This window comes from Vombatus ursinus, unplaced genomic scaffold (genome assembly GCF_900497805.2).
Source record: "Vombatus ursinus unplaced genomic scaffold, bare-nosed wombat genome assembly UNPS02014799.1, whole genome shotgun sequence".
NCBI lineage: Eukaryota > Metazoa > Chordata > Mammalia > Diprotodontia > Vombatidae > Vombatus > Vombatus ursinus.
This window is the reverse complement of record NW_020954577.1, coordinates 45,540,734-45,684,912: the sequence shown is the minus strand read 5'-3', so window position 1 is coordinate 45,684,912 and position 144,179 is coordinate 45,540,734.

Sequence of the window (144,179 nt, the reverse complement as noted above, 5' to 3'; positions counted from 1 at the left end):
TCACAAGGAACTGAGCTCAAGATGATCTGGGTCACTGCTCACCAAAGCCCGCTAGTCCTTTGATAGCTTTTTTTTTTTACCCGGGAGAAGCTTTGTAAAAAATGCTGTCGTCTCAGCTCAGCTCTCTGCCTCCTTCCCGGAGTCTGCCACCACGAGGGTTTCTAACAAACAAGGGATGCTGAGCCCTGCATTGCTGTCCGAATACACTTGCCTTTCCCTCCTCGTGTGGGCGAGCTGGGGTGGGCGCGCGTGCGTGTGTGCGTGTGTGTGTGTGCGTGTGTGTATGTGTGTGTGCGTGTGTGTGTGTGTGTGTATGCGCTGCTTTGAAGTCTATCCTTCCACACTCGGCACCTGGATTACAGTTGAGGATTTGACTTTTACGGCTTGGTCAGTCGGTCCGCCCACCTCGCAACAAGTGCAGAAAACTGTAAATCCTTCTCTAGCCATTGCGAACAGCAGCCGCACGTCTTCGGGACCGCTTGCAGGCAGGGTCCAGAAACTCGAACGTGATAAATGACTTTTTTTTTTTTTAATGTTGAAGATCATGCTTCTCGTTCTGCTTTATAACCTTAACTCCAATTACTAACGCTAGTTCCACTCTGGTGTGATCGACATTGACTACTAGACCCACTCATTAAAAAGAAAATTCCAACATGTCTTCAACATACTTTTTTTTTTTTTCAAATCCATGGCATCCCCATAGGCTTTTGGCCCTATATCGCCAGCGCCTGTCGAAGAGCTTGGCACATAGTAGGCCCTTAATATATGCTTATTGATTGAGTTCAATACATGCCCCAGGCAGGGCTGCTCGGGATCTGGAGGAGGAAAGGGGAAGCTGTGTGTACCCTGGAATGTGTAAATGGCATTCCAGAACCCCAACCCAGCTCGATCCCCTCTACCCAGCTCGGGGTATTCAGTGGGGGTAGATAAACACTGAATCTAAGGTGCCGAGAGGAAAGTGGGGCTTGTCTGCATTTTTGAAGTCACCTTCTATTCTTTGAGTACAAGTCCCTTAAGAATTCCTTTGACAGATTATTTTTGAAAACTGGGGGTAAAGGTTAGGATCTTTTTAGCGTTTGTTTTAAATAAGTTTTTTAAATCTCTCAAGCAGGGGTCTTTTGGGAAAGGTGGAAGGTTCCCCCCCCCTTTCCTGTCCCACAGTTATTTTGAGTCGGTATTCGGGTTTGGAAAAATCCCGATAGTGGAAGTGAGGGGCATCTTACTGCGTTTGGCCCGAGTGGAGACGAGCCGAAGGCAGGAAGCTTTCATAGTCCACCCGGGCAGCTACAAGACTGGACCAAGCAGCGTCCAGAAGTCTTACCTCGAGGGTGGGTGGGGGTAGAGGGAGCGGAGGGGGCAGTTTGGACATCTCTAAAATTCTCTGGTTCGAAATCCTCTAGAAGAGTTCCAGGGCCCTAGCGTAGTCTATGATCCCTTTAATCCAAGTTTGAAAGAAGCCAGTGAATAGACTTCCTTTCCAGATCCAGACTTCACACACACACTCACACACACACACTCACACACTCACACTCACACACACACACGAACCTGGGGCACACACAGCTATTGATTCCCACACACACACGTTTACTTGATGATGGTGGTGACTTTACTTAGGGATGCCTACAGAGCTGAGATGGCTGCACTTTTTACCAACCTTCTCGCCTCGGCTCTCTAATGCCCAGAGCAGGAGGAAGGAGGGGGACCCGGGGACCGCCTGCCTCCTCCAGGCATGTCTCTCTGCCATTCGAATTCAGGTTCAGAACGTCGAACTCCCAGCGGCGCTTGTCACAGCTATATTTCCTTCTGCTAGGCAAAGCAATTATCTTTATGGATGATTAACAGCTCAGTCCTACTCAACCTTTCAGCGCGTCCCTTCTCGCCCCACTAGCTTTAATTGTTTTAATTTGACCTTTATGACTGTTTGCCCTCACAAAGGATCCGGACCGAATCCGCCCTACAGAGAACACCCGCCCCCCCCATCCCCGCCCCCATCCCCGCCCGGGCTTTCCGGAGGAGGGGGTAGGGCGGGGGCGGGGAGAAGGAGCAGGCTGTGGCCTCCTCCCCCGCTGTCCGGGCCTGGGGAGATGGGGAGTACAGCCAGCCCTGAGTTGGGGGTGGGGAGCCCTCGCCCTCGCCCTTCCCCCTGCGCGATGCCGGGCTGAGTGCCTGCATTACCGTCGCGTGTATTCGGGAAAAGAAATGGGACCGATATTCATCAAAATGAAACGAGCGTGCCTGTCCCCGCAGAGGGGCGGGCGGGCTGGGGCGGCGGGGGGCAGCGCACGTCCCCGCCGGCGCTGCGGCCCCGAGCCCCTTGCAACAGATGCACGGCGCGGCGCGCTGCAGCCCCGCACCCCCAGACCGCGCCACCGCGCCTCCGCCCCTCCGACGTGCGCGCGAGTTCCCCTAGCGCGCGCCGCAGGATAATGCCCTTCCTGCTTTCCAAGAAGGTGGGGAGCCGGGCGGGGGGGGGGTACCGGGGGGGGGGGGGGGGGCGGGGCGGGCTGGGAATCCGCGAGCCGGAATCCACCCGGGGCTGGGGGAGCCCGCGCGTCACGTGCCCGGGCCCCGGCTCGGGTTCTCGCATGTTAATGATGCGGGAGTTCCAATCAGAACACGCCGGGGGGGTGGGCTGGGGGAGGCTCCTCTCGGGCAGGAACCACCCTCCTCCGCAGCGGAGGGTGGTCCGCTGTCACCTGACCGCCAGCCGCGCGCCGGCCTCCCGGCCCCCCCCCCCCCGGCCCCCCCCCCCCCCCGCGAGTCCGGGGGGCGATGGTACTGCCTGCTCGGTTACAAAGTCCCCCGCCCGCGAGGGGCCGGCTCTGTGCTGCTCGCGCCCTGGCCGCGGCCGGGCTGCAGCTGGGGATGCTGCTGCGGGGATGGAGGCTGAGGATGCTGAGGATGCTGAGGACGCTCCCGCCTCCCTGCCGCCCCCTCCCCTCCTCTCCTCTCCCCTCCTCCCGGGCCAGCCTCTCCATTCTGCTGGTGCCTCCTGCGCGCGCGCCAGCCAGCCAGCCGGGGAGAGGGGTGCTCCGCTGCTGCCCGGCTGCCCCACGCAGCCCCGCGCTGCCCCACGCTGCCCGGCGCCTCCGGGAGGCTCTGCCCGCGAGCCTCGCGTCGCCTCGCCTCGCCTCGCCTCCCCTCGCCGCGCCGCCCGTGCTCCAGGTGAGTGAGTCCGGGGCAGCAGAGGGGCTGGCGGGGGGCTGCCGCCCGCGTGGGGGTGGGTGGGGGTGGGTGGGGCGCGGGTGCATCCCACCCCGCCCACGGCTCTCCCTCCGTGGTTTGGGGCGAACGCAGACCGCGCCGCAGTGCTAAGTTTGGGGAGAGAGAGCGTGAGAGTCCGGCTGGCTGTTGCTCCCCAGTTCCCACGCCCTCCTGTCTGGGGGTCACCAGGATGCTACTAAGTAGCGACCGAGACTGGGGAGGAAGGATCAGCTGAAAATGCCCTAGGTAGGGTCCTTGACACCATTTCTTAAGATGAGCGCTTTGGGCGTATACCTCGACTGCGTGGAATTGAAGTTCCTCCACGGGAAAAGGGGGGGGGGGTCTTGATGATCTCTATGCATCTTCCAGAGCTCGCTAGGTCTTAAAAGCCTTGGAATCTATTTTGCTTCTTTGATACTGTGTGTGTGCCAGGAAATGGGGGTAGGGGTGGAGGTACCCACCCCCCATCTCTTACAAGCCATCCTCTTCAGTGTTGGGGGGAGAGACTGCCCCTTCCCCCCCCCCCGACAGCAACAGCCTCGGATGCCAGTAGGTTCCTTCATAGCAGCAGGAATGCAGATAGCTCAGTTAAAAGTATGCAGTTAAACACACACCCCACCCACACACCCATACACCCCGAAAGAAGCCACAGAAAATGTCTCCCTCCCCTTGAACTCCTGCTGGACTCATTATGGGAAAGTGCTGAATCATAAACACCCAGCAGGATAATTTTGCTTGTTTATTTGTAAAGTTTGACATAGTAGAAAATACCCATTATTTTGGCGTGATGCTCTGAAAAGTAAAATTTAGGCTCAGGTTCTGGAACATTAACTGTCTCCAGATTGTGCTCTTGATTTTGTATGGAATGGATCTGCTTTCCTACTTTTTTTTTTTTTGCATGTTATTAAGTTGTTTTTGTTTATTTTGTCCCACTACCCTCCCCCATCCTGCCCCCCCAAACTCACAAGACATCTTTTCATAAGGGAGTGTGTGTGTGTGTATGTGTATGTATGTTTATGTATGTGTATACAGCTGTGTAAGCTAAATGGAGAAAGGAGTCCTAAAAAATAGAGAATATTTTCCTTGAATGAGTCTAAGGAAGGCCAATTTGATTTGTCATATTCCACAGAAGGCAATGGGAAGCTGATAAAATGCAGACTGAGGAGAAAAAGAAACAGGAGTTGTCAATGGAGGAAGAAATGAGAGCTAATGTGATTGCACTCTGGGTGAAAGAAGGGCATGCTTAGTAATTCCCCAGTTATGCTTGAGTCCTCTCTGGTCAGGGGGATTTTTGATTTTTGGCTATTTCTGATCAGCTATTCTTGTAGCCTTTTCAACTCACAACCTTGCAGTTGACTGATAAAATGGGAAAGATGATTAAAAAAATTATTCAAGAACCAGGATTAGCAAAAAAAATGGGTGTGACAGAAGCAGGCTTCTCGTCCTGGTCTGCTCTGGGCTGGGTTGTCCTGGCTGGACTGATATGCAGTCTTTTTGACCTAACCTAAGACAAGCATGGCTTGGGTGGTGGACCTTATCTACAGGTTCAGAGAGGACTGGATGTCTGTAGAAAGCTAGACTTATTCTTTTCCAAGGACGCTGTCTTTTCTTCCTCCCCACCCCCAATGGTTTCCACCAAACATGTGAACATGTCACCTTCAGCTAGTACCTGCTCATCATACATGCACGCTAACAGGATTTAGCTCCCCACAAAGATTTTAATTTATCTCCTAAAATTAGAAGGAGTGCCTCTGGAACAGCAGGATGATTTCAAAGATACTTAGAAGGGGAAATGGAAGAAAGAAATAGGGGCTGCTAATTGAGTTTTGCTGGTTGCGGCTGAAGTTCAGATGGCCCCACCCTGTTGCCTCACATCTGCATGGAAGACGGAAGGCAAAGGAGAGGAATTAGATAAATGCAGTGGTGCAGTGGGAGGTTTAGGTAGCATGTTTATTTAAATAATGACTAACACTTTTGAGAATGTCATGCCAAGCAGTAAGGGTTCTCAATCTGCTGGTAGCCCTTTAGAGGTTCAGCATAGTATAGCTTGACCAGTCACCACAATAAAGTGGCCATTTCACTTTCCGGGATTCATTTGGATAGGGAAAAATCACACGGAGTCTCTTTCTTCCAAGTTTAGATGTTGTTGTTGTAAGATTTAAGGAACAAATAGTGAAAGGAAACTCCTTGTGGTAGAGATCCACAGTTTAAATTTAAAAAAAAATCTTCCTTGTTCTAGGGCTGACTTTCAGAAGGGAAATATGAACATGGCTGGCATCTTGTCAGCGTTAAAAGAAATTTGCAATAGCTCACCGGTAGAATGATGTGCTTTTTCTCCATCTTTTCCTCTTGGAGCCATATCACAGAGCTACCAGATAAATCCATAGAGTTGTGAATGCCTGCAGGACCACCGTAATAGGGACGTACGTGTGGGAATGAAACCTTACTTAAGGGGGAAAGGGGATTTTTTCCCCAGCTGTCCTAAAGAAAGGGGCAATAGACATCAGTCAAGATATTCTGCTTATTACCAGTCTATTTTGGCTGGAGACAACACCATCAGTCTTTGTGATCAAATATTCTAGGATGCCTTTTATTAAATCAAAAAACCAACTTGCTTGATTTTTACCATTCCTTTTTTTTTAAAGGTTTTTTTTTAAGGAAAAAATTTCGCTCCTTTCTCATCATCACTTATATCAATTAATAAATCCATTTGAATTACTCAAATGTGAGGATGATGATCGTTTTACAATGCCTCGAGGAGTTAAGCCACACCTGGACTGTGGAATTTCTCTTGACAATTGCTCAGATCGTCCCTTGGTCAAAATGGCAAGCCCTGGCTGCCTTCCCCTTGTTACCCTACCCTATTTTCCCCTTCCCTTTAAAGTATAAAAAAAAAAAAAAGCCTCCCTCGCCTGTCCCACGACCCTCTACTCTGAAAAGGTTTTGAAATTCTCTAAGCAGTGAGCAATGAAAAGCAAAGCCCTAGCAAGTCGATATTCTGCGAAGTACATCCTATCTCAGTGTGGATGGCCGTGGTCCGTGGTGGTGAGGAGTTCCGTGCCATCCACACTCAGTCGGCTGCCATTGGGAGGCTCATTTCTGAGGCTTCCACCCACCCCCTTTTGTGGGCATGATTTTTGTGTCTAACCAGCCTTGTCTGCTTGCCCAGCAATGGCTGAGAAGGAAAGTTCCAGAGCTGATGCAGCCCCTGAGTCCTGGGGTGAATAGGCATGCAGTCCTGCATGCTGGGACATTCCAGAACACCCACCTCTAGGGAAAGGAGTGAATGGTCAGGATGAATAAACAATCAGGCTGCTTTTAGCCAACATCGGCAGAGCTCGAAACATTTTCTTTTCTTTTAATTAAAATTATTGAAGATGATGTGAACTCATAGACCTTAGTTGGAGCCTTTTTTTTTTTTCTTTTTTAATGCAGAAGGAGCTGGACAGAATGGGCGGAGGCCGCCTTGTTCTCCTTAGGTCAGTCTCCAAGGACACACCTTTTGCACACATACAGGCAGGTCAGGTTTTATGTGTTTTGCAAGAAAACTTTGCTCAGCAGCTCATAAGGGGCTAGGGCAATAGAGTTAGGTTTCAGTATCCTGGAAGACACAGAATTTCAGTTATTTTTTTTTCTTGCTGCTTTTTCCCCCCAATTAAATGGGGTGAAGTATTTATCTCAAATATAACCCACATTGGCAAATACCTCTTACTGCGCACACATGTATATGCATATATTTACATCTATACTTATATAGCAATAGAATTTTTAATTAAGAAATTGTAAAGTATCATTTGAGGAAAGGCTTAAGGAAGATTTTTTTTTAAATGAAATTTCTTCCACTCTCCCCACCCCACCCCCACCATCATGAAAAATTTGGACTCTTGGCTCTTCAGAGGAGGTAGACGCAAAACCTATCAGGAATAGAGAGGGCAGAGAGAAAACATATCCCCCATATCTCCCATTGAAAAGGTTTCCTGCTCACCTTACTACAATGACCCTACGGGTTAGAAAGAAAAGCAAAGAGACATTGTACTTCAATGATTCATTTAATATCACCTTTTTCAGAATTATTTTAAGTCATCGACCCCATCAGGAGAAACAGCATCCCCTACCAATTACATTGTGTGTTGATCACAGTGGACTGTTGGCCAAATGATGGGTGGTCATACTTGGTGCTTTTGGGGACTTAAAAATGAAAATAGCCGAGCTGCTAATGCTGTCAAACCTTTGGTTCTTACAGGTGTGGCCCTCGGTGTGGTGATGGTAGCAGTGGATTGTCCCCAAACTCAGTGCAATCAGTAAGTACCATCGTGGCTAAACACGACTTGACTCCCCGTCAGTGCTGGCCTTCCTGCCATGTTCCTTGTGTCTCCACGGCTCTCACGAAGTGGGGGGAGGTTAGTAATGAAGAATGGGCACTCTTGGGACATGGCATCCCAGACAGACAAACAAAACAGGACCCAGTTATGTTGGGATGTTATGAATCACACACACACATACACAAAAGTCTTTAGTCAGGCTCGCCATTTTGTTTTAAAGGGTGGTAGCAGCTGACCAGTAGAATGGTTAGGGAGATGGTGGAGGGAATGGGCTGATGCTGAATTGACATGCATCTTCAGATACCAGGTAGCCTTTCCTCTTCTCACTTCCACATTTCACAGGGAATATTGATTATCTCCAAGATGGGAGAAGTAGCATATTGCCGAGGTCTTCCTCTCTGTGATAATGCACCATGAGATGCTAATACTTGTATCTCCATCCCATCAAAAGCTTGTAGAACTGAATTCTGAGTTCACCCAGCGCAAAAGCTTCTCTGTTAGCCCTGGAACCTACATCTTGACACCATCTTGCCCTGGTGGATTTCAGATATAGGAAAAGAGGCCATTGTTGGCACATTACCAGAACATGTCCTGGGACTGAATTTTAGGGGTTTCCCAGTCCCTGCGGCCGGCATCTTTTTATAGCCTAAATGCTTCCTTCTCTACTGCCCTTTTAGCAAAGAACAGTCCATTCTCTAAGAAAGAGCCTCCGTGCATTTTTAGAACCTCTCCCTGCTGCTCAGGGATTTCAACCTGTAATTTATAAGAATTTTCCACAATTCTCAGGCATTCAAGAAGTGGTCAGGTCCTAGGAAATTAATCTCAGCTAGGAGAAATTTCCTTTCGCTCTCCCCCCATCATCCTGTCCTTCTGGTTCCTTGGCACCTGCGTTCTCTTCCCTGCCCCAAACACCACCTTCCACATGGTCCTGTCTCTGTTCCTGCTCCCCCCTTCACTGCTGGAACTGCTCATAATCTTTCAACGTACATAGTATATTGATCCCTCAGATTCTTGTTTTTAACTTGGCTGGATGTGCATGATGGGATGTCATTGGCGGGGGGGGGAACCTACCTCGTTTATAATAAATGTTAGGCTTCCCATATTCATGAGGGCAGCGCACAAAGTAGCGTGTTTACCATAGCGTGACCAAGTAAGCGTGCGCCCCGTATTCTCCAACACATTCATTTGCTTGGCTGTTTAATATCAAAGGTCAGGTTTATAATCTCCAGACGTTGGTGTCTTTTCTCCTGTGTGGGGATTTATGCATACAGCATAATGTATATAAAAATCATTCCAGCCCCAGCTAGCCAGGAAACCTTTTCTACCTGAGGAATGCAGAAAAGGCAAACAGATCTGCCCAAGATGGTGAACGTTTAAAATCCGCCACTGATTTATGCAATCCATATTTTTTAAAGTTTTTACCATGTGTGTATGTATCAAGGCATACACTCTGTGTATGCAAATACCGTTTTTAATGTGTGTACAGTATAACGGAGTGTATATTTGGAGAAAAGCCTGTTTTACATATTTTTAAAAAGCATTTGATCCAGCCACACATGATAGAGAAATGAAACCATTTAAGAAAGAGGTTTTTTTTCCTTTAAATGAAACTTGTTTTTAAGTTTTCATCTGTAATTCTCTAAAGTAGATTTTCCTATAAGAACTAGGTTTTTGGTGAGAGGTGTTCCCGTGAAATAATGCTTCTTATAAACATCTAGCTTTAAGTAGTTGTTCTAACTGTTATTATGTGCCACACACATTACAGATATGGAGCCAGGGGGAGGTTATCTGGTCCCAACATTCAGGTTGGAATGCTGGAGATTTTAGGAACTATGGTTTTGCATTGCTAAGTAATGTCATAAGGAACAGTACAGTCAGAGGTGGCTGGGTGGGGCACCATGCAGCATTCATCTGTAAGCCTTTTGTCTCATAAAAGTGAATGAACCGGAGGAAGGCCTCTTTCCCAATCAGCATTCCCCTTACCTTCTTAATGCTACAAAATCCAGCCTGGAGAAATGCCTCTGCTAGTTTCCGTATATCATGCATGGTTAGGTTTTTTTTTTCCCTTTTCCTTTTTCCCTTTTTTTTTTTTTTTTTTTTTTTTGGTGCATGACTATGAAGGCTTTACTCCATCTGTCTTCCTTAGTTCATAGCCAGTAACCTGCCTGCTCTGAAGATTGCTATTCATCAGTGAGACGGTACAAGTGATATTACTCAGACTTGAGAGAAGTAAATTCAGGAGTTGCGGCAAAGTCGGCTCATTTTTTTTTTTTTGTCTTCCCAAATGGCCTTGAAGAATTTTGCTGCTTTCTTTTTTAATCTTCCAGAATAGAGAGCTCTAGTTTCTCCAGGTATCCAGATGCCTAGAGAGGGAGAAGTAAAGGGGCGGGGATTGCCAATGAAATACATTTGTGGAAAGTGGGTGATGGTTGAAGGGAAGGTGGAGAATTTGGTCTCTTCGAAGGTCTCCAAAGGTCTCTTCCTCTGTAACTTTCTATTTTCTTCTATTACTCCGTTAAGCTTTTGATGTTCTAAATAAAGGCCCTTCCACACATTCCCTGCTAAAATTCCAGATTCTGGGTTTTCACGCAGCAAAGGAAACTGGTGGATCTGTTTCTGTGCGCCGAAAGAAGCAGGGAGATTAGAGACAAGAGGCACCTTAAAATATTGGAGCGTGATGTGTGTGCACACGTCTGTGCAAGAGAAGGGGCAAAGGTCAGCTTTGGTGTGGAGGGCACACGGCGAAATCACAGTTGCCACTGACGTACCACAGCGAGCTAGCTAGCAGGGCATTGGGGTGATAGCTGTATTGTTGGCGAAGGTTGAGAATGAAGGAAAAATAAGGAAAAGAGTGTCTTTTCAACTTAGTCCTTCTCCTGGGTTCTCTTCACAAGGGTGGGATAAATGGAGAAGATAGGAAATGGGCAAAGGAAACCAGAATGCTTGGAGTGGTCAGTGGACAGGAAGGGGGAGACCTTCCCACAGGAGGCCGTAGTCTGCAAACAGTGGGGCCAGCTCAAACCCTCAATAGCTTAAAGCATCGAGGGACTGAAGGGTAAAAAATACTAACGTAAGTTGGGGGACCGAAACAGCTTCCCGCAGTAGAAATGGGTGGGAATGATCGAATGAGGTGGCAGTGGAATGTTCTCATGTTGCAGAGAAATGGGCGGTGGCTTAGGGCAGAGGAAGAATTCAGGAGAAAGCTTTCCAGTCAGAACTAGAACGATTCGTGTTGGTGCAGGGGCCGTGGAACAGCGTGCTCAGACGCCTCTTTCCAGGTAGAAATCAAAACCAGATCGGCGTATTGAATCAGATATCTTTGTATGGATGTATAACTTTAAAAAAAAATTACTCAGCACGCACTGTGAGAAGGCATTGACTTTGCAGCTGTTTCACTCAGTGCCTGCACTTTGGTTTTGTACACACTAAAAGATAGACGAGGAAATGAATGAAAAGCCCGGTTCTTGTTCTTTATTTGCTCTTGTTGCATGGTCAGAAATCGGATTGCCGTGGGTTTGCCATCCTATTTCAGGGTGTGCCTGCACAGTGAGATAATTCGGGGGGCCACCTTCTTCAGCCTGTCATTCCTCCAATGCCGAGGCACACCGAGTAGATCAGAAAGGGGACAGGTCTAAATTGAAAGGAAACAACAGCTAAATGATCTATATTTTGTTTTTGTCTTCTTTTACTTGGCCATAAGCACACGCGTCCTAGAGAAGGAAAAACATCATGGATGCTTTAAGCAGGCAGGAAAACTGGACTTTGGTGCCTGTGTTTGAATAAAACTGGCATTCAGTTCTCCAAAGAAATGGAAAGCTTTGTTTCCAGATGTAAAAGAAATCCATCAGACCTGCTTGTTCAACACCCCCTCTTTTTTCTAGGGCTTCCATTTTTTTTTCTAGATTTTACCCTCTTATCTAATATAACAAAAGCTGTAACATTAGAGCTGTATCATGGCTACCCTACTATATAAAGTGTTACTTTCTTGGACAACATAAGAGCATTCATCTTCTGGGCCCCCTAAATAGAGGGGCCTAGCAGGCCTCACCCCACCCATTTTCCTTGGTGTGTTGAGACTGTGCCCAGAGTCAGGGTGGGAGAGGAAGATGGATTTTGCTTTTGGAGCGGGTCAGGAAAGGGATTGGTATTATTGATGCTAAGAGCTGACAGTGTTTGTCTTATCAAGCCCCTTTATCATACATTTCCTCATTTGAATCTCATGCCAACTTTGAGAGGTGGGTGGGTTAAGTATTGATTAATATCTAAAATCAGTCCCTCCCAGCTCTAAATCTGTAAACCCCATTTCACAGATGAGGAATCTTACCAAAGTGAAGAGAGTAGCTTGTCATAGTAACTATCAGAGACCCCAGACTCTCCAGGGAGGATGAGGCCTACCAAGAAAAAAATCATGGGTCCTGAAAAAGTGGGCATGCCCACTGTGATTATTTGGGAACTTGATTTGGGATGTTTTAGGGGCTAAAAACATGTTTTTAAAAATAAAATAAGACATTAGAATAAATAGGATTATTAGGATTAATGGAATTAGAATAAAATGAAACATTAGAATGAAACATTTTAAATAAATATTTATTTTAAATAACATTTTATTTTTCTATAATTACGTGTTAAAACAAATTTTAATGTATTTTTTTTAATGTTTTGAGTTCCAAATTCTATCCTTCCCTCCATGAGATGGTAAGCATAGGTTATACAAAAATATTACTTTATTAATGATGAAATCAAGTGACGCATTGGAAAACCTCGCTGAGCAATTAAAAACGATAGCGGACGTTTATATAGAGCACTTCAAAATTTTCAAAGCACTTTGCAAATATTACCTCACTTGAGCCTTCATAGCAACCCTGTGAGATAAGTGGTATCATTATCCCCCCTTTTGCCACATAATTTGACCAGTGTCTCACACTAAGTGACTGAGGCAGGATTTTGACTCAGCTCTTTCTGACCCCAGGCCCAGAGCGCCATTCACTGGGTCACCTCTCTGCCCCATTATAGAGAAGGCATTTTCAAATAAATATATGTCCCATTTGCTATTCATCAGTCCCAGATTTTGTACCCATTCACAGATGAGGAAACTGAGACTCAGGTGCCCCAGATCTCACAGCTCATAAGTGGCGGGGCCAGGCCTTGACCATGAGACCTGAGTCCTGGGCTAGTGCTGTCCCCACAGTCCCACATGGTGCAGCCACATTTTGACCCAGTTGGGTGGAATAATTAGTTACTGTGTAGAATTCTCAGAATTTCAGACCTGGAAGAACCTCAAGGGTATCTAGTTTAGCCTCTGCCTGAGGAGAATTCCTTCTATAGCATTCAAGGTTCGGGGCTAATCAGTCCCTGCTTTCAAACCAACAAGGCAGTTATTTGTACGAAGTTTTTTCTCATGGTCTTCTCTGTTGGACTGTGAGCCCCTTGAGGGCAAGGACTGGTCTTGGCTTTTTTTTGTATCTTAGCACAGTGCCGGGCATACAGCAGGTGCTTCATAAATGCTCATTCCCTTTCTACTTCCTTACGTAATGAATGCTGTATTTGGAATCAGACAGAAGGAGGACCTGAATTCAAATGTCACCACCACCCTTATTATTCTCATGCGTGTCACTCTGACACTCTGGGCCTCAGTTTCCAAAATCGCCTGTAAAACGAGGGTGTTGGACTGGGTGAGTGCAGAGGGCCCCGGAGCCCTCAGTTTGTGGTGCTGGGATCTAATTGCTGGGACGCTGGGCCTCCATCTGCCTTCTCTCAGACACCGTGCTCACGGTGCTGGGGCTGACTGCTCCTCAGCAGTGGGGGAATGTTCAGAATTGCCTGTTACAGGGATTGCATTTTTTACGCTGCCTGTACATTTTTCACACCAGGAAAATATGCTTTTCATGTGTCCTTTTGGGGCCATTTCATGTTTTTATTTCCTTCTAACATTTAATCCTGTGGTTTGGTATTTGGGGGAAACTGGGGGGGAAAACTTCACTCACCCGATAGAGTGTTTCATAGAGTTTTTCCACAATCTAAACACACCAGGAATCTTTCATGTGGTGCAATAAAAGGAGAGCTAGATTTGAAGTCAGGGCCTGGGTTCAAATCTTGACCCATGTGTCTTTGAGCAGGTCAGTTAATGTCTCCAGTAAAATGAGGGGGCTGGGTTGACGATTTTTGTGTAAAAGCCGGTTAGCATTGCCCTACAGGTAGACCTGGCCCTGGCACTAGTTCATCAGATTTAGAACTGGAAGCCCCTTTTAGTGATCTCCTGTTTTAGCCCTCTCTTTTTCCAGATGGGGAAACCGAGGCCCAGAGAGGAAAAGGGATTTGCCAAAGCTCACAAATCTGATGAGCAGCAAAGCCAGGCTTGTCTGGGGCGCTTCAATCCAAGGCTCTTCCCATCTCACTTCATCAATTAAAAGCTAAACAGTGTGACCCGCCCGTCTCTAGTGATGGAGAACGGGTGATTTCATAGGTACAAGGATACTTCCCGATGAGGAGAATCCCTCTATTAACACTCATGGCCTTTGCCTGGCAACTCAGACGATTCCCTGAGAAATTAAGTGACTCAGCCAAGGTCACTCGGACCATAGGTGTTAGGAGATGAAGCCAGGTTTTCCTGATCCAACTAAACCACACTGTGTCTCCAGAATAATCACGGACATTTGTTGAGTGCCTTTGCATGGGCCAAGGGCTTTGCACCCCGATCCTCTCTGGAGTCTTAGGACAACCTTGAACGTCTCCAGGCCTTGTTCATTTAAAGCCTGGCAGCGATGCCAGGAGTGTCTCCAACTGCCCACTTGGTGAGCCTCAGGAAAGCATCCGCTTTTTGTGAGGGGCAATGCTGGCCGGTGGGAGGGTGCCAAGAACAATGAGGGCCCTGTCCTGGGGAAACCCCCGTGTAGTCGGGGATAGGAAATGATTGGGCCGGTAAAAGAGCATCGGTGCAAAGGGACTGTTAAGCCAAAAGCTGTGGGATGGATTGTAAAGGTTGCTGATAGCCGTCCTTACTTCTGTCCTCGCTTCTGCTGGTAAGCAAGGAAATGTCTGCCCGAGCCCCACCTCCCACTGTTCCTCATTAGCAGCTTTGACCACAGCTGAATAGCCTTGAGATTCTGCAGTCTCCCCACTTCTAGCAAACTTGCCAGTTCACAAAGATGTTCTTTATGACGTCTCATAGGTTAGAGGTGGTGCCCTTCCATTTTGCAGATGAGAAAATTGAGACTTGGGGATGAAGTAATTTGCCAGAGCTCAGGCAGCCAGCACATAACCGAGAGGGGACTTGAGCCCTAGTTTTCTGATTTTGGGTGCAATGTCCTTCGCGATAGCCACGATGCCTCCAGAGCTCAGAGAAGCCTGATGGGGGCGCTGCAAAGCCCACCCCTTGGAAACTCTAACCAGGACAAATACTTGTCCGGTCTATAACCCCCTCTAACCCTGGGGGTTATAATAAGCAGAGAGTATAAAAATGAAGACTTCAATGAGCAAAGAATCAGGTTTCCTTTTCAGCAGAAGCTGGGGTAGAGTTACTGTTGACCACAGTGGGCCCACCGCTGCCCCCAGTCAAGGCTTCTGGCTGGTCCAGCCTGGAAGGCAGCCCCAAGGCCTCTGGTCTGACCGCTCCTTTCCCAGAGGAGAACAGGGTCCTAAGTCCAAGGTCACAGAGGGAAAAAGCAGAAGGGCTGGAGGCTCTCGTGGGCACTTGGTTTCTGTCTGTCTGTGGAGTCTAATGAGCTCAAGCAAGCCCTTCAGAGGCAGGCCAGGCAAGCCGGCTGGCCGCCATTTCTGTTCTCGTCCTTTGGCCCAATGGAGGGTTCTGGAGACAGCTGGAGGGACCCTCCCCAGCCTGGACCCTGCTCATCTAAGACAGCCTGGGGCGCCCTAGAGTTCCTTCACGATCTAGGGGGTTGGCCTTGGGTGTGGTGCCAAAGCAGAATAGAGATGCAAAATGTTGTTATTAATTATTTATGGCATGACTAAGCAGCGATGTGCTGCTGTGCCGAACGGGAATCAGGAGAGAAGGGGGCTTGCGTTTGTGTGAGCCAGCCTTGGTGAGCCTCGGTTTCCTCATCTGTGAAATGGGGATAGTAACGCTTGAAAGCTTACGTATTTTTGTTATTGTTATTGTGGCATGAGACGGTACCTTAGATGCAGCCGGTGACCTTCCCCGAAGAGGGAGGCTTCGAACAGCACGTTCTCTCTTTGGGTGGGGGCAAGATAGAGGAGTGAGGAAAGTAATAGATTAGGAGTCAGGAAGTAGAGGAAATAAGCATTTATGTAAGGCCTGCTGTGTGCTTCCTTCCACAAGGATGACAACAGCCATCTCTCAGGTTTGGTCAGATTAAACCCATGGCGCCTTCCATTCATGCGTCTTCATGGTTGCCTTTTTGTCCTTATTCATTCCTCTCAGTTTTGCCACCCACCCAGGCAGCCAGGGGGTGCAGTGGGTAGAGCTGGTAAGACCTGAATTCAGATCCAGCCCCAGATGCATACTGGCTGTGTGACCCTGGGTAAGTTACTTGGCCTCTGTCTGCCTCAGTTCCCTCATCTGTAAAATGGGGACAATAATAGCACCTACTTCCCAGCAATGTTGTGAGGGTCAAATGAGATAATATTTGTAAAGCGCTTAGCACAGTACTTGGCGTATACTAAGTGCTATACAAATGTTAACTATTATTATTATTAAACAAGATATTTGTGAAGTGCTTAGCATCTGGCATGTAGTAAGTGCTACATACATGTTAGCTATCGTCATTGTTATTAAATATATTTGTAAAGCACTTAGAGTGCCTGGCACATAGCAAATGATATAAATATTAGCTATTATTATTATTGTCGTTGTTATTATTGAGGGAGATAATATTTGTGAAGCACTCAACACAGTGCCTGGCATGTAGTAGGTGCTGTATAAATATTATCGATGATGATGATTAAATTATTAAAAATTAAATATTGGTAGAGCACTTGGCACATAGCAAATGCTATATAAATATTAGCTATCATCATCATTATTATTGTTGAATGAGATAATATTTGTAAAGCGCTTGGCACATAGTAGGCGCTATGCAAATATTACCGATGATGATGATGATTAAATTATTAAAAATTAAGTATTGGTAAAGCACTTAGCCAAGTGCCTCACACATAGTAGGTGCTTCATAAATGCTTGCTCCCTTCCCTCCCCCGCTCTGAGTGCGTGTCATGGTCCGGGTGTTGCAGCTCAGAGGGACCTCAGAGACACCTGTGTTTTATGGATGAGAATGTGACGAATTCAGATGTCATTGCTTTGCTGTGCCATCCTGTACTGGAGACCTGCCATTTTTTCCTGAATCCCGACGGTCCTTCCCGCTTCTGTCTCCATCTAGGCGTGCCTCTCGGCACTCCTCGTTCCCACTTGGGGAGGAGAAACGTTCTCCGGCTTTCTCCTCGATCTCTGGACGTCCACTGGCTTTCTTTTGATGGTAGTTGATTATGGCGTGAAGGATGTTGCCGAACTACCGTTTTTTTCCGGGGCTCAGGAAGCGACCTCGTCAGCTTCTATGTGTTCACGGTCATCCTGGCTCTCAACCTCCAGGTCACCCTTGACTGTCCTTCTGGACCCTCTCCCTGTCCATCAGTCAGTTTTGTTGATTCCAGCTCCATAACCATAAACTCTCCGGCCTGGCCGGCGTCGGAGGCTCCCCATTCTCTCGTATTCCTTCCATTCCATTCAGACTGGCCTGCTGGGTGTTCCCTATGCACATGTCATCTCCAGCTTCTAGGCCTTTGCCCAGGTGGTACCCCCTTTCTGGAGTGTGCTGCCTCCTACTTGAGGCCTTCCTGACTCACTCACCTGTTAGCATTTTCTCCCTCTTGAAATTAAATTTCCTTAATTGTGTCCATGTTGTGTCCACTTACATAAAAGCTCCTTGAGGGCAGGGATTGTCTAGGTTCAGTTTGTCCTCCCCCCCCCCCCCCCCCCCCCCCCGTGCCTGGCCTATAAGAGAAACTTAATCAGTGCTAAGTTGAAAGAGTGCTGAGCATGAGATTGCAAAATCTGGGTTGAAGTCCTACCTCGAGCAGATCATTTAAGCCTCTCTCAGTAGACTTCTCTCTATTTTTTATCAGTAAGGAAACTAAAATTTGCACTCTGCTTTTCAGGATTCATGAGGATCAAATAAGAAAGCGCTAGTCAGAGAAACTGGTGCTATTGGGAGTGATTCTTTGGTCGTCTGATGGCCGCCATGGTGTGCAGGAGGAGCTAGGTTCTGGGTAGAACATAAACGGGTCAGTCCCGCCAGGCTGGAAAGATGCCGGGGACGAGCCCAGTGGCGGACCGGACTGGGTGTGTTTGGTCTTGAGGACCGGCCTGCCTCCGGTGAGGAAGGCTCCTCAGCAAGTAGGCCGTCCTGGCGGTGTTGGAATGTTGGGCTTGAGCCGCTCTGGGAGACCGTTTTTGGAAGCCATAGGGACAGGGAAGACCAGCAGAGGCCACAGCTGGAAGCCATAAATGAGAAACACTTTTTGTGTCTTCGTTTGTTACCTTATCTACTATTCTGGACAACAGTGGCACTCGTTTCTTTTAAGACTGCTGTCTAATTTAGGTTTAAATCAGGTAGCCCGCCCCCTCCCCACATGTATTACTCTGAATTCGTGAGTTTTTATTATTTATTTCACATCCATGAAGCGTTTCTCTCTCGGTCCCCAGATTTGCTTGTATTTACAAGCTGCGTAAGGGTAGGACTGGAAAAAAAGGGGAGGGGTAGAGACTGACGTTTTTCATTGTTGTGGTAGAAGGAAACTGGCTTTGGAATCAGAGGGCCTGGGTTCAAATCCTGCCCCTCTAATGTTTGCTGCCTGTATGGCCTTAGTTGCTTTATTTTCCTGGGCCTTATTTTCCTTACCTGTAAAATGAGGGGCTTGTACTAGTTGACCCCTGAGGTCCCTTCCAGCTCTAAATCAAGGATCCAGGGGCAGCTGGGTGGCTCAGTGGATAGAGCACCGGCCCTGGAGTCAGGAGGACCTGAGTTCAAATCCAACCTCAGACACTTGACACTTAGTAACTGTGTGACTCTGGGCAAGTCATTTAACCCGGATTGCCTCACCAAAAAAAAAAAAATCAAGGATCCAGTGAACCTACCTTGTATGTAGTAGGCACCCAATGCTTATTGATTGGGTTTTATTAAATAACTTTGTGAGATGAGGGAGTATTATTCCCATTTTATAGGTGAGGAGACTGAGACTCAGGACCTGCCTTGCCCGCGGATGCACAGGTGGTGAATTATCAGTGCTGGGGGTCAGACTGGGCTTGGGTCCTGACTCTTCACTTGGGGTTGGTGGACTTTTTCTTTTCTTTTAATCAATACTTTGATAGATGAATTTCAGCTTGATTGGTGTCTCCTGCAGCCGTGTGTGTCTTATTCTGAGAAGGGGTCTGTGGGCTTCTCCCGGCCGGTCCTAGCTGCCGGTTGAGTGGAGGTGCTGGGCCGGGTGGGGGCGGGGAGGGAAGGAAGGAAGTTAACGAGCATAGCCCTACGGTGGTGGCCATCTCCACAGAGGACACAGTCACCTTAGTCAGTCAGAAGCAATCCTGCACCTTTTCAGGAGCAAACTGTTGGAAGTCCAGGAGGAAGCTCAGGGTCATCAATTATCTCAGGTTACAATCTCAAGGACTAGAAACCCTCATTCAGGAAGGACTGAAGCCATTCATTCATCCAGTGTTTGGCTTATTCATGCCGTCGGCTGAAATTTCAGTTGTCTCCCCGAAGATCTGTGGCCTTCTGTCATTCTGCCAGACCCTACATGTGTATGCAGCGCGCACACACACACACACACATATATATACATACATACACATACACACACACACACACACGCACACACACGGCAACCCCTGAGGTTTCGTAGCATCCCGCACATAGAGTTGGCCTAAGGAATCTGAGAGGCCATCTCATTCAGTGTTCCGTTCTTAACTCGGACACTTTAACCTTGGTTTGTTTTTTAACCATTTTGACAATTTTTCTCGATATAATTAGTTTCCTTTGTAATCCTGTGTATTTTGTGGAGTACATCTAAAAACATCATTCTGAGAAGGCATCCGTAGCCGTCACTGGACTGGTGGAAGGATCCACGACGCACAGAGATTAAGAATTCCTGGTTGATTTCAGAATCACTCATTCCTGCTAAGAAGGCTGGTGCCCAGACAGGTGCATTGACTAGTCATAGAGGGAGATCTGAACCCAGCTCCTCTGACTCCCAGTGTGGCAGACTTCTGCTATTGGGGTGGGGGGGGGATGAGACCAAAAACCCTCTCTTGCCCAATGCTCCAGCCCAGACCTTGTTTCAGGGGTGTCTGCAGACCCAGCTGTGGGAGGGCAAGCAGGTGTAGCAGTACTATTTATAGCCTTCTTTCTACCTTCCCTCCACCCTCCAAGCCAGGGTATGGGTCTGGGGAATCTGGGTTAGAATTCACAGGACTATCTGAGTTCAACCTGTGTCTGAATTAGGCTCCCAGATTAACTAGAAATGGGATTCGTCATTCACAGTGGTGCTCTCCAAAGCGGGGGGCCTATATCTCCAGTGGCCTTGGTGTGACCCCAAGGAGAAGTCAGGGTTGTTACAGGGTGAGGCGGTGGATTGCACCCAACTCCGGCCCAGCCAATCCGTTCATTATTGCCCAGAGTCTATCCCACTCCATACCCCTCCTGCCCCTGGCCTGGCCATGGCTATGCAGACTCCCACCCTCTCCCCTTGTGTTTCCACAGAGGCCCCCCCAAGGTCCAGCTGGGATCCCAGCCTCCACACCGGCAGTTGTACCCCCACATCCTGCCCTCCGCATTATCTGTGTCCATGACAGGCCCTCATCCAGCTTCTCTGTATTCGTGGGCAGTGACTGCTGCGTGAGCGCCCCACTGTCCTCCTTTTTGTTCGTGGCGGGTTCACGTGAGTCACCCCGTGTGAGCAGCCATAGATGGTCAGGGTTTGGTTTCCCCCATACCCACTTTTCTTCAGAAGTCCGTGCCCCATCCTTCCCACGTCCCAGTCATGCCATCAGCATCGTTCTCAGCTCCTCTCCCTCCCTCCACTCTTACATCCAGACAGAGGCCAAAGCTTTGCCTTCTGTGGCTCCGTCCATAACGACTCTGCATCACACATCCAGTACCCCTTGTCTAGACCCTCGTCCCCTCCAGCCTTCACCATTGCGTCCTCCTTTCCTCTCCAGTCCGCCCTCCTCAGTGCTATAAAAGTGATTTTCCTGGAGCTCAGATAGGAGATGTGAAGTTCAGTGCCTCACTCTTACCTTTGGGGTCAAAACTACTTCATCTTTAACCCATTCCTTTTCATTTTCATCTTTATGTTTTATCGTATACACAGTGGTGTACACATTGGTAAACGTCCTGATGTATACACGTACTTGTCACTTTTTAATAAATAAGTGTACAGATATTGGAGTAGCACTCAAAAAATGTGTTGTTGGTGGGGCGATGATTGACAGAGGTTTGGAGACCACTGGCCTAGAAAGTCGTTTGAACTGAGGGTAGACTCCTGTGGTTCTCAGGCCCTTTGGGCAAGGCCAGAGGCAGATCAGATTGAGGGAAGGGCCGCTTTCTCTGCCTGACTTCTGCTTCGCATTTGCCACAAGTCTTCAGTGCCTTCCCAGCAAAACCGTTTTCCTAATAGGGTAAAGGAATAGTCCTCTGATTTCTTGAAGCCCTGGGCAGTCGTAGAGGAAGAAAAGAAAGGGGAGGTTGTTTTTATTTAGTTTTTACTTTTTTAAAGCTCGCCCAGTTTGTGTGTCTCTGTACTATGGGTATTATAGATGTCTTTGTGGGTGGCCCGCCCTTCTGACAGGCCATGAGGGAAGGAAGCGGGTCATCTTAGGGCAGTGTTGTCTCTGTCCTCGGCCCAGGGGGCAGCAGATACCGTAGGCGGTCATTAATAGACGCTCATGGTATTGAATGACACCCCCCTGCGTTTCTCCCCCGAGCCCGCCCTCCCTCTCTCCCTCCTTACCACCATGTGTGGTGTCCTCCTAACGTGTCTGTCTGCTGGGCCAAAGACCCTCTTCTGAGGCCGTGTCTGTTACCTCTGTGACTGGCCACCTCTTTGAGCATCCGTCTCCGGTGCTCTCTGTGCCCCTTGTTGGGTGTCAGGCAGTGTTAGCAGTAGCCCCCCCCACGTCCCTCTATTGCCCTTTGGTTCAGTAGAGGGGGAGGGCTTGCTGGTTCTCCTGCAGACAGCCACAATCCCAGACTTTCAGAGTGCAGTGCGAGACCACCTAGACACCACCGGCCATCTGATCCAATCCCCTCCTTTTACAGATGAAGAAACTGAGGCTCAGAGCAATTCAGTGACTTTCCAGGTCACACAGGACATCCTGCATACCTTCTTCCACCACACGCTGCCTCGGTTCCTCCGCAAAACCCCTGACAAATAGTCAGCATCTGCCGGAAGACCTTGACACCCCGAGGCATCCTGTCCTGCTTTGGGGGCAGCTCTGACTGGCACAAGGCTGTCCTTGACATCCCACCTCGAGCTCCCTCTCGGGAGCTCCTACCCATTGCTCCTGGCTCTGCTCACTGGGCCCAAGGAGAATGAGTCTGATTCCTCAGGAAGTGATGGAAGGCAGCTATCACGTGCCTCCGAGTCCTCGGGTTTTTTCCTGTTAATTCTGCCTTCGGGGCAGAGACAGTCACTCGGGACTGGACCCGTCCGGAGGGACACCCGTGTACTTTTGTCACGTGTGTGCATTTCCTGTCACTTTTACCTCCATTAAGGTCGTCCTTGTGATGGGAGGTGACCCAGGCTTTTGGGAAGCCACGCAGAGGGGCAGGAAGGCAGGCACCAACGATGAATCTGGCATCCCAGCACCAGCCTGGCTCGGCGTGGAGGGACATGCTTGTCACCAGGGAGCCCAGGGGCCAGGCTGCCTACTGAGTGAGAGAGGTGGGGAGTACCCACCCTCCCGGATCAGAAATCCTGCAAGTGCCAGAGTGCTTCTACATTCTTAGCTAGAGAGCTGAGGGGTTTTCAAGGTCATCTCATCCAGATTCTCTGTTTCACAGATGAGGAAACTGAGACCCATAGAAGTGACTTTCCAAGGTCCCACAGAGGTAATACACAGCCAATCAGGATTTGAACCCGGGTCCTCTGACTTCAGATCTAGAACCCTTTGTTGGATTTGTACTGTGAGCCTGGCAGGGCGTGGCCCCACAGGTTAAGCCTGTCCTCCAGGGCATGTTTGGGGTAGAATTGGTTTTCTGAACTCATCTTCACCTGCTAAAATATAAATCCATAAGAAACAGGCGGGCGTGGGGGCTGTAAGCCGTGTTGGCCTGGCAACGTGTCCCACCCTCCCCATCCTTTTGGAGAGGTGATGGGCATTATTCAGGGTTCTTTCCCTAACTCACCTAGGACCCTCTCTCATCCCCAGGGACCTGGACCTCAGCCTGTTTGTGTTCAGGTAGGAGCCTCTCACCTGCAGGGGGCCAGCTTGGTGTTAGAGCTGGCACCAAGTGTGAATCTGGTGTCCCAGCATCAGCCTGGCTCGGGTAGAACCTGCAGGGCATCGAGGAGCCCTTTTTTAGGGACCTCTGATGATAAGTGGGAGAGACTGGACTGAGCAGAAGCCCCCATGGACCCCCATGGCTGAGAGATCAGGGGTGATTGGAGGAGAAAACGCCTCGTATCCTGCCTTCTTTGTGTCTGCCTCAGATGGGGGGTCCTGGCCCGCCTGACCCTGCCACGTTTGGCTTTTGAGGCAGTCTCATTTCGACCTGGCAGGAGACGAGCAGGGCTTTTGATACAAAGGGGGAGGGGAGCGAGGCATTGGGATGAGCATGACCTCGCCTGCGGTAATCCCCTCCAGCAGGGCCCGGGTTGGGATTGAGAGGGGCCACATGGGGGGCAGGGGATACAAGCCTAGGTGTGGGGCCGCGAGGGACGCTGGGGCCGCTCTTGGTCCCTGTTTCCCCTGGCTGTCAGCAGCCCTTTCCATGCCTGCTGCTCAGCATAAAAGGAAGTCAGATCTAGAGTTGACTATAAACGTAGGAAATCAAATTAACTAGAACACGAGGATCTGACCAAGAGTGGACTCCCTCGGCAGGCTCTCGCCTTATCGGAGCCTGCGTGCCGCAGGTTGAGACGCCCCGATCTAGCCCAGCGCCCCTCGTTGCTAGAGGCAGAGGAATAAACCAAGGCCAGGTCAGCCCTGAATCTCAGGCCCTGAATTAGATGGATTTGAACCCACGTTCTACTCTGCCTCTCGAGAAAAGCAATTAAGAGTCATGTTCTGAGGAAATGCGGGACAGAGAGTCCAGACTGAAGATCCCCGAATACAGTCTGGAATCCGTGTGAACGCCTGGTAAGCTGGACTGCGGACTGTTCACAACCGTTATTCCCAGGTTTTCCTGTAGATCTGGCACTCTCAGCTTTCAGAGTGAAGGGGGCAGGGGTCCTGGAAGGCAGGGACCAGGCGGTCTCGCTGTGTGATTCCAGGGCGCACTTTACAAAAGCTCTTAGGAAACTGGATCACCGGCCCTTCCTCCTTGGAGTAGCGGCTGCTGCGGACGAATGAGACAGAGGCCAATCTGGCGGTCAGGACCCCTGACGACAACAACGAGCAGAGTTGTTCTCAGTAATGGGGGCCGGGGACGATGCCCAGTAGCTCAGTCTCATCCCTTTTTTTTTTTTTTTTTTTTAACTTCTTCTTTTTAGGCAATTGGGGTTGAGTGACTTGCCCCGGCTCACACAGCTGGTGTCAGGTGTTTGGTCTGAGGCCGGATTTGAACTCGGGTCCTCCTGACTTGAGGGCTGGTGCTTTATCCACTGCGCCACCTAGCTGCCCCAGCTCAGTCTCATCCTAAACAGAGTCAGAGACCACCAGACTGAGCCAGGCTCCGCTCCGACGAAAGGGGGCACTCAGTGCAAACCCTGATCGCGAGCCACGTCCTATTTTAAGGGCCTGTCTGCATAATATTGTTATCTCTTAGGGTCTTCTCAGAGTGAGCTAAGTGAAGGCCACCTAAGCAGACATGAGATATCAGGGATCCCGGACGTACAGCTGGACAGGACTGTCCTAGCCCCTCATTTTAGGAAGCCCAGGCTGATGGTGACTTATCCGCAGCCGTAAGTGAAACGTTAATGCAAAGGTGCTGTGTGTTTATCCTAATGTAAACATTTCTTTACTTGTCATCTGAGTATAAGCAAAGATAGCGGTATATTTTAGGCTGTTAGGTGGTGCCCTAGTGCGTAGAGCACTGAACCCAGAGTCAGGAGGACCTGAGTTCAAATCTAGCCTCAGACACTTACTAGCTATGTGACCCTGGTCAAGTCATTTAACCTTTGTGTGCCTCAGTTTCTTCATCTAGGGATGGTAGTAATAGCACCTACCTCCCAGGCTTGTTGTAAGGATTAAATGAGGTAATATTTGTGAAGTGTTTTCCAAACCTTAATGTACTGTATAAATGCTCGTTATTATTATAATTATTAATGGGCAGTTGCATGTCACAGCTGGGTTCCCTCAGATATACAACTTCTGCGACCCCACTAGAATGGCCAATCAGAGGGAATTACCACCACATTTCCAGTGGGTCAGGGAAGACTTTCTGGAGAAGATGGTCTTTCTAGAATATCTGGCCCAGAAAACTGATTTCAGAAACAGTTTGGAGACTAGAATGAGATCTGCAGAATTCCTCAGGGAGTGGCGGAGGGCTGGAGAAAGGCAGAGATGAGAAAGGATAGTGAGTTGGTTGCCACTTGGGGAGGGTGGAGGATCGTGGCCAGAGAGAGGTCTCTGCCTCACATCTCGTGATTCCAGTGGTTTGTCAAGGAGCTCGGGAAATTTGACCAACTATGGCTATGAGAAATGGGGGAGGGGGTGATGTGTCCCTGCATTGGGACAGAATCTGGGTGACCTGTCAGGGACATCAAACAAGGGAAATAGAGCAGTACTGGGAGCTGCTGCCCAAGACGTCCTCGCACATGAGGGAGGAAAAGCAGGAACCTGGAAGACTTCTCTAGTTGTGTCTGGTTCTCTGTGTTCTCCCCAACAGGACTGCGAGTCCTTTGAAAGCAAGAGCTGTATCCTTTTAAACGTCCTCTACGGTGCTGGTTCAGAAGCCTCTGAAATGGAATTGACCCTCCATAGTAATCATACGGCACCATAAACGAGATATCTGTAAAGTGCTTGGTACATAGTAGGTGCTTAATTAATGCTTTATCCCTCCCTTCCCCCAACCCTTTCCTGCCAGACTCTGGATTCCAGTTTCAGCATGGGTTGGGATGGAAGGAGTAATTAAGGTGATTTAAATGTGACTGGAGTCCTCCTCCAGTACTTTTCCTACTAACAGACCAGATAGGAATCACAACTTGATAACAAAGCATTTAATTAGAACAGAATGACAAACTAGATATGAAGGAGACTCAAGAAGTAGGATCGTGCTAGCCTGGTGGGAGAAGGAAGGCCCCATACACAACTCATGCTCGTGGGGTGATGCTGGGACCCCCACAGCTTTGTCCCCCAGCAATGGACAGTGTCTTTCCGCTCTGCCCTCTGCTCCGGCTTCTTTATTTATGACCCGTTTCAAAGGAGAGTTTCTTAGCTGGTTTGGAAGTGAGTTAATTGTCTTCCTGTCCCTTATAGCTAAGTCCTCGGCCGTGCAAATCACTTTGAAGCTTGGGTCAGCTTTCCTGAGGCTTGGCAACTCTGGAGGAGGACAGACAGGGCTGAACGTCTTTGCCCTGCATCACTGCCATTCCCACTAAAGTCTCTATCCTTTTTACACAAGAGGCTGAAATAAAAGCCAACATTGTCTAGTCTGTGATCCTGACCTGTTCAGTCTCTGGGGTGATCTCTTGTCAAAGGACGGAGCTAAATTAACCAGGAGCACCAGAGTTGAGTCTGGAGAACCTGTCTCTGCCACTTACTAGCTCTGTGTGACTGGGGTCAGGACAAATGTAGGGGCAGAGTTGCCTCTCTGTGCCTCAGTTGCCTTATCTGTAAACTGAGCCTGCTGTTACTAGCATAATGAGTCTCACAAGGTCGTTGCGAGGTGAGTGCCAGTAATATCGTATCTTCAGTGCTCCCTCTATTAACCCTCCATGCTCTCCTGCAGACAGTGTGTGCTCGCTCAAGGCTTGTTCCCCTTTACCGTAGCTGGAGATAGACAGCAGAGAGGCTTGCCAGCGGTTCAACTCTGGGGAAGCTAGGCAGGAGGAGGGAGAGGCAGAAGGAGCCCACTGATTACAAAGAAAGCTCATCGTCCATCCAAGGCAGTCATCTCCCAGAAGCCCCTCACGTTTCACCCAAATAATAGCTTTCTAGGCCTGCCCCACATTCCTCGCAGACCACAGAGGGTCACGTTCCCAGAGATTTCACATTGAGGTTTGTCGGAAGTCTGCACTCCGGGCTTTGGCAGCCTCTCCTCACCCTCCGCTCGCCGCCAGCACCCCCCAGACCTTGGATGGACGTGTTTATTTTGGAGAGACAGAGGGCTTTCTCTTCTAAGGAAATTGAACTCCAAGAAGGAGGAAATAAAATAATTCTGGGAAAATCACAGCTGAGAACGAAGTTGGTCATCTGGGGGAAGGTGTGGTGGGAGTTACAGATGAGTCACAACAACTGTGGGTCAGCAGGGCCTGGGTGATCTGGCAGAATCATAGAATCATACACTTGCAGGCCTGGTCCTAGCCCGTCTTTACAGATGAGGAAACTGAGGCTCAGCAAGGTCAAGGGATTTGTCCAGGAGCACACAGCTAGTTAGTGACCACTGAGACGAGAATCACGGTCTCCCGGTGACCAGTTTGGCATTATTCCTGCTGCCGTGCACAGGTGGAATTGAATCAGACAGTCGGCAGGGCTCTGTTAAGCATCTGCTGTGTGACCGAGTCTGTTTCCTCATCTGTAAGGGCAGCTAGGTGGCACCACGGTGCATCGAGCACTGGGCCCAGAGTCATGAAGACTCCTCTTCCCAAGTTCAAATCCAGCCTTAGACATTTACTGTCTGTGTGACCCTAGGTAAGTCACTTCACCTTGTTTGCCTCGATTTCCCCATCTGTAAAATGAGCTAGAGAAGGAAATGGCAAACCACTCTAGTATTTCTGCCAGGAAAACCCCAAAGGGGGTCACAGAGAGTCAAACGTGACTGAAATGACTCAACAGAAATGAAGCAGTTGGACTCAGTAACATCTAAAGCTCCTTCCACTTCTAAATTTGTGATTCCGTGATCAGTGGTTGATTTATAGGATAATGGATAAAGAGCATCGATTAGAGCAGGCAGAGTCTTCCGTAATACCTAGTTCAACCTCTACAGTGAGAGGCACTCTGAGCCCACGAGGTCACAGAGATCAAGAGAAGGGGTGAGTTCTGACGGTAGCGCTTAGAGTAAGGGTAAAGAGGAACCACGGGATTGTCCTTCCTCCGTGCCAGCCTGCACTTACCGAGCACCACCTCCGTGCCAGGCCCTCGGGGCACAAAAAGGACAGAGCCTCTTGCTGTCAGTCAGAGAAGAGAATAGGCAGGGCATTTCTATGCATTGAGTACAGCTTGGTGACGGTGAGAAAGGCGCTGAGGAGATAGATGACTCCTTGGCTGAACCTTGAGGGAAGCCAGGGATTAAAAGAGAGGGAGGACGCCCCTTCTCTACTCCCTGACCTGCCCCCCGCCCCGACCTTCACCTCCAGGAATCAGCCCTTGCCTTCCCTCATGGCCATGCTCAGGTGCTGGGAAACTTTCCTCATTCTCCTGGTTGTCCTGATTGTCACCTTGCTTAAATTATATTACATTTATTTATGTATTTAAAGGTTGCAACCATCCTGTAGCATATAAGAACCTGAAAGGTGGGGGCTGCTCCCGCATTGTGCCTCACACGCAGTAAGCAGCTAGCTTACTAAATGAATGAAAGGAAGGCCCCCGAGAAATTCCTCAAGGTAGTATGTGATGGGCGGAGCCTGGCTTCCCAGACCGGAAAGCCGGCCTTCTCTCCACACCTCGTGCCAGGCTCGTCAGATCCGATGAAAAGGCGTGCAGGGGTCCTGAGCTACAGCAGGACAGGGTGGGGAGGCGGTGCCAGTACCCTGCTTGGCAAGACCCCAGAACCATGGGGCTCTCTCTGTGTGACTGTGCAGTGAGAGAACAGCGTGGCTGGTGCTTGAAGGAAAGGAAGCGTCCTGATAAACGGGAGCAGGGCTGTGTGACTCTGATGTGTGCTTCCCAGGCCAACTCCGTCGTGCCCGATGTGCTCGAACCTTGGCACCAGGGCCAGGTAAAGCCCTGAAAATACACAAGGAATGATGAACACAGGGGCCGAAGGAAACAACATCATTTAACACAGTTATAAATGGGGGAAAATACAGGGCCCCACCATGCCAGCCAAAGCCTGTCACCTCTGTGGGCCGGGGGGGAGCCCTCAGAAAGCACACAGCATCCTGTTGCAGAGAGGACGAGGCATCGGCTTACCTGGGGCGTGGCCTCCAGGGGCAGAAGGCACGTTGGCACACGCTGAATTCTCCACCTTGGTGCACAGCCCCGGCCAACCCATCCTAGTTATGTCTCTGGCACTTAGAATGTCACATTGTACGTTTGTTATCTACCTTGTGTGTGTTTCATCTTAGCCCTACACTAACACTTTAGTGTTTGTGCTTTACAAATATTCTCTCCTTTCATCCTCCCAACAACCCTAGGAGGTAGGGCCTATTGTTATCTCCATCTTACAGATGAGGAAACTGAGGCAGGTAGAGGTGAAGTGACATGTCTGGGGCCACCCAGCTACTAAGTATCTGAGGCAGGGTTAAAATTCAAGTCTTTCCAATTCTCAGCCCCACACCCCCTATTCACTATGCCACTTTGATTAGGATTGTATCTCAGGTAACTTTTGTCTCTGCCCCAGAAGGTAGCAAGTGCTTTGTATGCGGTAGGTGCATTATAATTTTATATTAATTTATATACAATTATTTAATTATGTATAAATATTTTATATAACATTAATTTATATATCATTTTGTATTGATTTTATATTGGTTCTTCCAACAGTTCCTTTTGTTAGGTTTCCCAAATGAGGCTGTTCTCACAGCCAATGCAGATCACCACACCCAGCTGATCATGTCGTGATATGCCCCATGATCTTTTTAGCACAGAAATTCTAAAAACCATTTGGTTCCTCTTAGATTTTTAAAAAAAAAAATTATTAAGGTAACGTCCATTTGATCTAATTCAAAAGGCATTTATTTATTTGTTCAACCCACAAGCATTTATTAAGCCCCTACGATATGCCAGGCATTGTCAAATCAGTTAAGCATTTATTAAGTTCCTACTACATGCTGAGCATTGTGCTAGGCACTGGGGATACAAAGGCAGAACTGAGACAGTCCCTGCCCTCAAGGGGTTTATGTTCTACCATCAAAGTGGACAGAATGAAGACGACACCCAGTACAAGTTGTTTTTTAAAGGGAGGGGGATCAGTTAGTTTGGCTTTATTACCTCGAGCATCTTTGGGTTCCATGGGATGCAGTGTGGGTGGGAGAAGGTGCTTTGGTCAGGACAGTGTGGTCCAAGGCTCATCTGGTCCCCCTAAGAGACACTCCTTGTTTCACAGTCAGGGTGATAGAGGTGACTTAAGCTGGGCCCACACTCCATCATCCCTCCCCTCAGACAGAACCAGATGTAATGAAACAAAAATATCCAATGTTTAGACAGCTGTGAGCCCTGCAAGGTATCCCCAACATTCTAAAGAGTGGTTTCTGAAATCCTCACCACTCCAATGCACATAGCTCTAGTTTAAAAAAAAATTGCAAGTGACATCACTGGTACTGGTGTGTCTGTAATGAGTGGTGAGTCCCTCCCTCGTACCCCTTTTAAGTGAAGGGATGCATAATTTTCTGCATATTTACTTATTCAAAAATTCTTTAATGCTGAAGAGAGGCTTGTTTTTTTAAAAATGAAATTTATAATGAATGGTATCAAATAATACTATATTTGCTACCTTTTTAAAAAGAAAAAAATTTAAATGCAACAAGAAACTCATTTAATGTTGTCCATCTTGACTTTCTCACTTATGCTTAGCTTTTCTCTGTTTAGAGGCGCACAAGTTCACATAGATGGTATTATTTGTGGGAACTTATTTTTTAAGTAAATTAGTATATGTTAAAATCATTCCCTTGGCCTCGCTGCCTCTTCCCCCTAGTTTGTATGTCTTTCCAAACAGTGAATCTGGCTTCAATTAATGATACTTTGTTCTGTTGCATGACACAATTTAGAAGATTTTTGTCTAGGGGTCCCCCCCCAGTTCCATTCTAAATAACAAACTCATTAGGCACCTTACTTTGTTTTACTTTGACTATGCCATCTGTGAGGTGGATTTCAGCATTTCATGATGAAGTTGAATGGCAAGAGCATTTCCCTGGACGTACCGCAGCTGAATTTCTTCTAGGAAGTTGAGCAAGGCCATTATACTAGATGCTTCATGTTTCTAAGTTAAGAAGGGTAGGAGTCGGTCTCCCCTCTGTCTTTATTTTGGAAAAGATTCTCGATCCTTCCCAAACTATCTATCACCCAGAGATAGGCAGATTCTATGTATGGATTTTCCACCATGTTTCCACCAGCAGTTTCAGGACTGACTGTCTCTGCCAGCTGATTAGGAGATGTCTGTTTGTAGGATGTAAACTGCTTTTAATTTTAGCCTAAACTAAATATAATTAGAGATTTACATCTGCCACCTCCGCCTGACATCATGCCCCCCAAAGCCGTTTTTTTTCATTACCTGTGCGACTGATTCTCCTTCATTAGTGTGGGTAAGTGAGAGATGTTGATATACACTTAATATGCACGTACATAACAAACATTCATATTGGCAGCCATATTTATTGCCAAGAAATAAAGAAAATTGAAATGAGGACTTTTGCTGTGATTCTAATCCGTTTAAATTCTGCATGTAAGGGATAATAGTTTTTCAGTCCTAGGAACACATAAGGGAAAGTAATTTCAAAAATAAGTGTCTCTTCTTACAAAGGTGAGGAACAGACAAATAAAAATGATATTGATTGATTGAAATTGATTTTTTTTTGTTCTTTTGTTACCTGCTATTGCCTAGAGTCAGAGAGCCGGTGTGGAGGCACCCCTAGAGCTTTCAGCCGACCTGCTAAAATGTTGGGGTCAATTTCTGTTTAGTAAGAAGTATCAAAGAAGCATTTCAGGGTGGGTGCTTGCTGCGTGTTTTCTGTTTTCAGAAGTGCCTGAGAAAATAAGACCCATAAGTAGGAACAATGAAACAGCCTGCTTTGTCTGCGCACAGGGACTTCGAACAGATGCATAAGTGATTAAATAAGGAGAAAATCGGAGCATCCTTCCTTTCCCCACTTAACCAAATTAATTTTAAGAACAGTGTCGAGGCTTTGGGGGAATTGGGGTGGGGGGAACCAGCAGCGGGGGGGGGGGCTCTTTCTTTGCGTAGCCATCAAACTGCAGATCACCTTTCTTTACCTAATTTCCTTAGCCTGACAGTTACTTTGCGGGGAATGAATCAGGGAAATGTTGTTGTGTACTGTAAATTCATCTCCTGACATTGCCCACGATGGCCCGCTGGCCGACGCACTCGCTAGTCATCAGCCCATCATTTCTCGGTGAAAAGAACCTTTCAGCTCAGTGACCTCCTGTAGAGAGCTAATTTTCCAGCAGTCAGGCTCGATCTGGATAAATAATTAGAGAGCGGGAGAGACATGAGGGCGATCACACCAGCTCTGCCTGGAATTCAGTTAATGTAGCCAGACCCTGTGATTTTGTTTCAGCGATGGCAGCAGCAGCGGGCGAGCCTGCGGAGGCCACAAAACCAATCGGTCACGTTTGTCTTGGAAGGATTAATGACACTTTTTATTCATTTGATGGGGCTTGGACAAAAGCTGCAATGTGCGTCTGTCCATAGAAAGATGAAGCCTGACATAACCTTTCCCTTCCTTTCCCTTTCTTATTCCTAACCGTGCCAGCCAGTATCTATCCAGATTCCATCATGATCGTATGCTGGGTTTTGTTTTTTCAATCTTCCACAATCACTGAACAGTCTTGGGTTTGTTTGTTTTTTTAATTTGCAGCATTCTTGTTTATAGAAACAACCCCGTGCCTTATAAAGCAGACATTGCCATGGTTAATAGCTTGCTGAAGAACTTTTTGTAACTGTTCATTAAAAGTCAGTTAAAAAAAAAAAAGCAATATTGGGCTGTGGTGACGCATGATACTCCTCTTTGCACACATCCTTAGTTACAGATCTTCATTTCCTTTTCTCTGGACCTTCTGTGCTATCCACTCCCAAAAGAGAAAGATGAAGGTGCTACGTACAGAGTTAGACAGGGAGATGCCAAGGTCCAGTCTCCCTCTTTCCTGTTTTCACCAGTAAATAGTTTTTATTGTTGCTCAGCACAGAAATCTCACCATTTCAGAATAACGGGAAAGGGACCGGCTAAATCTACATTGTCAACATGCACTCCTCCCTTTTGGGAACAGCAGCAAGTGTTTGTTGAATTGAATAAATGTTATAAGCTAAGATAGGAGTAGTTGTTAATATGTATAAGGAGTCATGCTAATGAAGGGAATGATAGCTCCCAGCAAACTTCTGCCATACAATTCCAATTGTATAATTGCCCTTTCTCTGAGACTACCCCCAGTTGATCCTGTGTGTATCCTGTTTTCTGTGTTCACATGTTGTCTGTCCCCTTAGAAGGGAAGCCCCTGGAATGTAGGGACCGGGTTTTTCCTTTCTGTGTACCCCCAGTGCGTAGCATAGTGCCTAGCACATAGTAGGTGTTGACTCAACAGATATCAAATGCTAATGTCCTCGAACGTTAGTTAATCGTCTGAATTGGAAGGACCATGTGGATTTCCAAAGCCTGCTGCCTTCAGTTGGTTTCCCACCCACTCCCTCTGTGTGAGATGCTGAATGCTCACAATGACAGCTATCCTTTCTAACTTAACGCTCACTCAGGATCACATCTACCAAGGCTGTTCTCCCACTTTCCCAGCGAGGCAGGTCTCGGCTCACATAGTCTATTCTGGCTTCTCTTGAGGGGAGATCGACGTTCTCATTCTTCTTAGCAGATCCTAAAAAAATAGCTTGGTCAGGTCCAATTTCACAGTAGTGTCCTTTGGGGAATTTGGGTAGTGATTGGTCATTTAAGAGTTAATCAAGGCACAGCCTCGAGATCACAGATGAAGCCTTAGAAAGGCCTTTAGACCTTAGGCCAACCTCCTTATTTGACAGAAGAGTAAACTGAGGGTTCGAGAGATGAAGTGAGAGACTGCCCAAGGTCACACAGGAAGGCAGCCACAAAGCTGAATTAGAATCCAAGTGCTCTGACTCCGTCTTTAATTTTTTTCCCCAATGAACCATGATTCATTTCCTCACTACAATTTTTTTTGGCCTTATATGTACAGTAAATCAGAGTTGCAGTGCAAAAGGTCCCTACAGTTGAGGTGCCCTGGACAGACTTGTGGCTTTTGGCAGGTGTCAATGGGTGAGCTACTCTTTGGAGGTTGCGGGGAATGGCTGGAAGAGCAGAGGGGAGCCCACATGTAAGAATTCCTCCTTATTCTTTCCCCAGAGAAATAGCACTGGTCACTTCTAAACTGACTCTGAGCCTTGCAGAGGGTCTCTTGGATCTTGCTGCTAGGGTCATGAAGAAGGGAAAGAGAAAGGAGGTGGGGGGATGAGAAGTAAAGTTTGATTGGTGGAGCAGAGGGTGATGAGGATGACCTGAGGATAAAGGCACGGTGGACAGGAGAAGAGAAGGATTTAGGAACTTGAGCCCTCTTTTAAATCAAAGGGTGAACCCAGGAAGGAGTCGCTCCCATGTCGTCCTGGGATCTCTGAGCCGAAACCACGTGAGAACCAATGCTGTAGGTGACATGTCGTTGATTATGGTTGAAAGACAAAATCACATGAATTCAACAACTGCCTTATGGCAGGAAGGCTTTGTCTAGCCTGCCTGCTTGCTATATCACGGTCCCTTTCTGCTTTGAATTGATTTTTTGGCTACTGAATCCATAAATCGAGAGACTGGGGAGAAGGGGTATGAAGCATCATCTCTAGGCAGAAGGACCAAGGAACTGACTGCTGCTTCATGGGTGTGTGTGGGTGTGGGTGTATATGTGAGTGTGTGTGGGTGTGGGTGTCTTTTTTTTAACTTGGAATTTCCATATTGCAAGAGGGAAGAGGCTTCTCTCCGCTATAATGGAGCCATTAACATCTATTAATAATGCAGACAGGGTAAGTAGCTGGACCTGGAGCTCCCTGGGGGCCTCGTAAAACAGATGTGCACTGTATCTTACCGGATTTGATGGCCGCTGGGGTCGAGGGGGTCGCTGTGGTTCCTGCTTATTTTTTCTGGCAGTGGGTTTTCTAATTTAAGCACCTCTGTCTCCCCAGCTCGAGCTGCCTGCTGTGATCCAGGGTGGGAGACAGGAGCAGGAGGGCTGAGGGGGCTCAGGGTGCTCGCTCTTTGTCGAGGGCGCGGGCATGCTCACCAGCCGGTGCCACCCCCGTGCTTTCCTCGCTCACTCTTAGCATTTCCTTCCCAGATGCATTTCCCGGCGAGGCGCTGCCCGTCCTCCCTGCTATTTCTGGAGCTGAAAGGTAAGCCTTCTGCCGATAATTGTTGGCGTGGCTGGGTAGCATTTTTGTTTCTCAGATTTGATTTTGTTTTGTTTTGGCGTGAAGTCTTCCTGTGCCCAAGAACCGGGTGGCATTTGACAAGAAGGTTACTTGCTGGTGGAAAAAACCCACTGCCATATTCCTCTCCTAGGACTGTCCGTTCAAGGCTTCATTCAGTCTTTGCATGGAGGCTGCTTCTGGAGCAGGGAGCCCCCACATACATATTCATTTCAGAGAATGACTATCTCAGCTATCTGAAAAATGCAGGCTGATTAATTTCATTTATTTATTTATTTGTTTATTTTGCTAAAATGTGTCTTTCTTAATAATCGGGCAATTGTGAATTCATCACAGTGGCTTGGACCTCGTCCGATCTGCTTTTCTAGGGATGATAAACAAAGGTGGTTTGTCTCCCTATCTTGCCACCACCACCCCCCTTCATTTTCTGTCTAGTAATCATTTACTTTCATGGCATTATGAAAAGCTAATTAAGAATGGCATTTTTTAAAGGAATAACTGCTTCGCTCCTTCCGTGCCCATCTCTTCCATATTTTTTTTAAATCACTTATTGGGAAACATGCCAGGTTCTTGGGGTTGATTCCAAAAGATCAAGGCATGTAGTATGTGTTTTTTAAGTTCAGTGTTTATGTGACTTCCGTGAAAGGCTCACGAGATTGTCCCCATTAATGTGCATGCAAATCAATGTTAGCTTTTCATTACAAAGGATACCGCAGCTCATACAGCCAAACAGCGTGGAGGGAGGCATTAATTCAACTGTATTTCTTACACCGTCAGCTTTCTCCTCCCACTCTCTGTCTGTCCTCTTCCCCACCATCCCTAACCCCCTAGTACCTTTTTTTTTTAAATCATCTCCTGAACCACTTACTCAGTTTTAGAACAATATCCGATAACTGTGGCATGGGCTTGATTTTTAGATGAACTTGGTGGGGTCTATTCAGTGATCATATATGAAATCATAGCCAGGGGGCTTAGATTTATACATGGATCCCTAGGTAAAATTAGTAACATTTAAAAAATATTTTTATATAGTGAATATAAAATCACAATGAAATTAGACATCCCCCCCCCAAAAAAAACCAACAACCCACATATTTTTGAGTTCAATAGACATTGAACAAAAATGCCATTCTGTGTCTTTGGAGCTGGACCACTTTGACTGGTCCTAATTCATATAGAATGTACCTCCAGCAAAAGATACTGCTGCTCTCTGTGGCCTTTTCTCATAGAAGACTTGGGGCATCTTCACTGACTGTCCCCTATGCCTGAACTAGTCTGTCCTCATCTCTACCTTCTAGCTTCCCTGGCTTCCTTCAAGACCCAGCTAAAATCTAGCTTTCTCCAGCAAGCCCATACTGATTATCCCCAGTTTTTCCTGCATATATCTTATTTGTACATAGCTGATTTGTACAATTTGTACAGTTGCCTCTCCTATTAGACTGTGAGGTCCTTGAGATGAGGGACTGCCTTTTGCCTTTCTTTGTACCCCGGTACTTAGCACAATGGCTGGCACATAGTAGGTGATTATTAAATGTTTATTGACTGATTGGCCAAAGAGAGCTGAATACCAAACCATTCGTGAACATTCAGTAAACTGTCAAGTAAAGACATATATTTGTGGTCTTTTGCAAGGGGGAGTGGGGTGAGGGGAAGAAATTAATAAAAAAGAGGCTAGCTTACTATAGTCTCAGCAGAAAGATATAATCCAAGGAAGGAATTATTCCTGGTTAATGTATTGTGTTGACTTATAGTAGAGTACATATGACTAGCTATTTCATGGATAACCTTTTAAGAAAATCTCCAATTTTAAGGAACCAGTTTACCTATAGGATCACAGATCCATTTGAGTATATATGTGCGAATATGTGTACACATCTGTATTGTTTGCATATCTGTATTTTAAATATAGGTAGATATTGAAAATGTGTCAAACACAAACCACTTCCTAATCTCGTCTCTTTCTATAAACAGAAGCAGCAACCCTCAGCAGATAGAATACTATCATATCTTTGTCCACGTTAGAGAGAGAAAAAAAGGTGGGAGGAAAAACGGGGAAAACAAAAGTAAAGGTTAATTAACTTAGAAGTAAACCAGGATCAGAAGAAAATGAGAACACCAATATTCCCCTTTTGTAGTAGTCTAATGTTCATTTTAAAGTGGCTACAAATGTTGTATATATCTGTAGTACTACATCTGTGTGTGGATATATATGATATACACACACACATATATGTGTATGAACATTTTCTCAGTCATCTGCTTTTTGTACATTATATGTCCACTGTGAACATATCTGTGCATCTGCCGTGGTCCTAGAAAGTATTCACACGATGGGTTATCAGAGAATGCTTAGTCTTGGGAGGGGAGAAGCAGCCCAGGGTGGAATAGACATGATCGGAGGTGGAAGGGGGGAAGCGGATCGCTGAACTGGAGGCTGCCTTTGGGAGAGAAGGAGGGGCCATTCAGGATGCCTCAGTGTTCCGGGTTGCCGTCTCTGCTCGACATTTTTGTTATCTTTGTCTGTGGGCCTCCGTTCTCGTATGTGACATACAGAAGGAATTCATAACGACCTAACACAGCCATAAAACATGGAGCTTAGTAAGCAGTGCTCAGACCGCCCCCTCCTCTTATTGGGAGCTGGAAACTTGTCACCAAGAAGAGCCCTGATGTGGGAGATGTGCGTGCCTTGCTGTCCCTGACTGGCGATACCCAGTGCAAGATGGTGAGTCTAGGTCATGGCCTGAAATGAACAGGCCTTCACTCACCTTTTTTTTTTTTCTTGTAATAAGTAGATAAAGTTAGAAGAGAAGCCAGTCGGGTTGGGATGGGGGACTGTTACATTCTTAATATTTGTATCGTTAAATGAGCACTCAGCAGTGCCTGGCATATAGTAGGAGCATACTTGTAGAATGATTGTGTAATTTTCAAATACGGGCTATCTTTTTAGTGAAAACATGGATAGGTCTCACAGGACAAGAAGAGATGGGGCATCTCGCTGTAACTCTCTCTGATGCTGTTCATTCTATGAAAGACTTTCCCCCCTATATTTGCTAGATGTGAAATACTGTCTTTAACATCCTGACCAATCAAAGGCACTGTTAAGAAACAGCTCATCTGCAGTAGATAGAGTCTGTTTGATGCTGTCCTGGGGAAAATAGCAAGGTGGACTAAATTTCGTTATCAGAAATGTCTGAGATGTCGTTTTGTTGACTTCCAGAATGCTCGTTTTATTTTACTCCCGTTAGCTAAAGGAAGACTCTTCACAGCTAAATTCTGAGTCATTCTTTTCCCTACATTCAGCACAGAGGTACTAAGCACCCATAAGCTTCAGGGCGCTCTGCTACCTTGCTAGGCAGAAGGAAAGGATAGGAACGTGACCTTTGGAGCTGAAAAGGACAGGAAATACCATTTCTAGAGCAACCTATTCTCTCCTATTACAGATGAGGAAATTGAGTCTTGAAGAGTTAAAATTACTTGGAAAAGGTCACACAAACAATCAATAACAGGAGAAGAGCTGATATTTGAACCCAGGTGTTTCGCCTCTGAGACCATTGCTCTGTTTTACTCTGTACGTTAAAGATGAAAAATGGTACCATTCCTAGCTTCAGTGAGCTTACAGTCTAGGGACACAAAGAAATATCTATTACAGATTTCAATTGTTTAGCGTGTAGAAAATGTCATAGAATCATGGATTTGGAGCTGGAAGAGGGGATCCTTGGAGGTGATCCAGTGTGATTCTTCCTTGAAGGTGGAAGTTGAGACCTATGGAGTTTCAGGTGAATTGCCCAAGACCACAGAGGTAGTATGAATCTGAGAGAGGGAGGGGTACTTCTGTCTGGGGAAATCAGAGAAGGCTTCATGGTTGAGGCAGCATTTAAAATGGATCTGGAAGGAATTGGATTTCAATGTGAAGGCAGCTCAGTCTTTCCTTTGGGTATGGTTATGGTTAACAAATACCCGGGAGTATATGAAGGCAGGCCGAGAGCCAAGGAACAGTGGGCGGTACAGTATAGCTGAAATGTGGAATGTGTGAAAATGAAATCTTGAATTTGGAAGGTGAATAAAGACACTCATGAAAAGTACTTCCTTCCTTGGTAACGCCTATTTTATAACAGGTAATGGCAACCACACCACTGCCATTGAACACAAATGGCACATGTTATCTTTTACTAGCATGGAACCTGCCTGGACCTCAGTTTCCTGATCTGTAAAAATGGGTGTGTCAGATTCAATGGCCTATGAAGGTCATTGTCCCTCTAGGCTTGCAGTCCTGTGTATGTGTGCCATGTTTGAATGTGGCCAAATCGGACAGAACTAACCCATTTGGACCAAATGATCAGCTTATTCTTTAGGGCAGTGAGATACAGGAAATTCTGCCTGTCCCACCAAGGTAGACGCCTGAGGCTTTGGATGGAATGGAAAGATTTGCCTGGGCAGTGGAGTAAGGCCACCTCTTATCTAAAGCCCTTTTAAAGTTTGCAAAGTGCTTTCTACCACAACTGCCCTGTGAGATTATCAGTGGAAAGATTATCTCTGATTTCATAGATGAGCAAAGTAAGGCTCTCTGAGCGAGGTTAAGTGGTTTGCCCTGACCACACACAGCTAGTGAGGATCTCTGGTGGGGTTTAGGTCCATCTAGCCTCTCCGTGCCCTAGGTCTCCAAGACTCAGAGTTTCCAAGAAAGGGCTGACCAACATGGGTAGAAGGAGTTTTTTCATCAAGAAGACCTCTATGTCAAGGACATCACAAGTCCAGCTCATATTCCTATCACCTGATTCCAAGTCCAACTCTCTTTCATTTTACCAAGATGCCTCTTGCTATAGATTCAGTCTAAGTTGTAGTTTCATTCATTCACTCACTCACTCATTCATCACATTTTTATTACGCCTTACAAAGTGCATACCACCATTGTCAACTTTTCAGTCAATGGCTCCTTAGAGTGGAGGGGAGGGCATGGATGTGTGTGTGTGTGCCTGTGCACATTGGTCTGGGTATAGTTAGCATGCTGCTGTCCTGATGATTTCTTTCCCCCTCAAAAGTGATACCTCACATGTATTTTTAAAAGACTTCATCCTAGTATAGGTTTTTTCTGGTTATCTTTAGTTTCTCGCACAAATTCAGCAAGTAGACAAATAAAATAGAGAAGGATGTTTTACTTTATCAATACTAGGATGCCATTTATTCATTCATCAGAAATTTGAGTCTCATTGCCTGAATCTCCCTGGCCACCCCCAGACCTCTCACCCAGGGACTGACTCCCAACTTTCAGCTCAAGGCAAACCTTCCCTGTTCCGCCATTTTGGATGAAGTTACAGCATTTTGCTGGTTTATGATCGATGGTCCATTTTGGGGGGCTTTGGTTGTCAGGGAAATGTCATGGCCACATCCTTTTATTGTCTATGGTGAACCATCTAGACACTTAGCCTCTTGGATTGAGAGACTGTTTCAAATTAGGAAGACCACTGTTCCCTTTGCCTTGGAGACACAACATGGAAACCAAGATGTAGCCCAGCAGTCAGAGTATTATTTAATGAGGAGCACCCGTGTGTGATTTTTGACAGTGGTCACAATAGCCAACCTGTGGGGCCCCCGTGTTTATAGAGCACTTGTTGCCCAGTATCTGATCTGAGCCCCATGACAGCCCTGGGAAGTGATTATCCTTGGCTGACAGAGGAGGAAACCAAGGCTCAGAAGGTTTAGGAGAATGACTCACCTTCACCCAGCAGGTGACTGTGAACCCAGACCTTCCAGATGTGCCAAGTTCAGTCTCTGTCCAGACTCTCCACAGAACAGGGGTGACAGGCTGTGTGGGAGCGTATCCCGCCCACTTGGAGAACAGTACATGATGACGTGCCTCACAGAGGTCCCTCTCCATCTACAAGCCACAGATTTTTACATGTAACCTTGTCAAGGCAGGGTCAGTGTGAACCAGGTCAGGGAAGCAAAGGGATTTCTTGGCTATCAGATACACTATGGTGAGGCTTACTTCTACTTGGTAAGTAGCATAGTGGAGACCCAAGGGGACAGAGGACAGAGTGCTGGGCTTGGAGTCAGGAAGGCCTAAGTTCAAATCCAGCCTCAGGCACTTAACTAGTTGTGTGACCTCAAAAAAATCACTTAAACTCTGCCTCAGTTTCCTCATCTGTAAAATGAGGGTAATAACGGCACCTTCCTCCCAAGACTGTTGTGAGGATCACATGAGATAATATTTCTAAAAAGCACTTAATCCAATGACTGGAATATAGTAGGTGCTATGTAAATGTTAGCGGTTATTTATTTATTACTGTATCTCTTTATATATCATACATTTATTATAATAATAATTATTAGCTGTGTCACCATAGTCACTACCTCTCTGGGCCTTCATTTCCTTACTCATGAAATGGGGGAATCCTCATCCTGCCTACCTCACTGGATTGTAGTGAAGGAAAAGTCTTGGTAAGCCTACATTTTTATGGAAATGTGATTGGTCATTGTTATTAACTCTAATGAAAAATAGCAACTAGCTGGTGAGCGTGCTGGGCTTGTTTTTCGTTTTTTAAGCCAGGAGATTTTTATGAACTGATGCAGACTAAAGCAAGCCGATCCAGGAGAACAGTATTCCCAGGGACTGTGATGGCATTAAGTGGGTCAGCCCTGAAAGGCAGCCCCGCTTGGAGTTACCCTAATCACTGATCACGGTCCCAGACAACCAAGCGTGGAATATTCTTCACTCATCTCAGTAAAGGGGTGGGAACCAGAGATGGGCAAAATAATTTCCTTGTTCAGTTTTGCTAAATGCTGGGAGAAGAAGGAAGAAGTCAGCAGTGGTTGTTACAGGAATGATTCTACTGGGAAACGAATGTGGAGTGGAAACAAAGGGCTTGAAAAGTCTCCAGACTCGGAAACCTGGAGGGTCACGGAGACGAGTTCATCCACAAAGGATGTATTCCTCTCCTTTTAAAATAATTCAGCGATTAGCCAATCAATAAGTCTTTATTAGGTAGGTAATATGGGCAGGTGCTGGGAATACCAAGATAAAAGGATGGTCCCTGCCTGCCCTCAGGGAGCTTACAGTCTCTAGTCCTCAATCCAGAAACACATCGATCAAGTACTGTGTGCCAAGGACTGTGCTAGTGCTGGGTGAAACACCGAGTTCAAATAAAACACCGTCGCCGACCGCAATGAGTTTACAGTCTAGTAAAGAAAAGTCACAGTTAAAAAGAAAACTTGACTTGTGTCCAGCATGGCATGTGAAGGCAGGAAAGAGAGTGGTGGAGTTAAGGAAGATTCCCATCGAAAAAGATGGAAGAAGCCAGTGGGTTCCTTTGGTGTGGGCAGGGTCACAGACTTTGAGGTTCCCAGCTGGGGATGTTTGCTCTGGCTTTTTAATTGGGGGGTTAGAAGTTCAGGCTGGCTTCTCTCGTTGCCTTCCCGGGAGACTCTGCCGTGGGCTGGGCTGAAAGCAGGAGGCCCTGGGTTCAAGTGCCAGCCCTGGTTTGAATTCCAGCTTTGCCATTTGCTCCCTGGCTGACCTGAGCAGTTCCCTCATCTGTAAAATGGGTTGGGGTGGGGGGTGAGAAGTCGCTTCAAGCCCTGACTCCAGGATCTGGTAACTCCCTTTCCTATTGGGTTAAGTGCTGTGTGAGAAAGGAAGGAAGGACGGACGGACGGATGGACAGATGGATGGCCCGGCAGTGGGGGGGAGAGTCATCATCTGAGATACCTGTTCAGACTGGGTGTGGGGGGACAGACCCCAGAGGAGGACACAGGCTGGTCTGCTTTAGAAGCATCCTGGCAGGGTCCACAGCACCCCACCTACCACGAAGGAACGGATCCCTAAGAAGATGATTAACACAGAGCGCTTTGGGCGCATACCTGTGGTTTGTGGTGTAGAACAAGAGCCCGGGCAAGCATCCCGTCCTCCCTGGGCGTCCCGCTCAAGACAGTCTGGGTGGTTTGGGATTATCTCGGGGAAAACTTTGTTAAACAGCCTGCCTTGCTACCATGTATCTGGCAAGAAATTTCTCTTAAGAGACACAGGAAGTGTGGTCGTAGGTTGTTCCCAAAGGACTGAGGCCCGGCGTTTCTTGAATGAGAAGCCTTCAGTGGCCAAGGTCGTAGGACCCGAGATCTAGAGCTCGAAGAGATTTTGTGGGGCCTGCGCCTTCTACCTCCCCCTCCCCATTTTGCAGATGAGGAAACTGAGACCGGCGGAGCCTGGGTTCAAGGACTCAGCTCCAGGGGAATCAAGCCCGACCCAAAGATGCTGTGTTCTGTTCATCGCAGCTGGTAAGATGCGGGTGATGGCTGGGCTGGGGCCCAGAAATGGCAGGACCACGTAGATGGATCTCAGCAAATCAGACCCTCCGAGGCTGCTGGCCCACGACCAGCTGTGTGCGGAGAGAGGAGCAACCTGAAACAGCAGAGTGCTCTTTACCTTTTTAAAAAATACGTTTTATCAATGCTTTTTCCTGCCTCATCACAGTCATTCCATCACCCCCACCCCCAGATTAAACACTCTTGAGATAAAGAAAAACAATCACACAAAAACATATGTTCCGGAGACTATCTTGACAGTGTATACAATATTTTGTCCTGGAGTTTCCCCCTCTTCTCTGCTGTGGAGGAGGAGGGGTATTTCATTATCTTGTCTCCTTGTCTTTTTAGTTACTTTTTTTGGAGTTGAGGTGGATCTAGGAGAATAACACTCCATTTTTAAGAGGATTTATCATTAATCTCAAACTCCTCTGTGGGTAAAAATCCGGAATAGCCCTCTGTTTTATTTTCCTCCTGCTCATATTTCACAAACAACACTTAATATGTTGAACAAAGGAAGAAGGCGTCATCTATAGAGGGAAAGAGCATTGGACTTTAGAGTCAGGGGACCTGGGTTTGAATTTGCCCTTTAGCTATGTTATTCCACCTCTATGGGTCTCAGTTTGTTCGGCTGTAAAATGGGAATGGGGGTCGATGATCTGAGGTCCCTTCCAGCTTTAAAGCTATGATCCCCTGTGTATTATAACCCTGTGGTAGTGGAAGGGTAGTGGCCAGGAGTGAGGGGAAGCGGAAGAAGGCGACAGTCCCTGTTTCTCCATCTATTAAGTGAGTTTTCAGCTTGATGGTCCAAGTGTGACCCTCCCCCGGCAATACAGTTGTAGAAGTCCTCATTTTGTTTTTAACGTCCCCCGGGGGGATGGGTGACCTCAGAGGCGAGACGGCCAGATTTCCCTGACTCATTCTGCAGCGTTAGACTAGACTGAGGTGGGACCCTCCTGATCACGTGTCCTACCCCATGTCCACACGCTGGGTGGCCAGCGCCAGCAGGAAGAGAGACGTTGCTGATTAAGTGATAGGCGCCCTTCCTGGAGCCAGCTGCAAGGTTAGGGTGTAGAGCTGATGTTCTGACTGGCAGGAGAACTGGATTTGTTATTTCACAGCACCCCCGTGACCCTCCTGCTTCCTTCAGTATTGTTCACTAGGCACTAATTGTCGCTTCATAGAGAAATTGTGGCGGAATTGACCAATTTGTGAAGTTCAGAGAGTAAAGATAAAATTGTGTGTCTGTGTCTGTGTGTGTGTGCGCGCGCATGTGAGCACACACCCCTGACAAGATATATTTTAGGAGCTGGAAGGCTTGGTGATAAGGCTTGATTGGGTGAATATTAGCTCTCAGACACACTTCAGCGACCCCAGAGAGAATGGAAGTGACATTTCTCAGTGGGGCTTTTCTCCTGGCCTTGGACAGCAGGCTCCTGACTTTGAGGAAGGCCGCCCCAGGGGGCTGGCAGGGCTTGGAGGATCCTCACACATAGGGGTTTCCTTTGGGCAGTTTCTATTCGTGTGGACTGTCAGCTTCCTTGTAACGCCCCAGACTCTGAACTGACGGCTTGTGCTTTCCCTGTCAACGCCCGGCAGCATCTTGACACCCTGATGAATCGGAGGTTTAGAAAGCTTTTTCAGTGTGGCTTTTGATTAGGTGTGTTAATGGAATTTACAAAATGGAGAAACAAACCCTTATCCAAAAATATAGATTTTTTTTAGAGTCTCTCTTTTCTAGCATGTGTCTTGCTGGGAATAATGTAGGACCTTTGACTAGCAGACAATTTAAGACAAGAGGAGAAAAAGGGAAAATTGAAAAGGTTAACAGATTGGTTCGGTGAAATTTCATCTTCTGGTGTCTAAGCTCATACATCCTTTGGCTTCGAGAGCAAACAGGATGAAAGCTTTTTCATGTCCCATTTTCCTTCTCCCTTCATACCTGCATGGCATATAACTGGTTTCTTAAGATTCTCCTCTTCATTAAGAACTCATAATCAGTGTTCTCATTTGGGGAACAAAAGCTTTGTCAAGAAAAAAACATTTTTTGCCTGGCTCAAAGATAAGAGAATCTCATTTTTCTAAACTGAGTTTAAGATGAATGGAATCACAGAATCTCAGCCTGGGAAAGGCTTTGGGAGCCAGTTTAGTCCAGCTCATTTTTGAACAAGATTCTCTTTGACATGATCAAGTGATCATTCAACCTTGGCTTAGTGGCCTCCAACATGGGGGACCTTACGTCCTCCCAGAAAAATCCGTTCTGCTTTTGAATAGCTCTAGCTGTTAAATCTTTGTAGCTTCCTTTCTCTTCTACCTGACGGCCCCCAGACACTTAAAGATAGCCATCATATCTTCACTGAGTCTTCTCCAGGCTAAACATCTCCATTTCCTTTATTCTGTCCATGTACGGTATGAACTTCAGGCCCCTTACCATTGTGGGCACTCTCTTGTTTTTATCCAGTTTGCCATGTGCTTCCTAAAATGTGGCATGATGGGACTGTTGCCCTGTCTTTCTTGTCTCTGTGCCTGTCTTAATGAAGCTTAAAGTAAGTTCTTTTTTTTGGTGCCATAGCACACTGTTGACTTGCAGTCCACCGAAATCTCCACATCTTTTTCAGATGAGAGACCTGTCTAGCTTTGGCTCCTCCATCCTGTACTCGTAAGGTTGAATTTTTGAACCCTAGTGTAGACTTTACATTTATCACTCAATAGTGTCACTTCGATGCTACAGCTCTTGGTCAGAAAAGTCTAGAATGAATCTCTGTGTCTCTCACCATTGAGCCGCCAAGGAGAGGAAAGGGAATTTTTAAAATATGGCAGTGTTGAACAGTAGTCCTCTTTCCATAATGTCCTATGTGATTTCCTACAGAATGATGCTGATTAAAAAACTCTTTTTCTGTTTTCCTTTGGGTTTCTCGGCATTGAGAAGGGATAGGGCACAGGCATGTCCTGTTGTTTTTCAAGGTCATTTTCATCCCCGCTCTTCTGATCCATGTAGAGTGGGAAGAGTTCTAGACATAAAGCCTAATTCCTTTCTCCAAATCATTTTGCATCTACTTTAAACATATCCCGCCCAGCCAGACTGGCCTCCTTGCTGTGGCTCACACACACCCCAATGCTCTATGGCTCATCTTTGACCTTGGCACAGGCCACGTCCCATGCCCAGAACGCACCCCCTCTCATCTCTGCCTCTTGGAGCCGCCATTTTCTTCAGACACCACGTCCCACATGAGGCCTTCCCGATTCCTCCAGATACTTGTGCCACCCTCTCCCATCGCTAAAACCGCTAAGTCTGTCTATGTTGGCGTATATGTTGTCTCCCTTTATAGAGTATAAGCTCTTTGAGGGCAGGAATTATTGTTTTCTTTTTGTCCCTCTCCCCAGCACCTAGCACAGGAGCTCTTGGTCTGTCTGGGAACTTTCACTTTTGGTATAAGAGACGACTCATTTTCAGCTTCTCATCCAGCCTGCCTTAATGAGGTATTTTTATAGCCGTGGGGGCCCCTAGAAACAAGCGGTGCTCATGATTTATTTTTAAACGTCTCCCCAGCAGCCCCTCGTATTGGCCCTAAATCTGGGACTGAGTCATCATACTTCACCAGGATTCTAGCTACCACATTACCAGAACATGCTATCCTTCCCTCCTTTTTGGTTGCACTGGACAGAGCCCAGGGAACTGTGTACCGGATGGGCCACTGAGGGGCTGTCATGGAGCAGCGTGTATCTCTGGACTTTTCATCTCCAAGGGATTCTCTTTCTCTAGCTCAGATCTACTTCCAGTAGAGTTGCTCAAATGAGGACATGGTTTCTTTCTCATATATTACCTCTGTTAATTTGTGGACAATATATTCTCTTTAGATTTCAGCAGGAAAATGGCAGTGCCTGACTGTCCTTCATCATGCTGACCCCTTATAGGATTCTTTCAAGCTCTTCCAGAGCCATATCTTCTCCAGGCTTAGAATCAGGATGCCTTCGAGACAGTGACCTCTGTCTTGTGTCTTGGCGTTTCCTAGGAAGAGCAGCAGGGTGCTTTTGAGGGTGGGGGGGCAAGGCCAGAGCCTGCCTTCAGGTGGTGCAGTGGCTGGGCACCAGCTTTGGAGTCCAGAGGACCCGAGTTCCAACGTGACCTCAGATGCTAGCTGTGGGACTGAGCTAATTGCCTCACTTTACAAAATGGGGGTAATAATAGTAACGCCTCCTCCCAAGGTCATTGTGAGATTCAAATGAGATGCCTGTGTAATGCACCTTGCAAACCTCTAGCAGAGCTGTGTAAATGCTACCCACATTATTATTCATTGTTATCTGAGTGTCCAAACTTGCTGATGGGCCTTGTGCAGTTTGTTTCACCTCCCTAGGCCTCAGTTTCTTCATCTGTAACATAGGGGGATGGGATTAGATGAGCTTTTAGATTCTTACCTTAAATCCCTAAAAGGGGAGGTTTCGGACCTTTGTAGCAGTGACAGCATGTCAGGATGGGTCTGAGGAGGGTGGGAGAGGATGAGAAGGGCGTCAAGTCAGAGTCAGAGGAAAGGTGAGGGGCTGTGGGGTATGTGTGAGGGAGAAAGAAGGGGGGCTTGGCTCCCCTGTGTGAGAAAGACTAGGTTGCAGTGTGGTATACATACATAGTGGGGCTCTGTATTTAGAGTCAGAGATGGAATCTGAATCCAGATTTTCCTAACATGTAACCAACCACGGGAAAATCACTTCATTCTGAGCTTCTGATTATTCATCTGTAAAATGGGAACTATATGTAGTAGCCATCACCTGGGGTGTTGGGAATAATAATTAAAAGTCAGTTGTTGCTATCTTCGGGTGGGTGGGGAATCGTTCACCCCACCTAGCCCGGCCCAGTCCCTTACAGTGTCAGTCTCTGGAAGCAGAGCTCCAGCTGGGCCCCCACTCCAGCCCATGGAAAGGGGCTGTCCTCCTCCACAGTATGGTGGCTATGGCCCTAGCCCTTCGAGGCCCCACAGGAGAATTCTGCCAGCCCATTGCAGCTCATTACTTTGGTTTTTAATCATGATTACATGTTTCCCCCAAACTGGGACTAGGGCAGAGCATAGAGTCCTCAGAGGCCCTGGATAAACCAGTTAGTCTTAATCCTTGTATCAGGAATAGAAGATTACCATACTTAGATCCCTTGCCCAGATGAAAGGAGAAAATCAGACAGTCAAGTCCAAACCACAGTAAAAAAAAAAAAAAATTACCAGCTGCCCCCAGAAGTGCTTTTGTCGGGGTAGCTCTCAGGCCAGTTGGGCCGGGGCTCCTGCAGGGTCAGTTAGCATGGCACTGACCAAAGTGAGAATGAGGAGGAGAGGACAGGTAAGACCCTTCCTCAGGACCGCCGGAGGCTGGCACTGTCTCTGTCATCCCCTGCACCTGCTTGCTTGTTACCTGTGGAGGTCGTAGAGGATAAACTGGTAGAACCAGATAGGTCTGGCTGGGGTGGGGGTGGGGTGGGAGTGGGTAAGAGGTGAAGATTGAGGACGGGGGGGGGGGGGGGGGAGGGGGGGGGGAATCAGTGACCTCCCATCATGGGACTCGGAGAGCCAGGGGCTTTCTTGTATACGAGGTCAAAGTAAAAAGTAAAGTTGGGAAATACGCAGCCGGGAACAGTGTGACCTATTTATAACTCCCTGAAACAGATGGGTTATAAAGTGCTTGTATTGTGGGACCCCAGCCCGCTCCACTTTATGTGCATTTTTAAAAGGCTGCTGGGAGTTAGCACATCGCTGGGGAGGTGGGCTCTGAGTGGGGAAGACCCAGTTTCCCTGTCTGGGTGACCCCTTGGTAAATACCTCAGTGCCACAGGCAACCTTAAGATTACATCCATGAATCACAAAGTTGCCAGTCTTCATTGGTAAAGGGGGTTTCCTCACTGGGCATTCTCTATACCAATGGAACCAGAGGCCTGATCCCCAAAAAAGTTTAAGCAGGATGCGACGAGGATGAGTAGCAGGTAGAAATCTGAAAAAGGGAAATTTGGAGCCAGATTGTAGAGGACTTTTGGTGTTGGGCCGAGTTTGGATTTGAACCCAGGTCAGTGGTGAACACTTGGTGAGCATCTCTCCCTCCACTCTGTGCCTCATTTGATATTGATAATTGAAGGGTCATGAAACAATTGTTCTTCATTGGCATTTATTAAGTAGACTTTTATGTTCTTAACATACGTGTGAGAGACACTCCTTGTTGGGAGATATCTTTCAAAACCAAGTCATGCTTTTTTTTTTCCTTTTTTTTTTCTCTTAAAGGAAAGCAAGATCTTATCCTTTGTTCTTTTCAATTAATTGCGTGAAGGGCAGCTAGGTGGCACAGTGGATAAAGCACCGGCCCTGAAGTCAGGAGGACCTGAGTTCGAATCCGACCTCAGACCAAACACTTGACACTTACTAGCTGTGTGACCCTGGGCAAGTCACTTAACCCCAATTGCCTAAAAAGAAAAAAAAACTACCAGTTAATTGTGTGACTGTAAGGACGGGTCTGCTCTAGAAAATTGTGGATGAGAGCTTCCATCCTCATATTTTCATCAAGTATGCCTTAACTCTGCAGGTAGATCATTCTCCTAAAATGTCAGCTGAGAAAGTTGGCTCAGGTCAGGCGTTATCGATCTCCTCTCAGCTGTCCCCCAGCATTGATCGAGCACCAGACCTGGTGCTAGGTGCTCGGGGTGCTAATGTGCCTGTAACTTCTCCTCTCCTTCTAACATCTTTCCCTTCCTAGGATGTCTTGTGGAGCAGCCCCTTGGCACCCTCAAGAACGTATTTAGATGGTCACCCGGGGTGAGGCTGGTCTGGCCCAGCCACCCAGCCTTGCCTTTGGAAGCTCCTCCATCTGTATGCTGAAGGTACCACCCCAGGGACCACGGTGATGGGGTCCAAGTCTGCGGCTCCTCTGGGACTGATAATGAAAACAGATTGTTAGAGAAACGCGACCAAATTTGTTCCGTTTTCCGGCTCTTTGTTATCCTGCCAGTTTCCTCCTTGTGTTCTCAGTGTGATGTGTCTGAGCTGCACCATGCCAAGCTTTCTGTAAATTTGTCTCTGCTTCTCCTGGTTTTCACTGTTTTATGAGGCTGCGCCGCTCGCTATCTGCGGGGCCGTCCTCCATAGTGCTTTACAAATGGGTTTGTGTTCTAAACCAAGGCTGCCCTTGGCTGCTGTGTTTCAGCTTGGCAAGAAGACCACACGTTTGCTGGCTGAGCCGGTGCCCGGGCTTTTTGGACCCCCTCGTCGCCGTGGCTTTTACATCTCTTGAGACTCGGGCAGGACGTTTGTAAAAGGAGGGGTTGTAGTGGATCCCCAAGGTCGCTTCCTGCGAGGTCAGCCCCTTTACCTTTGTCTGTTTCCCGCATCTCATCGTTGTTTATGGGACTGGATCAGTCAAAGCTGTCGTAAGTGTTTGTGGTCTTGGCTTTTAATTGGATGCTCTGCTGAATGGTGGTCCAGCCACCCTCGGATTCTGCTGGGACGCCCACTTCAGTCACCAGTGGTTTCCTGTCTCCTCTCATACGTTTTTTTCCACGATGCCATTTTGTGTCTCTCCTATCTAGTGCCTTTTTTTCCTCCCTTCTGGAAGGAAGGATTTGTCATCGACAGGTGCGAGGCTTCCCAGTGCCTTGTTCTCTTCTGAGTCACATCATCCGGCTTGTTTTTTACCTCCTCGTCCCCACCCTGTGCTCCTCTCCAGCCACATTGAGGTCCCACATGGATTTGGTTAGTTTGATCTTGTCAGATTCTTGTAGAATTTCTCCATCTCTTCATGTTGTGCAATAGATGTCGACTCATCAGCTGCGACTATTTTAAATGGTGGTGTGTGTGTTTGTGTTTGTCATTAGCATTGAGTCTGGCTTTTGGACCCTGTTTGAAGGGGTTTGGTTACCTGAGCCCCTGATTGGAATGTGGTCTCCTCTCCTGAAATCAGACATTAGGGAGGGTCCGGTTGGAGTCTCTGCTAATTTATACTCCGTTGGCTCATCATGGAGCACAGACTGCAGAAAGAGGCTCCAAGTAAGGGGCAGTGACGGCAGAAGAATCCCGTTATCCAAGGAACCAGTCTAGGTGTGATCGAATGCTACCTTGTGTGTGACCTTACCTTATGACCCTCAGCAAGTCATATAAACCCCTGCCTCAGTTTGCCCATCTCTACAAAGGGGGACACCAATTTTAGGTAAACACCAGAGTTGTTGTACTTTGCAGATGCATTAGCTCCATTCTGACAGGCTCAGAGCTGGTCTTTGGAGTCCTGGGAGTGTTTGGATTCCTGTGGGTGCAGGGAGGATGCCTCAGCTCCCCTTCTCCCCATCACCCCAAACCTCACCTCCTTGAAGGATTGAAGAGGTGTAGATGGGCCCAGAAGGGCCCTTTAAACAGAAGACAAATTTAAGGGGAAGGAGGTGTGAAGGGTAGCTGGGAAAAGGCCTGAAGGAAGTCTGTGAACTCCTCATTCTGTTAGCTGGTACATCTCCTCCCTCAGAGTGAATAACTAAGACTGTCACTTGGTTCTTTTTATTACTGCTTTGTTTCGATTCAGTAATCCTTATTTAAGTGGCTGCGTAGGCGGGGAATTGTGGTAGGCTGAGCCAAAAGCCAACAAACATTTATTTATTAAGTGCCTACTGTGCACATGGGCACACAGGATACTAGAACAAAAGTTAGTCCAGCACGTATTGAGTGCCTACTGTATGCATGGACACTCAGGATACTAAGGCAATCAGCAAGCATGTAATCAGCACGCATGTATCATGTGCCAATTTTGTGCAGAGGCACTCTAAGACAAAAGCCAGTCAAACATGTATTGAGTGCCTATTGTGTGCATAGGTGCTCAGGATATGAAGACAAAGTCAACAAACATTTATTTAGTGCCTACTATCTGCTAGATAGGGGCGGCTAGGTGCCACCATGGGTAAGCACCATGTCTAGAGTCTGGAAGACCTAAGTTGAAATCTGGCCTCAGGCACTTACTAGCTGTGTGACCCTGGGCAAGTCACTTAACCCTGTTTGCCTCAGTTTCCTTGTCTGTAAAATGAGCTGGAGAAGGAAATGGCAGACCACTGCAGTGTCTTTGTGAAGAAAAGTCCAAATGGGTCTCAGAGAGTTGGGCACGACCGAAGCAAGCCTTCTGCTATACACCCAAGATACTAAGAATAGTCCATTAAAAACGTTTTTAAGCGGCTCTTTGGGCAAGACATTGTGCCAGGGCCTGGGACACAAAAACAAAGCTGGACTACTTTCCACATGTTACAGGTGGGTGGCGTGTATACCGCTAATCACCATTCCAGGTAGGGGATGATGGGAGTGTGCTGGCAAATGGGTTGTGGGGGGGGAGGATGCACACACACTTTAAGGTTAATCTACATAATTAACCTTCTCAATGAAACAAAAAAAAATAAAATCAGGCCTTGGTGTTTGCAGATTTCTGAGCAGTAAATGCTCGCGTTGAAAATCGGACAGTCGGCTTTGCTGGGCTGGTATGAGCCAGCTCCGGTGCAGCCTTAGTATAATGGAGGCAGAAGAGAGGTCTAGACAAAGCGCCCTGAGAAAATTAGAGAAGGAAGAGGAGAAGAGAAGCAGGTGAGACCACCTGGCCCCTGCTCCCAGACACAGGCGGAGGCAGCGCCTCAGCTCTTACTCTGCAGGGGTCCTTGGCCCGAACTGTTGTGATGCATCGTCATAGGGGAGATGGCGTCAGGCAGCCGCCGAGCCGTGACGTTTCTGCATCTGGTGGCTGGAGCACAAGGGACCCCCAGCAGCACGGGAGCCCGGGAATGTAGGGTCCTTGCCACTGGAGGGGTGGCATTTCAAGGCTGCTTTTCTCTCCTCCCTCTGTTCACCTGCCTTGATGGCTTCCCCTGGACTCCAGCTCTTATCCCTCCTCCTGAGAAGGGTCTGAACTCCAACCCCCTACATTTCTCAGGTGCTGCTCTTATCAGAGGCATGCTTGAAACCTTCTCCTCCGGAGTAGGAGGCTTCCTTCAAGGCCCAACTCTGGGGCCACCTCCTCCAGGAAGCCCTCCCTGGTTTCTAGGTAGTGCTCTCTCTTTCCTTACCTCGTATTGAGGTAAGTTTAGCCAGTTTAGCAACTGGCTGGAGGAAGGATGCACACACACTTTTAAGGTTAATCTACATAATTAACCTTCTCTCCATCACTTTCTTATTTCTAGATAATCAATGAAACAAAATAAAATCAGGCCCTGGTGTTTGCAGATTTCTGAGCAGTAAACGCTCACGTTGAAAATTGGACAGTCAGCTTAACAGTGGGAACCTAACAGGCAAGCCCTGGATCCAAGTCATGTCCCTGACACACCCTGGCCATATGACCCTGGCTCAGTCATTTACCCTCTCAGTGCTCTGGCAAACAGGAGATTGGAGAGAAGGGAGTGACCTGCCTCAGAGGAGGGAGTTTACTCATCTGGGCATTCCCAGTACTGCTGAGTGGCAGGTACAATCCCTAGCCCACATAGTTTCTGAAACAACAGGCCAAAGAGGCTTTTCAGGCACTGGTACAGACGCTCTCTTCTTACATTGCTCGGGGATGACCCATGAGTGCTGCCCAGGGACCTGCCCTGGGCCACTCGGGGCTCTGTACTCATAGGAGTGCACTAGTAAGGAATGGACCAAATCCAAATGTGAGCTCAGAACTTCTGATCCTCAGATGAGCACCGTAGCTCCCACGTAACCAGGACAAGGCGATTGCCCCCCCCACCGAGCACCCTTACGTCTCGACTTGGTAACGAGGCCGTGTTCTATGCTGTGGGAAGTCTGGATGGGCTTTGGGGCAGGGGAGGTTCCAGGGAGCTGAGAGGGAGCATCCCTTTGGCCCCAGATTCGTCCTCTCGGAAGTTCAGAATACAAGGCCTAGGAAGAGAATAAGACCCCAAGTAGCTGCCCTCTCAGCTTCTCTGTTGGTACAGACAAAGGCAGGTGAGGGGGAGGTGGATTTGGGTCCTGAGGGTTAAAAATGCATCTTTTTACCCAAGTGGCACTTAAAAATGAGGTCCAGCCACCAAGGTGCCAAAGGCCAGTGCTTGAGATTCCTGCGGGCTCACACCTCCAACCCTTTTACTTCAATGCACTCAGACTCCACCTGGCATATCTGAAATGGTTCTTTGAGTCCAAGGGTGCAAACAGCTGCTCGATCTGATCCAGTAAACATCTAAGCACTTACTGTGTGCCAGGCACTGTGCTAAGCAGGACTACGATTAAAATATATATATGTATGTATGTGTGTGTGTATGTATGTATGTAGGTATAAAACAGTCCCTGCCCTCAAGGAGTTTACAATCTAAAAGGAGAGAAAACACACAGAAGGAGGCAGGAACCTGGGGGAAGGATGTTGGGGAGAGGGCATAATGGGGTCCTTAGTGCTGAGGCATCTTCTTTCGTGGAATCGAAACCAGGCATGGCAGCAGATACAAAGTGGAGTTCCTGAGCTTCTAATAATTTCTATTATCATAGCTCACCTTTATAACCAACCTGTGACCTGCTCCCATAGGGTATGGGTTTTATTGTTTTTATTTGTGCTGAGCCTTTGAGCAGTTCAGCTCAGTCTGTTTTAAATGTTGGGAGGAGAAGGTGGTAGAAACTGGGGTAGATGTGAAAAAAGTATGGCATCCTGTGCACCGCTTTCAGGCTGGGCAAGGTGAAGGGTGGGTGCAGAGTCTGACCTAGCTGGGCCCAACCTGGGTTGTCAGGTTCTTCGCTCAAATTTGGATTAGCGAGGATTGCTGCAGGTAGGAGACCCCAGCCTCATGGATGCCCCAGCTGTCAAAATAGGGAGAGAAGAGAAATGCATCCTAGCAGCCCCTCCTGAAAAAATCCTTTGGCTCTCAGGTGCTGTTGTCATGATTCGAATGCAGCGCCAGCCACAGTCTCCCAAGACATCCTCAAAACTCATCTCATTTTATAGATGAGGCAACATTCTCAGAGAGGTTAGTACACTTGCCCAGGGTCACATAACTAGAAAGTGTCTGAGTCAGGATTTGAACTCAGGTCTTCCTAACACCCAAGACCCACACCCTGCTCACTGCGCCACAAAGTGAGCTGGCGCTGCCTTTCTTCATAGCGGACTCCCTCTCTGAGTGCTTCTTCACGGACAAGGCCTCCAGGAGGAAGCCCTTAGTAGTAGGTGGATGGGTGGCGGTCCTCTGCACTCTGCCTAACTCATTCCCTTTCCCTTCAAACCTACCCTTCTTGCTGCCAGGGACTCATCTGTCACATCATCATTTTCCTTCTAACTGTCAGGCATCATCATCCTTCAGTCACCCAAGCTTGCGACCTTCATTCATCCCTGAACCCACACATCCAGTCTTGACACGTGGATACGTCCGCCATATTTCTCCTATCCAGCCCCACCTCTGCTCACACAGCAGTCCCCCTAATTCGGGCCCTCCCTCAGCCCTTTCCCTGGTCTGGGGCAGTCTGTCCCAATAGGTCTCCCCTACCTCCCTACTCCCTTCCAGCATTCACACAGCTGACAAAATTATGTTCCTAAAGCTTCAATAAGGTCCTGACGCTTCCTTGCTCAGCACACTACAAGAGCTCAGTATCACCATCAGGCAAATGCCCTTGTTTGGTATTTAGCCAGAACCCAGCGTACCTTTTCAGCCTTGTTATGTATGACTCCCTTTCAAGCCAGCCTGGTCTTCTTGTGGTAATGGGGATACCCTCCCTCCTCATCCCCACCTCTCAGAATCCCTAGTGTCTTTCAAAGGACAGTTCTCGTGCCTCTTTCAACACAAGGCCTTTCCTGATGCCCTCTGTCCCCCAGCTGTTAGTAGCTGCTGCCAGGTGTTTATTTTATGTATTTTATATACTAATGTATATAATGTAGACCTTTGGGTTCCCCCAATGGAATGTGAGCTCTTTGAGGACAAGAAAGGTTTCATTTTTGTCTTCTTTCCTCACTACCTAAAACAGTGCCTGGCACATAGTAGGCCCTTAGGCAGAATGAAGAGAGGTCCAAGATTCTCTGCTGCTTGGATCCAATGAATAAAAAATTGGTAGAATACAGATTGTGGTACATGTCAGCAACCCAGCTTCTCCTGCAACCAAGTAGTTTGTACTCTTGTTCAATCCCAACTGACATCAGTTCAGAGATCTACGTCATAGCTAAGCTGATAACTGCCAACATATTTTTAAAGGTCTCAGCCCAGATTTTGGAAAACAAAGTTTAGGGATGTTGGTTTCGGTCATGTTCTGGACAAGCCATCTGTAAAGAGGAGATGATATTTCATGTTCTCTGGCTTATTGGGTCCTTTCCAGCTCCGATGGCACTCTTAGCAAGCCAGTCCTTAACATCACCAAATTTAATTCATCGCCCAGTTATTACACTTCTCCCCCGTGCTGGGAAGAGGCTGGTGGAAAAACAACAAAACCTCCGAGAGTTTTCAGGCTAATGAGGAGACACAGATATGCATGTACAGGTAGAATGTGACAAAGCAAAGGAGGGAACCAGATAAGAAAATCCAAGTGGGTAAGAAGATTTGTCAAGAGGACTCTGAGGTCTAGAAATCTAGGTGGCCACCATCCATGGAAACAAGGAAGTTGGGAATTGGGGGAAAGTGAGTTCTCTTTGGGTTATGTTGAATCACAGGTGTCCCGCCCTAGTCACCAAGTGGATTTGCCCAGTGGGCATTTGGAAATGAAGGATTAGAGGTCAGAAAAGATCAAATGCATACATTTAAGAGCCAGGTGCTGAAGGGAGTGGACAAGATCCCCACAGGAGAGGGAAGAGGTGTTTTGGAGAGGACTCTGGGGGAACCCCTACATTGAGGAGATGGGAGCAGGAAGGTTTGCTGAAAAAGGAGCCTGAGAAGTGGCCCTGAGAGAGATAGGAGGAGAGTCAGGAGAGGGCTGCCCCCCCGGAACAAGGGGAGTTTTAGTAGGAGTGACTTAAGCATTGCTTTCCCTCTGTTTCTCTGGCTTCTACCTGCCCATATTTCTAGTTGACTTAGATTTTTGATTTCCAGTCAGTTTTCCTATCAGGAACTCTCAGGTTGAGGCAGTTCTTTACTGCCACCCAAGCAGAGGCCTTCAAGCAAAAGTCGGATGACCACTTGTTAGGGGTGATGTAGAGGGAAATCACGCTCAGGTACAGTTTGGACTAGATGCTCCGAGGTCCATTTTAACTGCCAGATAGAATGGAGAGTGTGTGCCTATACTGAGTAGCCTGATTTCAGTGTCTCTGATGAAGGTGCTGGGGGCATTATGCAGACATAATAAAATCCAGCCAGAAAGAGCCCTAGAAATATTGTCGTGCCTTAAGAAATGACAAATGTGAGGATTTCAGAGAAATGTAGAAAGTCTCGCGTTAACAGATGCGGGATGAAATAGAAAGAACCAAGAGAGGAGTAAACACAGGATGACAACAGGGTATGCAAACCCAGTGCTAACAACCAACAGAGCTGAATGCTGTGTCTCTGCAGACCCAGCCCAGGGAAGAGAAAGGGGAATTCACCTCCCTCTCTTCGTGTGGGATGTGCATAGCCTCTCAGAGGCAGCCATGGGCTGGATTGGTTTTGCTTCGTTTTTGCTTTGACGAGAGCTCACTGGGGGGTACAGGGAGGAGGGAGGAATGCTGGGAAAATATCTGGAAAAGAACTCTGACGTTAAAACGAAAGACATCAATAAAACTTCAGAAAAGAGAAAGACAGAAAGCCATGAATTATACATCTGGTGGAGATTAATGGCATTCCGTTTTGTGAAGCTCACATGCTCTGTCTGCCTGCTGGATTGGAGGTGTGGGCGGTGGACAAGCGCATTTTGACTTGGAATGAAATGAACAAAGAGTCCACGTTTTGTTTTTATTGAAGTAAGCATGTGCTTACCAACAAAGACATTTCCAGTAGATGGGGGATATCAGAGATGCTGCAGGCTGCTCAAGGAGGGAGCGGGTGGCGGTGGGGAGTGTGAGCCGAGAAGGAACACAGAATGGCTGGACTTGGTCCTGCAAGTTCAGACCCTCAAGGACAAGTTTGGTTTCTCTGGGACGGATCGGGATGCAGAAAAACTGGCCTGTGCGTCCCAGATCCCCTGGTGTGTGTGCCGCAGAAAGCCAGCTCAGCACTTTGCATTGAGAAACTGGACTGCCGAGCGTTCCATTATGGTATCAATGCCAGCTGGTCAGCACATTCCCTCCCCGGTAGGAAAGTCTACTTGGAAAGAATCAAATGAAGACAGTAAGACTGAGAGGCAGCACAGGGAAGGGTATAGTGGCCTCAGACGGGGAGTCAGGAAAACCTGGGTCCAAAATCCTACCTATGACCCTTGCTTTGTGTCGTTTAGCCTCAGTCTCGGTATTTTTATCTGTAAAATGGGGGTAGTAACAAATGCAGCAGCTCGCCTTAGTAAGGCTCAGATGAGATGATGTACATGAAGAAGTCTGCAAACTTTAAAGGCTCTAGAAATGCCCTTTATTCTCATCACAAAGGCAGGAAGTAGTTTCATTTCTTGATGGTCTTGGCAGTTCTTTGTAAGGCTACCCACCCACAGCAAGCTGCTCTGGAAAAGAACGTTCTTCCCCAGACCCAGTGCTTGCCCTCGTGTTCTCAGAAGGTTGGCATGGCAAGGACGCGGTCTCACAACAAGGTGCGGGGGCGGGGGCACCATATAGGAGAGCAGGGGCTTTGCTTTTCTAGCTAAGGGTCCCCACGTGGGGCCTTTGGGCTGTGTTTAATCAGAGATTTCTCCCACCTGCTCCCAGCAGTGGTGCTTAGGAGCTGAAGGGACCCCCTTAGCTTCCCAGGTCTCCCAGAAGTGAGTTTAAGCCACCAAAGGGGTCCCGCATAGAAGGCCAGTAGTCATTCAGATGATAGGCTTAGAGAGTTTTTTTATTAGATCATAGTTTGAGGGATGGAATCTAGTCTAGTCCAGCTCCCGGGTTTTGCAGATATGGAAACTGAGGCTCTGAGACTCTTCCAAGGTCCCTCAGGGAGTAAACAGGAGGGCTGGAATTTGGTTCATTCATTTCCTTCCCTTGTCCAGGACGCCAGACTTGGCCTGATTTACTAGCCAGGCTTGGGAACTTTATGTGGTTATTATTGTCATTTATGTGGTTATTACTTTAGACTGTGAGGAGGCCATCAACTGAGCAGTGACCAAGGGCCTATTCACCGCACATTTATTACGCCTTTCCCTGTGCAAGGCGCACCATGCTCTGCTCCAGGGACACAAAGGCAGGACCGAGAGGCCACTCTCAAGAAGGTCTTTGTTTAATGACAACTCACAGTTCTAGAGGCTTTAAGATTTACAAAGAGGGTTCGCCTGCCCCACCACCACCCTGGGAGGATGGGGACTTGTCCTCACAAAAGAGACAGACTGGTCAGCGATGCTACGAGCAATAAGCCTTTATTACGGGTGTTATTTAGCCGAGACAGAAGACATAAGTCCAGAGGAGACACACAGGTCTGAGGGAGCTGGGGACAAGGGAGGAAAGATTCAGAACCCAGGCTGCATCTAGCCTTGGCTGCCGTTTGCTTGTGGCAGGAGAGGGAAAGGGGTTATTTTGCAAAGGTTTGACGAAGCCATCCTCAGGACTTGACACTCACAGCTTACCCCAAGCTCTCCTCACTCTAAATTTAATCCTGCACTCCTGGGCAGCTCCACGTGGCCGGAAGCAGGCCCGGGGGTTTGGTAGGGGCCGCCAGCCACAAGTGATTGGTTCCCACCCCTCAGGTCACAGGCAGGGAACTCTTGGAGACGTGGCCAAAAGATCCCATCCATTCTTGCCCAGGCAGTCTTGGACTATGAGGGTTGTTAACGTGGAAGCTTCTGGAAAAGTGAAGGGTGGTCGGTAAGAGGAGGAGAAAGCCAGCCTGACCCACACAAGCCTTCTGGCTCTGAGAGAGCCCCTCAAAAGCTAAGACAAGCTAGGGTTTTTCCCCTTTTGTGTCACAATCTGGGGAAGAGAATTATGTTTTTAAAGAATTAAAAGACATGTTAAATTTCAGTTAGAAATTCGCAAAAATAAAGGTGTATTTTTTTTTCCTGTTCAAGTTAATGGACCTCCTGAAATCTATCTACATATCTGTTGGACCCCAGGTGCAGAATCACTGAGGTAGAGATTTTTCTGGAGTAATGCAGTGATGTGGGCGGGCACTGGATATGGTCAGGTGGTGTGTTTGCCAGCTAGGAGTCTGGATTGTGATGCGATCATGGCAGGCCTTTGGGCCTTGACTTCCTGTCCCTTTTCATTTAAATCTATGGTCCTATTGTCATCATTCCAGTCTCCCAAAGGAGGAAATTAAAACCCCTAACAGTTAAGAGGGAGGCTACGGGGGAGGGGGGGGGTCACATAACTAGTAAGTGGAGTGGGTCTGGTATTTGAACCCTGACCCTCTTGACTCAACCTCTCATTCTTTGCTTCTAACACACACACCCCCTTCATTCACCCCTGGTACTGCCAAGACACTTGACTGCCTTGGGAATGTGGTCTGTCGGCCCCCTTTGTGGCCTCTGAATCATTCAAGGACTCACCCATCATTGGCTTAGGAAGCCATCAGGATTGGCCGTCAGTACTGCCTGGCTTTAAATAAACAGGCTCGAGCCAGGACCCAGTTTGGGCAGTCTAGTGGGTCTTTGTACCTTAGGACTCCACCTGCCTCTGTACACGGCCTCACCTTGGCATTCTTGCTATGACCTCGGTGCGGCCCTCTCTGTGTGACTTTCAGAAATTTTATGAACTGACCATCTATTTGATAGATTTGGATGTTTCTTCCAAACCAGAAATTCCCCGATCATCCGTATCCAAAATGGTGCCGAGTAATAGGGGAGGATAACGGAGGGAGGGAGGCACTCCTTATGGAGTTGACAGGCTGGTAGAGAGTTGAGGCATTTGTATGTTGCTTTTAAAAACCTACCACAGGGGCAGCTAGGTGGCACAGTGGATAGAGCACTGGCCCCAGAGTCAGGGGGACCTGAGTTTAAATCCGGCCTCAGACACATAACACTCACTAGCTGTGTGACCCTGGGCAAGTCAATTAACCCCATTGCCAAGCCAAAAACAAAATAAAACAAACAAACAAAAAAAAAAAACCTAAAAACCTATCACAGAGCTGCTAGTGTCCCTCTGCCCCTATCACCCAGCAACCTTGGATGTATTTATATATGTAGACATGCTATCTTAACTAAGTCAACAAGCATTCATTAAGTGCTTACCCTGTGCCAGGCACTGTGCTGAGTGCTGGGGAGCAGATAAAAGCAAAAAGAAAGCTGGCCCCTGCCCTCAGGGAGCTCGCATTCCGAAGGGACAAGCCAACACAGAAAAAGGGGCTGATGGGGGGATGGGGGAGGGGGAAGGTTCGGCTCCATGAGGGCAGGGAGTGTTGTTTTCATTCTCTAACTCCAGCGTCTAGCACAGACCAAGCACCGAATGACTGTTTCTTGATTGATTGATGTGATGTGGGGTTCCTTTCATAATGAACAAAAGTTATGTAACCTACCAGTCATGGATTTTTCTTTTTTTTTAGAAAAGCACAGGGCACAGTTTTCAGGGTTCTGAGTTCCGTGTTTTCCTCCGTGAGATCTTCCTCACCATTGGGGTTGCCTGGAGAAGGAATAGGACAGCCTCTTTAGGTGGTGAGATCCCTGTCACTGGGAGTATTAGCAGAAGGGCGGGGGAGGGGTGACTTTTTGTCAGGCGAGTCGTGAGGTGGATCCATGTATTGGGATGAGAGCTGCCCTCGGAGGCCAAGCGTCGGGGATGTTAGGATTTTGCAGTAGGGTGCTTCTTGCCACTAAAGGATTCATAACAGGTTCCTGCGAATGCTTCCTGTCTCCCCCAGCCCTTAACACAGGGCTCTTTCCGGGGTAAGCACTCATGAAACAGATGCTTGTTAAATCAGATAAAAGGAGGCTGGTGTCCCAGAGAGATGTTGTCCTAGGAGGCCCCAGATCCTGCCTCAGACACTTGCTGAATGTGTGTCTGTGGGCAGGCCCCTTCATTTATCTGAGGCTTAGTTTCCTTATCTGCAAAATGGGGATAATAACCTCACCTGCCTCCCAGCGTTATTGTGAGCATCAGATGGGTAAAGTGATTGCCAAACCTGAAAGTCTGTAAATGTGCTCGCTGCTGTTTTCTCTTATTCCACCCGGGAAAGAGACTTTTCTCATCCACGGAGCCTTTGCACCCTGACACTTCCAGGTTCCCACAGAGGAGTGGGGGGTCTCTTTCCTGTGCCCCCATCCCCACAGTCCAGGATTCCTTAGTCCAGCAGAGTCCTTGACGCTGTAAGCAGACTGCTAGCCCTGAGCCTCCTCTCTTGACCTCTAAAGATTCTCTCCTTAAGTGATCCTTTAGGAAAGGGGATTGGATTCAGCCCAGCAGTCTTCTGTCGTGTGTCCTTCCTTCCAGCCCTCTGGGGTAGCTAGACCCCTGCATGGGAAATTGGCTGGCCTTGCTCTGCTCCTGACTAGCTGTGTGACTTTGGTCAATTAGTGAACCTCTCTGGGGTTGATGATGGTACCGGGTCACAGATCTCTAAGCACAACAGGCCACAGCTTAGCTCCCCCGCTTCCTGACTGGCCCAGTCGAACCTGAGGAGAAGCTGGGCTGTGGCTTTAGGTGGTGGGGAGTTTCATGGAGGGGAAAGGCCTAGCCCAGAGACAGAGATCTCCATTCGATCTCCATTTATTCCATGCAAGTGAAAACCCCAAAGGCTCTGGTTGTGCTTCCATTAGAGATGGAGTAAGTAGCTGGGGCTTAGCCACAGTCCCCCAACCTGTGAGCGCCACTTGAAGTAAGTGGGCCATTAACAGGGCATGATGGTGGTTAGAAAGGGAACCTATTGGGAAGGCACTGTTTGTAAAGAGTTGGCCTGTGGATGGATACACGTTTGTCAAATGATCTCAGGTCCTGAAAGTTTCCAGTCCCAACCCGAGAGCCGAGAGCCGGAGCCCTGGGAGTAGTTGCCTTGGTCTTAGCCAGCCGGTCAAGGAAAGAGAGAGTCCAAGGGAGGGGTGGAGTGGGGTGGAGTGGGGTGGGGGTGGAGGAAAAGCGGAGATGGGGGTGAAGGGTGGGGGGCAGGAGCAGACCGTGGAGGGAAGGGAAGACGGAAGGAATGTCTCCACCCAACTCCAGCCTACTTTGGAGGCTCTGCCAGGCCGGGGAGAGGAAAGGGGATTCCAGAGAGAGCCGCAGATGTCCAAAGCTCTGCCTCCCAGGCCCCAGAATCCCTAAATGCCTGGACGTCCAAAGCCTGGAGCTCCCTCTCTTTAAGGAATAGGAACTCCCAGAGAGCAGGGGCCATGGAGGCCATAGAACACCCAAGAAGGGAAAATTGGAACCGTCTCTCAGGCCCTGGGGAGCTCGGTCCGCGATTACCCACATTCAGGCCAAAACTTCTGCATTCGTGGTAAACCGAAATTACAGCCCTCCATCAGAGCTCAGTGCCAAGTCTGCTATTCCCCCGGGCAGACATCCCCCCTTCCTCAGTCCATCCAGTCTTTGGCCGTGTCCCCTGCTCAGGACAGGACAGTGTAGGGGGCAGGGTAATGGTCTGGGAGTCAGAAGATCATACCCCTGATACTTCCTGGCTGTGCGGCTGTGGGAAAGTCCTTTAACTTCAGTGAGCTTCACTTTCCTCATCTATGAAATGGGCCTAATAATACCAGTGGCATTAAGAAGGTGGCTCAAATGAAATCAATCAACTTGCATTGATTAAGTGCCTATCATGTGCCGGGCAGGTGTGAGCTACTGGGGATACAAAGATAACGGTGAAACAATCCCTGCTCTCGAGGAGCTTACGTTCTTGGAAATAGTCTAGACACAGATAAGTAAACGTAGACTACATAGGAAGTCAATACAGGGAAATTTCATCTGTAAATGTATGTAAAGCACTTTGCAAACAGAGTGTATATAAATGTCATTATTATTAGTAATATCATTCCGTTATCTAGAGAAGGATATGCTTCTACAAATGGTCTTGCTCGAAATGCCACCGGGCACCTTGTAAGCCTGTTGTTTGCTGAACTTTCTCCGGATCGTGGGGAACTTTTGGTTCTTGGGCTGCTATTGCTAATAATAACCATCTGCGTTGACATAATGTTTTAAGGTTTTCAAAGCGTCTTCCCCCCCAGTGACTTTTTTTTTGAAACATCCAAAAGGATGTGGTAACCATTTTTGTTATTACATAGGGTGTCCCGAAAGTCTTAGTGCAGATGTAAGCTTCTGTAAGTCCTTTTGGGACACCTTGCTCTCATTGCACTCCTTGGGACGCCTGCGCACTCAGGTAGGGGCGTGCAAGCTCCGGCTATTCACGTTTAAAGTCTAATGTGAGCAAGGGCGGGCAGGGATAGAGAGAAAAAGAGCCCATTGGCAACGAAATTCCAGAGTGATGGACAGATCCGTTGAGAGGCTTGTGAGAGGTGAAGAAGGGAGTGGAAAGAGGGGGACCCTAGGTCTGGCAAGGAGTTGAACAAGGCCGTGCCTTCCTCCTTTGTATCTGGCTGCATTTTTTAAGCAGGAAGTTTTACATTAATAAAACGAGATCAAGCTTGTCCCCAGTATTCATACAACCTCCTCCTCCCCACACCCCACCTCCCACCAAATTCCATACCTGTGTTAAATAACACACATGGGGGGAGGGGCTTCTTACATGCCTAACCTGTTAAAGTTGTTTGACCTGGACGGTCATTTCAGGGAGTTCTCCCCCACTCTCTGCCTAGGCTGTGGATCAGGCTTTTAGAACAGAGCTGTGAACTCCTGTGGGCACCATGTTTAGGGAGTGTTCCAAAGGTCTAGCATGAGAGGTGAGCAGATGACCAGGGTGGTCAGGAGCCAGGAGATGGGTTTTTTTCTATTCAGCAGATGTTTATTAGCCACCTACTGTGTGCCAAGCATAGTAGGGGTATGCAGATAAGGAAATGCAAGATAATCAAAGGGCAGAGAGACCCCAATAACCAGCTGGTAGGTTGAGGATAGCCTGCATAGGGGAAAGAGTGTCGGAGCTAAGCCTTGAGTGAAGCCAGAGCAGAGAGGAGGGAAGGGGGGCAGCTCGGACAGAGGGGCATTGCTGACCCTCCCGGGGTTTGGCATCAGTACAGTGCACCAAGCTGGCTAATTGGTCAAGAGAGAAGTTACACCTGGATCAGCTTCAGGAACAAGGGCTGCTCCCGGAAGAGTCGGGTGGAGGGCCCTCACGGGCTGCCTTGTGTGGAAGGAACGTGGTCGTGCAGGGCCAGTATTTGAACCTGGGTCCTCTGACTTCAGATCCAGCCCTCTTCCCACTGCACCCTGGACTTTCTGTGGGAAAGGACGCAGGTGTTCCCTGACTCTGTTCTCTTCAACCTGCCTCCAGATTTTCATGATGAAGGTAAACCTTGGGGAAGGTTCGCCACCAAGCCCTGGGAGTACTTGCCTTGGTCTTAGCCAGCTGGGACTCTCCCCTCGCTCATTGACTGAGAACTGGGCTTCTTCTCCCTGCCCCCGCCATGAGCCTCAGCCCACCAGGTGTGCCTGGATCCCTGGTCTCAGGGCTTCAGTTTGCCAAGGGCCCCTCACATGCATTTCCCTAACCCTTGGTTCTAAACCTGGAGGTCTCTCTCCTTGTCCATCATCCACCACACCTTCTCTGTCCCTTCAGCTCTCCCCCCCCTCCCCGGGGCCTTCTCCTTTTCCTTGGTCACTGCTCCACACGAACCCGTCTTTTCCTCCAGCTCTTCAGACAGGTTAATGCTTCAGCCTTTTTGTATTCTTAACACAGTGCCTGACACATAGTAGGCACTTTAAAACGTTTACGGACTGATTTGTAAACAACATAGCATGGATGGTTGAGGCCTGGCACATAGTAGGTGCTTAATAAATGTTTAATGACTGACTTATGAACAACATGGCATAGATAGGGTCTCAGATTCTGTGATTGCAGATTTCCCCCTTCCTAGGTGGGCTTCAGGCTATGACCTCCTCCCCCAAGTTCATCCTCCTAGAGCAGGGTCTATAAACTTGGGGGTTTTAAATAATATTTATTTTAGGCATTTAAACACATGATTCTGAGAAGGGTCCAGAAGCTTCACCAGACGTGACACACAAAGGTTAAGACCTCCTGCCCCATGCTTTTTCTCATGTTCTCATCTCTCATCTTAAGTGAGTTTTATTTTGTTTTTGAATCATAACTCTTTCCAGAAATCCTCCACCTTCCTCCCCCAACCCTCCCTTTAACAAAGAACAACAGCAAAGTTGAAACAGCCCAATATAGCGATCTCGTCCGTCCGATAACACATCTGATGATGAGTGTGGCTTTGAGTCCTGGCGTCCCCGCCCCCACAACTCCGCTAAGAGAAGGGGAACCTTTACTGACTTGTGGTTCCTCAGAGTGGCGACCTTGTCACGTACATGGTCCTACTCACTGTCTGTTTGTCCTTCTGATTCCCTTTCCTCCCTATCAGCGCATGCAGATCTTTCTAGGTTTCTCCAACTTTTCGTAGGATATTTTATTCTACTGCACTCTTCTTTTTGGCCTGGCGGTGGAGCACCACAGTTGTTTTGGGATTTATTGGCTTAGAATCTAGCCCCAGGGCCCCCGTCTGAAGTGACCTGCCCAGAATCTCACAACCAAGATGTTTAGGAGGCAAAATTTGAACCCAGGCCATTCTTATTCTGAGGCCAACTTGCTATCCACTCTTCCAGACTGCCTCTCCAGTATTTGTATGCCAGTCAATCATTCCTTAATTGATGAGTGTCCACTTTATTTCTAGCTCTTTATTGCTGTATATGTGTGTATACATATGTACGTACATGTGTAGGAGCTTTCTGTCTTTGGCCTTCTGGGGGCATATGACAAGGGGTCCTTGGGTAAGAAGAACATAGTGAATTTTCTCACATCGTTCTGAGTTCATGTCTAGAAGGGTGGGACCTGCCATCTTTCTCGGTTTGCAGGGGGTGAGGGACCTCCATGAAAATCATTCTGCCATGGAGGTGGCCCGAGTTCTTGAAGGGATGCAATAATGAATCATAGATAGGGCTGTTGGCCCAGAGGGATGAATTTTCTAGCTGCCACAGAGGTGGCTAGGGGGTGTCACAGTGCACAGAACATTAGGCCTTAAGTCAGAAAGACCTGAATTAAAATCCTGCCTGAGATGCTTACTTGCTGTTGACCCTGGGCAAGTCTCTCAACTTTTGTCTGCCTTAATTTCCTCAGTGGGGATAATAACAGCACCTACCCCAGAGGGTTGTTGTGAGGATCAAATGAAATATTTGCATAAAACACTTAGCTCAGTGCCTGGCATATAGTAAGTGCTCTATAAATGCTTATTCTGCTCTACCACAGCTCTGAGAGCCTCTCTGTTGTCTGTTATGGAATGATTCTGATTCTTGTGCATCTCCTGCCCCTTAGAAGGGGCAATCCTCTGAGATGACAGTCTTCAGCTGTGATTTCATCCAGCTCTGTCTCACCCTGTCATCTTTGAAAGTGAGAGGGACCAAATTGAATTAACTTGGATCTCATTTGGCACCAAGAATGCCGTTTTTTCATCATCATGTGTTTTTTTCTCTTTTCTTTTAGGGCAGTTTGGAATCTGAGACACTGAGAGATTAGGCTTTTCTTTTCCTTGTAGATCATCTGGTATCATTAGTTCTTACCTTTGGGTTTGGGCCTTTTCGTCCCCAGAGTGTACCATGAAAAGTTATTACTGAGCCATTGAGTAGGGTGGCTATGGTGAGCTGTAGCATTCTATGGCCCTAGGGTTCTGTAGAATATAATACGAGTTATGATGGAATCATTCTAGCCCCGACCTAGGAGTTAGGAAGCCAAGGTTTAGGTCAGAGGGGACACCAGGGGAGTGACTCACCTGGGGTGCAGCTGCAACAGGGAAAACACCTGTGCTGGGACAATGCTGTTTAGAGATATCCTCTAAACTCCCCACCTGGGGCAAAGCGCCTACCACCCCACCCTAGTTACTGCTCTGGAAGCACCCTGGGACTTTATTTCCTTCTACCTTACTGTGTCCATCTCAGAGGGCAGTATAGTGGATAGTGTACTAGATTTGGAATCAGGAAGACCTGGGCTCAAATCCTGCCTTAGGAACTCTGTGGAGGGCACACAGAACGTTCCATCTCTGTCCCTGCACCCTTGCCCTGCCTGGCCTGCCCTCCCTGCTCATCTTAGCCACCAATAATCCTGAGCCTGCTTCGAGGCTTGGTTCAGAAGCTGCCTTCTACACGAAGCCTTTCCCATCCCTCCAGGCGCCCCTCCCTTCTTCCCCAAATCATTTGTATGTAATTATACCGTCTTAATTCAGTTTTCAGCTACTTAAACTTCAAACTTCACTAAGACTTTTGGGATACTATGCTGTCCACCCTCCCCTTCACCCACATACACACACCCCCCCCCCCCCTCCCCCCCCCACACACATGTGTAAGCTCCCTGAGCCCATGTCCTGTCTCACTTGTGGTGAATGGGTGACCAGTACAATTCCTAGCACACAGCTGGTGTTTAATAAATGCTTATCAGTTGACAGTGACCATGGATGTCCTTTTCTGGCTCCAGGTATTCTTGCTCAGTGACCCTAGACAAGTCATTAACTCTCTGGCCCTTGATTCAGTCACCTGTGAAGTGCTAATCACACCTGCACTACCTGTCTCACAAGGCAGCCGTGGAGAGAGGGCTTTGTAAAACTGGAAGTACCCTGGTTGTGAACAGCACACACGCACACACACACACATCCTGTTATCCAGCCAAGTCACTGGCAGCCAGCCCCCAGGACTCTCCAGGGGTGGGCTCCAAACCCACCAACTCATCACGAGGCAGCCACCAAAAGCTGCCGGTTTCCTCTAGACGAGGGGCCTGGGGGCTGCCCAATACTCTTTGGGGGGCGGGCAGCTAGGTGGTGCAATGAATAGAGCTCTGGCCTTAGAGTCAAGAGGACCTGAGTTCAAGTCTGGCCTCAGACACTTACTAGCTGTGTGACCCTGGGCAAGTCACTTAACCCTAATTGCCTCACAATAAAAAAGCAGCAACAACCAGTACTTGGGGAAGAGGTGCTTTCCAAGGGCACACCTCCCTATAAGCTCAGGTTGAGTGACCCTGAGATCCTAGGTCTGTAAACAAGAGCTGGGAGGAACCTCAGAAGTCACCTTGTGCAACCTCTTTATTTTACAGATAAGGAAACTGAGGTCCGTGGGGTTAGATGATTTGCCCAATGTCACACAGGTGTCAAATGTCTTTCCCTCTCTGGGGTATGGGCTTCGCACTGGTGTTGCTGGGTCAGCCTTTGACCCAATAACAAGGATGGTTCCTCATTTAGCCTCCTCGGGAGGGGGGGGCCAGTCCCTAAAGGGAACAAGGGCTGCCATTTTAAAACAGTGAGTTAGGAAACACCAGAAAACTTCCAGGCAGACACTCCCGACGAGTCACAAAAGTCGTTCCCTTTCAACCCACCAGGTGGATTTGGTTTTGCTTGTGAGTGAGGGGGCCTGGGCTTTGGAAGGCCTGCTCGGTGTATGCCTGAGTGTCTCAGATCCACCAGTTCATTGACGAGAACATTGGTGGCAGATAAAAGGCATTTGAATGAGCCATTCTGAATGAGTGAGAACAGCCCAGCCTGAGCCTTTGAGAGCAGCGTGTTGAAAAGCCCGTTTTGTTGTTCATTTACTCATGACCCAGGCAGAAGTTGGCACATGTGGTGGTATTTCTTCCCCTCTTTCCCTCAGCGGCCTTCTCTCTTTGACCACCCACAGACAGCAACCAGGTTAGTCCCTGGTCAGAAATAGAAGTGGGTTCACTCATTGTGACTGATCTGAATTCCAGCATCTCTGGCTTGGGTGTTATCTGTGAGGTTTGTGTGGAAAGTGGCAGGGAAGAGTTGTTTATTACCCTGTAGGTCACACCCTGGGAAGGCAGCTGGGGGCACACACAGGCCTGAGATTAGAGAAGTATCTGCCAAGTGATTAAAGGCCTTTAATACTCTAGCAAATGGGAGGAGAGTGGGCTCTGAGCAGCCCAGCCCCCCTGCTCCGAAGTTTTCATCCCCCTCACCAAACGCCATACGTTAAACCCTCATTAAGCCAAGCTCTGCTGCCACTACTTCTCAGAATAAAAAAGAACAGACTGGAAGTGTAGACACTCTAGGCGAGGGAGGGACCTGGAAGACCCCCTCCCCGCCCGCCCGAGGACCTTGTGTTCTATGTAGTGCTTGTTAAACCCCTACTAAGTGCCAGGCGCTGATGTAAAGATCCAAAGCCTCCCTATAAGCGCAGCCATGCCTACCTGTTGGTTGAAGGCCCTCGCCACTCCAGAACAACTTAGAAGAAAGCCAGGGACAACTTCTAAGAGAGCAAACGGCATGCTGACTTTAAAAACACGTACAATCATTTTCTGTTTTCTATTGGATTCTTATTTATTTTGTTAATTATTTCCCAGTTCCAGTTTAATCTGTTTGGGAGTGGTTCTAGCAATAGGTCTGCACAGGCGGGTGTTTGACATCTTTCAGTTAGAAATCATCAATCAATAAACATTTATTAAGCACCTACTATGTGCCTCACACTGTGCTAAATACTGGAATCAAACATAAACTTAAGGAATGTGGAAGCCTGCAGAATTAGTGGGCAACACCCATGCTGCTGCAGCAGTGGATTTAGCAAGGACTGACCAGGGAAAGAAAGCTGGGATGGAGAACGCAGAAAGAAGGAAGGATAAGGCGTATTGCTGTTGGGATGGTCTACACTAGTCATTTCACCTGTACTGAGAATTCCAGGTGTGTGAACTGTCTCCACTGATGGAGATCCCGCCATACCTGTGTGACTGATAACCTTAGCTGCTTTGTCACTGCACAGGAGTCAGAAAAGTAGCTCTTCTGTTTTCCTGGGCCTCCAGTGATCATGCTTTATTCTAAGCGAGATATTCAGAAATCTAGGAAAGAAATATCTTATATATGCATCAGTGGGAGGCTCTGCATATATTAAAATCCATTTTAAAAATCAAATTGGGCAACATTTTGAGAGTAGAACCACCAGTTTAAAAACTAACATCTTCCTTCATCCTCCTCCTAGGTTAATGTTCTCAGAATTTATTAGTCATTCAACCAATAAATATATATTAAGCACCTACTATGTGCCCAGGCACTGAGATTTTTATCTCATCATCTTTAAGTCAGCCATCAAAATGATGTATTTAAACAATGAATAAAATCACTGTTATCTGATAGAAACATAATAATCATCCCCTCTGAAAAATTAGTTCCCTCATCTGTAAAATGAACTGGAGAAGGAAATGGCAAACCACTCCAGTATCTCTGCCAAGAAAACCCCAAGTGTGGTCTCGGAGAGTGGGGCAAGTCTGAAAGGACTGAAAAATCAGAAATTGAACTTGTTTTTTTTTAGGACCCTTGAAAAAAGAGGAGTTTGGGGTTAGGATTTTGTTTTCCTATCTGCAGAGCTCTCCTGCGGAACTGCCAATCCAGGCTCCCGGCGTCGGTACAGAAAGCACATTCCTGCGGCCTTTTGGCAGCCTCTGAGAAGAGAAGGCAAAGCCCTTCCTTCCCTTGTTCCTTTGACAGGAGAAGCGGGAGCCGCATTTATCATTTGGGATGTCAGCTACGGAAGCCGTCTGCCCTCTTTAGCCGCATGTTCCAGCGCTGGATTTCTCCCACTCTGTGGCAATTGACTAGGAAGTTAATTGCTTTATTATTTTATATTGACCTTGAGTGTATTTCATGTCAGAGGGAAGCGACGTTGGGGTTTTCTAATTTAGAAACACAATGGAGGCGGGAGGAGACTCGGCGCAGGCACCCGGTTGACGTGGGGTGGGAGGGGTGAGGAGAGGGAGTACTTACATTAAATTATAGGCCCCCTGGAGCTAGGGCCAGCAATAACGTTATTAGATTTTGGCATTAAATATGACAGATGGGACAAGAGGGATCCGCTGTTGGGGCCTCCTGGTGTGTACACATCCTTCTCCCCCTTTAGATTCCATCACTAAGAGGACCAGTGAGTGGGTGGGCGTGCAGATATACAGATGTGAGCATTCACTTGAATTTCAGTGATGAATCAGATCTAGAAATCCTTTTCCTTATTTATTATTTATTTATGTGTTTATTATTATTTCTTCTTTATGGTTTGGGGGACAGGAGTATCTTCCTGTTAGCCTGGGGAGAAGGAAGGGGGAAGAAACGCCAGCTTAAGAGGAAGGGTGCCACTTTAAGTTGATGGGATTCTGCTGTAGGCCCCTGTCTATCATTCTAATGCACCATGGTGCCTTGGTAGAATCAGGAAGACGTGCTCACCTCTGACTAATCGTATGACGCTGAACTCATTATTTGACCTCTGTGGTTGTTTATCTTATAAGTCATGAGTTGACTTGTCATCTTCGTTAGAATGTAAGCTCCTTGAAGGCAGACCTTGTTTCAGATCCCACTGTCTGGCATATAAGTAGGTGCCTCATAAATAATATTGGCTGATTACGTTGTCGGGCTCTGGAGTTCCACAGATCCTTAATGGATTAATGCATTAATGGATCCTTAGCGTGTTTTCATGCAGTCATGATAACCCACATGGAAATACCACAGAATTGTGGACAGAACCTATTTCTTATCTAAATCCGCCGACACATTGGCTAAGTTTCCCAAGGTCAGACTATGAAATTAAACAGGTGTCTATGATCAGTGGTTTCTCGGTCTATACTCGCTGGAACTGGTTGTGATGTAAACAGTTTGGGACTGAATCTGAAGTGATGATTTGTTTCACCCAGACTGAAACAATGAGCAAGATTCCCTACCGGTCTACCCCCTCTGTCTTGTAGCTTCCGTTTCCTCACCTCTGCAGCGTGGGGGTTGGTCTCTGTGACTTTTAAGAGTCCTTCCAGCTCTCCAGCCTGGAGAACATGGCCAGCCTCCCCTTCAAGCATCTGAGGACTGTGTCTCAGGCAGAAGGTTCAACATTTTCACTCAGTAGCTAATGAGACATCTTGTAAAATGGGGAGTTTTTAGAAGAGAACGGTGACAGTCATTGGGGGGAAACACACGTCATGGCTGTCAGCATCTGTTCCCTGGAGGAATGTTTGGCTTCGTAGTTTTGACAAATCAGGATCAAACCCGAAGCAGGCTCGCTATATTTCTCCGATATCGCCGGGCGGCTGGGGGCCGTCGTTTCGTGTCTGCTCGAGGATGACGAAGGGGGGTCTCTCCAGCATCCTGAAAAGGAACATAAAAACAAGTTTGGTGTGGGGAAGAGGGCAAACAGTTTTGCTGAGTAATTTTTATTTTCTTCTCAAGTCTTGTATATCTGGAATAAAACCCCAAAAGGGCACCAACTCCCCGCTCTGAGCCTTCGTTGGAGACACTGCCTCACCTGTGTGAACACTCCTCCATTCCGGTCCAGCTGGGACCCCTGGATGTCTCTCATTAATTTTTTCCCCTTATATCTTTTTCTGGGAGTCATTTTAGCATAGTGGACTAATGTTGGTTTGGGAGTCAAGAGAACCTGGGTTCAAATCCCACTTCTGCTTCTTATTCCCTGAATCTCTCTGGACTTTGTGTTTTCATCTGTAAAAGGACTGGATCTGATGAGCACAAAGATAAATCTTGTGTAGAAGCGCCACCCAGGACATCAGGGGCCCTTCTCTGCTACTTTTAAAATCGGTTGTTCAGTCAACAAGCATTTATGTGTGTGCTCGGCCCTGTGCTACTCTAGGGTTACAAAGATAGACAAAAAACACAGTCCCTTCCCTCAAGGAGCTCACATCCTAATGGAGGAGACAACATGCGAACGGCTATGTCCATACGAGATATGTACAGTGTAAATGGATGCATGTATCCATCTGGAATCTTGTCCCAATGGATACATACAAGATATATACAGTGCAAATCTCAGAGGGAAGGCCCTGGGGGTGGGGGAAGGGAGATAGGATACAGGGTAGGGGGGCAAAGGGCTGAAGTGGAAAGTCCAGTTAGGTGGCCAATCCAGTAGCCATACTACTGGCCAAGAGTCTGCCCTAGGGGAGGTGACTGAGGGGACAGAGAGAAGGGCACATGTTATGTTTGAGAGGTGGCATCGATAAGACCTGGTCACTGATTAGATATCCTAAGTAAGGGTCAAAGAGAATATCCCAAAGATTTGTTTTTTATAACATGGAAAACCTAGTGAGAGTGGCAAGCCTGCCAAAGATCAGGAGGAAGAGAAATAACTTCATCAGTTTAGAGCCTGCTAAGTCTGAGGCATTCCTTCTGAAAAAGAATTCCCTCCAAACCCTTCTCCCTCATCCTGGGCCCAGCCCATTATGCGTCTGTCCAGGATGTACGTGATGAAAGACTAGCTGCATAGGCCGCCCATCCGTCTGCCTGTCATAGCCTGGACAATAGGCATTTTCATCCACTTTGTTTTTCTAGTGTAGGTGGTCGAACCAATCTCTTTTTACAGCATTATGTGATTCATTTAAGATTCTTTGTCCTAGCAAGGGCCTCCGTGCGTTTAATACAAGATAATTTATGACTTTGAGAATCTCTCCCTGAAGAGGGAATCCTTTTGTGTGAACTCTGGGCAGGACATCTGCTGTGCCACTGGTACACTCTGAACACTTGCAGGCAAACATATGTCCCCTTGGTTAACTCCTCGCTGGATGCCAGTAGTCAGCAAATGACTGAACAACGTTGTCAACAGAGACACATCTGTTGTGAGTTCTTATATAATGTTTATGTATGTGTGGGAAATGTCTTGCATCTCTGAGGCGACCCTTCAAAGCGGTGTTTTGTTCTGATGCTCAAATAATGTTGTAAAACCCATACGCCCAAAGCACCTTGAGACCTAGATGACTCTTCTCAGGCAGTCATCTTCTTAATACACAAATAGGGAGGGACCTATAAATTTGTCAGCTTAGGAGATGCTTGGCTTAGGAACTCCCTCCACCAATGCAGATCGCAGCCTCTCTGACCATCAGGAAGCCCAGCTTCACTTTCCTTCTGGGTAAAAAGAGGCAATTAGACTAGGTGGCTTCTACAGTGCCTTCCTTGTATGAGTAATGATCCTAGGACCCTAGGAAATGGGAACAATGTCTTTGACCCCTGGGACGGTCAGTCTGGTCAAGTCTATTGAGCCACTTCTCAGAATCATGTTTTTAAAGCCGTAAAATAAAATTCAGAGGATTACCAAAAAAATCGATTATGTTGAAATACATTTATCATTTTTTTTTTTACAAATTCACAGATTCAGGTTAAGAACACCAGTCCTGGAGAGTTGCCTGAGGTTCAGAGGTTAGTTGACTTGTCCAGGGTCACACAGCCAGTAGGAGTCAGAGTGGGATTTAAATTTAACTCTTCCTTACTCTACCCACTTACAGTGAACATTTATAGAGCACTTTTGTGCGTTACAGAAATTTTCTCACTCTTTCCTCTCAACAACCATGTAGGGTAGGTGCTATTATTATCCCCGTTTTGCAGTTGAAAAAGCAGAGACAGTTAAGTGACGTGCTCAGGGTCTCACTGCTAGTAAATGTCTGGGGCAGGATTTGAACTTGGGTCCTCCTGAGTCCAGGTGCATTGTGCCACCTAGCTGCTGTGTCACCCACTTAGTAAGGTAGAAATCACAATGCAGTCAGAAGCCCATCTTCAGCAAAAGGAGATTTTCTGACTTTTCCTCGAAAAAGAAAGAAGGCGACAGCTCAGATGCCCCGTGTCTCTTTGCTTTTGGAGACCTTCCTTCTGAATTTAGCTTACCTGAAGTGACCAGTAATTCTTGAGAAGAGCTTTAGAACTCAGCTAGCTTTACCCCCACCCCCACCCCCCAAAAAAGAATCCAAATTCGATGTACTTCACTGGCTCTGGCTCATTTTTATATAAAAAGTCATTGCTAGCTCATCCTGCCTTTTTATACGGTGTCAGAAATAAAATTGCTCTGAAATCTTCTCTCCACACCCACCTCCAGCTCCCATAATCCCCCACTCTGTCAGCCTCAGCACCCTGCTTTCCTCTGGGCTGCTCTTAGATTGGTGCTGGCTTGAATGCTTTAGGACAGTGACCACAGCACTGGGCTGCAGAGGCTTCCCCTGCTGAATTGAGTTACCCCATTGCTGACAGTTGATCCCCCATCAAAACTTGCTGAGACATAAGTAGGATTCAGGACCTAGACTGAGCTCTGGTCATTTGGCGCACAGGCTAAATCAGGCCTCTGAGAGGCCAGGCTGCCCAGGCTGGGGGCTGGCACCTCTTATCAGGCTTTCTCCAGAATCTCAGGGGAGATGGAGAACCCGGATCATGTGCAGAGGAGGAGTGAAAGGAGTGGGAGGGAGCTGTCAGAATTCAGTTCAGGCAGATGGGTGGAAAAAACATGAGCAGAGAGGACAGATTGGAGGCAGCGTAGGAGCTTAGCGGGCCCTCAGTGGACGATGAGGAAGAGCTCTGGGGCTCGGCCTTGGAGCCAGCGGAACCTTCAGGGCCTGCTGGGCCAATTCCCTAGTTTTACAGGTGAGGAAACTGAGGTCCAGGGAGCTGATGTGACATGCCCACAGAGCCAGAGAGGGTGGTTTTTAATGATAAGCCGGGGGAGCTGCTCTTGGGAAAGATAAAAACTGGGCAATGGCAAGAAATGAAGAGGCTTGTGGGAATATACAGAGTTGGGAGGACCCTCAGGGTAGCTAGGTAATTCAGTGAATGGTGCTGGGCTTGGCATCAGGAAGGCCTGCCTCAGGGCTGTGTGACTCTAGGTAAGTAACAACCTCTCAGCCTCCGTTTCCTCAACTGTAAAATGGGGATAAAAATAACACTTTCTCTCTTCCCCCTCTCCCCCGTGGTTATAGGGATCAAGTAAGAAAACACATGTAAAGCACATTGCAGATTCTAAAGTGCTTTATTAATGTTGGCTGTTATCAATCATTATCTATTCAGTTCCCTCATTTTACAGATGAGGAAACTGAGGCCTGCAGCTCTAACAAGTACTAAGTGGCAGAACCATAATCTGAGCCTCCAGCAAAAATATACACAAGAATATAATGGACAAGAAGATGAGGGGGATATGTGGATGGTTGAAATCTGTATAAAGAAGGGCGAGCAGGAGAACACAGCCTGAATCCCAGGTGGAGGGAAGGAAGGGGGGAAGGCAGATAGTCATTTGTCCTAATAAATATATTCTTTCATCATACCTCCCGGGGGCAGCTCTGTCCTCCCCTGGTCATAATGCCCGTCCTTGTAACCCTCTTTCTCTAGGGAACAATTTTCAACTTAACAAGAAAGATCATAGAAAGAGCGAGGCCTAATGCAAGTCAGTAGCATTTACTGGCGAGAGATGTGGGATTATTCAGGCTGGGCAAGAACCGACTCAGAGGATGATTTAAAGTATGGTCGTTATGGGCAGGTGGAGGATAATTCTACAGTGGAGAGGAAACTTCGGTTCAGCTCAGCCAGGTTTCCTTTGGGTTTCTTATCTAGTGGGTCTGCAATATGTGGGGTTTGGAATCAGAGTCGTGAGAAAAGCTTTCTGGCATTAAAGGTTTTCAGAGACTAGAAGGAATCCCCAAAGATGTGTGGGATCTTCCTGGAAGGGCTTGAAAAATAAGGTACCTGCCCTTCTCCTCTCCATAATTACAGAGGCTTAGTACAAAAAGAACTCTTTCCAGTTTGTCGGTTTCCATGCATGGAAGGCTTTCTGCCTTGTGAATGAGTGGCCCTGAGCTGGTGCAGAACCAAGGTTGACTCCCTGTATTCCCTACCTGCACATTTCTTACCTGTACCTAGACATTTAAAGTAGGAGTACAGATGGAATGGACCAAGATCTGGTACCTTTCAAATTCAACACAACTTTTATTAGGCCCCTGCTGTTTACAGAGCACCAGGAAAAATATAAATTCAATTCAACAAAGATTTATTAAGAACCTACTATGTTCTGGGCACTTATACTAGAGAGATAAAAAACAAAATTATTCTACCGGGATGAGGGGGTAGGAGACATGTCGACAGATAAGAAAACACTAACAAACTCAAATTTATATAGTAATTTAAATTTGCAAAGCACTTACCTATGTCATTTGAGCCTCACAGTAACCCAGGCAAGGGTTATTATTCCCATTTTACTGATGGGAAAACTGAGGCTCAGAGAAGTTAAGTGTCTGAGGGAGGATTTGAATTCATGTCTTCCTGATACCAAGTCTAATCTATGACATGCTGTCATTAAATACAAATTGATTTTGGCTGGAGGGGAGAAGCAGCAAGGGATTGAAAACCGGAGGAATCAGGAGAGACGTCTTGAGCCATGAAAGGAGCTTGAGGTTCAGAGATGAGGAGGGCGATCACCCCAAAGCAGTGGCAGGGCAACAAATAGACCGTTGTGACTGGACCAAGAGGATCACGGGTAATCAAGCTGGAAGGATCAGCTGGAGCCAGGTTGTTAGGGACTTTCAGTGACAAAAAGAGGAGTTCTTATTTATTTATTATTTTTAATGAGCAGGAGAGATGTGTGGTCAGACCTGTGCCTTAGGGATATCAGTGTACTGGTTCTGCCTCGGAAGGGGCTGGTTGGGGTGGGGGAAGGGGGAGGGGTGATATATATGCACAGGTCACTGCCTCTGCTTCTGTTTCCTTATCTTTAAAATGAAGGGATTGGAGTAAATTTCTAGAATTGCTCTTAATTCTCCACTCTGTGAATCTACCAAAGCAATATTACATTTGATTCATTTATATAAACATATATTAAACACTTACTCTGTGCCAGGTACTGTGCTTAGTGCTAGGGAGACAGAAACAAATCTGAAATTATCCCTGCCCTCAAGGAGCTTCTCCACTCCTGGGGACATACAACATTCACAGAGACAATGTTAATATATGCACAAAGTAATACAAAATAATTAAAAGAGGGAGCAAGCCTAGCGAGGGATCCTCAGAAAAGTCTTGTTGTAAGAGGTAGCACCTGAACAGCGCTTTCAACCCCAAGCTAGGGATTCTAAGAGGCAGAGATGAGAAGAGAACACTGCCTATGCAAAAGTTTGGAGGCTAGAGATAGAATTCTGTGTATGGGGAACAGCCGATAGGCCAGTTTGACTGGAAGAGAAAGGGCATAAAGAAAGAGTAATAGAAATTAAGCCTAAATTCCAGGCTAACATGTCTGCCCACATAGGATGTAAACTTCTTGAGGGCAAGACTTCTTTCCACTCTTTTTGTATCTGCAGCACCTGGCAAAGCCATTTGAAAAATTCATCTGGTCCCATTGGCAACCCACCCTATTGTTTCATCTATGTGGGAAACTCCGTTCACTGGTACCAGTCAGCAACCAGAGTCTAATTACGTTTTAGTTGGCAACATGGGCCACTGGCTAATATATGTCCATGGTAGGAATTGAACCCGGGGTCCCCTGGCTCCAAGGCCTGCCTTTCAGTACAAATAAATGACCTTTATGTAGTTTTTTAAGATTTCTTTGAGCCTGACCTCAAGGCCAATCCTCCATCTATTACTTGGGGTTTCAAGTTCATAAATGAACCACAGGAATTGTGATAATAATAACAATGAGCTAATGTCCTAATATTCTTATTCCGTTCCAAAAAGCAGTCATATTCATGCTGTGTCCCCCATTAGATTGTGAGTTCCTTGAGGGCAGGGACTGCCTTTTGCCTCTTTTTGTGTCATCGGTGCTTGGTACAATGCTTAATAATGTTTCTTGATTGATGTTAGCCACTTGTAAGATAGTTCGTAGAATGTTAATTGTAGGAGAGAATCACAATTAGCAACAGTGAAGCTAAGCAGTCCTCAGACCTTTTCTCTCTAAACTCCATCAAAAAGGAGCTGACATTGATCCCAACAACTGACATTTCTACAAGGCTTTAAGGTTTCCAAAGGACTTCATTTGGTCCTCACATCAACCCTGTGAAGTAGGTGATTCCAGGTAGTATCATCACCATTTTATAGATGAAGAAACTGAGGCTCAGAGTGAAGTCAGCAAGTATTTATTAAGCACTTACTGTGTGCCAGGCACTTTGCTTAGTGCTAGGACAAGCAAAAACAGCCCCTACCCTCACAGAGCTTGCATTCTAACGGGGAGAAGACATCACATAAGAGGAAGGTAAAAGGACAAGTAACTGGCCTGTGGTCACAGGACAACAGAGTGCCAGGAGTGGGATTCAAAGCGAGCCATATCCCAATCATATACCCATCACACTTTCCACTGCACCACACTGTCTCTCGAGGACCCAGGATGGTGAGGGTGTCTCCACACGTGTCCTTTAAGTGGAGCAGTTGGGCGTCCTCCACATCAGCAGCTTGTGGGATCAGGAAACCGCGCATCATCTTGAAAATTATGGGCACCCAGAGGGATTGCTGATGCCAAAAAAATGTGCCCACAGATAGCTTGTCCTGAGAGCCCACATTGAAGCACCCAGGGGAAAGCGAGACCCAGCCGTCCCCATCCTGTTCTGCTCTGGTCTTTCCTCCAGCAGTGGGGCATCATGGAAAGGGCTTGACAACCAAGGCTGGGGGCAGGATCACAGATGGGGAAGGATGTTTCTGCCTAGCTGATTTCTTTGTTGCAAGAAAAGGTTCTGTGGGGAGGCAGATGCCACATTGGGACATGATGATGGGGTTAAAAACAAAAAAAAAATCAGTAAAACTTTTTTTTTAAAGCAGTGTGGTATGATAGAGTGGGAGCCAACCACAGAGCTGAGTTCAAGCCCCATGTCGATATTTGTGACCTTGGGAGAATCAAGGAAATTCTTCCAGCCTTAATTTCCTCATCTATTTGCCTCCCTCACAAGGCTGTTTCTGAAAGCAAAGAAAGTAATTTGTAAAAAAAATAATAATAATAATTAAAGTGCTTTACAAAGGTAACACCTTTTTTTCCCACTTCAAATTCAGGTTGTGAGATGCTGAGCCCTGGTGACCTGGGAGACACGCAGGCGGCCTTCTTCCCGCAGACCTTCGAAGCCCGGCGGCAGCAGTGGTGAGCATGATTCCCTCTCGCTCCTGGCACCGGGACCGTTTTCTTGGAGAGTCTCTGTGGACTTTGGCAAATGTTTTTGGCCCCCTTCCAGTAGATTGGGTTTATACCAGTCCAAATGAATTGGGCATTTAATCAGTCACCCAGGGAACATGCTGCTCTGGGCCCTCTGGTGTCTTCTTTATAATTAATTTTTAACGTTTGTTTTCAGTATAAAATGTGTGCCTTTATCCTCGCTGAAATAAAAACAGAGCCTTCACATTAGAAAGTCCTGGCACTGCATAGAACCCACCATTTTTTTTTATTCCCATTCAACTATTAACTGCTATTAAGTGAGACAGAGTACAGATAATCAGATCCCCCCGGCTCACTCCCCCCCTTGCTGGCATATAGGATCTCCCCTCAGCTTTGATCGCCCTCAGTAGCCAGGATGTTTTTTATCATCATTAGTGTTCATCAGATGTGACACTGTCGTTGGTGTGAACACGCCCTCCCCTTCCCTAGAGCAGCCCCCGAGGGCTGGGGCCCCATTCTTCAGGAAGTCGGCTTTGTAGTTAAAGGACCAAGGTCCTGGTAGCAGTGTTGAACCAGGGTCTCCAGCTTTAAGCAGAAGATGCTAAGGTTGTTATGGGGTCATTCGGACTTGGAGTTGGTCCAGGCATTCAGAGACTCTCCTTCTGTCACTGCCTCAAACTAAGTGCTGGTGTGTATGTGTGTGTGGCAGGCTCTGTGTGAGGTACTAGGGACCCTGCCCTCCAGAAACTTCTGTTGGACTGAGCAGGGCCACAGTGTGTGCTCGGAGAAGTCGATAGGGAATATATGCAAATTAATGCCGCCGCCGGCCCCCCACCCACCCCCCAGCACTCGGGGCATTTGTAGGAGACTAATTAAATGAGTGATTCATAAAGGATTGGGTCGATCTTTTTGAATTTTGTTCAGAAGTCATTTCCTTTTTACCCACACCGTTCCCCCCAAAAACAACCCTAACGTTTTCGTTGTTGAACAAAGGCTCCAATGAGTTCAACTCTGTAAGGCATCTTAGGAACTTTTAGGTATTGTAGAGAGTCATTTATTGTTTCCGTTGTCACTGACTCCAGATTAGCTAAGGCAGATTGACCTTGTCAGGCACTCACTCATCAAAACATAAAGAAAAGTTCCAGGCTGCCCTGGACTGGCCCTTTTAGAAACCTGAGCTCTCCTTGTTTGTGAAGAGAAGGAGCCTGGCTTCTTCTGTGGGACCCTCCCATGGCCCTCTGCCCTGCCCTGGGCCAGGAGCACAGACAGGCGGTCATCTCCGTGTGTCAGGCTGGGCCGTGAGATGCCCTTCTCGCCCCTGAATAGACCATTGACTGGAAGGTGACTTCCTTCCGTTGGATTTCACCTGGGCCTTTATACCGAGCTGCACAAGACGTTGGGGCGAGGGTGGCCGTGGTGAAAGGGAAGGAGCATTCCTAACCCTCGAGTGAGAGGGGAGTCAGCGCGTTGTGGGAGGCCTGGGGGTCAGGAAGACCTGACTTCAGGTCCGGCTCTGGCTGTTTTTTGTGGCGAATTACTTAACCTCAGTGTCCCAGGCACTCCCACGAAGATTCCCCATCTTCCTCAATACTCCTTAATAGGTACTCCTAAAGCATGGGTCTGACGGTCACTGCCCTGCCCTAGAAGCTTGGGTGGCTCCCTGGTGCCTCTAAGATAAGACCAGGAAATCTGTGATTTCATCGATGGAGAGAACCTGGATAAGGAAACTCCCCCTAGAGGGGGGGGAAGTCCTTCTCTTCCACTTGGAGTGCTCAGAGGTTAAGTAAAGCCCCCAGCCCCACTGACTCCTGGCTTCCAGCCTCGGTGCTTCTAGGATAAAATGCAGAGTCTTCAGTCTGGCATTTAAAACCCTTCACAATCTGACTCCAGCCCCTCATACCAGGCTGCTTAGACTTTCCTCCCCCTCACTAGTTCTATGCTCCAGTCAGACTGGCCCCGTCGTGTTTCTCTCCACCTGGAAGGCTCTCCTGGTCACCTCCTCGCCAGCCCCCTTCCAGGCTCAGCTTAGAGACCTCTCCTGATTCCCCATCCCCATATTTAGGGTCCTAGCTGGCTCCTGTCATTTTAGAGAGGATGTAACTGAGCCACAGAGAGGTGACGTGACTTGTCCAGGGTCACATAGGTAGAAAGAGGCAGGGCTTCGTTCTGAATCCGAACCCTTTAGCCTTTGCCTTGTGCCAAGCTCCCGAATCTCCATGTGACACAGTCCATAGGAGGCTGGACTGGGAGTTGTTGGGATCTGAGTTCAAAGTCATTGGTCCTGCCTCAGCCTCAGTTTCATCATCTGTAAAACAAGGAGGGGGAGGGGTGATAATAATAGCACCTGCCACCCAGGGTTGTTGTGAGGATCCGATGAGATCATTTATGAAAAGTACTTAAAGTGCCGCAACATAACTGTTTACCTTTTACTCTCTCCTTCCATCTTTTCCCCCATAGGAACCAGGTAGAGATGATGTTTTAATAACAGTAACTGTTGATGATCATTTGACTCATGAAGTATCATTAGTTCTGTATAGATTCTATAGGGACATCCCGCGTACATGTTTTCCCCAGTACTTTCGCTTCCTTGAGGACAGGGCCAGTTTGTCTCTGTCTGACAACTATGCCTGACATAAATTGGCTCCTATTCAATGTTTATTAAATTGAACATGTAACCAAGGTGTTGATCTTCGTGGGTAGAGAGAATTTCCACACAGGGCTTGTCAGGTCCAAACAAAATAACAATAATCATTGGCATTTATTAAGTGGCACTTTATGCAAAGGCCCCCCACACACACACACACAGAGAGAAAGGTACTGCTTTGTACTATTAGACCCACTTTTCAGATGGGGAAACTGAGGCTCGGGGAGTGTCAGAAGCAGGGTTTGATTCAGGTCTTTGTGACTCTTGTTCAGTACTTTCCCATTGCTCCAGCGCTGCCTTTGGAGTCAGTAAGGTTCCATCACAACTTCTGGAGTGTTTGCAAACATCAGGTGAGCCGTGGTCCCCTAGGATTTCTCATTTGACCACCCCACACGGGAGCCTGGCTCTGTCTCTATTTTGTAGGGATTGGGTATATGCTTATCCATTAGACTATAAGCTCCTCTGGGGCAGGGACTGTCTTTTGATTTTCATCGTCTCCGTAGCATTTAGTACGGTGCCTGGTACATGGTAGGCAGTTAATAAATGTTTATTGACTGTGTACCCTATCCCTCTAGTACAATGTCACCTGTTTGGGAAAGGGGACTCTGTATCCCCTGGACCTAGCCCAGTGTCAGGCACATGGCAGGAGCCTAATAAATGCTTCTTGGGTTGGGTTGGACAGGATTGGATAAGAGGTGTTGCTGTATGCCTCCTGGCCTGTGCCTCCTTTCTCCATCATCCCTCAAAAATCCCTGAGGCTTCTTTGATCCAATTCAGTTTAGCAAGCATTTATTAAATGCCTCTTGTATGTACCAGATCCTTGAGATACAAAGGCAAAAAAAAAAGCCTGTCTACCTGGAGCTTACCATAGACTGGGGAGAATGTTGTGTACCCCAGTATTTGCAAAATATGTGCAAAGTGATGGGGGAGGTGGAGTCAGGAAAAGCCTCTTGTGAGAGGCGATAATTGAACTGAGGCTTGAAGGGATCTAGAGATTCTAAGAGACAGGTGGGGGGAGGAGGAGCTTTCCAGTCATGAGGACGGTCATTGGCCAGTCCAAGACCCAAGACACAGGTTTTATGGAGCTAAGAGTTAGTTGAGAGGGAGGAACCTCCCGTGGACCGGGGTGGTGAGGCAGCTGCTTTCTCCCCTCCTCAGTTCTCCTTGGCATCTGCCACCCAGGTATCATGGCATCCCACACCTGTGCCAGCTGCAGTAGTGGTTCAGGATGAGAGGGAGAAGGGCAGGGTCAGAACCTGGGGCTTTACCACACCCTTCTCCCTGAGAGCCGTGGTGGACTTGAGGAGGAGAGGGGAGAAGGGGCTGCCTGTCAGGCAGCTGAGTGAACCAGAAGCCTGGACAGCAGCAGATTACAGGCTGTGCCCTGCAGGAGGTGGCTAGAGGAGGAGGTCTTGGTCAGGGGCACGAAGTTTAAGTCCTCCCAATCGACTTGGAGAAACCACAGGGTCAGGGCTTTTGTTTGGGGGCACCTGTCCATGGACTGGAGGCAGAGAGAATGCAGAAGCCCCAAGGTGCCCAAGGACCCCATCAGGTGGAGGAGGGCCTCCTTGATCGCCCCTCCCCCAGCTTTCGTGAGCTGATGTTCCCTCCCTCCCAAGGAGAACCATAAAATGCCAGAGCTTTTCTGCCTCGATTCTAGCCGAGCTTCTGACTCGATTCCGTCAGCAGCTGCCCAGTGCACTTCAGGCTCCACCATTGATCCCAGGTCTCAGAGCCCAGGTGGCTCACACAGCAGGTGTCCTCCCCTCCCCCTCCCCCACCCCCACCGCCCACCCCCCATACTTGTCCTCCTGCAAACACTCTATATCACGGCCCTTCTCCCACAAGCTGTTCGTCAAGGATGCACATTTTCAGAGAAAAAGCTGTTTGATAGAAGCTCATCAGAGGTTATTTTTCATTAGCACTGCAAAGGTTGAACATAGAGCTCTCAGAAGTGCAAAATCCCCCCTCCCAGCCTGGATCACCACGTGGGTTTTGCTCACTTTCCTTCCTCCACACACAAAGACTTTGCAGATCCCCAGAGCCCTCCCCACCAGCCGCTGCTACCTGGAGCCCCCCAGCACAATGGCTTCCTCTGGAAGAGCTGGCTTCACCTGTTCCGATTTCCAGCTACATTCACTTAGAGGCTTAATAATACTGCGTGGCGTAAAAAAAACAGAGTTTCCTGGCAGCCTTTGCCAGGCCTGATGGCCCGACTGATAAAAAGGCACATCTGCCCCTCTCTACCAGCCTCCAAGGCTTCTTTTATTTGCCTTACCACTGGGTGGTGCTAAAGTAATACCAGAAACAACTCTGTGGTTATATTGTAATGAAGGAAGAGGAGGAAAAGCTCCTAGTGTTTACGTAGGACTTTAATGCTTGTAAATTACTATGCAAACCTTATCTAATCCTTACAATATCCCTGTAAGGTAGGGATTTTTATTATCTCCGTTTTACAGTTGGGGAAATTGAGGCTGAGAGGAGTTAAGTGACTTTTCCAGGTTTCACAGCTAATAAGTATCTGCAGCAGGGTTGAAATTCAGATCATCCTGAGAAATTGAATCTTAGCACTGCACTACCTCGTGCCTCAACTTAGACACCTTTCTCACCACAAGGGGTTGTGAAGCTCAAGTGAGATAATGTATGTAAATGGGAGTGCTACAGAGATGTGAGCCAGGCTTGATTATGAGAGAGAGGCAATGGGGGATAGCCTGGGAGATCTGGATTCAGTTCCTACGTGACCGGTACTAACTGTGTGAGCACAGCACAGTACATTGGACGCTGCTGCTCTGGGGAGTCAGGAAGACTTTGATTCAGATCGCAGCTCTGACACCTACTAGCTGTGTGACCCTGAGCAAGTCACTGAGCCTCTCTGCGCCTCAGTTGCTCATCTTTAAATTAGATGAATTAGATGGCCTCTAAAGAGAAATGATTTATCTTTTCAGTTGTTGTTCAGTCATTCCAGTCATGCCCAACTCTTTGTGACCCTGTTTAGGGTTTCCTCAGCAAAGATACTGGAGTGATTTGCCCTTTCCTTCTCCAGCTCATTTTCACAGATGAGGAAACTGAGGCAAACAAGTTGAAGTGACTTGCCTAGGGTTATACAGCCAATAAGTGTCTGAGGTCAAATTTGAACTAGGGTCTTCCTGACTGCGGGCCAGGAGCTTTACCCAGTGCAGCACCTAGCTGCCCCTAAGCATTTTTAAAGTACCTACTATTTGCTAGGTACTTCAGATACAATGACAAAAGACTAAGTAAGGGACAGTTAGAGGCAAGGTGCCAATCTGCATCAGTGGAGAAGAGTTTTCACACCAAGAGTTTCCTATACCAGTGAAATCACAGGTCAGGATCCACACACAGGAAGGAAGGGAAGAATTATGATGAGCACCTAAAGCAGGCGACCAAATTGAGTCTCACTTCTGAAGGACTGTTCTATTTCCTTTTTCTTGTAACCTTTCTAAAAAGGCTTCCACCCTTTACCACCTTGTAATACTTTGTTGCTCTCCCCTATCCCCAGGGGGATGCCCACAGACCCAGGCTCAGTATCCTCTGATGCCCTAAGCTCCTTGGAGGAGACCCTGCAGCTGTACGGAAATGTAACAAAACTTGATTTGTCCCTTAACATAATGTGCTCCATGTTGCACGGGTGGGGATCCTACCCTCCTTGTCACTTTCCTCTTCGTTCATTTCTTGAAATCCTTTCCTGAAGCTCCTCTGTTATCCTACAGGAAAGAGACTCCCCCATCCTTCCCCAGGTCTGTCCTCCCCACCCTGCTCTGATGTGCTAAGTTCTGGGCAGAGAGGTCGTCCTCTCCTTGGTAGGAACCACCCCAGATCGAGCATGAGGATTGGCTAAATGGGAGACAAGAAAGGGTTGTTAAAATTCCAAGCCAGCCTCTAGCATCTGGGTCACCAGACATGCCGGCATCACAAAATAGATTGAATGTTGCAAGACCAAAGAGAAAGAGAAAGGGAAGAGCTAAGAGCAGGGGGATGGAAGGGTTTGGTGAATCCATTCCTCTGACTGCCAATCAGAGCCATAAGCTGATGTGTGCTCGAAAGGAAATTCGCATGTGTACACACACACACACACACACACACACACACACACACACACACACTATCCCTTTGCTGTTCTGTGTAGGAATTTGATATAGATTAGGGATCCTCCTGATGAGCACACTTTTTTTCAGTTTATTTCCTGAAATGGAAAGGTATTACTGAATCAGGGTGAAGCAATTCTCACCTGTGTCTGCATGCTCATCAGTAATGCCTGCCAGATTTAATCGTTGGTCTGGGGGAAATCTCTCTCTGAATATGAGTTTCTTTCTTTTTCTTTTTTATTTAGTTTACCAAAATTTATTATGCAGTCAGTGTATGCAGAGCAATGTGCTAGGTATAGGGGGAAACACTACATATCTATAAGTCATGGTCCATGCCTTCGTAGAGGTTTGCAGTCGAGTGTGGAGAATAGCATAGAAACTCAGCTACCACAATAAAATGTATCTATACCCAACCCAAATGGTCACTGATCTTAGGATCGAAGATCTATAACTGGAGGGGACCTTTGGGGGTCATCTTCCAGCCAAACGTGGTGTCTTGACCATTATAGATGTAGAGCCGAGAACGAGTGTGAAGGTCATCTCACCCTAATTTTGCTGTTGGCGAGGCCAAGGCTGTAAGGAGTTGAGTGAGATGTCCAAGGTCACCCAGGTGGTAATTGTCCAAACCAGGATGTGAGCCCAGGTCCAGTATTCTTTTTACTGTTCCATTTCCTACCATAACTGATTTTTTTAAAGGTGAATGTTATGTTTTGTTAAGGAAGGGGTATGACAGTCATCTTCAAGTATTGGTATTAGACTCTTCGCTGAGCCTACTTTTACCCCTGCCCCAAGTCAAATGGAAGATTCCCTTTTCTTCCCTTCTCTCCTAATACCATCCTGCCTCCTCACAGCAATGTTCGTGGGCTCTTATTCATTCCAACCATGATGGAGAAGGAGCTGGTACATACAGTCTGAACAGATAAGCTCTCATCCACCCTTTCCAGAGCCCAAGTATTCTGGGATAAGGGAGGAAGCCTGAGCAGCTCTGCCAGGGACACTGGTATTTGCCCCAGAGGCACTGGTACTTACCAGCAAGAGTCTGTGCAAAGGAGGTAGTCTAGGAGGAAAGCCACCCACTTCCTCCACCTTCATCCTCTCGAGCCAACGATCATTTAATAACATCCCAGGGCAAATGAGTCCTCTCCTTAACACCCCTGCCATGACTGCTGTCTCTAGAGACTGTGTAGGGCTATAGCTATTAAATGTGAACCTGCCATGTATATTATTCACCTGAATATTTTGTTGAATGATACACGTGGGATTGTCACGAAGACCTGGATTTAAATCTTGCTGTTGATTTTGGTCCTTGATGTGTTCATGGGTGTGTTTGTGTAGGGGTGGGGTGTCTACCCGACTGGTCCCTGTTATGAGATTTCGACTTGGAGAGATGTTTGCTAGTCTTTGCCTTTGACATAGGGTCAGGTCAGATCAGTCTGTTTGCTCAGAAGAGGGAGGTGAAAGTGAGCCCATGAAGTACCCAGTCCACCTTTCTGGCAGCTAGGGTTCTTACTGGCCTCATCTCGAGTCTTGGTTGGGACTTTTGTTCATCTGCGTGTTTTCCACACACCACATAGGCAAGATCTGTGTACTCGGATCAGACCTTGGAAGTTAGGTTTAGAGATGGAAGGAGGGGCCTCAGAGGTCCTATAACCTAGCCCCCTCTCTGGACTGATGAGAAAATAGAAGGGCCAGAGAATTGCCAGCTACCCCTTGTCATCATCTCTCGGTAGCCACTCCCCTGTCTGTGGCTGGGCTGTTTGGTGAGGGGGCGGGAATCATGGATGAGCCAAGGAAGAAGCCCCCCATCAGAATCTGGGTGACTCCATTTTGTAACCAGCAGGGTATTTCTTAAGGCAGTCCACAAGCTCCAAGTCTCCCAACCCCTCTCAGTGGAGAGATTTCAGTTGGATCAATGAGAAGCAATTCTCTTCCTTCCATCAGATATCGAATCCGTGCAGAGGCTGACATGATCAATGACTTTCTTATCTGCACAGGATCAACTTAAAATGATAATGGAGTCTCTCTGCAGAGGGATATGAAGAACGTTTGTTTAAAAAAATACATCCTTCCCCCCCCCCCATTTCTTATTCTGTCATAATATCAATGCACTGCAGTGATTAATTCTCTGTCCATTGAATCTTCTGCAATTAGGAGGAAGGAGAAGGGGGGGGCAAAATGGAAGCAGGTGATGGTTTTTCTGGGTTCCTGAGCCAATCCCATCCGTGTGGCAAGCCTGCCTCGCCCGTCAGGATGGGGGAAGGAGCAGCGACCGCCGGAAACTGGGGAAGGTCAGACAATATCCATCGCCGCCATGCTTCAGTCAGACATAGTCTGCTTAACTCCCGGGCTTTGTCAGCATTTCTAATGATGCGCTGTTTGATGTACAAAGGGAGCGAGCCGGATCATATTCCAGACATATTAAAAATGGAGGGGGAGGGGATGGATGCGTGTGCAGAGGAGACGGAGAAGCGCCCGCTGCTTGCTGCTTGCAGAGCCTTGTCAGGGATTCACACTTAGAGCTTCCCTTTGGAGACAGAAAAGCAGCTCTGCACCCCAGCCTTGGGCCTAGACAGGGGCTTGATAAACAAACGTGGGCGGAAAGTGGCTGCCTTAGTCTGTCCTCCATACAGAGCCACGTGCGACTGGCCAGGTGAGAAAATCCTCTGTGGTGTGTTGGGCGTGTCCTTACTAGGTCCCCTAGACCAGGGGCCTTCACCTCTTGTGTGTCCTGGACCTCTTGGGCAGCCCATGGGGTGAAGTCTGTGAGCACCTTCTCAGAAGAATGTTTTTAGATGCCTATGATCATGTAGGAGTACAAAGCAATACAGGTGGCAGAGTGGTGCCATAGTGCACAGAGCGCTGGGCCTGGAGTCAGGAAGACTCATCTTCATGAATTCAAATCCAGCCTCAGACACTTATTAGCTCTGTGATCCTGGGCAAGCCACTTCATCCTGTTTGCCTCAGTTTCCTCATCTGTAAAATTAGCTGGAGAAGGAAATGGCAAACTGCTCCCATATCCTTGTCAAGAAAACTCCTAATAGGTCATGAAGAGTTAGACGCGATTGAAAATGACCATACCAGTAAAGGAAATCAGCCATATTGAAAGAGTTATCCCCAAGGAGCTCCTTAAAATCAGGAACTGTCTTTCGCCTTTCTTTGTATCCCAGTACCTGTCACATAGTAGGTGCTTAATAAATGCCTGATGACTGACAGGAGTCACGAACCGATAGCTCTGGTGGACTCCTTAGGGGATTTATGGAAAGATATGGGTGAAGGTTGAACAGCATGAAAAGGCATGAGTGCTTGATGTTTTCAATGGAAGATGCCAACGCTGGCTACGGTGCCGCATGCATTGGTGAGATCACAGAACTATTGGATTATTGACGATGACCATGCATAGAGTAACCACCACAAGTGTATCAAAACACCATGTGAGGCGCTGGGTCATGGAGATACGTCCCTTTGCTTTCTTCCCATCTGACCCAAGACCACATTCCAGAGCCTCAGCGTGTTTAGGTAAGGCTCATCATTGAAAGCCCAGCAGCTACACTCCACTAATGAGCCAACCCAAGGCAGAGGGGAGAAATGTGGGGGATGGTGGACTTTTAGATTTGAGCCCCATTTAACCTTTTGTGTCTCATACCCCTCTAGCCATCTGGCGAAACCTATGAGCCCGTTTTCAAACTAAGGTTTTTAAACGCAGAAAAATGCATGGGATTACCCCTTTAAAAATAGCTGTTATATTGAAATACAATTATTAAAATATGTTTTGAAATTCACACACTCCAGGTTAGAACCCTCTGATTCTCAGATAACTTTTGAGGCAGGAGTTGGGGGCAGGATCATCAGATATTTCGAACTGCAAGAAACCTAATCTTATATAATCTTATCCTGTTATTTTACAAATAAAGAAACTGAGGCCCAGCGTAGGTTTCCAAACCAAGCTACTGCAATGTTTGCCAGTGTTCATTTATCCCATTAGCTTAACAGGGAAATCCCCCAACTTCAGGTTAAAGATGTGGGGTCTTGGGCAGTCAGCGCTGTTCTCCCTAAGGACACAGCCCAGACAACTCTACCTGTAATGTCCATGGGCACAGAGTGGCTCAGCACAGCAGGTGACAGATTGAAAACACTTCATTCCAAAAAGAGCCTGATCAAAGAAACCATTTCCAGCTGGATGGATGGAGTGCAAGCCCGAGAATCCCAAGGGCACGCTGTTGTGACTTTGTCACCATGCCCTTTGATCTGATCTGAGGTACGTGCGCCAGGGCCGTCCTGAGCTGTACCACATGCTTAGGAGGCCGGGCTTTCTTTGATGTATTTCCCAGGAGCCATTGTCTGTATACAAAGATGGCAAGTCCTGAACTGTCCAGTGCTTCTGGGCCCTAGACAGGGGGCAGGGAGAAAGCTAAGGCAAATCAGGATGTCTGGCTGCCTTTCTGTGCAGTTAGACCTAAGGGAAGATGTCCTTCCTCCTCCCCCATGCACATCCCAATACCTGTCCTGCCCATAGTGCCTCCTCCCCCATCTTCACATCATGGCTGAGCATCTCTGCCTCTCACTGGGCCATGGCAACGTAAACCCAATGTCATTTCTTAACATGAGGATTTTAGCCACTATGTACTAATAATCAAGTTTGAATTGTGGGGAGGCAGTAAGGGGTATGTGGGAGAGCTCCTTCCTTTCTGCCTCTTAGCTCCTGATTTGAACCCTATCAGAGGGTGGGAAGACTTCCACAGTGAACCATGAATGCTCATGGATGGTTATTTTGCCCTTCCCATGTGCTTGCCATCTTTGGATCTGGTCAGAGCCAATTGGCCATTCCAGGAATCCAGACAGGTCTTGATTCATTCCAGTTGTTGTAATGTTGGCACTCTCATTATCTCTGTCTCTCTCTCCCTGTCCCTCTTTGTCTCTTGTCTGTGTCTTTCCATCTCTCTGTCTCTATCCCTTTCTGTCTCTCTCAATCTCTGTTTCTATGCTCGCACGCTCTCTGTCTCTCCCCCGCCAACCCCTTTTCACTCTCTCTCTCTCTGTCTCCTCCTCCTCCTCCTTCCTCCCTCCCTTCCTCCTTTTCTTTCTCCCCCCCCCCCCCCCCCCCCCCAACTCCCCCACTGCCTCCCAGGTATAAGTGGCCTTTCTAGAACCCATTTAGATGAGCAAAGGGCTTCTTCTGTGTGATTTCCTTGGGTCCTCACAAACAACCCCTTGAGGTAAGTGCTAGAGATGGTAATGTCCCACTTTACAAATGAGCAAAGTCTGAGGCATGGAGAGGTCAGAGGATATACCTAGGATCACACAGCTAGATAATGTAAGAGGCAGGATTTGAACCCTTTCTGACTCCAAACCCACTGCTCTTTTCAGCTCTGGAAAAATTCCCAACTCAAATCAACAGCTAATTGTTGTATACCCAATAGTAGTCACTTGGGGTTGTGGCCCCTGTCTGAAGCCCCTTCCAGCTTTGCTCCTCTGATCTCAAAGAGAATGAAGACCAGGACAGAGCCTCCAGATTTGGTGAGTAAGAGGTGACCCTGCAGAACCTAGTTTCAGTATGAGATTTTAGGAGAGGTGAGACTGGTGTGTGCTTTGTAGGCAGGAGGGAAGATGAAAGAGTCTGCAGAGAAAGTAGATCATTGGGGTAGCCATATCCCAGAGGACAGTGCAATTGAGGGCCCTGCTAATAAGAATGGGTTCCATTTTCAGAGTCCTCAATAACAGACAAGCGGCCCTCTGAGGAGGCAAGTTGTGTGTCTCCTCATTCCTAATTTGCGGATGAGAAAACTGAGGCCCAGTCGGGGAGGTTACAGAGTCTTGGGTGAAGGGATCCCAGAGGCCATTTGGTGAAGCTCTCAAGGTCAGAGGGGCTGAGACTAACACCCAGCTCTGAGGACTCTTCATTCCATTTCTCTTTCCTCTGTACCAGCCTCCCTCCCAGATGGAGGGTTAGTCTTGGAAAGGAGCAGGGACTGTGTTGAAACAGAGCTTTAAACACGATGCCCCAGGGCCTTGTGATACAATGGTCAGAGCCACTGGTGAGCTTGGAGTTCCAAGGTCTAGATTTAAATTCTAACTCTGCTACTTACTACCTCTGTGACCTTGACCATGTCACGTAATCTCTATGGACCTCAGTTTCCCCATGTATAAAATGAACTCATTAGACTAAAGGTGGCCTCTGAGGTCACTTCTAGATTTACCGTCCTTTGCAGCTAAGGTGGCCCAGTGGATAAAACACTGATCCTGGAATCTGGATGACTGGAGTTCAAAATCCAACCTTAGACCCTTACTGTGTGACCCTGGACAAGTCACTTAACCTCTGCCTGCCTCAGTTTCCTCAATTGCAGAATGGGGCTGACTATAGCACTTACCTCCCGGAGTTGGGAGGACCTAATGAGATAATATTGGTTAATGCATTTAGCATAGTACCTAGCACGTGGTAAGTAAACACTTAATAAATGTTTCTTCCTTTTCCCTCTGTGATTCTCTGAACCTAAGAGGGCATTGGATTATTTGGATTATTGGATCGGATTGCTATATACTAGCTCTAGAAATCTGATCCTAGGACCAAGCCGCAGGCATCTGTGACCAGCCTGCCATTCCCCTCTTTCCTGCTTCTCCCTGCTGCCCATGCTCTAGGAACAATACAAGGGGTCAGATAAACGTTTGCTGGTTTATTCTGTTACTAATCTTCTTTGACAGGTGAGGAGGGAGCTGTTTCCCAGGGTTGAGGCTGATAGAACACTTCTAGATCCCCAGAATTCTGGATTCCCAAACCCTTCAGACCCCCCCTCCCCTTTTCCTTTTTTCCGCAAAGCCTGACCCAAATCATGTTGAAGGGTAATTGGTAGGACATAGGAGAGGGGTGCCTGCTAATCTGTCCTGCTCAGTGGGTGCTCCAGGAAGTCACAAGGAGATGAGAGCCACCAAGAGAGCAGGAATGCTAACACCATCCTTCCTTCAGAATTGCCATACGGAGCCCCTAGCCTTTTTGGGGGGGCTTTGATTGAAGGATGTCTCCCAGTCTTTGCTGTCTGCCTCTGCCAGCCCATTACAGTGGAACAGTCTGGAGGCACATAACCAGAGAGGTGCTTTAAAAAAAGAAGCTTTATTATTTCATTCTTTCATTATGTGTATAGTGTTTTGGGTCCTCTGCCCCCACACACACATTCTGTTTCCGTATCTGGATTTCTTAATTGTCGCTGGTAAAAGCTGAAATCTAGAGAGCCTGCGCTGGACCCTTAGTGAAGGAGGCCAAGTGTGTTCTCAGAGGACCGGGAGGAGAACAGCGGGGGACGGGGCAGGGCAGTAGGGAGGAAGCAAAGTGCACAGAGAGGCGGCCCCTTCCTCGGTGGCAGCATTCACAGGTGCCAGGGCCATTCTGGAAAAGCCTCCCAGCCCACGCACAGCAGAAATAGAGGCCCGGAAATGAAGGCATTCCAGCTACGCAGCAGCATGGGGGATTGTTAGAAAAGCCACACTCTTGAACTAATAAGGCTCAGGACCAGTGGGGGCAAATTTTCTCCATATGCGTGCCCTGTTTACTTAAAAACAACCATCACTGAGAGATGAAATGTTTAATGCAAACTGTAAATTATCCTTTAACACCAAAGAGCAGGGTGAAAATAGATCGATAGAGCACCAGAAAATGGAGGCCCCCCGCTTAGTAGGAAAACCTATTTGCCCTGCCCTTCCCTTCCCTTGATCCCCTTTGCTGTTTTAATGACCTAGATTTTTCCCTACCCTGAACCCTAAAATTAGCCTTATTCATCTTGGCATTGACAATTAAATAGCCTATATTCTGTTTTCATCACCATCCTTAATAACATTTTTACAGGAAAATAGGCCTCCTTTGCCAACCTTCACCTGGTAAAAATGAATGGGGGTGGGGGGAGGGAGAGACAGAGAGGGAGCGGTTCTCAAGAGGCTGTCTAATTAACTGAAAATAAGACTTTCCGTATTTTCCATGTCTGAAAGGCATCTGGCCGTGCTGAGGTGGGGTGCAGAATAGGGGCACCCGGGCCATTTTGTGATTAGCTCTTCTCAGACAGAGCTGAGACACCTTCAAGATTGAGGGTCCTCCACCCTGAACTCTTCACACCCAAAGGAAAAGCTGGGGATCTGGCCTCCAGCCCTTCTTGCCCGTGTGACCCACGGCTTCCCCTCTGGGCGTCATCTCCTCCTCTATAAAATGAGGTACAGGACCACACGCCCTTAAGGCCCCTTCCATCCCTGAATCCATGGGATGCCTCTGGAGCACAGGAATTCATCTCCTCCGTGCTTTTCAAGCCTTCTTCTCATACTTGATGGAGAAAGAGCACCAGACTTGGGGTCGGGATCTGGGTTCAAGATCAGGTTCTGACACCTGGAACAGGCTCCGTTTGCTCTTGATATGGGCATCATGATGCTGGTACCACCGTCTCTTTCATAAGTTGTTGGGCAGAAGGCACCGGGAGGCCACGAGGAGCTCGAGCTACCCACGGGCTTCCTGCCCTCTATAACTCCCCAGAGATTAGCATGGGCCCTCTGGGCAGATGGGACGGTCTCTCTTTTCAGCAGTGAGCTTAGCTTCTCCCCACCTGTTCTCCTGATTTGTATATGTTGGGTCTAGAGGCAGAGTGTGTTAATGCAATCAATCACGTTTATTAAGTGATTATAGCATGCTAAGCACTGGGCCCCTGCCCTCGAGGAGCTTCCACTCTAATGGGGGAGCCTGTAACTACCTAGAAACATAAGAGAGAAGAGCAGGTAGACTTGGAGGAGAAGGGCCTGGCAGCTGTGGGCACCAGTAGGGGCCTCTCACAGATGCTGGTCTTTTTACTGAGTCCTAAAGCAAGCCAGGGATTGTAAAAGGCAGAGATGAGGAGGGATGGTTGCTGAAGTCCCCTCCAGCTCTGAAATTCTGTGAATAATTAACATAGTTTGAGAAAATGCCCAGCAGATGTTCACGGACTCCCCAGGCGGCCAGAGAATCCTGCTCGCTCCCGGCTTCTTAGAATAATAACAACAATGATCATAACGCCCTGAGAAGAGCGAGAGGCTTTTGTTTAACGCACCTGGGCTCTCGTCCATCTGACAGGGAGCTGACAACAGCCGTGATTCTCTGGCCACCTGTCGCCAGACTGTTTCTGCCTGAACTCTGCTAGGTGTAGGTTGAGAAGAATAAGGAAAAAATAGCATTCCCTGTTTTTAAGTGCTTTGTATATATTGTCTCTTTGGCACCTCCTGGCCTTCATTTGAGATGGGTGGTATTAGCATCCCCATCTTAAAGATGAGGAAACTGAGAGGAGTTTAAGTGATTTGCCCAGGGTCACATAGCTAGTCATTCTCTGGTCTGAGATAAGCAGTGAAGCCAAAAGTCTGGGAGGATATCCTGGAGAAGGTAATACTTTGAGGCGGGGGTGGTTAGGGAGAGATCCTGTATTCAGGTCTCACTTGGGTTCCTTGGTCCCAAAGGGCCCAACCAGGAGCAGTGGGCAGAAGATGTAGAGAGGCTGGTGAAGGCTTGTATCTAATTTCAAAGCTGAAAGAGAGAAATCCTCTTCCAACCCTCAGCACTTGCCCTCTTATCACCTCCAGTCACAGGCTAGACAGGGAGCATTCCTGACCTCCCCAGGAGGACTAAGCCTGGAGGGTGGGTGAGTGCCCCTGGCTGGGGGTTGAGTGAGGGCCCTGGGGTGTTACTGAAAGGTCCCTCCCTGAGCCTCTGGACCATCTGGAGCAGGAGATGGCCCAACTCTTGTTTCGGGGGCCAGTTTCAAGGAAGCTGGGTTGAAAGGAGCCGTAAAGATTGGTTGTCCGGGTGGGAGAAGAAAATCTTTGTAGAACATAGGGGCTCTTCACCTGGGGTCTGTTAGCGTGTTTCCTTTTAATTGTGATAACTGGTTGTTGCTCAGTCGTTTTGGGTTGTGTCTAACTCTCCATGACCCCATTTGGGGTTTTCTTGACAGAGGTACTGGAGTGGGTTTGCCATTTCCTCCTCCAGCTCATTTTACAGATGAGGAAACTGAGGCAAATAGGGTGGAGTGACTTGCCCAGGGTCACTCAGCTAGTAAGTGTCTGAGGCCAGATTTGAACTCGGGTCTTCCTGACTCCATGCCCAGCGCCCTATTCGCTGCTCCTCTCAGCAGCCCTGTGATAACTGGATTTCAGTGTAATTGTTCTCCTTTGTTCTCCCCTGTGTTTTATTTTATGCATGTAAGAAAATGAGTCTGAGATGGTTGGGGGAGGCATGGGCTTCACCAGACTGCTCAAGGGATCCATGAGACAAAAAAGGTGAAGAAGCCCTCACAGGGCGAGCGGCTGAGTCCTGCTCTGGTCAGTCTGCATTGGCAGACCATTTATTGCTGGCGTGTTGCACCCTTCATGAGCCTGGATCTCTGTAGATATGTAAAAGCCTATAGGAAAATGCCATCCAATAATTAAACTTTGGTTTTTGTCTTTATGGCCCCACACCCGGCACCTAGTAGGTGCTTCCTAATGCTTGTTGAGTGAGCAGGTGGCTGGATAGAATCAGCGGCAATAACCTCATTCTTGGTCTCTTTTGAACAAAAGCTCATTTCTGCCAGGAGCAGGTCCTGCTGCCTCCAGCCGAGAGTGCCCCAAGAAAAAGATACTGAAGGACAGAGCAGGAAACGGGCTTGTGAAAGTGCATGAAAACAAACACGATTGCAGCATTTGTACAGTTACCTGCCTGGGTTTCCTCGTCTCCAAAGAAAAGAACGTTCTCTTTGTTTCCTTCACATTCAAGTGTTGGAATGCGTTCGGTTTAATTACATGTGCATCCTGAAAGGTTTTTAGGGGAGGGGGTCACTTGAGGAGATAGCATTCAGCCCCTTCTCTCGCCCCGAAGCCATTTTCTTTCCTTTGGGCGGAGGCAGGACAGTGGGTTTGAATCCTGGCCCAGACCCTAGGCACCTGTGGGTAAGTCACACTATCATTTGTAAAGTGAAGGGGCTGGGCCGAGTGATCCGAGGTCTTTTGTAGCTTTCAGCCTGTCCTCTTGAATCCTGGCAGTTAGGATGACTTAGCTGTCCAGAGCCTCAGTTTTCCCATCTGTAAAATGAAGGAGCTAGACTCGGTGATCTTGCGGCCTGTTCCAGCTCTAAGCCTATGAGCCTTCATCTTGGAGCTAACATTTCTGTAGCTGTCCCAGCGGCCCTGTAAAAGTCACAGCCTTCCCGAGCCTCAGTTTCTCCTCTGGCAAAATCAGGATAATGTTATTCACACAGAGTTGTTTCTGAGTGCTTCGTAAACCTTAATGTGCTATGAAAATGGGAGTTTCTATTTTATTAAGATCACATAAAGGGTTATCGGAAGTCTCTACTATTCTCTCAAAGTGGGTGGCATCAGTATGCATAGAATCCTAGATCCAGATGCCTTAGAGGGCATTTAGCCCACCCCCCTCATTTCGCAGATGAAGAAACTGAGGACACCTGTACAGTAGGACAGCAGTGTGTGCTTTGTAGATTGCCAGGCTGGCAATGAGTGGTGCACAGTGGTGTGGGATGAGTCAGGAGACCTGACTTTGCCACGTGCTGCTGGCGAGTGCTTACCTGCCTTTACCTTATTACCTGACGAGTCACTTGAATTCCCTCCATTTCTCCATTTCCCCATTTCTAAAGTAGGGGAGTTAGAATATACGCTGTCTCTTAGTTCTCATCCTACATGTACACGCTATCTCTCTCTCTCCCTGTCTCTTTCTGTCTCTGTTTCTATCTCTCCTTATCTTTATCTCTGTGTCTCTTGCGTTCTCTCTCTCTCTCTCTCTCTCTCTCTCTTCTCTCCCTCCCCCCGTCTCTTTCTGTCTGTTTCTCTCTCTGTCTCTGTCTCTCTCTGTCTCTCTGTGTTTCTCTCTCTCTGGCTCTGGCTCTGTCTCTCTGTCTCTGTGTCTCTCTTTTCTCCCTCCCCTCCTCTCTTTCTCTGTGTCTCTGTCTCTGTCTTTCTCTCCCCGACCCCCACTATGATTTCTTATTCAAGTGTGCTCCTTAACGTTTTTGTCCATGACTTGGATAAAGGCTCAGAAGACATGCTCATCAGATCTTCTGGTCAAGCAGTGCTGGGAGGGATGCCGAGGACACTGGCTGGCAAATTCAAGATCCAAAGAGATCTTAACAGGCCAGAGCGTTGGTCTGGAACTAGCAAGATAAAATTTCTTTGGGGTAAATGTAAAGTCTCATATGCTTGGTTATAAATAATCAACTTTACAGGTACAAGATAGGGGTAGCATTCAGTACTTCTTAAACTGTGGGTTATGACCAAGGGCTGAGGAGGTCTTGAATGGAAAACGTTTAAGAAGCCCTGCCTATATAGCAGTTCTGAAAAAGATCTGAGGGTTGCAGTATACTACAAGTTTCAAGGAGTCGCCCATATGATATGACAGCTAACTAATGCAATCTCGGGTTGCGTAAAGAAGGGCACATCTTCCAGTAATAGGGAGGGATGACAGCCCCACCATACTCTACCCTCATCAGACCTTATTTACAGCATTGTGTTTGGTTCTGGACACTGTGGTATAAGAAAGGCATTAATAAGCTGAAGGGTACACCAAGGAGGGCAATCTCTAACTGAAATCTAGCATGGGCAATAAACCCCCCACAGTATTAGGCTTCCCCAGTCCACCAAAGGTAGGGGGCAGAGAGTCCATGACAGAGAAGAGGTTTGAGACCCTTCTATTAGACTGGAAGCCCCTTCAGGGCAGGGGTAGTCTCATCGTTGTTCTTAGCGCCAGACCCTGTTCTGTCTTCATGGATTAATCAAGTCTTGTTGAAATGAATTGCATTACATCCCCACCAAAACGGATCAGGAGGTTCGCCACATAAAGTAGAAGCTAGTCTATTTTTTACTGTACTTCTTTACTTTTTAAAAAATTTTAAAATAGCAGTTTCCATTTTTACTCTTCTAAAATATTTAATTCTCCCTCAAAAGATTTAACATCTTATTTCCTGAGGATTAACTCCTCCATTTTTAAAGAGGGTGCCTTCATTTAACTCAGCCAAGAATAGGACTTGGTTTTTTTTACTGAGTGGAATGGAGGCCGGCTGGCCTCTGGGTGGCCAGAAGGCCCTGGCCACTCTCTGTTTAGGCCCCTGCTTTCCTATCAGGAAAACTCAAAATCAGTTTTTTGTTTTTTATTAAACACATGAAGATTTTTTGAAAGCAAAGTTTCACCCACCCAGACCAATTTTAAGGGGATTAATACTCAATGAATAATGCATTTGGGGGAGACTGAGAGTAATGATATTTAATTGAAAGAGGCAAAAAAAAAATCAGCTGTCACAAAATCCAGAGAATCCACATTGGAAATGGGAAGCATGTTTTCGAGGTTAGCGTTGATCCTGAGCCAATCAGAAGGAGAAAGGGTGGCCTCCCGGGCGCCGTAAATATCCTGGATTTGGCACCAGCCCGGACAGTTACTGTTACTGGGAGCATTTCCCTAATTGTCTGTTAGTTAAGGACTGCCAGCATTGGGGAAGATACACACAGAGAGATTCACTAAAGCCTCCCCAAGGCCTGCCTCCTTTTTTATTTGCGGGTCCTAATCAAAAGCTTCACTTCTCCCTCCACTTGAGTAATTGAGTCGTGGGATGCTGGTGTCATGTGACAGCCCCAAAATCTTTCGCAGGCAGCGGCTTCCTCGGGGGGGGGGGGGGGGCTGCTGTCGTCCTCCGGGACCTTGCGTCTCTTTGAGTCTTCTCTCCTTCCCCTGGCTTGTGGTGATCTGGCTCTGCCTGTGCCCTGAAACCTTGGCTCCATGATAACAGCTAGGAAGAGAGGTTGTTTAGTGTTCAGAAACCTCCCATCTCCCTTACTCCAAAGATAGCCTCACCTCATTTTGAAGAGATGTAAAGGACTAAATCAATGCCTTTTAGAGGCAGCTAGACAGCACCATGGACAGCACTCTGGACCAGGAGTAAGGAAGGTTTGAGATCAGGTCCTGCCTCAGGCACTTACGTAGCTGTGTGACCCTGGGCAAGTCAGTTCCCTCATCCCTAAGATGAACCGGAGAAGGAAATCGAAAACCACTCTAGTATCTTTGCCAAGAAAACCCAAAAAGGGGTCACAAAGATTCTGACGCAACTGAAAACAACTGAACACCACCACCACCTCCCCCAGCTGTTGTGGGGATTAAATGAGATAATACTTGTAAAGAGCTTTGCAAACCCTAAAACACTATTTTAAAAAAGCTGTTATCAAATAAAAGATTAACTCGCAAATACTTAGTCAAAGATAGCTGGGGGTGGAGAGGCAGGACGTCTGTTTGGGGGCAGACTCATTATATGGATATGGAATAAGAAATAAGAAATGGAATAAGAATAAGAAATATTCCAAATTAGAAAGAATAATTCTTGACCAGTTGTGATCATGTTTTTTTCCTTGAAATTCAGATTTGATGGCTAATAAAAAGATGGCATTTTTAAGCTGGCCTTCGTATATATTATCAGCAAGATAATCCATGTAAAGCACTTTGCAAGCCTTAAAAGACTCTATAAATGTGCTTTCATAATAATTATTATTGTTGTTATTATTTAGCACATTGTTTCAAATGCATAGCTCCAGTGTGGTATGATGGCAAGGATGCTGGATTCGGATCCAGAGGACCTGGGTTTGAATTCTCACTATAAAGTTGGCAGGTAGTCACTGATCTGAGGTCATTGATTCAGAGACAGAAGGAGCCTTAGAATTTGTCTAGGCTGACCTTTTCCTTGTTATGGATGACACAGTGGAGCCCCGGACAGGTGAGAGATAGGTGCCCAAAGGCCCACAGCTGACGAGTCACTGAGGCAGGAGTGAAATGTTTCCTCGAGCTCTTACCGATGCAGAAAATGTCTAAGTGTCCACAACCACAGGTCCCTCCTGGCTCAAAATCCTATGAACCTAAATCACATTTTTTAAACAAAAAGAGAACTAGGATTCCCCCTAAAACACACACACATGCACACACACACACACACACACACACACACACAGGCACTTTCTTCCCATTTTGAAGCTTCCCTTCTCTGGATGAGGGAGAGGAAAGGATTTGTCTGGGCAGCTTTGCTTTTCTGCTCTCCCCCACGACTTTTTGATTTATAAACCTAGGGTAGAGAAGAGAGTCATTCTGCTCCCCGAGGGTTAGATGCACTGAATGCCAGTTCATCGTTGAACTGTGCTGTGCTGTGCTGTGAATGCTCATGTAGCCATGGGGACCCACTGCCATGATCTTTTCCCTGCCCCAGTACCACCACCACCTCCCACACCATGGTGACACATCTGTCTGGAGGCTTAGAATGCAGTGTGGCCTTTGGGGCCTGCTAGAGATGACCGGGGTAGGGGACATCCCTGGATCACTTATCTGAGGTGACAGGAACATTGCACATCACAGCCAAGGGTTTCCCAGTCAAAAAAATGTCTGTCAGAGCCTGATTTCCTTCTCACTTCATGGGGATGCTTAGTTGCTGTTTTTCATACTTTTTCTATTGATTTTTTTAAGGACGTTACATTCTTCAGGGCTTAGACCCAGGCCTTCCAGCTCATTCAGGAGCTGTAACAGCAGAGGAAATGCTGGAATAAACCATTTTGTGGCTGCAGTTCTGTGTCTGACTGTTAGGATGCAGACAGAGGCTGTTTGGCGATAGCAGATTTGACCTTCCGCTCTGGGTCTTGGCTTATGTTTCGCCAGGCGTCTTAGAGCCAGGAGGACATTTGTGTAAATCTGCTTTGTGTAAAACCGAGAATGATGATTTATAAGTGTCTGTCCCTAGACAAAAAGCCTCCTTTGTTCTAGAACTGCAGCCAAGGTATCGTCAGAACCCAGGCAAATACACTCATTCTAAACAAAACTGAGATCTCCGAAGGGCCGCTGTCACCAAAGAAACAATGGAACAGAGGCTGTAATGTTGGTGGCATGTTTGGAGTTATGTCACGGATGAGTGAATGTGGCCACGCTTGTGGTCATCCTTCTCAGAAATAGCCACCGATTTGGGACAAAGCAGTAAAAGTAACTATTTGTCTGCATTTCAACCAGGAGTAAACCTCTTAGAAAGTAGCAGAGTGATGTGGCCAGAAGAGGGCTGGGATGGGCATCAGAAGACCCATGGTTCTCATCTTGCTTTGGCCCTGACATGTAGTAGCTAGGTGTCCTTGGTCGCCAGCCTCTGCCTTGGTTTTCTTCATCTGTGAAATGGGGAAGTCAATCTCTCCGGGTAGCACTTGGTCTTAAAAAGTTACAGGATGGCAGCTCCTGTGCCATTCTGGAAAATAGTGACCATTTGGGTCTGTGTTTTCAGTAGACACACAGCTTTCATCATCATCATCATCAACTGTTACAAAATTTGAAGTTTGCAAAGCACTTTGCCTCCATTATCTTAACTGAGTTTCACAGTAACCTTAAGATTGTAGCTATTATCCCCACTTTAGAGAGGGAGAGACTGAGGATCCCCAGTCATACAGTTAGTATGTGCAAGTAAAAGAACAGCCCCCCCCAGAGAAATACTGTCACCTGGATGTATATTTTCTATATATTTTCCATTTGTGCCGGGTGTGTGCACATCCTCCTGCAGAGGGAAATCATTTGAGGTACAGCCCTATGAAAATATCTTGTAAGGTTTCCTAACAGACCCAGAGAGATGGGCAGAGAGGAAGCACTGTATATGCTCGCGGCCCCTCTTCAGACACACTTTATTTAAAGCATTCAGCTATAAAGTCTGGTCAGTGTGTGTGTGTGTGTGTGTGTGTGTGTGTGTGTGTGTGTGTGTGTGTGTGTGTGTAGCTCATTTTGAAATTTCCACATTTTTTCCGTATGTCTGATGTGAGGTTTTTTTTTTCCTCTCCCTCTGCAGTTTGTCACAGGAAGTTTAACCCTGATACATAGTTTCAGATCTAATTTAGCCCTTCCTGTCTTGAGCAAGACAGACGTTTTCGTAGGGCGTCCTTGAGGTTGATTGCTTAACATACACCAGGGTTGCTGCTTCTGGGTCAGGAAGCCGTAGAGATGGAGAAATGGAGAGGGGTTGTGACGAGACATTCTTGAAGTCATTCGTGGAAGCTTCTACTCCCCCGAAATTCTGTAGATTTGGGGGGACGGGAGGATTGTGGGAATCCAAGCCAACAAAATCTTCTTTTGGTAAAGAATTAAAAATTTAGCGCCTCTTTCATCCTTCGCTCCTGTTCCAAATGGACACGGGATGACCACTGACTTGAGATGATGGCCGGCACCTTGGTTTCAGGGAAAGGAGAGTTTGGAGTTAGAGATCTGGGTTCCACTCCTAACTGGGCAGCTTTGGTTCCGAGGAGATTGGATTAGATGATGCCCAAAGACCATCCCTCCAACATCCCATTCTTGATTCTATGTAGTTGAGTCAGGGAGGAATCAGTTAGCTGGTGACCTCTGGATTCTCTGATTTCTTGTCACCTGTCGTGACAAGAGTGTGAAAATTAAGAAATGAAGATCACTTACTTGCAGTCACAATGAAGTAAGTAGAGGTGGCTGGCTGGCCCAAAAGAACAAGTGACCAGCAGGAGATGGGCCTCAGCCCCGCATCTCCTTCCCTTTCTGCTAGGCGCTGGTCAGGGAGCTCGGCTGCGTCTATTAAAGTGTAAGTATTAGCAAATAGAGATAAATGTGGCCGTTGCTTGGTAACTAATCCAATCTGAGAAGGAAACAAAAATAGACCCCATAAATTTAGAACTTTTAGGCCATGTGCCAAGCCAACTATCCCTGCTTGCCTGCGTTTGACAGTCCGTAGATTGAAAAAAAGGTGGACGTGCCTGCGTGTGTATCTATGGGACGGGTGGTGTTTTACGTCGACCAAAGCAGAGGCCCCGTGCCTGTATTGGCAGCAGGGTCAGAGCGCTCAAACACGGTCAGGTAGGACTGTAGGACTGGGGGATGGCAGGGAGGAGAAGGAGGAGACAGGGAACAAAGAAATTCCTCGAAATTAATCTGATTAAAAAGCCAAAAGGGTAGTGTATAATTTAAGCCACATTATACTGTCGAAAGAAATAGGATAAAGGTTCAATTTTACTCATCTTAATATAAAAAAATACTTTTTCCCTCCCTAGAAGCTTTCCCATAAGACACTGAAATTAAGAAACATTTCCTTATTATGTGATCATAGTAATTATGGAAATGCCACCCTGAGTTGGAGTCTTGGGAAAGCTTATGGAAAATAAATCCATGTATCTTCTGCATCCCTGGTCAGGGACACTCTTTTCAGTGGATGCAAATACTGCTTTTTCTGTCTCAGGAACAACAGTATTCCAATGAACCCACGAGCCCAAGCTGTTTTAAGTGGTAGCATTTGGGGGAGGTCAGAGGATCATAGGTCCAGATGCTTGGCTTCCAGTCCACTCGATTTACAGATGAGGAAACTGTTGGCACGCCGGAGAATTGGCAGGATCTCAGCGGTGAGAGAGTCCTTTCCAGACCCGAAAATCTCTTTAAACCTGGGATGACTTGCAGTTGGGATCTCAAACCCCATCTGGGAATCTGTCAGACAGAAGACTGTCTGAGAGGTTTTGGAGCCGTGAGAGAAGAAAGCTTGTGTTGTGTCCTCGATGCCTACATTGTGCCAAAAGTTTCCCCCAGAGCCCCGTTTGGACAGCCCAGCATGCACGTGGCCTCCGGACAGCCGTGGCTTTCACCCCTCTTCTGTGGCCATTGCTGACAAATCCTAGCGCTTCAATGCCGAGGGATGATCATTTCCTGCTCTGTATTCTGCAGAGAAGAAAAGGTGTGTAAAGCTCCAAAGTCCCTTCCCCTTCTCCTTTTTCCACTTTTCACCCACTTCAAACACTTGCTTCATTCAGAACACGAATTTGAAAAGGCAATAAAAGAGAAAGAGGACCCTTTCCAGCAGCAAAATAATCTGGTTTTCACTGCTATTCTTCTGCCAGGAAAGAATTAACAAGCTAATGGTTCTTTTAAAAGATTTTTTGTCAATCAGCTATTGGTTGTGTAAACAGAAGGTTGGCAAAAAAAAAAAAAAAAAAAAAAAAAACAGCCCAGTGTGATGAAAAAGCTTCCTTGGTGGCGATGGGGAAGAATGAACGAGCTAGGCTTAACAAGGAAAATCATTTTTGCTGGGCCGACGGCTCGGTGTCTGGTTTTCTCATATCAGAGAATAACACATTTCTGTAAACAGTTCATAATCTTTATAGCACTTGGCCATCTAGGAAACGTTTTCTTTCAATTGAACCTAGGAGGAAAGTAGAATACTTATTAGTGTCCCCATTATACAGATGATAAAATCAAGTCTAGGTATCTTAAGTCACACAGCTAATAAGTGGGGGATCAAGACTGGACCCTCCATCTCCTGTTTCCGAATCCAACATTCTAGTCTGCCCCTGTGGTCTTCAATCGGATCATGACATGCATTGAGAGTGTTTAAATGCCTGTTCTTAGCAATATAGCAAATAGTCAAGTAAGTTTGGAGAAGCAAAATAATTATTCTCTTGTTGCATCTAAAGTATAAGCTAAAAAAAGAAAGAATTTTTTTTAGAATCTCACAGGAATGGGGGAGGTGAGGGTGTGATTTAGGAGTGTGTGTGTGTGTGTGTGTGTGTGTGTGTGTGTTTTGTTATTTTAAAAACCATATGATGAAACGGATTACCTTTTGCAAAGGGCACACATTTCCAAGTCAGTAAAATACTTGGCCCTTTTTAAAACCCCTTGCTCCGGCTTCTCTGAACCCTTTGACCTTAAGAATTTGAGCTTATGACATAAAATGTCTGTTTGAAAAATACCACAATAGCCATATGGTACAAAGTAGCTCCTGTTCTCTGTGTCTGCCGAGAAAAGGAAAAATCCCCATAAAGACCCTCTGCTGGCTTGGCTAGGAGTGGGAGCAGAGGGAACCTTGCTTTCAGAGGGGGCAACATCACCCCCATTTCTGAAGCCATTTGTCACTTGTATTTAAGTGGAAACTTGATACACTCAGAGTGGGAGGGGTCTTGGGGGCACCAAGCCGGCCGCCACCTGGAAAGGAATCCCCTCTCCCGGCCCCCTGACAAGCGGTCAGCCCATGTCTGCCTCCGATGATGGGGAGCCAGTCCCGCCAGGAGCCGCCCATCCCAGCTCTAATTGGCAAGAAGGCTTTCCCCTCTGACGTCAGGCCTGAAGTAACTTCTTGGGACTGATCCCCTTCCTCTGTGGGGCCCAACAGAAACAAGGCTAAGCCCTTTTCTTCAAGTGTCTGCCCTTCCAAGTAGTCAAGACAGCTATCAAGGTTTGCTGGGGTCTTTAACCAGTCTTCACGGCACAGGCCAGGGGCATTCACCCTTCTAGTCACCCTCCTTTAGACTCTCTCTGATCACCATTGTCTTTTCCAAACTGATGCCCCGACCTGAACAAAGTAGTCTGACTATGAGCTGACGGCTAGCTGAGCTTAGCAGGATGGGCGCATCCTCATTCCTGGACGCTTTTTAGTTGTTCAGTTGTTTTAGTCGTGTCTGATTCTTCATGACCCCATGGGGGGTTTTCTTGGCAAAGATACTGAAACGTTTGCCTTTTCCTTCGGCTCATTTTACAGATGAGGAAACTGAAGCAAACAGGGTGAAGTGGCTTGCCCAGGATCACACAGCTAGGAAATGTCCAAGGCCTGATTTGAACTCAGGTCTTCCTGACCCCAGGCCTAGTTTTCTGTGCACTATGGTGCCATTAGCTGGACGCTACACTTCTCTTAATGCGGTCCCCTAGATCCCATTGGGTTTTCTGGTCTCTGCCACACTGCTCACTCCCATTGAGTTTACAGTGTCCCAAAACTAGAAATGATCATTTTCAGGCAAACTGCTATCTAAAATGCCTCCCCCACTTTGATTCTTTGCCCCCAAGTGCAAGACTTTACATTTGTTCCTCCTGCATTTCATGTAGCGTTCTAAGCCATCGAGATCTCTCCCAGCCCCATCTCAGGCATCCGTCTCCTCCACTGTCCTTCCCAGCTCAGTGCCGTCTGCACGTTTGCTAGGGGCGTACCCGCCTGTGCTCGGAGATCATCAGAACCGCTTAGCGCAAGGAGTCGTACCCTCAGAGGGCTTCCCTTCTTTCCTGCTCTTGATCCAGTCTGCACTATCTGACATCTCAGACCCATATAAATCAAATGCACGGTGCGCAGGTCAAACTGACCTAAGAGACTCTCCCCCCACCACTGAGGACTCACCAGCTTTCTCATGTTGCTGACTTCTAACTGTCTCTTTCTCCCACAGTTTCAGGTTTTGGGGTTCTTGTGGGGGTGAAGATTGGGTTTTAACTATCTCCCATGTCTCTGGCCGTGAGAAGGCTGGAAATGTGGCCAAGGTAGCCCTTGGAGGGAAAGAGAGGAGGGTGACTGAGACACTGGGAATGATGTCTCCTTCTCCCCCTTCGCAGGGAGATATGCTGGAGATGGAAAGAAAAAAGAGAAGGACATTGGCCTGGGAGTCAAGAGAGACCCAGGTTCGAATCTTGCTTCTGATTTACTAACTTTATAATTACTGTACTATCTCATAGGGTTTGTTGTTAAGATCACATGAGCTCATTTATGGGAAGCACCTTGTAAGCATTGAAGTGAATAATAATAATAATAATATTTATATATGCGTATATGTATACTGCTTTCAGGTTTGCAATGCATTTTGTATAAACGCTGGTGGTTATTATTATCCTCATCAGTCAGGTGTCCTACAGAAATTCCAGAAGCCACAGTTTTCTCCTATCTTGTCTGTTGCTTTGAATTAGTCTTTGTATTGCCAGCTACTGCTGGCGTCTCTGCCCAGCCTCCCTGTCTGGCCCCCGTTTCCACTGTTCCTTCATTCAGCTACTCTCCCCCCCCCTCCTCTCTCCCTCTCTCTCCTCTCTCCTTCTCTCTCCCTCCCTTTCTCCTTCTCTCCCTCCCCCTCTCTCTCCTCTCTCCGTCTCCCTCCTTCTCTCTCTCTCTCTCTCTCTCTCTCTCTCTCTCGCTCCCTCTCTCTCCTTCTCTCTCCCCTTCTCTCTCTCCCACCTTGGGCCCAAGCCGGGTGGTGGGGAAGCAGAGAATTCCAGGAATGGGTTATTAGTGGTCTCTGAGAGATGCCGAGTCAGACGGAGCTCCCTGGGGACTGAGCCAAGCTTTGTGCATCTATCGGACAGCCAGAACCCAGGGTCAGAGATTCTTGGCATGCTTTATGTCTTGATTGCTTAAAGAAATAAAACCCTTGCTCATTTTGGAGGAAATTATTTTTATTGCTCCAGTGAAATCTTATTCTACAATCCCTCCAAAATAAAAAAAAATTAATCCTGTTTTTAAATCCAGAAACATTTAAGGGAGGAGTTCTTAACCTAGAATCCATAAGCTTGTGGTTTAAAATATTTTGTTAACTATATTTCAACATAATTGCTTTCCTTGGTAATTTTATGTGTTTTATGCCTTTAAAAGTAGTATTTGGAAAAGAGGTCTGCAGGCTTCACCAGACTGCCAAAAGATTAAGAATCCCTGATTTAGAGGAACATCCACATAATTCTCTTACCTAAACATATTGTTAATAAACAACACAATTAAAGAGGTTTTCCTTAACTCATTAAAAAATATTATCTGTCCCTCAAATCTGACTGTGTATGTAGGACTCATAGGATAATATTTAGAGCTGGAAAGACCCTCAGAGGCTATCTAGCCCAACCCCCTCCTTTTACAGATGAGGAAACTGAGGCCCAGACAGATGAAGCTATTTGTCCAGGTTTACACAAGTCCTGTCAGAGGTTAGGTTTGAACCCAGGCTCTCTAAGATGTCTCTGTAGGTACTGTAATGTGTCTTGCTTAGCTTACCTGACCAAATCATTTCAGACTATTTTCCCTCAGTTTTTTTTTTTATTTGCACTATATTTTCACAGCTCTGTATGAGGTCACATTTCATGGGCTGTTCACACTTGAATAACACGTGCTTGGATTTATGACACAGAGGCTTCTATCTGGCAGCTGTTTCAGAACAAGCTGGAGACCACTTGGGCCCCGCGTCTGATGCTCTGCAGTGGTCTTTGCTGTTCAGTCGTTTTCAGTCATGTCCAACTCTTTGTGACCCCATTTGGGGTTTGCTTGGCAAAGATACTGGAGTGGTTCACCATTTCCTTCTCCAGCTTATTTTACAGATGAGGAAACTGAGGCAAACAGAGTTGAGTGACTTGCCCAGGGTCACACTAGTAAGTATCTGAAACCAGATTTGAACTCGGGAAGATGAGTCTTCCTGACTCCAGGTTCATCTCTGTATCCACTGAGCCACCCACATGCCCTACTGATCTTAGTTCTTAGCCATCTTAGATATCCTGGAAAATTCGTATTTGTTTATAAGTTCGACCTGCAGCTTAACCAAAAAACGTTTCCCCTCCATTTTGAAGACCCACGGACATCTTGCAATGCAGAAGTGACCTTATCAAAACTAGATGACAGTACAGAGGCTCTCCCCACGTCCACCATGCCCAGCTCCCCTGGACCTTCATTCTTCAACCCTAGAAGCCTTCTGGGACCTGGAGGAATAGACAGAGAAATTCTTCTGAGCCTGAAGTCTTCTCCAGGAATCTTCTGCATTCCTGAAGTTGCTTCCTCCCTCCCTTCTCCCATGGTATGAAGTGTGGGGTTACCAAGTCAGAAGAAGCTGAGGTCAGTGCCTGTGTTTGGAGGGACAGAAGGAAGCTTTCAAGAGTCCGTGCCCTCGGGATGGACACGCCAGGTCTCCCCTGACACATACGGCAGTTTCGAGTCCTCCTGATTGTACTGGCAGGAAGGAAGGAAGGCTAGATGGATGGATGGAGGGAGGGAGGGAGGGTTGGATGGATGGATGGTATTATCTAGTGTCTACTCTGGGCAAGGCTGTGCTAGGTGCTTCACAAAAATTTTCTCCTTTGATCCTCACCATGACCCTGGGAGGGAGGTGCTATTATCCATCCCCATTTTACAGATGAGGAAACTGAGTTGTAGAGATAATAAAAGCCGCTTGTCCAGGGTCACACAGCTATTATGTTAGACACTGGATTTGAACTCACATCTTCCTGACTACAGGCCCAAGGCTCTCTCTGATGCATCTCATCTCTCCATCTTGTCCCCAAGGATAGTATGAGAAACTTTCTTAAAGGCTTTGCTGTAAGATGATCTTCATTAGTTACTTTAGCAAAAATATTTATCCCATGGTAGCAATTTTAGTGGCCATGTTCTCTGAACATCACTAGGCCAGGTTCTTGCGAAGGATGGACAGTTACTCATCCAGGCCTTGCCCAAGGCGTTTCCCCTTGGGGAAGACCTGTCCAAAGTTGGCTCCCAGTGGCATGATCTTTGAGAACACGGGGTTACCTCCATGCCACGGTGAGATGTCGTGGTGGTAGGAGGGATGAGGGAGCTTTAAGCCTGTAGGAATTATCTGTCACCTGAACCTAATCAAGGCAGCCCTATCAGACCATAAGTGGCAGTGCAGGTTCTGTGGGTAGTTGTGGTTGTTGGAGTTTTTTGCCTTTCTTTGGATTCTTAGCACTTAGCACATAGTAAGTACTTAACTTGACTGATACCCATTTTACAGATGAAGACTGGCTCAGAAGGGAAGTAACTTACCCAGTCTCACAGGAAGAAGTAAGTCCTCTAACTCACCCGGGTTTTCTGACTCCTGGGTCTAGTGCTTTTTTTATGCCACCGTGAGATGAGGCTCGGGATGGGACTGGATGACCGTCTTTGGTGTCTTCGGGCGTCGGAAGAGCAAGGAGCAGGGATTATGCTTGGCCTAATGGACAAAAGCAGGAACGCCAGGTAGAGGTCGCAGGAAGGCAGACTTGGGCTCCAGATGGGGCCCAGAGCCAGCCACCTTGAGGGGGAGATCCACAAGCAAAAGCTGATGTCCACTTGTCAGGTGGCTTGAATGGGATGTTTTTCAGGTGAGGTTTCTGAATGGTCCCAGTTCTCCTCTCCCTCTGTGACTGATTCTGTGATCTCAGGCTCTGCCTGTACTTCTGGGTGGAGCCGCAAGGGCTGAGGTTGGAGTGGAGGTTTGGACACCACTCACCCCCTTCCCTGCCTGCTTTGTCTTCTTGGCAGCCGTGGCTTCGAAACTAAAGTCTAGGCCACGCCCACCGATCGAGGTTGTTGCTCATTCTCATAGCAGGTCTTTCTTGCCCTCCCCGACTCTGTGCTCTTCTCTTCCTAAGGCCCTCATTTTTCTTGGATCTTTTCCTCTGTCTTTGCCCACACCTGTTTCACGCCAACTGTGCCCAGCCTCGTCCCATCCTGACGCCACCGCCTAGACACCCAGAAGTTACAGACGGACAAAAGGCCTGACTCTCCCTCTGCCCCACCTTTTTTTTTTAAAGTAAAATGAGTATACCTCCAAAAGATAAAAATGGAAACTTAATAGAAGGCACCAGCCCTGGGGCACGTGCCACTGCATGTGTTGGTGACGCCAGTCAAAGGCAGCTGTCAGAATTCCACATGGAGAAACCTTGTCCCCTCCCAGTTATGCACATTTGTTGGCCAAGCTTCTTTCCATTCTCTTTGAGAAAACATTTTATGACAACATCTCTTCCAAGAGACACATAGGTATCTCATCTGGGTGTCGGGGCAGTGTCCGTAGCGTGCGTCCTCCAGGGAGATCCCTTGATAACACTGTATTAGAGGCAGGTGCGTTCGGGGTTTTATCACGGGGGCGGGAGTTGTCTGTTCCATTTTGGCAGACCACCGTCAACAAAAGCTTCTTCTCCCAAGAAAATTAAACATAGAGGTTTCAGGGAGCCACGCCGATGACACCGATGATGGGAGCGCCATTGTGAGCCGCCTGAAAGGCAGACGTGGCGGCGAGTGAGCGACTGTTGTGTCTTCACCCCCAGACCAACAGCTCCTGTGTTTAATATGTTTTGTCAGATGGGTCTTAGATAAGGCGGAAAGTGAAACGTACCGTAATTTCCAGCTTTCAGGCACTCTCTTTATCCGAGTACAACAGAGGCCATTTTGGTCAATGTGAGTTAATAACACAGCAGCCTTTGTTGCAGCAGTCAGTCAGTAAATAGAGGCCAGCTTTAAAAAAAGATTTCCGAATAATCTGCTGCTAGTCTGATTTGGTGTAGGGTAAGCAGAATTGGAAGTGCGTCAAGAGCGAGCTCCTTTTATTGACAATAATGCCGGAAGGATCGTAGCTCTCGGACCTCAGGCAGCATCTACGCCACCCACCCCTCTTGTTTTACAGGTGAGACTGCCGCCCAGAAACGTGAATTGCCTTGCCCAAGATAGGAGCAGCCAGAATTCGAACCCGGCTCCTCTGACTCAAACCCAGTGCTAATTCTACTGCCCCATGCCGCTTCCCAAAAAAACAGGATTCCTTCCAATCTAACAGAAGACAGCAAGTGACTAAGCGTCTGAGTGACTGTCAAGCCAGGCTTTTGGCAGGGAGGGACACAGGTTTCTGCCTTCTCGGCCTCCAGCCTGAATGTTAACGCACCTGCTCCCCAGCCAATGCTTGTCCCTAGCGTATACTGTTTTGGTTTTGGTTTGGTTTTTTTGAGCTTCTTTTGTTTGTTTGTTTTTTATATAAATCAGAGAGTCTCTCAAGAGTTATACCCTTTATCTACTCCCATTCTATTTGGTTCCAATCTCAGGCAACAGCCGGGTTACTGGGGTTCTACACACACGGGGAAACATCTTGCATTCTCTTCTGGAAGTGGAGATTTTGAAAGAACGCCAGGCAGACTTCTATCGCCTAATGATTTAAAACTGAGCCATGCAGGCGAGGCCGCAAAGTGGGCTTAACACCCCTGCCCTATACGCTGCCTGGGTTGCAAGGGTTTGCCTTGCCTGTCTTCGTCCAGAGCAGCCGGGAATGGATTTCTTTTTTATCCAGGAATGACCCGTTAGTTATTCGTGTCTGCATGAAGGGCTCAGCCCTAAAACAACCCTGCTATCGTTGCAGGAAGGTCCAACGCTCCCTGACGCAGAACTTTCCCCTAGAATCGGTTTTGCTTTGGTGTTTGGAAAGGCAGCCTTTGGCAAGCCCGTCAGCGAGGTCAGACTTCTAGGCAATCTCAGGATTCTGGCCCAGGACTTTCTCTCCACTGTGGAAAGTTGGCCTTTTCCTGAAACTCAGTAGATTTCATCGATGTAAGTTTCTCCTGGCGAGGTGATCTCTCTGCCTTTTACTCCTTAGCGGACGGTGCCAGGGCGTCGCTTGGGGCACCAAAAGGTTACGTGAGTTGCCGAGGGTCACCCCCAATATGTGTGAAAATACACAGGGCTTGAACCCAGGGCTTCCCAAGACCAGCTCCCTATCCACTTTACAGTTGTTTTTGTTCAGTCAGTCAATATCTGACCCCATTTGGGATTTTCTTGGCAGAGATACGGAAATAGTTTTTCCATTTCCTTCTGCAGCTCATTTTACAGATGAGGAAACTGAGGCAAACAGGATGAAGTGACTCGCCCAAGGTCACAGAGCTAGTGAGTGTCTACGGCCAGATTTGAACTCAGGAAGATGAGTGTTCCTGACTCCAGGCCCGGTTCTGTGTGCACTACGGTGCTGCCCAGTGGCCCATCTGCTGTGCAGCAATGCCTCGATAAATGATAGCTAAGTAATAACAACTTCATGCTGGCTGTTAGTAGAAGGAGTACTAAACTTGGAGCTAGGAGACTGGACTGGAACGCCATTTCTGCAACTTACCAGCTGGGTGACCTGAAGCCATCATTTAGACCCTCTTAGCCTCACTTTCCTCATCTATAAAATGGGTATAATAGCCCTCACCTCCCTGGGTCACTATGAGGATCCCGTTAGACAAACAAACGGCTTTACAACTTCTTACTTGTGTATTTAATGATCTAATATAATTCACTGATGGTGGCCCCACTCCTATAGACACCTGTACAGGAGCTAGCTCGGGGCCAGAGGGACACTGTAGGGAGGAGGACAAAGGCTTGACCTGCTTCAGCCCTGCAGAGCCAGACTTCCCAGATCTTGGCGCAAGAGGGGACCTCCGAGGCCGGTCTAAGGAGATGCCCTTCCCCAGCCCCCCAGGGCAGCGCATCCCACTAGAGACGGCTCTTTTCAGGAAGCTTTTCCGCAAGCAAGCTAAAAAACAGCCACTTGGCAGTTTGTAGCAGTGGTTCCTGGCTCTGCCCCTGGGGCCAACAAGAACATGGCAGATCCGTCTTCCACATGACAGCCCTTCAGATACTTCAGGACAGCTCTCATTGCTACCGGCCAGATGCGCCCTGGTCCTTTACTCAGTCCTCAGCTGGCACTGATTCAAAGCCTCTCACCACCCCCATTCAACCCCCCTCTCACCCTCCAACTTGTTTTTTTAGTGTGGAAGGTACTTGGCAAATACCTAACCTGATCCTCACGACAACCCTGGGAGTTAGATGAAACTGAAGCAGGCAAGGTCATACAGCAACTAAGTACCTGAGGCTGGATTTGAACTCGGGTCTTGCTGACTCCAGACCAGGCACTTTGCCTGTTGTGCCATCGAGTACCTCCATCGTGGAAGGGTTTCTGCAGCCACCAACCTTCCCCAACACACGCGCGTGTGACCAACAGCTGTAGTGCACGTCCTTTTCACTTCTCTCCTGGACTGTTGTGATGGGTCCTAACGGGTGCCCCTTACGCCATCCGTCCTCCTCACCGTGGCCAAAGTAACCTTCCTAGGCGCTGCGAGGATCGCGTCTCGCCCGGGCTTAGATGCTGCCTGCAGGTGGGTCTCTGAGACCCTCTACAATCTGACATCGACTACCTTTACTTTATACCCTTTCAAGTTACTTCACCTCCCTGGGCCTCAGTTCCCTTATGTGAAAAATGCAGGGGTTGGCCACTCCAGACCCTTCTAGCTCCGGGGTCCTTTGATCCCACAATCTGCATTCCTGCTAAACTGGACATTCCTTTTCCCCGAGACTCATTCTGCAGGGATCTGAAGGGCCGTCATGTAAAAGAAAGATCCTAAATGTTCCCTTTAGCTGCCTAGGGAAGAACCAGAAGCGTTGAGGGTACATTACAATGAGGTACATTTAAATAAGATATGAGCAGAAACTTCTAGCTGTCAGAGGAGTCCAGAGTGGGCCGGGACTGCCTCAGCTGTGTTGGGGTCTACAGCCTTCAGGCAGAGGCCAGATGGTACTACAGCGAGGATTCCTCTTGGTATGGATGCACCAATCCCTTCTGAGGCTCAAATGTCGAGATTCTGTCCCAACCGTTGTTACGTTTCAGGGCTTCTGTCTTCAGTCTTGGGGGAGACAAGACGTTATCTGATGGTACTCAGCCCTCAGGAAGCCAGAGGGAGGCAAGTCATCCCTGTGAGCTGCCACGCCCTTGGGAATTCAACAACAGACAGGCCTTCTTATAAATGGACCAAGGGTTTCTAAGGCAGAGCCAGTGTGTGATCCTGGGTGGGCTGATGCTGTGTTCACGCCTTCTTAGCTGCATTTATCTCACACAAAGCCTAGCAAATGAGAAGGGGGGAAGGGCTCGCTAAGAATGTACATGGGACTCATTTATTCTGAGAAGACTTTGAGAATTTCCTTTCCCTGAATATTTTCATTTTTTCTGAGGAAGATTAAGCAGGAACTCGGAAGCTTCCTGTTCCTTTCTCAACTTCTCTCTGGCCAAGGTGACGCTGAGTGCAGCCTTTCTTAGGGGAAATGCTGGTGAGGAGAGTCTCTAAGCCTCTCATCCCTTAGCATTTAGCGACAGAGACATTAAGAGCCTTTTTTCTCGAAAAATCTAAATGGTGCTCTTCAGTAAGAAAGTTATTTCTAGGCGAATATTATAAGAACACTTGACAAGCCTTCCTAATTTTGCAGAAGCTGAGTGGGAAGAGCACATCGGAATGGCAACGGAGTGCTGTGGAAAGAGTCCTGCGAGATTTTGAGTCAGAGGACCCGAGTTTGAATCTTGTCTGTGCCCCTTCCTACCTGTAGGACCAAGGGCAAATCCATTCCGCCTTTGGACTTCAGTTTCTTTGTAAGATGAGAGGGTTGGGCCAGATGGCCACTAAGGCCCCTTCCAGCTTAAGACCTCATGAGTCTGCAAACCTCAGGTGTCATCTGGCCTATAGTTTAGCCCACGACTGAGCAGGAATTCCTTCTAGAACATCTGCAGTAGGTTGTCATCCAACCAGCCTCCGAGTGGAGAACTCACTACCTACCAGGGCAGCCCCCTTCCTCTTGTGGATACTTACGGAGCTCTTCCTTATACCAAGCCTTCACCTCCCTAGGACTTGGTTTCCTTATCTGTAAAATGGAGGGGTTGGGCTCCGTGGCTTCTATGGCCCCCAAAATCAAACACTTCTGTACATATTCTCTAAACATGTAAAGTGTGAACTCCCTAAGCCAGGAAGGGGCTTTCATTTTTGTGCTTGTATCCCCAGTACCAAACGCAGATCATGGCACTTAGTAGGTGCCTTATGAGTGTTTGTGGATGGATCAGTTATTCCCATGATCCCAGTACGGCTAAACAAGCCTCATCCATGTAAATGCTCTTCTGGACTTTGACAGCACATGAATAAGCAGTCTTTCTTGATCAGAAATGCACACCAACTCCAGGCCAAGTGACACTGCCCCGGATGGTTCTCCTTGGGTGGGAGCGTTCCCGCAGCAGTATCAAAAGCCAACTCCCTAAGGAGAAGGAAGAGAAAGGGACAGCAGGATGTGGGAGAGGGGGGTGAGAGCTGTCAGGGAGAAGGGAGGGGAGCACCTCTGGACGGAATGGAGCGTCCTGCTGGCCTGGCCTCTGGACCCAGAGAGCGCCCACCATCGAGGACTGCCTTGGCATTTCCAGTCTCCACGCTTCATTCAGAAATCATCTCCATGGACAGTAGCAGCAGCTCCAAGTTAGGGCTGACTTCAGAAGCTCCTGGGACTGAGAGTTCACGCTTGGAGGGTGAGGATGTGGCTGGCCAGATGCAGGGACCCCCACTCTGTCAGTAGAACTTTGTGGGGAGTGGCAGATTCGGGCTTGCCTCTTTGGAGCTGTGTTAGGAGTAATAATCGCTCATATTCACAAAGCACTTTTAGGTTGCGCTTGCTAGCTGTGTGGCCCTGGGCAAGTCACTGAACCTCTACCTCAATTTCCTCAACTGTAAAACGGGGATAATAGCACCAACAACACAGGGTTGTCATGAGGATCAAATGAGATAATTTTTTAAAAGTGTCTGGCACACAGAAGGTGCTTAATAAGTGTCTGTCCCCTCCATACACACACACACACACACACCCCAACCAACCTTGTAAGATGGGCTACTGCCCAAAGCAGGGTGTTCTTCATTTTACAGATTAAAAGTCTGTATATGCATAAAATGTAAATTAAGTCATTTTTGAGCCCAGTCACAGAGTTTGTTGTTTAAAGGAATCCAATTTTGGAAAACTTTGATAAACCTAAGCCTCATCCCTCAATTCGTCAGTTGTATAAACGCAGGTTTTCCAACATTGGGTTTGCTTGAGGGAAGGTATGTGACTCATTTCTTGGAAGCAGCACTACTCAAATGCCTTGGTGAGAAGCGGTGTGGCTCAGTGGACACAGAGAGCCTAGATTAAAGTCTTGCCTCTCTCACAGACAGGCTGTAAGACTCTGAGCCTAAGCAGCTCTCTTAAAACAAAAAGTTTCAGAGATGTTTCTGTTATTCCATCATTGAAATTATATTTCTATCATAGATGTTTCTGCTTCCTGTTGTTCCGATCGTATTATTGGAGGGTGGAATTCCCATTCTGGGAGTCCTCACACCAGGGATATCACAGGTGCATCTAGGAAGGAGGGAGGAAGTTTCCAGAAGCTCCAAACCCATTTGGAGTGCTGGTCTAACCAGCGTCGTAGGGAACGTGGCAAAGGCAGAGACCCTGATGTTAGACCTACCTTTGACACGTCATACCTGGGTCACCTTGGGAGAGTCTACTCCCTGGGCCTCGATAACCTCAGCTAACAAATGAAGAGATTGGACCGGATGGCCTAGGGGGTCCCTTCCAGCATAATGTGACGGTGGAAGTGAGGACGTTTCCCTGCCCTCTGGGGATTCCACTCCCCAGTCATTATTCCAGAACAAGTGAAAAACTCCCGTGAATGAGGGCCAGGAAAATAGGAAGTTGTGGCAGAAGAAAACTAAGCCCCCAAACAGGTCAGTTTCAGTTATGTGAAACTGACATAGTGGCCAAAAAAAAAAAAAAAACCACCAGTGACCAGGTTCTGAATCCTTGCTCGACCAGTGAATATTAGGAAAAGCATTTTTCCAAATGGCTCCCCAGGACCTGGGTTCAAATCCAGCTCTATGTATGGCCTAAGACTCCAAATTGCAAAGTGGTTCTGCTTTAGGGGAGCAGATTTTTCACTGTGAATGAAATCACAGAGACTCAGAGTGGGTTAGACCATCAGTGACTGGCAGGGAGTAATACCACCATACCCAAAGATGCTCAAGACACAGTCAACAAGCATTTAGTAAGCACTTACTGTGTGCCAGGCATTATTTTGCAGAATGAGCTGAGGCACCAGATTCTGACTGTAAAGGAAAAGAAACTGTCTTCCTTGGTGGATCTAAAAACAATCCTCAACTCCCTCGTGCTAATAAGTATTCATTGCAAAGACACATTCTCTCCTCAGTGAATCAGTCCCTAAAAAAAGCCTTCCACTGGATGGAGCATGGAGCAGTCTTCCTGAAATGATCAGCTGGGCAATATCCTCCTCCCAGGTTTGATTATTTTTTCCTCCCCACCCCCTGCTTGGAAAGTCTGCATACAAATATAGCAATCAGTCGGGAAAGCCGCTGCGTGTACGAGATTAATTACAAGTGGAGGCCGCAGCGTCTGGCCCCTGCATGATTGATCCGGGAGGAGGAAATGCAATGGAAAGCTAATGCTGCTTTTTATCCGGGAAGCAAAGTTCAAAGATGTTTACATTCTGCTAGGTAGGCACAGCTGTCGACAGCTGCCGAGACGACGGACTCGCCGTCAGCACAAATAGTGGATGAGGGAGCGCACTGGGCCGGCGACCACGGACACATGGGAGTAGTTTCATTGTTGCGTGGTTTCTTGAGTGCCAAGCATGGCCAACTTGTGTTGGGCCAGAGAGGGGTGATGGACCGTGGGGTCTTTGCTGTTCAGCACCATCTCATCCCCAAATCGGGCGAGTTAGACAGAAACTGCGAGGAGAATTTTCCAGAGTTAAAATTGTAAGTTTGGGAGCTAGAAGGGTCCCTTAGGATCGAGTGGTGCAGCCCCTTCATTTTACAGATGGAGAAACAGAGACGGAAAGAAAGGAAGCAGCTTGGGCAGGGTCGCTCACTTGGCAAGTATCGGAACCGGCCCCTGGAATTTGAGACCCCCAACTCTGAATTCCAGGTTCTTTTTACTACTGTGATTGGTCCTTGGAGGGGGGAGGAAATGCAGTGGGACGTGGCGTAGCAGGGCACATTAGGAGACCGATGACCCCAGGTTGAAATCTTAGTTTTACCATTTAATTTGAGAAAATGCTGTCACTCCTCTGAGTCTCTGTTTCCCATCAGTAAAATGGGAACAATCCTATACTAGCACTTCATACTTCACAGTGTTGTTAAACTCCGAAGAGGGTTTCTAGACAAACCATAAATGTGAGCTCTTTACATGGAATATTCATCTCCAAATAATAGCCCTTTTTCCTTCTCTACCCAGCAAGCCCACCCACCCACCCCTCGTAACAAAGAAGGAAAAAAAAAAGGAGAGGTGGCCATGTATAAAACTAACCAACCCATCAGCCATGGTTTTAAACATAAATTTTTTGTTAATTTAATATTTTATTTTTCTCCCAATTCCATCAACCATTTCTGAAAGTACATGGACTATTCTGCCCCCATAACTCTTCTCCAGACCGAGCTTGGCCATTGTAATTACCCAATGGTCACTTTTGAGTTTTTTGTTTTTTTTTTTTTCATTTGGTCACCGTAGCTGGTGTGTGTGTATGCTGTTTTCCTGGTTCTCCTTACTTCCTCAGGCCATACAACTGTTCCCAATGGTTTTGAAAGGAAGAGTGAGTTTAGCATGGAGAGGCTAGAAACTGCCAAATTTGTTTCTTTCCATCGCACAATTAGAGAAGGATCTGTGATTTTGATCTGGGTGGGGGGCTTCTCCCTGGGGAGCTCCCCCCCCCACCCCAGGAGGCTGCAGGTGCCCTGAGACTTTGCTAAGCCCTAGCGAGTGGCCTGAGTCCCAGAGACCAGGTACGAAAACAAGACAGGGTCAGAGGCAACATTCAAACCCTGAGCCCAGGATTTGTTCACTACTTGGCTTCTTCTTCGTTAATCTCCTCGTGTTCAGAATTTCCAGAAGATCAAGTGAAGATGATCGATTTTGTTTCTTACAGGGACAAACGGGAGACAATGGAAATTGGAGGAGAGGAGACGAGATGAGCTGGAGTCCACCGGATGCCTTCCCTGTCTTCCCTACTGAGGATGATGAGAGATGACGGCAAGTAGTCATGTATTTATGCCCCTCAATATTAAGATAAAGAACCCTGCCCTGACAGCTCTCGTGGCAGTCGTTACTTGTTTTACAAATATTATGGACACGTCGACATTCTAAGCATTATGGGTGCCATGGAAAGCAGGCTAGATTTGAGACAGGACCTGGGTTCAAATCCTAACTACTTACTCCAGGAGTATATGACCTTGGGCAGGTCACATCCCTTCTCTGAGCCTCACTTTCCTCTTCTGTAAAATAAGAATTTCAAATAGATGACCTTCAAGGTCCCTTCTAGCTCTAAATCTTGGACCTTATGAAATGTCAGGCACATCTATACACGGGGGAAAATCCCTAGCCCTGGGACCAGATGACCTGGGTTCAAATTCTGGCACTTGTACCTTAGGCCTTCACCTCCCTGGGCCTTGCTTTCCTCCTTAAAATGAGGTAGTTCGGCTAGATGGCCTGTGAGGTCTCTTCCAGATCTAAGTCTCTGCTTCTGCAGTCCTCATCTGCATTTTTAAAAACGAAGGTAATTTGTGGGTCGCCAGAGTCAGCTGTCCCTTGGGCCTGCACCCCGCCATCTCTGGGTTTCAGCAGGGCCAAAGATGGTTCCGGCCAACCTCAGGGGACAAGCGGAGGAAGAGCACGAGAAGAGGGCAGAAGGGGAGAGATGAGGGAAGGAGGCAACGTCTGGTGCCGCGACGGTGGCCGCTGGTCGGGGTCCTTTGTGGGAAGAGGCAGGAGAGGTCTCCCCGGAGGCCTGCCAGGAGGGATGTTTGGAGTAGAGTCTGCTATCCCCACCCCGAGGCTGGGGATCACTCCACATGCATTTGTTTGGACTGTTTTTTTAAACCCACAAGCCCAGCCAGTGTCTGGGTGACCTCCGAGCCACAGAAAGTGGCAGAGAATCCTTGGAAGGGGGCAGGCAGCTGCTGCCAGACCCCGTGGTCCTCTGCTCTCCTGCCCAGAAATCCTGCCCAGTAAACATTTATCCGGCCTGACCAAGGTTATTGGGAGAATCGACAGGCCTCTTCTAATAATTAATGTTAATGAGACCATTGAACAGCAAACCAGACAGCTCCAAACTCTTAATGAGGAAGCCTGGACTCTTTGTTTAATCTGCTAGTTGGATAATGGGCAATAAGTACAGCACCACTCAGCCTCCCATCCAGCCCTTAATGTGTGAACTGGCTTCTCAAAGAGACTTGAGTGGATTTTGGCCACACTTGCTCATTCAGCTGGCGGGCTAGGTGGGGCCACTGAAGGAGGCTGGGGAGGGGGGGCCCCGCGCATGAAGAACTTTGACGTTCCCTGAATGTCTGAAGGATGCTGGCAGGTACCCAACCCTGGGTTCAGCCCTCCACCCATTTAATGGAAACTGTATTGAGAAGCGGGGCAGAGGCCAGGGGAAGGGGTGGGGGGAGGTCTTGGCAAAGGCCTCCCCTGAGGTTTCTCCTCTCCTGGATTGACCAGACAGGGCAACAAAGCAGATGAAACAGGATTAGTGGGACTGTGTTGTGGGCCGTGACGCTCAGTGTGACATGTCGTACAGCCGAGTAACTTGGCAGGCTTAACCTGCCGGGGATAAAGATGTAACAGACAACGGGACGGGACGGAATTAATGCACCGCCATGACCAGAAGCAAGGAAATCTATTTGCATGCAATATTGACCATGCTAATCAACTCGGGACTGTGGCAGGCCTGGTGGGCGGCCCTGTGCCTGGACCGAGAGGTTGCCTCTGAGCCTGTTGAGGAGGCAGCATTTACGGAGTTAAAATGGTCTGAACCATATGGGATTTGTAACGTGAAGCTCTTGGCACACTTTACAAGGAGCATGTAGCAGGCGCTATATAAAAGCTTACTTTCCTTTCCCTTGGGGAGCAGTGTGGCATAAAGTGCTGGGTTCAAATCCAAGCTCTGCTGTTTACTACCTTGGGCACCTTGGGACAGGTTATCTAACTTCCCTGGACCTCACTTACCTTGTCTGTAAAATGAGGGGACTGGTCCAGGTGAGCCCTGATCAGATCTAAAAATCTGAAATTTTTGGATTTGGGATCGAAATCAGTCCTTGATTTAGGCTACAATGCCACGAACTGCAGAACTGCATGTCGGCATACAAAGCCCTACACATCGGTCCTTCTCTGTGGGTCATCAGTAAAAGCTAACCTGGACTCCTCCGTGCCCCCACACACACCTGAGATGGCCCACACATTCTGGGCCTCTTTGCTTCTGCTCTGCTGCTGGTGAAATCCGGACCGAAGCCAGAATCAGGAAGGAATTGTGCCCCTGCTGCCCCAGGCGTTGGTACCCCTCACCAAGTCACGTCACCGTCTCCGGTCCCACCTTTTTCACCGTCATGCCTCCTGTCTCCCCTTTCCCCACCACCCCAATCGTGTCTTCTTGAGGTCAGGGCTGTCAGTATGACTGTACCCTGCCCAGTTGAACTGTCTCATCTCCTTCCACCAAAAGATGATTTTGCCTCAGATGCTCAAATTTCTAGTTATCGCTGTTCAAGACCCAACTTAAATGTCATCCCTTTTATGAAGCATTCTCAGCTTCTGTGTTCAGCCGTCATCTTTTCCTCCCCTCTCCCACCACACATGCATCCAGTTATCAACTCAGTGCCTACTGTGTGCTAGGCACCACACTGGGTGCTGGGGGGTGTTGTTCAGTCATTTCAGGCACGTCCCAAATCTTTGTGGCTCCATCAGGGGTTTTCTTGGCAGAGATGCTGGAGTGGTTTGCTATTTCCTTCTCCAGCTCATTTTACAGATGAGGAAACTGAGGCAAACAGAGTGAAGTGACTTGTCCAGGGTCACACAACTAGGAAGTGTCTGAAGCCAGATTTGAACTTAGGAAGATGAGTCTTCCTGACTCCAGGCCCAGCTCTATCCGCTGCTGCACCACCTATCTGCCCTAAGTAAAAAATAAATAAAATATAGTCTCTGCCTTTGAGGAGCTCCCATTCTAGCAAGGAAATACAACATGCACATATATAGCCAGGTATCTAGAAAATAAATACCAGGTGACTTGAGGGTGGAGAAGAAGAAGAAGGGTAGTGTTCAAACCTCAGATAGTACTTGGTTTCATGGACTTGAGATGCACTGCTGTATCTTATGGGGATCTCTGTTCGTGACCTATCCACCCAGCTCATTAAACCATAAGGCCCACGAGGGGAGGGACTGTATCTCATCTCACCTTCATCTGCCCCACCCCTCATACAGTCCACTAGATAAATAAATGGTTGTTTCATCGGAAATGTTATAAGATACAAAACAGAAAGACGGCCTAGTGCTGCTGTGTCTGTGCATGTGTGTGCATGTATGTATGCGTGTCTCCCCATAACCAGAGTCTGTACTTGGAAGCCAAGGAGTTATTATAGAGTGTGGAAGCCCACAGTCCCCATCTCTCAGCTCTAATTAATGAATTACTCAAAGTTTCAGCCTGCTGCAAACCTGGCAGCACTCCCGCGGCACTGCCAAGATTAGGCGCTCGCCAAGAGGGAGTTTTTGGAATCAAAAGCGGCTCCAGGCTGGATAGAATAAAGGGTAAATTTGGGGGAGGTTTTAAATTGGCAGCTGAAGAACCATCTCAAAGCGCAGGGCTATTCATTTTAAAATGTTGACAAACACCCAGAAGACAGATGAGATCCTTTATCGGGTGATTGTGTCGATCTGACATTAGAGGCGTTTTCATGTAAATGGTGAAGTTGAGACAGAGGCTGAAAGAAGTTTTCCAAAGTCGGCCGCCGCTTTACTGCTCCGTTTTGAACGTGGCACACGCCACCACACGAGGGCCTGGTTTTGTGTGTGTGTGTGTGTGTGTGTGTGTTTTAATAAATTCGTTACTGTATTTTGCTTTGGCATCGTAGACACGTCCAAACAAACAAACCCCTTTGCACAGTGTATGTCCTCCAAGAAAATAAATTATCAGGTATTAACAGAAAGGAGTAGCCCGGCCTTTCCTCTTCCGGAGGTGTCCTTGAGGATGATTCTCTTTGAGAAGGAAGGGAGGTGTGTTAATAGTCAGCTGCTGACCCTGGTCCGAGGTTTCGTCCTCTCCACGTGTTGTGGTCATGGTGCCTACCTGTCCCCTCTGTCTTTGCCATTCTCCATCTTCATCTCTCCGACCATCTTCCCATTTCCCCCCAGATTCTTAACACCCATCCTCCCCTCTGGGGCCCTACAGGTACTGCATTTATGTTCACGTGCCATTGTGTTTTTAACCATTTCCCAATTAATAGGAATCGATTTTTTCCAGTTTTTTCCCAGCTTTTTTGTCAGCACAAATAATGTGCTATGAACTTTTTCATTCTTTTCTCACCATCAGGAAGCTTTTCCCCATCTCCCTTAATGCGGGCACTTTCTTTCTGTTGATTATCTCCAATTTAGCCTGTCTGTATCTTGTTGGTGCAAAGTTGTTGGAATGTTGCCTTCCCTATTGGACTGGGAGCTCCCTGAGGGCAGGAACCATCTGGCGCTTTCTTTGTATCTCCAGAGCTTAGCACAGGGACTAGCACATAGTAGGTGCTTAATATATTATACTAATATAATAAAATGCTTCTTGACTCCATGGCGAGGGACACAATGGTGGCGTGGAATCACAGAGTCAGAGGGCGACGACTGAGCGCTTTGTCTTGCGTAACTCCAGAAGAGTCAGACCAGGTCGCGGCGTGAGTCATTGATTGGGCCTTTCATTCCCATCTTTAAGAGCTTGGCGAGCTTGGTAGAGGTTGCCTTCATTTGCATTTTCTGTGATTATTGGTGATATTTAAGGCGGTTATCAATACTGTCGTCCTGCTTTTGTAAACCGAGTGTTCTTTGCCCTGTGATCCCTCCTCTAAGCAGCTGCTTTAGCTCAGACACCCTAAGAGGCTGAGGATGAGGGTAAGACTCGTTAGCGATAACCAGGTGTTCAGTGCTAATGGGGTGGTATGGTAGGAGAAGCCATGGGCTTGAGACCCAGAAGGCCTAGCTCTGTTGAATCAGCTGTCTGGGCCTCAGTCGTCACATCTGTAAAAATAAGGGCACTGGGCCTGGATGGGCTCAAAGTCCCTTCCAACTCTAACATGGGATCCAAAGACATAGAGCCCGGGCTGCCATGCTTGTTAATCCCCTACCCCACCCTGCATGCTCCTCCCCCGTGGCTGTGGTCTACTCCTGTTAGGACGTGGGTTCCTTGAGGGTAGGGACTGGCTGATACATATACGATAGATACACATCCCCAGTATTGTTGTTGTTCAGTCATATCTAACTCTTCATGACCCTGTGGACCATACTGCCCGTGGGGTTTTCTTAAAAAAATACTGCGGTGGTTTGCCATTTCCTCCTCTGGTGGATTAAGGCAAACAGAGGTGAAGTGACTTGCCCAGGGTCACACAGCTAGCGAGTGTCTGAGGCTGGATTTGAACCCACATCTTCTGACTACATGCCCAATACTCCATCCACTAAGCCACCTAGCTGCCTCAAGATGTTCGTAGTCAGCACTTATTAAATGCTTTTCACTCATTCATCTATTCTACCCATTTTGCAGATAAAGAAACTATGGCTTAGAGAGGATAAATAGTTTTCCCAAAGTCTCACATATAATAGATGTCAGAGGAGAGACTTGAACCCAGGTCCCATGATTGGAAAACCAGTACTCTTTCCACCACGCCCTACGGCTCATGAGAGAGTTTGTCAAGCTAGTCTAAGTTCGCCGTGGCCCCAGAGCCTCAGAGAAACACGGCATCTAAATGAAAACAAAAGGAATCAACACCACTGTGCTTTCTTGCTATTTCGCAGTTAATATTTTGGGGTCTGCTCAGGCTGGTGATGTCAGGAGCAAATTGGGTGGGTCCAGATTCCAAGAAAGTTCAGCGCTGGCTCATTATTTTTGTTTTGTTCTGTTTTTTTTGTTTGTTTTTTTTGTGTGCTTGGTGCGTGTTTTGAGGCTGAGTCTCCATCTCTCACCCAGGTTGAACATACAGTGGGGCCGGGCCATGAAAGCTTCGACCTGAAGTGGTTCACCCCTCCATAGGCAGCTTGGGCTCCCGGGTCCCAGGAGCTCGCCGTATCGGCACCGGACTCCTTGCAGACGCCCAGTGGCTCAGGTCCACCCGCCTCATCCTTCCGATCAGCCGGAATCACAGGTACGCACCGCTGTGGCTGGATCAGGTACACTGTCCCTGGAGGGCCTTTTTCCACCCTGCCTCTCGGACCATGTTAATATTCATTCTGTTTGTTGGCTTTTGTACAGTACGTGTGTTTGATGGCTACATCAGATTTTCCAGGCCTTTCCCAATTTTAGAGGGTCAGACTTGTGATTTTGGAGAATCCTGGGAGATTTCTCCCCCGGACTTCCAGGGTGAAGAAGATGGGACCCTGCTACTTTTCACAGTATAGGGTCCCCTCAGAGCATCAGTCAGGTAGCTGAGCTCTCCCAATGACCTTGGGCCAGTCACTTCCCAGGCCCTCTGGGCCTCAGCTTCCTCAGTCTGTGAACTGAGTCTTTGTTAGACTAAGGCTCACACTCCCCGCTCTGAGGGCATCGGCTCCCGGTGGGCCAGCGGCAGAAGCTCGTCCTCCGTGGGACATCTTCAGCGTGGGCATTTCCTCTGGTGATGCAGATCACTCGTGAGTCTCAGGGCTGGGATTCCAACCCAGTTTTTCAGGTTCCCGATTAAGCGCTCTGTCCCTCCCCAGCACAGTCCTTGCATGTAAAAAACAGCAGAATGTTAGTTACTAGAAAAGGACTAGGTCTAAGTGTTTGATTATGCTCCAGCCCAACCTAACAGCTTTTATTAAGTGCTCAATCCATGGTGGTGTTAGGGCAGGGGGGTGACACAGGGCACAGAGCATCGGGCCTGGAGTCTGGAAGACCCGTGTTCAACTCCAGCCTCAGACACTTACTAGCTGTGTGACCCAGGGCAAGTCACTTCACCCTGTTTGCCTCAGTTTCCTCATCTGTAAAATGAGCTGGAGAAGGAAATGACCAACCCCTCCAGTGTCTCCGCCAAGAAAACCTCAGATGGGGTCACAGAGAGTTGGGCGAGACTGAAGAATAACTGAACAGTAACAACAAATACTCCATGTCAGGTGCCACGCTCAGCCCTGGGAGATACAAGTGAAAAATGCTTCCTTACCCTTAAGGAGACTATGTTCTTTTTTCAAAAAGTAGACGTTGGTTTTTACATTACCCAACGTTTCCCTCTCCAAGGGGGCCATCCCCTGCAACAGAGAGTAAAATAGATGGGAAGAAACAGTTCAGCCACGCCACGGAAGGGGCTTGGGTCGTCCTTGGGTCGTCGCGTCCTTGGTGCGTGGGCTGAGCTGGACGGCAGAGAGAGCCTGGTCCCCGGGACGCCCCGGGAGGCCCCCAGCGCATTGTTCCTGGTAGAGGATGTGCTGGACTCGGGCTGTCTGCCCGCTTCTTTCTGAGGACGTGCCTCTCCAGAATCCCATCGGATTGAGCCCCAGATCCCTTTGTGTCTATTATGGGACCCTCGTTAGGACGCGGACAGGCCTAACTGAACACAGAAGGAGGCGGTTTTTTCCTCCTGCATTGGTTCAGTAACGCCCGAGTGTCCCACATAGTTCCCTCAGTCGAACGGGATCCTGGATTTCTTCCTGCAGCACAAAGAATGGTATATCCCTGCCCTCATCTGATCCCTCCAACAACCCACAGAGGTTGGTGCTGCTTCTGTTGCCATGTTACAGATCAGGAGGTGGAAAAGTCAAGTGACTTGCCCAGGGTCACCCAGCCAGTGGGTGAACCGCCATCTTTCAGACTCGTGGTCCTGCTCTCTCTGCCTCTCTGCCCTCCTCTCAAGGAGCTTCACCCCGGATCTCACCACACAAGCAGCCCACTATTTTTTTTTGTTCATTTTCACATTGCCTTTAATTCCAAATATATCCCTTTCCTATACCCAGCATGCCATTCCTTGTAACAAAGAATTTTTTAAAAAATAACACAATTAACTGATTTGTTCTCCCACTTCTGCAAGAAAAGAGAGAAGTGCCTTTTCTCTCTCTTCCCCGGGGCCAGGTTTGCTCGTTAGAATTACATTTGCTTATATATTTCTCCGATGCTATTCTTCACATCTCTTCTTCTACATAATTAAGTCATAGGCTCATAGAGGTCGGGCTTGAAGAGGCCCTTCAGCCCAGGCCCCTCGCCTCCAGCCGCCCCCCCTCAGACAAAGCCACGGCTGCACAACTGGGGGGCCTTTCATTGGGTCTGCCCGCTGTGTGCCCCTCCATTGCCCGCTGGGTCAGTCCCAATTTCAGCTTTTCAGAGTCACCTGTGAATGTGATGGGTGTTTAAAATGTGGTGGTGATGCGTTCTTTTTGTGTTCTGCCTCACCTTGCCAGCCTCCCCCGGCCCTCCAGAAATGGCCATGTCAGCAGCCTGGGCTAGCTTCTGCCTTCGCACCCGCCAGGCCCGGTGTGGCAGCTGGTGTTGTGAATCAGGCCGTCGCCAGTCTAAGAACGGCTACTTCACAACACCAGGGTCACCCCCCGCCACTGTCGTCGACTCGGACCCGAGGATGACGACGAGGAGGGACGAGGACCCCCGAGCTCCCTGCAGACCCCGTTCGCCGTCCTCGGCATCACCGAGATAGCCTCATCCAGCTCACCTGCTTGCAGCTCACCAAAAGGAAGGGTTTGGGCTCAGAGCTGGCCGGGGTCTTGGCTGGCTCCCCATGACACACAGCAGTCCCTGTTTAAGGGAGAGCCATTGCCAGCCCCAAGGGCTTTCCATGAAGCAGGTGGCACGTCCCCCTCTGAAAGGGTTAAGCCCCGTAAGGTTCCCAGGTGCCCCAGGTAGACCAGGCTCACTCGGGCCTGCTCGCCCCCTTGGGAATGGGGTTTTAAATATGGATGCAAAGGATGCAGTGTGGTTCATAGTGGGGACTGTCACAGGGGGAATCAACTCCATGGCCAATAGAGAGATGGAGAAGACAAGGGGTAAGATGTCACATTGGGCCTAGAAGCCCTGGGCTCAAATCCCAGCTCTGGCCTACCTGAGTGACCTTAGCCAAGACATTGAATCTTCCTGGGCCTCAGTTTCCTTATCTATAAAATAAAGAGGCTGGACTCCCTGGGTTCAAATCCAGGTTCTGCCTTGTGACCTTAGACAGTTCACTTCCTCTCTCTCTCCCCTCAGTTTCCTTGCCTATAAAATGAAGGGGTTGGTCTAAACAGGGCTTGTAAGGGTCTTGCTTAGTTCTCCTCCTATGGTCTTGTGACTTCATTATAAAGAATCGATGTAACAGTATCTCATGATCTCTTCCAACACCAGGATTCTGTATTTGCGACTGAATTCAGATTCTTCTGCCTCCTGTCTAGATGGGCATTGACTTGGACAAGTCACTGCCCCTCTCTGAGACTCAGTTTCCCCATCTGTCAAATGAAGCTGTTACATCTAGGGGTCATTTAGTCTAACCACCTGCTCTCCCTCATTTGACGGATGAGGAAACCGAGGGCCAGGAAATGTTAAGTATGTTTATGAGCCAAGATTTGTCCTCAAGTCCTTTGTTTAGCACTTAGCATACAGCCAGTGCTTAATAAATGCTTGTTGATTGATTTCCATTGTACTACACTCCCTAGTTATGTCTTAAGATTCTTCCCAGTTCTAAATACACACACACACACACGCGCGCGCACGCAACATGCCCCAGCTCCATTCCCAGACCAGTTATGCCACCCAAGCCCTTACTTGTCCTCCCACTAACTGTTGAGGTCAAGAAAGCGAATCTCTACCATTGAGTTCCTTGGGTGGGAATGCAACCTACTGCCTTTTCTGTAGGCATTCTTCTGCCAACCACGACTGTCAGGAAGTGAATCAAACAGCTTGTTCTGCTGTCAGACAGGCTCACTGCTGACTCTTCATGGTCCTGGAGTGAGTGATGGGCAGAGCCAGGAAATGAACCTGGGCCTCCACCATTCTGCTGTTTTCCTGTCAACCCTAAATTTTAGGTGCCTCTACACTGCCGTTTTTGACGAGACAAGTGGCCGGCTTGCCTGAGTGATCCTCGGCCCAGGAGACTTCTGAGAGAGAGATTGAAGGGTTGCTGTCTTTGCTAGTTTGCCACAATGCTGCATCTGAGATGAAAGCGTTGCACTGATGAATGAAGCATTTATTAAGCACTTACTGTATGCAAAGCACTGCACTAAGGCTGGATTTGTCAACTGAAAAACAAGACAGTCCCTGCTCTCAAGGAGCTCACACGGTAGGTAACGGGGGAGATACATCAGGCAGCCAGATGGAATGGTGCCATGGTGCCTCCATGGGGGCAGCAGCAGCAAAGCAGACGGTCAGGCTCTGTCTTTAATGTCATTACCACTGATAAGATCGTTTCTGTTTGCGTTATTGAGCTGTTTGACAGGACCAAGGATTTGAACGACAAGAACTCTCCTTTCTGGGGCTTGGGAGGCTGTGGTTGCAGGAGCCGGTCCAGGCTGCATCTGCAGCAGACTGGCTTCCCAGAGCGATGCTGCCCTGGGCTGGAAGCATCGCAGTTCCCAAGGCTTTGGGGTTCAGGGCCCTGGGATGTCTCCATTAGGGCCTGAGAGGAGATGCTGCCTCCCGTCTCTCTCCCAGGGTGCCTTGCTGCTTCGGCTAAGCTGGCTTAGCTGCTTTGTGAGTGGTGACTGATGTTAAGGCCTGGCCAGGTCTCCTGATTGCTGGGACTCTAAGCGTGCCTCCTTCCTTCCCCAGGAGACAAATGTCCTGTTTACAGGAATGTCCTGGAAAAACCATGCTATGTCCACGTCGTATACCAGAATTTCCTGCCAAAGAAAAGCTCAGTGCTGAGCAGGGAAGATCCAACCTAGAACCCTTGGAGGGGTCATCAAGGAGGTCTATGAAACCAGTCACCAATCAAGCAATCAGACATTTGTTAAGCACCAGTGCTGGGGATACAAAAAGAGGCAAAAGAGAGTGGCAGGGTCTGTCTTAATGCAAGGGGGTGTGTCTATGTGCAGACTCCCCTGGGGGCTGAAAGCCTTTCATTCCTTAGAAGGAATTTGCTTTGGACAACACGTTCCAGGAACCTGTGCTTGGGTGACATCACTCAACATGGAGTCTGATTAGGTGAGCCCGTCTCCAGTGCATTTAAAATGTTAGGGGAGTCTGCGCACAAATTTCTAGGGAGTATTGCCCCAGATTATAAGGCACGCTTAGCCCCAAGCATTGTGGACCCCCAGGAGCTCCAGGTGAAGATGTCAGATGTTTTCTCAGGAAGAAGCAGTGAGTGCGCTGTTGAGGTCAGTTTCTTCTCCCAGTAGCCCCACCCCCACAACTTTCAGGGATTTCATTCATTCCCCTCATGTTTCAAGATGCCGTTTCTGTACATCCATCATGCCCCCAGACTGGGCTCTGTCCCATTACACCCCGAAGGGTTTCTGGGGAACAGCGTCCCAGTTCTCTGAAGGTGAGACTCCCATCTTGCTGAATTCAAAACACTTCACAAAATGATCTGATTAAAAACCTAATAAAATTTAAAACAGGGTCAGGTCCAGAGAGAGCAAGAGACCCGGTTAAGAGGCTAGGTAGGAAAACTCATCACAATTTTGTCATGAAGTCCGTGAATTCATCAGAGGGTTTTCAGAGCATCTTGAGAATGGGGGAGGGGGGCAGGAGTGGGGTCTTCAGCCACAAAAAGCAAGCAGGGGCAAATCTTTCCTTTTGCTTCTTTTAAATTAATTATTGAATGATTCATCAAACCCTTCCACCTGGGGCTCTCAACTGCCCCCCTCCCTTCTCATCTGCTCCCCATTTCCAGCCTTCTCTGAGAACCTGCCCCACTCCCCAGGAGACCTCCTGCTGCCCTCACCTCCCCTCCGTGGATCAGTGCCTGTCAGTGGTCATGAGCCCCTCCGTGAGGGCAAGCCTAACCCCATTATGGCACCATTTCTAAACGTGGCTCATTTTTTTGGAGCTTTGAATGGTCTGCCCGAACTGGAACCTCAAGTGTGAATGTCCTGGGGCCCCCATGTAAAGATCTAGTTTAAACTCAGTGCGGAATGATTAATAACTCACAGCTCTAGTGTGAAAAGGACAGAAATTACTACCCTCCTTCCAGAGTTCAGAAAACCTGGTGGGGCCACACCATCTAAGGCCTGAAACAGGTCTGAGAAACCTAGTTCTGCTGACTGCCGCCCAGCTCACTGCCCCCTTACATTAATCAGTAGGCATTTATTAAATGCCTACTGTGTGCCAGGCACCACGATACCTCCTGGTGGAAGACACTCCAAGAGACTTTCTAGCAGCTGCTTTTTTTTTAAGACCTTCGGACTTCATCTTTGCCTCATCACCGTACCAGTCGTCTCTGGATCTCGGAAAAGGATTTCTGAGAAGACGTCCAGTTTCTGTCAGCCTAGGTTAAATCGTGGCATTTGTAGTGTAGAGAGCATTTTATTCTCCTTAAAAACAAGATAACTACTCATTTCTATGGTGCTTTTCTTCTGTTGTGCTGTTGGGGAGGCAGGGTAGGTAGTGCGTCCCTATTTCATAGATGAGAAAACTGAGGCCAGAGAAGTGAAACAGCTTGCCATTGGGTTCCTCCACCCATCCATCAATAAGCGTTTTACATGCAGCCTAGGAATACAAAGATAAATCAGAATCCCTATAAATATTTATATATATATATATAATATATATAAAATATACATCACATATATATGATACATATATATAGACACTATAACATCATACACACACACACACACACACACATATATTCCTATAAATTCTTGCTCTCAGGGAATTTACATTCTAATGAAAGACAACATATAAGTAGCTAAAGTGGGATTCGAACCCAGGTCCCCTGCAGCAAGGTGTAGTCAGAGAACTGGTCTTGGAGTTAGGAAGACTTGGGTCCAAACCATCCAAACTACCTTTTTCTTGTTTTTCTTTAAAATCTTAAATTCCTCCTATTTTAGGAAGGTTTTTTTGGTTTTGTTTTTTAAATTAAAACGTCCGGGCCTTTGGTATTTTGAATCATCAGGGTTGCTAGATGTGTTAATTTGGGAATATTGTTGGTTTCATTGTCCAGAGTCTCAGAGAGTTGCTCAGGACCCTAAGCTGAAGTGACTTGTCCAGGGACGCAGAGTCACTCAATGCCAGGGGCAGGATTTGAACTCGGGTCAGTGGTGGAAGACTAGGTCTGTACATTTTTGCATTTCTTTCCCCACCGACAGGTCCTGGCTCATCACGGGCACCTGATTAATGCTTGAATTGAAGGGAACTTAATTCCTTCCTCCAAGGCCAGCCTCCAATCACTCTTCTACGGGGACTTATTTAAAGGGAGCAGAGGGAGTGGATTTATTAGATTATAGGATCAAAGACTTAACAGCCAGTGTTTCTTGATGATCCAGTCCAACCCACTCATTTTTCAGATGAGGAAACTGAGACCTAGAATAGTGAAGTAACAGGCAGGATTTGAACTCAGGTCTTCCCAGACTTTCAAAGCTAGTACTAAAAATGCCTTCCTCAGACTCAGTTATCTTTCAGGGGAGCTTTGCCTGGGAGTGTGGACCTCCCAGGCCTCTCCAGTAGAGTATGGCCTTCAAGGCCCACCAGGACTGAGTGTGAGTCTATGGGCTTATAGAATGTGGGGAGTGGGAGGAGAGAAGACCACCTCTTCTGAACGTAGTTGCCATCTTAAAAAGGAAAGGAGCGCGTGTTTGATGGACCCAGTTAAATTGCCCAGGAAGTTTAATCGATGACAAATAGAGGGGGAAAGTAGCCCCACCTGAGACCAGGAAGAAACACCAGGGCTGGGGAGAGTCTGGGTGGTTCTTCACAAATGGAGCCCCTGGTAGGGGAAGATGACGGGGAGGGGGAGGGGAGCTGCTGCGCACAGTCAGCCCACGAAAAACCTGGAGCAGGCTGGGGATGCTGCCGTAGAAGGTGGGTTAGCCGCAGGTCTAGAGCCTCCTCTGGAGTCTGTGGGAGGATTGAGGCAGAGATACTGCAAGGCCAGAGAGAGCCTGGAGGAGGGGTCCTTCGGGCAGGGGTTACATTCCCTGCAGCTTCCCTGAGCGGCAGAAAGAAGGCCTTCAGACCCGGTTTCAGGCCAAGTCAGAGGAGCTGGACACTCAGAAATGTCCAATTGGCTCCTCATTGCACCTCAGGCAGAGGAAAATTCAACGTGGTCAGAAGACCTGAATTCAGATCATTACATCGGGCCAGTCTCTCCAGGTGTCAGAGATTTCTGACACCTCTTCCAACTCTGTGGCCCTTCCAGTTTAATTCAAGAAGCACTTATTTAGCACCTACTGTGTGCCCTGTGTTCATTTCTGTATGGCATTCAAGGCCATCTCATGTCAGACACCAGCCTGTCTTTCCAGCCTTATCACTTCATTCACTCCACATACTTTAGCCCACCTGAGGTACTCATTGTCTCCCCCCCAACACCCCAGTGCTTCCTGGACTCTGTGTTCTATCTCCTATGACCAAAATACGGGTTTATTGCATTTTTAACTGCAAGTCTTATACGTGGAAAGTCTGTCCTCTGAAACTTGGATCAGGCTGCTAGGTGAGGCAGTGGATGATAGAGCGTTGGGCCTGAGGGCAAGGAGATAAGTTCAAATCCAGCCTCAGACACTTCTGTGACCCTGGGCAATTCACTGAAATTCTGTCTGCCTCAGTTTCCTTAACTATAAATTGGGATAATAATAGGCCAGCACAATATCTTCTTGAAGCTTTGACCACCCCAGAAAGTACCTGACAAGACAGGTGATGGACTGAGGTTACAGATGGAGGCATTTTTTAATATTCAGCAGATGTGGGGATTTGTTTTGCTTGACTTTCCATAATTGTCATGAGTCTCCCCCTCCCCACTTTGGGGAGGAAGTGAGAATAAGAACAGATTTGGGTTTTATTTTTAATAATTTAAATTTTAATTGAGTAAATAAGCCTTAATTCCCCAACCCAGCCAGGGCCTGCTACCCGTTTGTGCTAGGCAGGCCCTTAATAAGTACTTTTAAAAACTAAAAGTTTGAATGAGTCACTGAGAATCCCAGATCCTTCTGCCCTCAATCTGCCCCCAGGTAATTCTACTCTTGCTGTCCAGAGCCACACATGGCCAGCCCCGTCAGCCTTCCAGCGTCCTTCGTGCCCACAAAGGCATGGTGAAGGTCCATAGGAAACCCGTGTTTCTGGCCTTGTTTTGTTTGACTCGGCACATTTTGGTTTGGGTTTTGGGGTTTTTTTCCTCCAGTAGGAAGGTGGGAGAGAGATTTTTGTTAATTCAAATATGTGTGTGTGTATACATAGCTTTGGCTCTCCAGTGCTTAGCACAGGTCCCTGCTAAGGCCTTACTACACAATGCCTTGTTAAGTGGTGTGAGGGGACATTGGACATCTGTCACCGGGGAGCGGGAGGACAGCCAAGGTCCAGGACCAGGCTGGTGGGTAAGCTGGACGCCCTTGTTGAGGGTGGTGGTGGAGATGGGAGCAGCCCTACGACTGAAGGAGGCCCGAGTCATCATGCAGGCCATTTCTTTCACTGTACAGGAGAACGAGGCCCATGCTGGCCGCAGAGCCAGGACGGCGCTCCTGAGCCCAGGTCTAGGGCTCTTTCTCTACACCAGGGAGTAGCAGCAGCTGGGCCCTCTCAGTACAATGCCCCGGGCTCCTCTCTGGTCAGCCTGGCCCAAGGCTGGTACCAAGGTCTCTCCTCTCTTCCTTTCCTGATATTTGAACTCACTGTAAGACAATGAATGCATCTTCACGATTAAGATCAAGAAGCTTCTGTGCCTCCGGGATAACCCCCCCCCACCTAAGGGTTTAAAGCACTTCTCCGTCAGGGTCCAGTCTACCTTTCCAGATGTTCACGTTGCTCTCCTATGTTTCTGCCAGATGGGTCTGGCTGCTGTTCTGCACACACTTCACTGCATCCCTCATCCCTCTGGTTTTGAACGGTCTACCTCATGCCGTGTCTTATTCATTATCTCATTTAATCCTCACAACCACCTTGGGAGGTAAATGCTATTATTATCCCCATTTTACAAATGAGAAAACTGAGGCAGACCTAGGTTAAGTGACTTGCCCAGGGTCACATATCTAGGAATTGTCTGAGGCTGGATTTGAATTCAGGTCTTCCTGATTCCAAGTCCACCTAGAGGCCTTCCCTGATATCCTCCCAACTGTAAATGCTTTGTTTTGGGTTTTTTTCCACACAGCACACAAATTACTCTGGGTTTACTTTGCGTATGCTTTGCATTTTCGTATTCCAAACTCCATGTTGTTTCCCCTTGCAGACTGCAATCTCCCTGAGGGCAGGAAGTTTTCGAGGTTTTTTGTCTTTGCATAGCACAGTGCCTGGCACACTGCAGATGTTTAATAAATGCTTGTTGACTCCGGGGAAGCACCCGTAATCCTGGGCAATCCGTTTCCCCTCCCTTGGCCTCAGTTTCTTTCCTCTGTAAAATGAGGGAGCCAGCGTGCTCCCGTGGAAAGAACCCGGGTGGGAGTCAAGCTAAGTGCAAACCCCAGTTTTGACCCTATCTGTGTGAGCCTCAGTTTCCTCACCTGTAAAAAGAGAGGGTTAGAGTAGATGGCGGCTAGAACATCTAAATCTCAACGGAAGATCCCTTCCCATTAAAAATCTCTTTTCCTTGGTGCCTGCAGCAGAAGGGAAATTCAGCTCTCCATGAATGCCGCTAGAGAAGTCACAGCTGAGATAAGCAGGGGCTGAAGTGTTGGATTGGAGTTGGGAGAGACCCGAGTTCAAATCCCTTTGACAATAGCTCTGTAGCCCTGCTAAGTCGTAAGCCTCAGTTTCCTGAACTGTAAAATGTCACAGCTCAAGCACCTACCTAAAGGCCATTGTGAGACTCAGACATGGTCTCTGAAGTGCTGTATCCCAAAGGTCAGATTAAGTGACTGTATACAAAACCGTCAGCTACTGAACTTAATCCAAGTCACTAATAAGAGGGACACCGGGATACTTGGACCTCTCCCTCCCTCCCCAAAAAGGCACCTAGGTGGTATGGTGGACCTGGAGTCAGGAAGGACTAAATTCGAATCCTACCTTAGACACTTCTTGGCCAAATCACTCAACTTCACCTTCAAAATGGAGATTTTTTTTAAAATGGTAGCACCTAGTCACAGAATTGTAGAAGGATCAGTTGAGACAATATATAAGTAAGGAGCTTTCAAACCTTGAAGCCTATGTAAATGTTAACTGCTGCTCTTAAAAATTACCTTTTGTATACATTACATATATGCTTCCACTCATCTCTCTTCCCATTAGAATGTAAGCTCCTTGAGGGCAGGAACTGTTTCACTGTGGTCTTTGAATACCCAATGCCTAGCATACAGTAGGTATTTAATAAATGCTTCTTTATTGATTGTTTGGTTCTTCTCTGAATTCACATATGGGCAGTCCAATAAGGGAGTTGGAGAAACCCCTGCAGTCTACCATGTGCAATTATTATTAATGTTCTTATCATCATTCTTGTCCTGGGAGCCCCTAGACTCACTTGGAAACACTGGTTGGGAGCTCTCTCTTAGCCCTTTGGGAAGTCAGCCATCTGCCTGGGGGTGGGGGTACACACCTATAATCCCAGGGACCTGGGAGGCTAAGACTGGGGAGTTCTGGGCTGTGGGGAAGCCAGTGTTATCTGGTGTCTAAGCTAGGTTGTGCACCAGTATGGTGAGCCCCCATGAGTGGAGGACCATGAGGTCGCCTAAAGAGGGGCAAATCAGCCCGGGTCAGAAAAGAATCAGGTCAAAACTTCCCCGGGGATCAGCAGCGGGTTCAGGCCTCGGGGCGGCTGCTACATCTCCAACCTGAGAGAGGTTGGGAGACCCTGGTCTTTAAAAAAAACAAGGGGAAAAAAAGCAAATCAGCCGGCTGTGAATTTAGAGGTGGGAGATGAAGGGATTTCACACAGAGGGGCGCAGTGAGAAGCCATCCCTCCCCTCAGTATTAATAACAGCTCCCGTTGATAGAGGCAATAAAGTGCCTTCCCCACCGTTGTTTCACTTGAGTGTCACAGTGACCATAGAAGATGGGCAGCACGAGTATTGTACCCATTGTGCAGGTGAGGAGGTGCCCAGTGTCACACAGCCAAGACGTGGGGGAGTCAGTCCAGTCTGATGCTCTTTCCCTTCATTTGTCAAAGCCACAGGGCAGGCTGATTTCCTCCCTGGGATGGAGAGGAGCCCAGCCTGCGTGTCACCAGTTTGCCAAGGTGACCTCACCATCTGGGGGCTTGAGACTCGTCGAATGATGTAAGGTCCTCCCCAGCCTCGCCATCACCTCTTCCTGTTACAAACGTGTTTGGGGGTTTGGTGGTGAGAGAGAGAGGCACTGCAGAAATGCAGACGCCTCACCTAAATATATAGCACAGGTGCAGAAAGTACACATTTCCATGGCAAGCTTATTCCTTTCATGGAAGGCAGCATGGGGGAGGGGGGAGCATTGGACAGAGACCCGGACCCTGGACCCAGCTCTGCTACTAACTAGCTGTGGGACACCCAAGTCCCAACCACCCTGGGCCTCAGTGGCCTTCTCTGTCACTGCCAACCCTGGCCGCACCTCTCTTAGACATCCCTTTTCTCTCCACTCGAACCCCCCACCACATTCCTGGACTATCGCAGTAGCCTTCGGATTGGTGGTCCCGCCTCAAGCCCCTCCCCCTCCAACCCATCTCCCACCTGACTGCCCAAGTGATGTTGGCCAGGTCTGATTGTGCCATTCCCTCTTCAATAAATCTCTGGGATCAAATGTGAAATCCTGTTTAACATTTAAAGCTCCTTCCTACCTTTCCAGCCTTCCCTCCACACAGGGATCCAGCCACACTGGCCTCTTTGCTATTGCTAGAACACTATAGTCTATGCTTTTGCACCAGCTGTACCCTACACCTAGAATGGGGGGAGAGGGGAGGAGAAGAAGAAAAGGAGAGGAAGAAGGGAAGAGAGGGAGAGAGAAAAGGAGGGAGAGAAAATAAATGACAGCATTAAGTACTTACCATGTGCCAAGCTAAAATGGGAATACAAGTGCACCTTAATCCTCTCCCAATCCTAGTAGGGTAAGATAACAGCTGGAAGGAAGATGGAAAGGGGAGGGAGTGCCTCCTGTAGCATTAGATGGAACAGGCTGAGAACATCTGGAGGAAGTCCCTCCAGGAGGCCTCTAGGTGACACAGTGGACAGAGTGTTGAAGTCAAGGAAGAACCAGATTCAACTGGCCTCAAATGTATACTAGCTTTGTGACCCTGGGCAAGTCACTTAATTTCCATTGGCCTCAATTTCTGTTGAGGTTTAGGGAACCATATATTGAGGTTTAGGGGTTCTGGGACCCTGAAATAGTGACACGTGGCTGGTCCTCAAATGAATTCAACCCATGCCTTCTTTCAGCCAAAGACAAGGCTTATTAAAGATCTGCCATATTGGCCAGACTCCTAAGGAATCCAAACATTTGTGACATTCGTGTTGACAAGCGGGCTAGAGTAAATCTTAGCCATCGGCTAGGCTCTTAAAGAGTCTGAGCACCTTGATGGAGGCCAGGTGGACCTTATATACAGAAAGACTGTGGGAGGGATCTAGGAGTGGACAAGTAGTTTGGGGTGACTGGAGGTCGACAGATAGGATCAAAGGTAGAAAGGGGGGCATCCGGAGGTAACAGACAATGGAGGGCTGGGTTAGGTTAAGGGTAACAGAGAATTGGGAGATTGGGTATAGGCATAAGGAAAGGTCAGTTGGTAGGATTATAGCCTCAGGAGAACACTGGAGACTTCCTTGATCAAGTGGGAGTTCAAGGAGCTTCCAAGGTGGGATTTTTCTAGGGCCTGTAGACAAATGGGACCCAGATTCTTTTTGGGTTATGGGACAGAGGTCTGGGCTTGGACCCATACCCAGTCATTTCCTCATCTGTAGGTTGCTGTGAGGATGAAATGAGCTCACACCTCACTTCCCAGCCTCCCGTGACATCCTCCTCTGAAGCCTTACTGTGGTATTCAGGAGGGATAAGCCACCGGACCCAGCCCTGGCAGAGGTTGCCAAAGCGGAGAAGCTTGGAGCACAGGCCTGATGAAAGAACAGGATTCTATCGTCTGAGGCCTGGTTCTGCCCCAAGAGCTCAGCGCCAGTCTGGCCAAAGGAGGATGGATGAACGGCTAAGTGGAGAGTGGTTAGGTCTGCTGCATCAGGGCCAAGGGGAGTGCACGCATCTGTGGAATCACAGATCTGCTACAGAGGGAAGAGGGGCCCTCATCCAGGTCTGGGGGGAGGACATGAAATCGGGAAGACCTAGATTCAGATCCCACCTTGGACAATGACTGGCCACGTAGCCGCACTCAGCCTCAGTTTCCTGATCTGGAAAATGAGGACAAGAAACCTATGGTATAATAGTATCATTGATCAGCCGGCCATTGATCAGAACAGGCAGCAAGCGCTTGGATTGTTCATCCAATGTGTGCTGGCAACAGGATATACAGACAAAAGCAAAATTGCCCCCACCCCCGAGGAACTGAGCTTACAAATTGTAGGTGGGTTCTCCTGTTGCTTCTAGCATGGTGGATAGTGCTCTAGACTTGGAGTCAGGAAGACCCGAGTTCAAATCCTGCCTCAAACACTTTCTGTGTGACTCTCGGCAATTCACTTAACCTCAGTTTGCTCCTCTGTAAAATGGGGATCATGGTGGCACCTATCATAGGGTGGTTGCAAGGATCAGATGATAATGTGTGCAAAACCCTTTGCAAACTTTAAGGTGTTTTCTCAGTGTTATTATGACTATTATTACAACTGTGACCCTGACCACACCCGTCTGAAATACTGGGTTCATTCTGCAGCAACTGATAGGCGACTGAGTGGCATCAAATGTTGTTGAATGCTTGCTCAGGTCCATTGGGGCACCACCACTGGGGTGGGCCCAGCATGGCTGGAGAAGAGAGAGCACACACCAATTCAGATGCAGCGCTTTCCCTCAGAAGGCTCGCCCACACCCACCCCACCCACCGGCGCTTCCATTTTCTACATTTTGTGCAGCCAATATTCCCATCCAGGCACCCACCCCACCTGCCTGCTATAAGTGACAAGTTTCTAGAAAGAGACAAGGACAGACCCATTTCATTGCTTGGAGTTCTGTGTATTGTTCTCAATCTCTCGATTATACAACCGGGCAGGACAATTTCCAAATCTTTCTCCTTTCCCAGAAGACTGAAGTAGGACCACTGGAGGCAGGAACACCTCTGTCTGCTGCACACTGGAGGTCCGCAGCAGCTCTCGGGGTTGGGGAGTAGAGGGGAAAGCGCCCCAGCCTTCCCTGCGTCCGACTAATTCAGAGTCGGGATCAAGCCAACTGATCACCTTCTCATCTTCATGACCCAGGAGTGTGTGCAGATGAGTGAGATGAGCAGATGAGTTCATTCACCCACAGCCCCTTCACTGTGCGTGGGGGTGGGGGTGTTCTACCGTGGGAGTACCAGGAGAAGGTAACTGCAAGTTGATGGGGTAACCAATGCCAACCACCCTTCTTTGCAAACAAGCACGTTTTTTTGCATTGACATGTTTCCGGAGATTTGTAGGGACTATTTTTATTTAAAACACCAGTTGCCATAGTAACATCCACATGACCCAATACTTATTCTAAGTCAGACACAGAACATTTCCTTGGGAAGGGAAAAATATAAGCCCCAAGATAATACAGAGCAGGAGGTTTGGGTGTCAAAACAGTGGGGGTGGGATCTATGGTAAGGAGAAGACCCCTTAGATCGGCAAAAGTCAATGTCTTTTCCCTCTGAGGTAAGCCAGCGTTGGGCCCATAGTTTGGAGCTTATGGTTCAGCATTGGCGTTT